Below are 144,179 nucleotides of genomic sequence, written 5' to 3'. Positions count from 1 at the left end.
CCTTGGTGCTTGCCTCCTTTTGTGAACTATCCCTATAGGTAGTGGTAAGATCACTGGCTTAGCCTGGGTGACTGCAGCAGGGACACAAAAGTGTCAAACCTGTCAGGTAGCTCCATTGCTGTGTCATTTCAACAGCAATTGCTACTGCCAGCCTTGTGCCACGTAATCTGGCCCCAGTAAACCACACACACAGCATAGGAGAAAGCTTTGCTAGCAACAGGGTGAGCTGAGGCCATGCCTGGGCCTTGGAGATAAAGAATAGAGATGAAATAGGCTCCACCCCACAAATTCCTCCAGCAGAAGCCAGAAAACAATTACCGCAATTTACAGCTGCCAGCCCTGAACTTAATTAATGTGTAGTTGCAGCCAGAGGACCATCTTAAGGGAGAATATGGTCTGCTTAGCTCACTTACCCATAGTAAAAAAGGACTTTATTTTTAGGGATCACTGCTAATGGCAGACAGTTTCTTGGGGGCCATCAGCAGATGTGGGAGCAGATGGCAGGACAATAATGCTTTTTTGGATGATTGACTAATACCTTTTGCCAAATGCCAGTGGTAATAAAGATATTTTGCCCATCTTAGATCAAGCAACAAGGAATCTACATCCCAAGAGGTGGCAGTCACTGAATTTTACTTTTCTTTGTGTGTTTGTAAGCATCAGGAAGTACCCATGAACTGTACTCAACAATGCTTTTGCCTTCTTTCCCTCCATCTAAGAAATTGTAGTTCTTTCTATATTTTGAAAAGGTAATACAAATATTTAATCAGTTTTGTCATGTCTCGACTCTGTTGAAAGCAGGATGACATATATACCAAAGCAAGGGAGTAAAATCTGTCCGGCAGAAGGGAAAATTTATGGCTGCAATTTTGCAGAGGGGTCCCTATGATGCAGTAAACTGCAAGAATGAACCATGAAGAGTTTATTAAAGCCATAAGAATCCTGAGATGAGATTACAGCCTTTATACTCTGCCATGCTTCAGATTTGATAACACATATCTCCCACCCACCCCTTCCCCCGCCAGCTCTCCTGGAAAGGCAGAGAGAGGAAAAAAATCCACAGTAGATTGATTTTGATTTCACATGTAGCATTCTCATTAATTTTCAAGGCATCAGCTCACGCAGATCAAAGTGGCAGAAGATGCTGACATCAGCTTTCATATCTGAGAGCTTATCACTCCCTGATGATAAAATTGCAGGATTATCAAGGAGTGCATCTGCAAGTCTATAGCTACTGTAAAAAGCATTGTGACATATAAATGCACAATGTGACACCATTACTGTATCATCTTTACTGGAACACTTAGCAAAACATTTTCAGTGTCACCAAATGACAGTCATGCCTTTGATTTTATTTCTCAGTTTTGTAGCCTTGGAAATTATAATTGGGGGGGGGGGGGGGTGGGGGGTGTAGCACTTTTTTTTTTCCTTTGTCCTGGCTGCCCCCAGCTCTGACATGATCATCTGCAACGGAAAACGTGCCATGAAAGATCTGGACCAGCATGGCCAAGAAATCCTTCACCATTTTCAGACCTGGTGATGGAGTGTCATTGTGACAGCAAATGATCCTTTAACACCACCATTAGAAATGCTTATTTTATCATTCCATTTTTTTTCTACACCTGGTTTGCTCCTATGCAGAACCTCAGGAGTAGGAGACATGGTGGTCTGTGGACTTTACACGGGCTATAGCCTCTTGTTTTCTTGTTTTATTAGCAGGGGAGACAAGTCAAGGAAAACACCATGTCTTTCTTTAGTCTTCCTCTCTAATGCAGAGGACTGATACAGTTCTAAGAGCTCTTAGGGCATTAAATAAATGGAAAAACAATTTCCCGAGAACCATGGAGCATAACACCCTTGGTACTTGGTTTCTGACAGCAGAGAGGGGTTGCAAATTCTCTGTTATGTAGGGATAACAGTTGCATTTGCAGGCACTCTTCTTCCTTCTTTTATGTCCTACCATTCAACAACGAAGGCTTAGGGATGAGTTCACAACAGGAATAGGGGGGAAGGGCTATCTAAAGAAACATGGACATTTAGCCAGACATTTCACTAAAAAACTGGTTGGTTGCACTGCTCTGAGCAAGTTTTAGAGAAAACAAACCTGCAAAATTTCTCCCCATTCTGGGAATCATAGAGGAGGGCAAATCTACCCTTTCTTGATAATTGTGGTACTGTCAAAATGTGCCTCACCCAAAGTCAAAATGTGTTTGCAGATTACAAAGATTGCAAAAGTGAGGGTAGAGAGTACACTTGTAGCACACCTCATGTAGGTTTGCTTCTCACCAACCACTGGGGTGGGGAGTGGAAGGGGAAGGCTATGTTCTTGTTTACCACAAACCCAAATCAATCCAGAAATGTTCAGTCAGAAATACCGTGTGAAGACTAAACTTGAAAATGCAATACTAACATCAAGCTGTTCTAAGGCTGTTAATATATAGTCCTCACCCTCAAAAAAGTCATGCATGAGCAGTCCCAGTGAATTGCATTTTTATGGCTCTAGTCTTGGTCATGCCAGTCACAGAATCACAGAATGGTAGGGGTTGGAAGGGACCTCAAAAGACCATCTAGTCCAACCCCCCTGCCAGAGCAGGACCACCTAGAGTGGGTCACACAGGAACGTGTCCAGGCAGGTTTTGAATGTCTCCAGAGAAGGAGACTCCACAACCTCTCTGGGCGGCCTGTTCCGGTGCTCTGCCACCCTCACAGTGAAAAAGTTTTTCCTTATGTCAATGTGGAACCTCCTATGCCCCAGCTTAGGGGGTTGCCCCTTGTCCTGTCATTGGCCATCACTGGGAAGACTCCGGCTCCATCCTCCTGACACTCGTCCTTTACGTATTTATAAACACTGATGAGGTCACCCCTCTGTCTCCTCTTCCCCAAGCTAAAGAGAGCCAGCTCCCACAGCCTTTCATCATAAGGGAGATGTTCCACCCCCATAATCATCTTTGCGGCTCTGCGCTGACTCTTTCAAGGAACTCCCTGTCCTTACAGCCTACCAACTCAGTGTACATCTGCCTACTACAGTTGCTTCTGCACAGCTGCATCATGTAAAGTACTGCATGTCCACCCTGTTTCAGTGTTTTTCTGGTTATCATTGATCTGAGAGAGTGCAAAAGACTTACTAGTGCTGGTCAGGATGTAAATCTGACTCATAGTGAGAAATCAAAGACATTTCATTAGGTTTATCGAAGACAAAAGTGTGATTCACAAAGGCAAAAGGTTTCCAGTAGAAGCTAACTGAAATTAAAAGTCATGTCCTCAGGGACAGTGCAAACATCACCTGCAAATGAAGGCCATATGCCACTCCAAACAATACAGTGTAGGATAAATTACAGACCAGAAACAATAAACTCACAATAACCGTCACAATAGTTCATTCTGACATGAAAATGACCTTTTACTTTGTATCAAGCTCACTGTACAGAAGCTAATTGCGTTGCTGATAGTAGTGTATCTGTGAAGGCTTCGAGGTGACTGTAGGCTGCAGAAGACACTCAAAGAGTGCACATATCCAAAAAGTGACACATCCAGATGCCCTGGATGTTAGCCCAGACTGAACTCCATAGCTCTTCGCTATGCTGCCTAAACTGGATTTGAACTAGCCCATTCACCATATCTACCCCAGGTATCCTACCGAATCATTTAGATGAATGACAAAACCAAGACCTTTCCAAGTAAAGGGACTAACCTTAGCTACAAGAAACAAACACGAAACCCAGCTAGCTGTGTAATGGGAATAGCATTTTGGTTTGTGATTAGAAATAATAACATGCCACAAAAAATAGCCCTAAAACCAACAAACAAACAACAAAAACCAAACAGCAATGAGTGCTATCCTAGGATAATCTGAATAGGAATTGCATAAAATGCCTTTTTGGAAAGTCACTGGCCACTTCCTGTATATATGGTGCAAGGTCAGAATCCCCAAAACACTGAATGATGCATACCTCTTCTCTTTAAATGTAAAGAAAGAGCCTGTGATACAAGACCAACACGATGACTACTTAAACACATTCTAGACAGAACTCAGACTGAAGACATAATGAAGAAATACCACCCAGGAGAAGTAATAATACATCCTGTCAGTACTTGTAACAGTCCAAAAGCAATTTATTGACTAGAGTTACGAAGAAAATAATTGCATTCAGTGGGATCTTCTGACATTTTGAAATGCATTTGTATTGTGCTATTTTACAAGAGTTGAGATTTCTTGTGAAACTTAAAAATTGGGAAACACCAAAAGGCTGTGTTTTGATAACATTGAATCTTTTTGTTTAAAAAGAGAAGACGATGTTTTAAATCAATATTGAAGCAGTATAAAAGAAAATAAAGAGCATTTTAGCATAAAATGAGTGTTATAGTACAAAAGTCTCAATGGAATTAAATGAAATAGCATGAAAATTAAATGTTTTAACTCATTGAGACAAGCAATTCAGCATTACACAAATGATGTGAGCAAGCTATTTGCTTCCACCCATTCCTATTGAAAATGGCATCAAAATGTAAATGTGCCCATGAAATTTCTGCTTCGCTGAAACTGCACTGTTCCAGTAGAAAAATCTCATTTTGCCATATTTTTCCTTGCTCTTATTTATACATATAGAATATGGAGTCTGCTGAAAAAAAAAAAAAAAAGGCTCCACTACTCTGTTCATGGGTAAGCAAACTGGCTGTGATAGTAAGAGCACCCTCTTTTATGACTCCTGTCTGAGCAGTGGAAGCTAGTAGATGGTGAGGTCTTTCAAAAATGGTGTCCCTTTTAGCTCAAAGTATGAAGATTTGCCAAGAAATCTTCAGATCATGCCTGGGAAATTTCTCTGGTTAGTTAAATTTTGAGAGCTATAGCATGTTTGATGAGTCCAGATGCAACTCAGACGTGTTGATGGGGATTTAGTAGCAGCAATCCTAGTAAATATCACTAAAAGTCCATATCAGATTGTGACCTTCCCAAATTCAAAACACAATGTCATTAAGCACAAGACAGCCTACCATAATGCTCTTTTAAAACCTTCTACTTCCTTTTACAACCTGTCAACTCAGGTGAGCCTTTTTACAGCTATCCAGTGGCACTCCGAATTCAAGTATCTTACTGATGTTCTCAGGCTGGTTTTTGCTGCAGAGCTTCTGGCCACTTTGACACGCAAAGTGAGAGCGTCCTCTCATTTAGCGAAAGGATTTCTTTGTCAGCTAGGGCAGGTGAGGATCTGCTAAGCTGAATGAAAAAAAAGCTACCACTGAAGACACCACTTGGAATATTAAAACCCAGATCATACCAAGTCTCTTCTAACCATTAGAAGGTTATTATTTAACCTGCAAAACTGCGTGTGATTAAAAGGTCGAGCTTTAAAAGGAGTGCACATTTTAATGCTATCAGTAGTGAACCTGTTGAGTTAATGCCTATATTAGGTCACCAAGTCAAGTATTTTGGCCTATTAATATTTATAGCCAAGCAACTGAGTTAGGATATTCGGCACCTACACGGTGCACTACTTGAATATATGCCCTACACACAGGAGATGGCATGACTTTCAATTTACAGAAGAAATAAAACAAGACACAAAGGGCACTTGCTGCCACATGCTTGCCCAAGATGACTCTGAATCTCATGATGCTGGGAAGTTGGCTCAGCGATCCTGGCAGCTGCCCCTTCTGAGATGCAAGTTCTTAGCCAACACGCAGCTCTGACCTGAACCGCAGAAAGGAGCTTCCACATCTCCAGGCGTGTTTTGTAGAGAAGAGATAGGAGAGTGGGAATGCTACTGCTTATGGCACTACCATGGACTGACTCCAGGAGAGCAAGGGGTGGTCAAGGCAGCAGACAAACCTGATTACCAATACTGATCACTATTTTCAGAATATTTTTTTTTTTTTACACTGAATTTTCACACAAAAGTGGTGTCTTTAAAAAGACACTAATAATAAAAGAATTTTCATTTCTTGTAAAGAGTTTGCTGCTATGTTAAAAGTAGAAAAGGTTAATTCTGAGAGTCATGAAAGTGACCCCAAATCAAAACCTTCAGCCTCCATGTTGCAACTTTTGTGCCTTATAGGTAACTTATTCTTTCTGTCCTCCTCTCCTGTTTGGTTTATTTTTATAAGACCTTTCAGGTTCAAAATTCGATTAATGACTAAAGAACCTTCCTATTTTTTTACCGTGTGTGAGATATTTTCAATATAAGATGCTTGGTAACCTTAATTACTCTTGACAGGATTTGTTCTACATCTCTCTCGAAGTAATTCTGTTGTGTTGTTTTATGTGCTCTGTCTTAGAACCACTCCTTATAATTACTTCTGAAATCATAAATCTCTTGTAAACCTGACTTTTGTTTTCATTTTGTTGTCTGTTTGAAAGACATTCACACTGAAATGATCTCATCAGCCTTTGTAAATTGTGAAAGAAAACACTATTAAATGTATAGTTCTTCCTCTTCTTGATCAAAACCATGTACATCTAAAAATGCTCCATATTTTTATCTTTTTGTTTTGCAGAAGTGCCTTGTGAGCCTAATGTTTTGGTGCAGCCAATTTATATGGATTTCCAAACCATACTTCTTAAAATATGGCCCTAAACCTCTTTCCTCTGGACCCAGTGCAAATACACTACATCACACTTGACAACTGTGTACAAGATTATATAGTGTCCTCAGTCACACACAAAGAATTACTCAGACCCCTCAAAAACTGTGTGGAGGTGTAACGTAGAGTCACTCTGTTCCAGCTGATCCCACCTCCAGCCCTTCTGAATTCAGCAACACGTGGTTCTACAGCCTTTGCCTGCAGCAGCTCCCTTCTCTCTTTGGGCTGATGCCACAGGATGGGGAAATCAAAATGACAGCTTGATTCCCATCTGCTGCAGAGACACACCTTCCTTCCCAGCAGCCGTCATGTCTTGTGTTGCATCCTGAAATAGTGCTCCATGAAAGACAGTAATGGGTGTAACATTTCTCTGAGCAGCCCACATATAAAATAATAGAAATGATGTCATATATCCACACTCATCAAAAAGTCAGATCAAACTTTAAATTAAAACTGTTCAAGTCCCCCATTTTTCTTGGTCTAGAACTGCACATAAGTCTGTTTTGAAGATTGTTGGAACATGAGTGGGAACCAAACCAAGTCTACCTGAGATGCAGCTGACCTGACTCTTAGGAGGCACATGCACACAGACATGTAAATGAGCCTGCCCATACTACAGACACAAACCTAGCCGGCACAGTTTGTACTGTATTCGCAGTTAAGTGCTACATTATGAAATAAAAATAAAGAAAAAAAGCCATTGGTTGCCTTTGATAATTTGGCCTTTAGTTTTTCTATTTGAATGCATTCCTTCACGGCATCTGACCTCCCCACAGATCTCAGAAGAAAGTGCCAGGAAATGCCGCCTTCGAGTCCGTGTAGTCGGACTGACAACAATGAACTTATTTTCCACAAGAGAAGGGCTATCGTGTGGCCAATGATGTGGACTGCCTTTGGACATACATAGTGGAAAGCAAAAAGGATTACCCTCACACTGACCTAACACCAGCCATTGCAGCGAACAGACCAGCACAGCAGGATAAATCAGTATGTCAAAGATCTTGCAGTGAGTGAGCCAGATCACGGTACACATCCAGAGCCAGCTATCAGTGCACATTAAGAGCTCCCTGTACCAAATCTCAGAAAGTCCTTATCCAGGCAAGTCTGCTGTATATCTTGTACAAACTTACAAGCATATACTTTAGGCCTACAGTGTTTCACACAACAAATGTATATCTGCACTCACTTCAGTCTGATAGTCAGCCCTTGAGCATACTGCCACAATCTTGCTTTTTCCGAGTCTAAGCTATTGCCCCTCCAAGAAGAAGATGTCAACCAGAAATTATTCAACTCTGCAGTAAATTCTGCTTCTTTTACATTGAGGAAAATCCTGAGCAGAAACCGAGCCTAATGAAAACTTCAAATATGATGCAACACAAGCTAGCAAACAAAACACATGCAATAAAGTAGTTAGAGAATTCACATGTGCTTGCAGTCCCTTCTCAGGCAAACTCTCCCCAGGAGTTCTTATGGCATGAATTAGGAATGACCTGATGTGCCAGAGAGCAGCGGGCTTTCTCTGTTGTTCCAAGGAATATTTAATGATGCATTTGAAGTGGAACAGCTGTAATTAGAGGGATGAGGGAAAAAGCAACTGAGTTTAAAAGTTGGCAGGTCAAGTGTTCTGCTGCGGTGCAATGAACACAGACTGACTCACAGCTAGGACATGGATGATGCTTTCCAGATCCCCTGAACACCCGAATTCTGACCACAGAGTGAAGTAGTTCTAAGAGTTAGAGGTCAGTGTACACATGTACACATGCAGACATGCACATATTCACACTCTCTCACTTCTAATTTTTCCTTTTTTATTCCACCATGCAATAAATTCACACTCTTCAACTTGATTTCCTCTCCCCAATAGGATCCTACATCAATGGTGCCATCCTCTCCATTTTGCTATGAGTAACCAGCCATATAACTTCTCTCAGCGATCAGATTTAGGAAAGCACTTGCGTACGTGTGTAAATCTGCTGCCCAAATGTGGCTCAGCTACAGTGTGTTTATCAGTGTCTTCTTCAGGAGATGGTCTTACATATTTTTGCATGGAGTGGACATGTGTGAAGTAGGGGGTTGCTAGCCAAGAAGTCACCTCTGGGGACATAGCAAACTATGCATACTACTTCCCATTAATGAAGTAAATGTCTGAAATGAGTTTATATTGGACTCTTGAGACACTGGATAGGAGAGTTAATTGCATAGGTATCTGCCCTTGTGCCAGTTAAAGAGAGGAATAATAACAGGGCAATGAGCTGGCCAGGCAAGACACGGCAAAGCATGCAACTTGGGTTTTGTTCACTAAGCCAAACAATCATCTGTACTCCAGCTCATATCTACCACATTCCTGCAGCAGCTACTTAGTTAGGTGCAACAGTCCAGACGACCACTGTTCAATAGCATCTCACAGAAATTATAGCTGCTCAAAGAAAATTAATCCAAAAGGGTTTGAAAGAAATGACGCTCAAGTAACTGGAAATACTAACATGGTTTTGTTCCTATTTAAATTAAATATGTTCAAGTTTGCAACGCAAATGCAAAGATTCAAAACTTCCAGATCTGAAAGAGGGTGTATTTGGATTGGATATAAAGATGACATTTTTTATGATGAGGGTGGAGAGACACTGGAACAGGTTGCCCAGAGAAATTGTGGATGCCCCATCACTAGAAGTGTTCAAAGTCAAGTTGGATAGGGCTCTGAGAAACCTGATCTAGTGAAAGATGTCCCTGCCCATGGCAAGGGGGCTGGACATTGAAGGTCACTTCCAACCCAAACCATTTTGTAATTGTATGCTTCCTACCAAAGGCAGGAATACATACACAGAGACAAATACATTTTGGTTGCCAGTTTGCAACTAACAGCTCTGCCTACAGCTAAGGCCCCTCACAACCACCAAACCTTGTTGCAGCTCCTCCTGCTTTTTTTTTTTTTTTGTAAAGTTTTTCACAGAACAATTCTTCACCTAAATGGCTAATCTAGAACCTGCAAAATCCAGTAACACTGATGCCACTAAATGCCTGGAATAAGAAACATCACTCTTCTGGACCAGCCATCTTTTCAACTCTAACTGCATCCACATGACATTTCTCTAGTAAGGACAGATTGAAAAGACTAATTTAAATGCAGACTTATTAAAATGCTTTCTTAGGACATACAATCTAATGTAGCATTACAGGATCTATTTTATCATAGGGTTTAATGCCAATGAACAATTTCCAGCCCACTAGTCATCACTTTTTTAAGCATCTCCCCTTCTCTTCACAAAAGATCACCAATCCTTCAGTCACAGCCCAGGCTTCACAGCACTGAAAGATCCCACCTCTGCCAAGAGCTGATCAAGTTTACTCCTTGAAGCAATATAAATGATGGGGTATGCCCACACAATATACTGTCCCACTGCCCCAGATCCCACATTGCTATACTAAGGTAGACAGCAACTACTACTAAATGATGGGAACAGCAAGATGTATCCTATGCTCAGTGAAACAAGTTACCCTGCTGCCCCTAATTCACACCAATAGAGAAAACAGATGATTGCTGGGGTTTTCTCCATGTAGCCAGCAACACTACAGTGGGATTACTTGACTGAAAGGTAGAGCTGAATGCACACTGGAGAGAACAGCATGCTATTATTTAGCAGAGAATATAATTAACAATCACAACCTAATTAAGGTATGACATGGGATTCTTTGCCATTTGAAGCATTTAAATGAGGATCCAGTGCCTCCTTTCAGGAGAGGCAGCATCTCTGCCAAAACTACAAGCTCCACGCAGGATTTATGAGCGCTGACCTATCAATAACACTGAAGGTCAGAAAAGAACCATCTTATTTCGTTTTGAAATCTTGAACGTAGGAATAAATAATAGGACCACATCATCATACACATTCTCTGTTCACCTCCATTATTTTTGTCATGCATTTTAACCCAGTGACCGTTCCTCCTTCACTGGCACACTGGAATGTTCAGAGAGAAAGGAGAGTCAGCCTTGCTGCTCCTGCAATATAGAGTCAAGCCTATCAACACTTTCTCTGTCCACTGGAAATCACTTGCAAATCTCCAAGAATTAGCTAATATCACATTAAAAGAGGCAGAAAGGCAGACCCAGCTATGTAAGATTTATAGTTCATCAGGAAAAAAGGGTTAAAAGTCTGGAGGAACGGGACCACTTTTACCTAGACACAAGAAGAGGAAAAGACTCCTCCCTACACTTGCACAGGAGACCTTGACAGAGCCAAAATCTGAACTACTGTGGTATATATATAGGATACAGTACTGTGGTACATATATAGGTTACTATATCTGTGTGGTTAACAAACCTGCAGCATTTCCTACCCAGGAGTAAAGAGGCTCCTGTGTAGAGGTATAAGATAAAGGTATGTCTTAGCCACTGATCCCTCTTTCCTTTCAGTTTTCACTGCAAAGGCTGAACAGGATTGAAGAACAACATGCCTTCAAGTGGTCATTGCAAAAGAAAAAAAAATGTTTTGCCTATTAAGTCTCAGCTAAAAGTATTTTTAAAAAAGATTTTACATTGGAACAATAAAAATGAAGAAATTTATAGATAACGATTATGTGTCCTAGGCAGGAAAGGAAAGAAAGCAAAAGGAACAAAAAGACAACGACTTTATTCCTGGAAGTAATGCTGATGCCTGATAAAAGTCAAAAGAAAAGAACTTGACATGTTACTTCAAAGAGCAATTGATGAACAGATTAATCTATTAATTCTATCATGCTGCTTTCTATCTTCCTGCGTTATTTTCTATCTCACTAGCTCACATTTTTCAAAATTATTTTCTATTCAACTGAAGAATTATCTCACTGGTTACTAAGAAACGAGATGCCACATGACAGACAGACCGTAGGACACACTAAAATATTTCTGCAGTCAGTGCATTCTTTGAACAGCCAAAGTCCCCAGGAAGTCAGTATGTGTAAACTCTGCAGAAACCTGACATACATGACTATCAACATGTCGAATTTGCATCAGGATACCTCACTGACAACATACGCAGACTTATTTGCAAAGATGTTTGGGACACATAAGTTGATCTCCATCAGGATTCCTGGAAATTGGAGCTTTTAAAGAGGCCTGTCAGTGGGGAACGGTGCTTGACAGCGCTAATGATCTGTCTTCAGTTACATGGCATGCTTCTCCCATCTCCCTGGCTGCTGCTAGGAGATGAACACATTCAAGAATCATGCCACATTAATCCCCAAAGAGTGAAGTTTTAAAATATTTTGTACACACTAGTTAAGGGTAGAAGCCAGAATATGTTATGTTATTCCAAACCATGGCATTGGTTTGCCATAAACATCACTCAAAGCAATTAGCTCTGTAAGTTCAATTTCCCACTGAATCAAGGACTAGAGTAATTCCTTTCTCTTTGGGCAGTTGCATAACTTTGTAGCTATCAAGAACTGATTTGGGGTACAAAACCAGGATTTAAACAGGCAGCGCATAAGATCTAACCTTCATTAGAGACATCACCGTGGTCACTTCTCTGTCAGTAGCACTGTGGCTACAAATGGAAATCTATACTGTGAATCTCATTAATATCACAGTATTGACCATCTTTCTCTGCCCATAGTAACTCATAGTATCATCTCCCTGTTTTATTACTCTGCAAGTTCAGATGGCATACTGCAAATAGTGACTGCGTATCTGTTTTACAGTTTTTATCACCTAGAATCATTCCCCCCAAAAAAGTTTTCCAATGTGTGATGCTCTTAGCTGGCCATCATGAAATCCACGGATCAGTTACACACTCAGGATTGAAGTTTGTTCCTCATGAACTGGCTGGAAATTTTGCTGCTTTCACTAGAAATTGCAGCTTGTAAAACTGAAGACCACATGGGACTGAAACCCAAGCCTTTACCCAGGCTGTATACAGACATAAAATCACATATGTAACTCAAATCAGTGAAAAAAGCTTTAAAGGACGGTCTTCAGCTTTTGTTAGATGAAAAGTGTTAACAAAAACTGCTGTGGATGAAATGCTTTCACTCAGTAGTGACATACACAAAATCTTATACTGGAATTTGAATATCAAATTATATCAGCCCTCAGCTGCTGGGGATGTGCAGGAGTAAAAACACACATTTCAGAAAGGTGTGTTTTGAGTAGTGGTAGTGGTGTTTGCTTTTTTTTTTAAAAAAAAAAAAAAAAACAAACCCACAAATCAGTATTTCTAGAGTGCATTATTATTTGGACAGACGAACACCTCAAACTAATAAGTAAAAGTGGGTTTAACATAAAGATATTTGACACATTGAGCACGTATGAGTGAGGGCATTACCTTTGGAGTCAATCCAATCTCCAAGGTTTATTACATTTCAAAATAAATCAAGTTTGCTTAATCTGTAGTTAGGATTTGCTCTTCATGCATTTTTATTCCTAAACAAAGAAAAAATGCTGCATACAACAAACTAATGGTTTAGAAATAGCTTTCACATTAATCACTCAAATACCAAATTTGTGCCAATCCATTTATCTCGACTGTGATAATTTCACAAGAAGGATAGATAAGTAAACAGCCACAAAATATGGAGGTGCTTAGCTTGAGTAGAGTAAACTCCAGAAAAAGAAAATATGAAAGAGGCCATTAAGCACATGCTCATACAAATTTATTCACATTTAAAGAACAAGGGCACCATTTGCTGTAACTAAATGTAAGATAATTAAAAATGGGAATTACCGATTAGAATCTATACATTAGTAATAAGTACTCTTAAAAATACTGCAATGCTGAATGTGCCAATACCATCAGTTCATTTTATTTTTCAAGCACTGCCATTTCTAACAGCTCTGCACAGAATTTTTAGTATACAGCATAGTTCACTGATTTCTTATGAGGACAAAGCACACTGAATTTCCCCCTGAATTTCCGCTGTTCAGTAACAGGCAGCACATACTAAGTAGCCTCCCTTTCAAATGCTACTTGCTCTCACTCTGGATTGACCTAAACATGCATGCACGAGTCCAAATTTTATGATTGTTTGCATAGGTTGAGCATAACCTGTATCAGAAACTACAATAATACAGCAATAACCTGTTAAGGAACTACTGTGCACCTGCAGAGGTAGCCAGGCCTGATGGTTGCAGGCTTGTGCCTAAAAATATGGGTTCCCTTTCTTCTGTCCATGTTGTCCAGCAATGCCTAACCCCTCAAGATGGTTACCGTTTTTCCATGGATCTCTTTATAGACAATTTTGGTGTAAAAAAATACATTTGTTCCTTTGAAATCAAGCTACCTGAAGACTCATTCAGTGGTGCTAAGCACCACCTATCTCCTGGCACAGGCAGGGCCAGCTCTAAGTTTTAGGCATTGTCATCAACAGGCTGATGGGGTTATTGGTGCCCCTGTCAAAAAGAAACAGACCTGGGGAGCGTCAGGAGCAGGAGTGAGACTGGATAAATGACACATAGGTACCTTCCCAGTTATGACTGAAATTGTGGGATCTTCAAGCGCTTCTTGAGTAGGGAGGAACCATGGTGGGCTCTGCTCAGATCCTCCTCAGGAATGTCTGGAGAAAATTGCATGCCCTTTACACAGTCCACACCTAACTGCTCTGCTGCAAGCCTGATGCATTGAAAGCTTCCTTCTAAACAATTACTCCGTGTTTTTGCACATCCCCACCCCCCTGAAGTCTAACCAAAATTATGAGCAGTGGAAGGTGCTGCCAAAAGGCACGGCTGTGGTGCCATGCTGCCTATGCAGCTACCCACTGCACTGAGGCTCGTGGGGCTGAGAGGCAGCACAGCGACAGGACAGTGAAAGCACAAGTTATATCCAGAGACCAGCCAAATCTGCAGTCCAGCTCTGGCTTGGGACCACGCTTCCCAAGCCCTGCTCAGCAATAAACTGCAAGACTCCCTCCTCCCAGTTCATGAGCAAATATTCTAAGTGCAGTCACCCTGCTAAATAAGTGGGGTCTCTTTTTCTTGCAGGGAAGAGAGAGACAAAAGAGCATCAGGTGCTGGCTCCTTTTTGCATGAATGCAGCCACGTGTATCTTCCATTAGTGCAAAAGAGCTTTACACACATATACACGCCAAGAAGATGCTCTGTCCCCCTACCTCTATTGAAAGGAGAACAAAAGTACTGAATGAATGGCAACCCTAAATACAGTGGTTAATAGAGTATCACGTATAACTGACAGGCAAGATAATATGCCTGCAGCCAAAGAAATGTTTTTATTATCAGTAGGTAAAAGCAAGTAGATGTAGTGTTTCTTACAAAATCCTATTTACACATTTCATAAAACCTTGATTCCCTGTAGTCCTATCCATGAAAGCAGTTCAAATTAATTTCTGCTAGTAACCCAATTCACTGTTATGACAGCAGGCTTTAGTACCTGCAAAACAACAAGACTAAGACTATTGCAGGGTCTTTCTCCTGCAGACAAAGGAAATCTCATCCATGAAGATCTCCTGGATGACAGTCCCCATGATGACACAGATGCATATGAAGATGATGATGCAGGTCAAGAAGAAACACTGCAGTAAGATTATTAGGAAAAGCAGAAAATGTGTAAACCAGAGACAAGCTGCTTTGCCAAGAAATTACAATTTAGCATCATTCAGAAATATAACGCCAACATAGCAGTGCCTCAAGGCACCAATAGCAGCACCTCAATGACTCTGCAGAGGTATGTGCTGCAGTCTAGGAGGTTCCTTGTAAAAATCTTATAATCTAAAGAGACAAAATTACACAATGCTTTGCAGGGGTTAGATAGGCAAGAGGGGGAAGCCAGGGGCTTACGGATATTTCACATTCAGGCCCAAGCTGCAAGGTGTCTTGAGTGCAGGCTTGAATACCGGCGTTGTCTGCAAAATACTAAATACCTGCTCCTGAATACCCACAGACTTCTTGAGTAGTCCGGCCATGAGCCCCTATGGGAGGCAATTTCATAAAAAATAAGACCAGCTGTATTTATCTAATGTAGCATCATAAATTGCTCTCAAATCAATGGGAATCATTGTTTTAGTTTTAAACGCACCTCTTCTGGTGCCTTTGAACACCTATACACCTTTCAGTATGGGTTAGGGGATCCTACTACTTCCTCTATTGATCACTTTATAAAACTTTGTCCTGTGTGTTTTTGTCAGGATAAAAGCCTTCTCTAAGGGCTTACAAGCACTAAGCTTTCAAATTTCTCCAGGCCCCTTTCTTTGGTCTCATATTTCTTCTCCTTACTTCTGAACACCATTTATTTTCTCGCAAACCAACACATGACAACATTTGTCAATTAATTTAATGCTCTAGTTAGCAAGGAAGAAGCTTGTTAGCTAACAGTTATTATAAATACTATTCAGTCAGCGGGCAATGGACTATACAGACGTTTGACTGAGAGATAAATTGCAGCAAATAATTTTAGGTATTTTTTTATCCACTAGAACTAGTCAATCTGAATTGAATGCAACAGAATGATTTTCATGGTGACAGCTGTAGCAAAAAGGCTCCTATAAAAGATATGTCTGTACATAAAAAATAGTTAACAGAAAGTGCTGCCTGTAGACAGAAGAGAATACACAGTATTCTATAAAGCTCTTGTTATGCCAGGCAAATGGTTTCTGATCAGCAGCTGTATGAATGCAGCCCTAGGACCGTCCAAAACACTTCAAGGAGTGAAGGAAGGAAAACTACGCTAGGCAGCTTATAGGGTTATATAGAGTGTCTATGGAGATTCGGCCTCTAATTCATACTGAAATCAAGATGTTAGGCTACTAAAATACTTTTGAAAAACTTATTAGGTATATATCTGCTTCTCAAGTGACCCATATGGGCTGTGGTGTCTGGCCCTTGTGTAGATCTATAGGGCTCCTAAATCCACTAAGGACTCCTGAACATCTCAGAGTATTTCGAAATTGCCATTTTCATAACATTTCCTAGATGAAGCTCTGAGTCAAAACAACTTTTGCTGGAAGCGCCAAAAGAAAAACATTACTATGATGCATGGAGCATTAGTCGCACTGCAAAAAGAAATAAAATAATGGAATCGTACTGTAATGATTTTCAAAACTATTAACTTTGTTAATGAGTCATTAAAAATTTACTCCCTGCACTGATTCAGTGAGAGAACACAGTCATTCATTAAAATCTCATCCAAAAGGTTTTAATCCAGCTGCCTCTTGAAATGTATGGACAATGCATATGTTTGGTTTTAAATTACAAGAGTGTGGAATGCGGAGAAAAATATTTTTGGAGGGAATAATGTAAAAGTTTCCTCAAAGTATTTACTACAGTTTTATTGCAGATGTGTAACAGCAGTTAAACAACAACAAGAGGTGGACTTAAGTCAATGGGACTATGATATACATGAAATACTCAGCTATTTATCGTTATTAAACACCTCTGCTCTGCTGCTAATCATATATTTAAACGCAAAATAATTAAATATGAGTCCACAGAACAGAAGGAATGTATTAAAGGACAGTAAGATTTAATTTTCCAGTAACACTAGTCCAATTTTAAAGGGTTTGATTTTTAAGGAGTAGGCAAAGGACAGCAAGCTGGCAGTTCTGCCAGCTCCTATGATTTCATTACAAATCCAGTGACATTTCATGCTCAAGTTGTGGCTTCTGAAGCCCTCTAACTTGAAGGAAATTCTCAGCTTTTCTTTTATTCATAAGTGGCCTGCCTTTCAGCTGGCAGACAAAAGCTTGAAAATGTAAACCCTAAAGAAATACCCAAGGGAAACACACACGCACGCATCCTGGAGTCTCAGGATTTTAGAGCAATCTCTTGACTTATGGAATCCTTGCTCACAGTTTCTTTACTTTGGCAAGTAGCGAACTGTTCCAAAGCAATCTATGAATATGAATATGCAATTATAGTATCAGCACCAGGCACTATTGTATTTTAAATTAGAACATTTTCTTTTGAAATGAAGTGAACAAACACACAATGGTACTGTAAGAAAAGTCACTAGGGAATAAAAAGCAGGCACTTCTCAAGAGCACACCAGAGGGAAGGCAGCCAAGCTTCAGGCTTACTGTCCTCCATCATGCTGCCAGTTCTATTTTGCCATGGTTTAGGATTCTAGATCAAAAGTCCTTCCCAAGACGGAAACAGGACCATCTGCTGGAGTTACCTAGTTAGACAAGTTGAAAGAGATAATTTGGAAAGAGAAAGAAACTGGGGGACTTTTCAAGTCAAAGAATGGTAAAGACAAAGAAAATCTGTAAACTCAGACTTAGTTTGTTTTACTGTTTCAGCACAAGCGAAAGGATGACACATAAGACTGCAGGAATGCCCTTTCCAGCATCAGTCTGGACTCGCAGTCACAAAAACCTCAATACCCTCCACCACTCTGGTAAGCTTTTAAACTGGTTCTCTCAGGACCCTCTATAAGCAAAAGTGCAGTTTTCAACGAAACCTCTGGGAGTAGGATTGCAAAAGAAGTATCTTTATCTTTGGTGAGGAGAGAGCACGTGAATTACTAAGAAGCAGGACAGTCTTATATATTAGTTTCAATAAAAGCATTGTAAATCTGTAGAGAAGCTGATAAACCTACAAGAACTGCCCACAATATTCAGTGTGAATTTTCTTGTGGGCCCAAGAAATTCTTCCAGCCCCAACAGGAATGATTTTATTTATTTCCCAGTAAAAAAAAAAAAAAAGCCACTAGAAGTATACAATGTTCAGAAAAATGTAAAAGAAAATATTGTGTGCAAACAGCTGCACAAATTTCATGCAATGGTAGGTAGCATTAAGTGAAAGGAGTACTTTGGCTACCTGAAGGTCAAGCTACACAGCTGAGCTGCTTTAATCATCCTGACAAATGGGTAAACTATAATTAATTACCCTTCTCACCAGGCTCCGGCCATAGATGAAGAAAATAATATACCTTGCTAAAGACCTTCCCAGTCAGATCACCAATAAGGTTGATTAAGAAAGTCCTCCCCTTGGCTGTTACTTACAAGGGCCTAAGAATGTTTACAGCAGGAGGGTAAGGCGTAAGCACTCCTGCTGCCATCATCTTTTTGGACCGAGAAGGGAAAGACTTCAGAATGGTTTGATATGTGTTCATGCCATGGGCCAGAGTATATGACTGCTGTGCCCTTGATCTGCAAAACGCATTCACCTTTGCTAAATAGCAGCAAGACAGAAGAAAAAGAACAGCTTCATGAATTTCACTACATTTGTTTCCTGCCATGAGAAGAGGCAGTTGTACTAGCTGCCTTTCCCAGAACTACTTCTGGCCTCTCCCTTTAATGCTGCAAGAGTTTGTAAACCAAAGGCCACAAAAGAAAATGGCAACCTTTCTAAAGTTGTTGTTAAAATTAAAGTCCAGACCATTAACCGAGTATCCTTGGTGGAAGGCAGTGTGAGACTGCTGGATACTGGGTTGAGATTCTCTAAGGTACACTAACTTCAGTAAGACCCAGATTTCACCTCCAAATATATTGTTGCCTCTGACACCAGGGCTTTGGGCACGTCATTTCACTGCTCAGTTTTCACTTTGCCTGTGCAGCACCAGTGCCTATGCTGATAACTGTGCCAGCATGGGAAGGGACCATCTCTTAACTGTGCTTGTACATCAGCTAGCACAACAAACACCTCATCTCTACTCTCTTCCTACCAGCAGTGACTAAACGTATTCAGCCTTTTTGTAGGGGCCTTTGAAGACAACCACCCCCATAGTCCTGTTTTATTTTCTATGCCTCTTTCTAGGAGTAGCTTACTATGAGCAGGAAGACAAGGTTTCAAACTCTCCACAGTAACCTCCATCCACTCTTCCTCAAAGTCAAGAGGACTTTTGCCCAGGAGATGCACACACTTTCCAGTGTACCAGCAGACTCCTAGCTGCTGAGGTGTTTCGTGGAGATCTCTCATGATAAACAGACACAAATGCGTTAGCACATCCAAGGAGACACTTTTCCAAAACAGCAAACAATAATTGGAAACATGGCAACAACCCTGTTAATAAATCATGATTAAATGCCATCATCTTTAGTTACCACATTTTTCAACACATTTTATTTTCATTTGTTGTGTTTTCAACTCCTCTGTGTTGTCGATCAGCACGAGCTGATCCTGGATGATGCTCAGGGCAGCCACTGAGGTGCTGGATGCCTCTAGTTTCCATTAACATTGCATGGGAACAGAGCAAGCTGAGCTTGATGTAAGATGAGGACCAAAAAACATTTTGAAAATAGATGTTTCTCCTCTGGCATCCAGCAGGGACAACATGCAATAGGCTACCACGCTGATAATTATTTTTCCATTACTCTGAGAGCAGTTTCATCCTTCTTTATTTTCCTCTAATTGCTTTGACAGTATTTTCTAATCTGATCACAGTGGAGCAGATTTTAAAAATATATGTTCTCCCTTGTACACATACTGTTAATTGTTGACAAGCCTTAATCAGTTTTGTTATGCGAAAAAGGCTGCTTGCTCTGGACCATTTCAAAATGTGAGAAACAAAATGTTCCCCAAATGCTGTGTTGTGATTCATGTGCGCGTGAAGGATAATCACAAGATTAAAGTATCCTACTGGAAACCAAGGCACTAGTGTCTGCCTCAAGGCTGTGCTTGCAACTCCATGGGTGATCAGAAAGTATCTCTTAACTTCTCCCCTATCTCCATGGGTTGACCAAGTAAAACTAAAAAAAAAAATGTTGTTTCTCTCAGCATTTTTGTCTTATCTACTTATCTTAGCACATCTTCTGGGATGGGAATGCCTTGCATTATGTGCATAAGCAATACAGCCTCACACAACATACTAGATCCTGGCTTGGCTGGTAGCCTGTAGCTGCTACAGTGGTGTAAAGAGGAAGAATTATTTGCCATATCTAAATGGCATTTGAAAACTGACCCTGCTGTAACTCTGCTGAAAACCCCTACTGCTTCTGCATTAGAATTAGTTAGCTCATCATCAGATATATTACTCTTGAATTTTTCATCCCAATACATTGTGATTTCTTGTTGCTTTCTGCTATGAAGGCTGCTACATTAGCCTCAGCATAAACAGAACAAATGAGCTTCAGTCCATGTCCCAGAAAACATACTCCAGATGGACTCCCGTTTTAAACATGAGAAATGGATGTCCACTGAGGTCAAATAAAATGACAACTACAAAGTCACATGGGAAGCAGAAGCAAAGAGCGGTTACTTTGGTCTGAGCCAAGCAGTGTAATGTTGCCTCTTCATGTTAAAATTCTTCCTTCCCATCCCTGCACACAACATTGCAGCTTCGTTTTAGCATAGCTTTGAACCTCAAGAATGGTACTTTTTCACATTTCCATAAACTTTATCTGAACATAGAATTTCTAAACAATCAAAATATTTTCTCTTAGAAAATGCCACCTTTATTTCAGCATTTTTAAGCAAAAGTAAAAGGACAAAGCAGGAGCAAATTATTTGTAGATTCAAGCTGAATTCAGTAGGTAGTTACAGTTAACAAAAACCAGCATTTTTTCATCAGATAAACTATTCAACCAAAGCACTGTGCACATATCTGCCATGAACACTTTAATTTGCTGCTTCTTTATTGGGTTTTGGAAGGAGTTATCGAGTTTCCTTATTGATTTTTAGTGAGTGAAACAGTAGTTTTCATTGGGATCTTGACTGAGCTAATTGATAAGCTCTTGGTAATAAACAATAGCAGTGGCAAAAAGGTAAATGAAACACAATCAATGCAAATCAGAGCAAAAAACGCCTTCAGAAACTTGCAAAATGGTATCATTATAGCTACAAGACAAGTGTTGCTGCAGAAACACTCGAGAGCTGTTGGAGTAATGAGTGCTACTGGAAGTGTAATGACTACACACTGAGTAATTAACATGTTACATGAATTACTGATACATCTAAGGACATATGTTTAGCTTAGCTTGCTGGGCAAGATTAAGTAAAAGAAAGTATTCTATAATTTACTTGGTGTGTAGTTTTTATTTCCTACAGCTTGGTTATAACTTAAAATTGAAGACACAACTGCAGACATACTTTCTATGTGCACAATTAAATCAGCAGGGTTCAACTTAAAAACCATATAAAAGACCATGGCCTGATCTCTCATTGCAAACTATTAATAACTATTGACCCATTGTTCAAAGAGCTTGTGAATGGCATAATATAGTATAAGTCACTGTATTTCGTTGCTCTAATGCCTTCTAAGTCACCCCTGATGCAATCTCAGTCAATTCACTCAACAAGAAAAAAAAAAAAAAAAAAAAAGATACATGGTTTAATGGGAAAATAGTCACTTTGCCCAGATAATACAGATACAATGCAGCTGTTCAATAAACTAAAAGAGAGTGTTTGCTTCCCTCCCTTCTCAGTACACGTGTACTTTTAGACGTTATTGACAGCCATTGTGAAATCTGGTACAGGTAACACTTCAAAACCTTAATCTGTAAGGTCAAGGAGGAGAGGCTAATGCAGTTAGTGTGGAGCATATTAGGTAGATATAAAGTTCATTCCTTCCACACTGTTGGATAATAAGATTTAATTGTGCAAAAGAGGAAGGGAAAGGCTTGGGGAAAAAAAAAAAAAAAACAAACCCCAGCCTTTAGAAAAGCATTTTTCTCTGTAAATAGTTTCGGTTTTATGGAAAGTTGAACACTGACAATTGTCAAATGCCACAGACACTTAACTAGAAATACCACTGTGGCTCCTCACAGGTATTTCTGGGCCACAACTCCTTTCCCTCCAAGTCAGGGTCTCCTGAGTAGACTACATTGCCCATGAGATGCTGAAAAGTTTACCCTCCCCCAGCTGCTGTGGCCTCTGAGCCCTGCATGGGACATGGCCCAGAGGGGAAGTTCTGCCACCCTCCACAAGAGTTACAGCAAACTGTCAGACAAAAACATGCCCTGCCTCTTATCAAACCTCTGTCCCTTTGCAACAAGGCTTGCCTTGAACCCAAACTGACACTTTTTCCCCTTTTGAGGTTTTCAACGTTGCTGCTGCTTCTGTTTTCCTGAGCTCAATTAAAAGATTCAAATGAATGCTTCTCCTAAAACTTTGAACACATTTCAGACTCACCTTAAATGAGACTGCAAAAAGCAATGGCAGATGAACACGAAGGCAGTGTGCCTAACAGAAAGACCCTTTGCCCATCCCATTAATTGTACTAAGCAAGGCATCAGGAAGCTCCTTGTCTAAAGTCTACTAGCCTACTTGTTTGTATGGAAACCACTCTTAATTTATTGAGTCAGATTACAAAATATGAAGAAAATACATGCAAGAATGCCTGGTAGTCTAGTTCCTGAACACAACACACAATGACATCCTCACCCTTTCCACGGAGAAAGACAGACAGTGGACTACAGACTTTGCTGAAAACACCCAAGCCACCACACAGATCCTTACAGGCCATGAAATTGAAACAAGGTGCTTTGGAAGGGAAAATTCCTCTAAACACCTGTCAGGCGCCTGGCTAGGTGAGGCCCCCATGTCTACTACCCAGGTTGAGACAAAGGAGGCTGGAAATTGAAAAAGTGGGAAAAGAAGCCAGTATTGCTTGCTGATAGGAAGATGTAGAGGAGAAAAAAAAGGATAAAAGTGCTATAGGGGGTTAGCAGCCATATTCCTTTGAGCCTCTTCTCTTTCATTTACAGAACAAGAGTCGAGCCTTTTCAGTCAGGAGTGATAAATGCCCTTGCTCTGGCTTTTACTCACAGCCTGTGCTATTATACACCTGCATGGTTCAGGTAGAGCATAGCTTCGTGACAGGGAATGAAAGATATCTCCATTTGCCCGTATTTCAGAGACAGCTGGAATAACTCCTCTCATCTCATGGAGAGAAGAGGCATTTCAGTCTTGCCAAGACAAGTCAATGGCAACTCATCCTGATCCCAAACAGTTTCTCTGCCCAACCGTACGTACGTAACCCAGGCTCCTGATCTGAACAGGTTCCCAAGCATTATACTTATTCCCCTCCCTAGGAAGGAAGGCACATATGAAACTCCTGCTTTACTCCATAGGCCTCTGTAGGGCTCAGCATGACCCAAGACTCCACAAAGTATTTGCCAAAGGAGTCCCCGGGGTAGCAGTACCTGGGATTAAGAAGTGGGGGTAGATGCTTTGGTTTTACAAACATTGGAGACTTCACCCACAGATGAAGCAGGATTAAGCATGACTATAGGAAGAGCTGGGTTTTAAAGCAGCTGTTCAGCTATTTGTATCCTAGGTGAGACTTTCAGGTTTTTTAAAATATTCTTAGTGCGATTTGTCAACTTGCAGGGAGAAGGAGAATCAGACAACTGTAACTATGGCAATAAGATCATTACTGGTGCGGAAGATCTAGCCTTTCCCAATGCTTCAGCAGCCCTCATGCGTGATGCCAATTAGACAAATTCTTTGTGATTCCTTCAGACTTCTACAGCACCGAATGCAAAGGCTCAGCCTCTAATGAACAAGATTCACTTAAAATTATGTGACATAACCATTGTTGTAAAGTATGTTAAACAAATTTGGCCATTATTTTCCCAAACTGCATATCCTTTTCCATTTCAGCACCATCCTTAAGGACTTGCAGTTAGTTACTGAAGGCTGAGACACATGCCTATGTTGTAGTGGATCAGGTCATGCTCTGCCAGCTCACTCTACATATCTCTTTATGATGCTAGGGGAATAGGTAGTTCCCGAAGAGTGCTGAGCTATTCAGAAATCTGGTCCACCTGAGTGCAGAGCTCTTTAAGCAATCATCCCTGGTGTGGGTGCTATAGACATCTGAATACCAGGCACACAAGGTGATTAACTGGATGGGTATTTGTTAATCCTGTGGTCATAGCTGCTTAATCAATCTTGCAAAGACTGGGCGCTCATTCAATTTTTCTACCATGAATGACTTCAATAATATTCTTTTGATTATTCCTTAGTGTGAAATAAAAAGCATGTGCAAACATCTGAGGGCTTATAGCTAACATTGGCTAGCTATTTTTCAGCAGAACTGTTTCCATTAGAAACAGCTAATGACCAGAATTGAAAGGCTTCATGGACCATGCCCCTCTTGATGAAGGATGATCTCTTGCTCTTTTTCCCTGCCTGGCTGGTTTACCTTATCAGATCCTCAGCAGGCCTCCTGTGAGCTATTGATTTCCCAGTTGTCAGCTACCAGTACATGGAGGACTTTCAAGGACCACAGATCTTAGCTGTGGTGCTGCTCATCCAGTTCATCTGCTGGACATGAGAAAGATAGCATCCCAAGCCCCTTGGTTTCTCATAAACTAGCCATGGCCACAGACCCAACACTGATGTTCTCCAACCACTCCTCCATTTTCTAGCTCAACAAGGTTTTCTGCAATCTCTGCTCAGTGCTCAATTCTTTATTTCCTCCGAAGCTTTACAGATAAAACAAGACAGACGTGAAAGAGAGAGAGAGGTCTCGATTACCTGCGAAGCACTCAACTCTTGCAGTTCTTTTTGCACATCAGCTTCCTCCCACAGTTTTTGCCAACCATCACTCGCTTTTTTAATTCTGGCCCAAGCTGTTGTGTCACCTTGCTCTGTACTTACCTACTAAGGTTTCAACCGTAAGCTACGCAAAACCTTTTTCTCAGAATACCCTGAGACTACCAAGAAAGCCGAATAATTAAGGTTACAAAATGCTTTGATGTTAATCATCAGATAAAAGATGCCTTAGGAACAGAAATATACAATAAATCAGAAGCAACATTTTAAAAATGTTTGTTTGCTTGTATTTAAAGATTTCTCCCGAGTCCCTGCAGACAGAACTTGTGCAAGGGCAAGACAATCTGGATAGGGGAAAGCAATGCACCACTCCACTGAAGAAATGACAGCACTGTAATGGCAGCTTAAAAAATTATGAACAGAAGAGGCAGCAACCCCAAAAGCTGGTATAAGCCAATGTCTTATTTGTAAAGCCACTGCCCCCACTGTTTAACACTTCTGAAAGTTGACAGAACTCAACAGGAAACATTTTCGAGCAAAAGCGGACTAAGAGGATGAAATGGGTAAGACTTACTTACAGAAAGAAATCTAGCTCTCATCAGGCTTGACTATATAACTGTCCCATCTAAGCCAGTAGAATTACTGTGCTCGAGTCAGGAGCGAGAGGAACTTGCAAACATCTTGTTATTAAAACCAACTGTCTTTACTACAAATCTCCTTGAAACATCTTCATTATGTGCCTTGCACTGCCATTTTCAACAGTTGTTCTTATTTACAGGCATCTACATTCCCTTTTTAAATCAGATTATTACTCTTACTGATCATTTCTTCTTATTGTGCAAAAGTTCCCTGATGCAGGCAGACTTACTAGGTGTTTTTTGTGAAGGTTGTCTTCTTGTTACTGTTCAACAAGCAGCTGTTCATAATCCTAAAGCTTAACAATTACATTATTTTTAAAATAAAGGTTGGAGCCATAAATTTTCTCTAGTATTTCCTGCAGCTAAAAAAACCTCAGTAATCAACAAAAAGACAACACTGATGATATTTCATGACTTCTTTATTTTCTTGTCACACATGCTGCAGTAACGTACGAAGATAAACATGTGCCTGCTTTTCGGATTTCATTTTGAACACAGAAATCACTGTAGGGCACACAATAAAACTTGATTTTTGGCTTATGCTCCACAATCAATAGCTAATCCTCAGCTGAACATTTGATACAAAGTGCTCTGCTTAACCTTTTGTCTGCTGTCTCTCTCTTGTTTTTGTGTTCTATTTGATTTCTTTTAAGCTGTGACTGAATGTACCACATCTGGGCAGCATACGTTTCCTTAAATTACGCAGCATTTTGCCAGGGGGTCTTAATCAGGAGCTCCTCAAGGAGTCTTTGTTGTTGCAATGGGGCACCAAGTCCTCCCCTCCCCAGTTCAGTCTTCTCTGGCCAAAGCTTTCTTTAGGGTCATCCAAAATTTTCAGAAGCCAAGGTCAAATCACAAACTTGGTGTCCGATATTTTGATTAAATAAATGCTAAGCAAAGCACCATGATTTTTTCACTATTGTGAAAAATATTTTACCTTCTGCCAGTTCCCAAGTTAGTATTTGTGCGATCCTGAAAAATTACTTTCTTGTGGACTGTGAAGTGCCTGTGTGAAGCTCCCTACAGAGAGATACCGTTGCTGTAACCTGACCACTTATTTTAATCAGATCCTTGGATATTTGCGTCTAATAGGACCAGTTGAAGATGCACAGCTCGGGTGGAAAGGTTAGCCAGTCCTAATGAAAGCTCCCAATATTTTCATTACACCCACTGTCATCCTTGCTCGGATCTGGTGCAGTTCAAGCAGTGAGACAGACATATCCAAACTACCACTACAACTGTTCTCTTCTTCCTCTATAACTATGTAAAACTACAAAATATTTCTTTTAAGGTATTCAGAGGCACTCCCAATCTGAAATACACCGAGCCCACCCTAAAGATTCATCTAAAAATGCCATGATTAAATAAGTACTTGACTTTAAGTAAGCCTTACAAGAGATGACAAGGGGCAGCAAAGGGGTATTCACACAGCCTGCATTAAGCTGTTATCTTCAGACGCTTAAGCCAGGAGCCTGGTCTCTGCAGGCTCCCTTAACATCAAAGGAGAGAAGCTCGGATTGAATGACAGTGCCACAACTGTGGCAAGATTGAACAACACTTCATCTTATGCCTGTAGATTCAAATTCCATAGCAGGTGACTAAGAAAAACAGCAATGGAGCAGAATGACTCTATAATCAATGGTGTCTCACATAGAGTCATTAAAAATCCACAGACAAAATTGCAACATGCCAAAATCACATTAAGCATGTTGAAAGCTGTTACCACAGTAAAAGTTTCCAATTAAGAAAGACACATCGATTTGGGAATATATATTAATTTTTTTGATTGATTTTGCTCTTTTTGGTTAAAATAAGATAAAAAGGTCAGGTTTCTGCTAACTACTACACAAGAAAGTGAATACTTCTGCTGCTGCCACATAAGTCCCACGATCTGTAGTGAATAATGCTCTGTGAGTTGGTGTAAAGGAGTGCTGCAAAATACTGCAATCTCCACAAAAAACTTAGTGAAGCTATGGACATGCAGTGTTGCTATGAACATGCAGTTCTGGCTTTTTATGCCCATTTCTTTGCTTGCACAAGCAAACCAACAACAACAACAAACCGCCCCAAGAATAAAGAGGCTTCCCTAACACTGAAAAGTGTCTGATTAGCTGTGAGAGGTGTATGCTATATGCTTATCTACTGTCACGTCCTCCTCCTTTCCATGCTCCTTACAGATCAGCAGGGCATGACCACTTTCCTTATAAAACAAATATTTTAGATTTGCTATGTCCTTAATGATTTGAAATTTCAAGACCTTTGAAGAGGGGCACGTGATGATGAGCTTGTGAGTCAGTGCCCTTTTTAAGATAGCATGGGATACTCCCCTCAGCAAATCCTGCCTCCATGCATAGAGTGCCAGGCTCCTTAACGGCACATTTATGAGGTGCACACAGGTACATTTAGGGATTGTACCTCTATACAATGAAGCAGAAGTGGGGTTGCCAATTTCAAAAGAGGTGGAGGAGAGCCAGAGGATCCCCAGGGGATGTGAGGCTTCTTTGTGGAGCCTTCCAGCCTTTCCTGAGAACTGTCTGCTCCCCAGATCGATATCTGGCCTTGTTATACCATAATCCCCCAACGCACCTGAATGCGAACACAGACACATGCAAGTATCATTGCTCTCTTGTGTCTTTTCGGTTTTTCTATAAATGCCATAGAAAGTTCACCTGCATTTCATGAGTGGAATAGAAAACACTGAACAGTCCTGCTCCCCAGCAAGATTTTCTTTGTTCTCAGGAAAATATTGTCTTGTAGATACCACCATTTGAACATACATTCAGAATACAATTTAAGGTTGCAAGTGGTAGAAATGGGGGAACAGTTCTGTCACATCGGCTTTGCTTAACCCTTTTGCACATCTCCCTTCTCTGGAGCACACTATTTGCAAATGCCAGGCAAGAGCAAATGCCTTGGAAATTCTTTGGTGCCACTTCCTTCTTTTCCAAAGTAAATTGCTTAGCAGTAGACTACACATTTGTGTGTGAGTGTGGTTTTGGTTTTGGCAGCAGAGATTAAATCTCCCTTCTGACAGAACCTCGGGAATATCTGGTGATTTTTGCACCAGTTCCTGGAGAGAGGGATGGTCATAGAATCACAGAATGGTTTTGGTTGGAAGGGACCTTAAAGATCATCTAGTTCCAACCCCCTGCCATGGGCAGGGACACCTTCCACTAGACCAGGTTGCTCAAAACCCCATCCAGCCTGGCCTTGAACACTGCCAGGGAGGGGGCAGCCACAACTTCTCTGGGCAACCTGTGCCAGTGTTTCACCACCCTCACAGTAAAGAACTTCTTTCTGATATCTAACGTAAATCTCCCCTCTTTCAGTTTGAAACTGTTACCCTTTGTCCTATCACTACACTCTCTGATAAAGAGTCCCTTCCTATCTTCCCTGCAGACCCCCTTTAAGTACTGGAAGGCCACTAGAAGGTCTCCCTGAAGCCTTCTCTTGTCCAGGCTGAACAACCCCAACTCTCTCAGCCTGTCCTCACAGGGGAGGTGCTCCAGTCTCCTGATCATCTTCGTGGCCCTCCTCCGGACCTGCTCAAGCAGCTTCATGTCTTTCCTGTGCCGGGGATCCCAAAGCTGAACATAGTACTCCAGGTGAGGTCTCAGAGAGAGAGAGACCATAGGCGGAGAATCCCCTCCTTTGACCTGCTGGCCATGCTTCTTTTGATGCAGCCCAGCATACGATCAGCTTTCTGGGCTGCGAGTGCACATTTCTGGGTCATATCCAGTTTTTCGCCCACCAGCACCCCCAAGTCCTTCTCCTCAGGGCTACCCTCGATCCACTCACCACCTAGCCTGGATCTGTGCTGGGGATTGCCTTGACCCAGGTGCAGGACCTTGCCCTTGGCCTTGTTGAACTTCATGAGGTTTGCACTGGCCCACCTCTCCAGCCTGTCAAGGTCCCTCTGGATGGCCTCCCTTCCCTCCAGTGTGTCGACCTCACCACACAGCTTGGTGTCATTCGCAAACTTGCTGGGGATGCTCTCAATCTCACTGTCCATGTCGCTTACAAAGATGTTAAATAGCACTGGTCCCAATACCAACTCTTGAGGAATGCCACTCATCATTGGTCTCCACTCAGACATAGAGTCATTTCCTGGTCTCCGTCTATCATGAGTGTACACAGCTTAGGGAGAAAGGCTGTCTTTAATTATTAATAAACTCAGTGCTTCACGCACTGAGAAACTACTCTCATTTGAGATCTTAAGCATTATTATAAACAGTTGAGACATGAAAACACCCTGTGCAAAAAATTGGTTAAAAGTTTCCAAATGCTATGAGTTTTTATATTCTCCTGTATTAAGACTTCTGACAGGAGCAAGATGGTATTTCTGCCTGGAATAGTCTTCTGCCTTGAGTTTGAAGTGACAAAGCATTAATATATGCAAATATGCAGCCTACAGCTTGTTCATTAGGAAACAGAGAAGTAGAGGAGAGTATGTAGGCTAAATGTCACTAAGACATATAAAAGTCTTTTTGGCTATATAAAACTCTTCACCATACTAGAAACAGGAACGTGCAAAGTATAAAAAGGAGAGAAGATGGGTAAGTGCAACATAAGCCAGGAGCACATGGAGACTGTAAACTTCTGTGAAAAGACCTCTATAGCAAACTTAAACATACTAAGAACCAAAGTTGCCTGCAAGATTTCCCTTTTTTGCACGGCCTCTTGACTCAGAAGTTTGTTCTGCCTGGGAGTATTTGCTGCACTTCACAATGCCTTGACCTAGTCTTCTCCACTCTTCCTCTGTATAGGTTCAGGTTTGCTCACTGTTTGTAGCACTAACAGCATTGGGGATGTTACTATAAAGCAGAGATAGCGTGGCCCAAAGGACTAAGAAGGTACAAGGAAGAAGTGAATTCCAGTCTTGGATTACCACCTCCATACACAACTTTGGGCTTTGCTTCTTCTCTCAGCAGGTATCTGCTGAAGAACCTGGATTTGGCTTTCCCATCATCAGACTAGCTCACAGTTTCATATTCAAGATGACCTTATGTGTCGTGGTTTTCCAAGTTCATGGCCACATACAACACACAAAACAAGATCTGCAAGCTGAACAAAGAGCCACCAATTCTTCTAAATGCCAAATGGTGGTGAAGAATTTTATGTCAGTCACATTATTAAAATTCATCAAAAATGTTTTTGAGGCTATCCAAACTGTCATAGAGTTTAAGTCAGGTTCAGAAGGCAGGAGCAGGCAGAGGGAAATAAAGTTGCTTAGTTTTAACAGTTTAAAAAAAAAAAAAAACCAAAGCTTTTTGATTTAGAATGCATTTAAAATATATGAACTAGCTCAAAGTTTCAGTAGCGCTGTTGTATCATTTCACAATGGGAAAACAGCATAGAACCTAATTTTCAGCTGACCTTACATATGGCCATACTAAATCTCACTGCCCTACTTCCAGACCCTTCATGCAAAGACGACAGAGGCAGCACAGTTCACTGCCACAACCCACTGCTGCAAGCTGTTTCATTTTTTCACCAAAAGCTGTTTCATCCATTTGCATCACTTATTTTGCTGAAATGTGAAGCCAGGCCTCCACTGTCTGAACGGTTTCATTTTTTGAGTATTCCCCTTATTTTTTTCATTTTAAAAACATGTGATCAAAATCAAAACAAAAACTCTGCCAGATCTAACAGTAATTTTTGATGAAAAATTCATTTCAGAATTCTTTGTTATCCTGCTTGGAATAAAAATAATTTCTGACTACAAAACAGCTTGCATAACAGAAAATCTGCGCCAAATACCTTCCTAATATAAGCAGAGAAAAAGCAATGAAGCAAGAATATACCTATTCTTAGTACTTGACTTTTAGCAAAATATGTTATTACTGAAGAATTAGCTGTTTGGGACAGTCAATGAGTATTTCTGGGTTTAGACCTGGCTTGAAGCTTTGTTCCAGGGATCACACTTCAAGAGTTATAAATCAGGAAGGTAGTACAACTCAGATACAGTATTTGACCTTCCTCATAAAGCTTTAATACCTGCGCTTAAGAGATAAAGGGGTGAGATGGAGGGAAAATGAATATTTATTTATTTAAATAGTTTTTTTGCTCTCATGATTGAGGAAAAGAACCCCTGATCTCTAAAGGCATGAAGTCCAGAAAATATGAAACCTTAAAAAGCAAGAATCAGAAGATAAGGGTCTTCTCTTACATACATCATGTCTATCTCAAGGGAGCTGACACATGTCTGTATGTCTGGTGCTATACTTTTTTTTTCCACTAGACAAAAAGCAAAAATCACAGTTAAGATGTATTTCAGCAGTTTTGTCTTATTAATCCACAGAGCCACCAGATGGAGCTGAGGTTTTGCTTTTAACAAGGGGGAACACAATTTCTGGAAGGATTTCAGTGAATAATATGCATGTGTATAACAAACAGACAAATGTGCGTAGGCACACTGCACTCTGTATAAATTAGGTATATTTAAGGTTTAAATAAATAATTTGAACAAGCCATAGCAACTAGTAAATCAGGTTCACAAGTCTCTTCTGCATGCTTTCTTAGTGTCTAATAAAGGGTTAGCTTTCCTTGACTGTGGCTCCTCTATGAGCCACTAATACTTAAAAACTTGTAGGAGTGCAGTCCCTTTGACACCTCCGCTTCTCTTCCAAATGTAATTGAAATTGGCCAGCAGCTTCAAAAACTGTTAGACTAAACAGATGAATATACAGGTCCAGACAGCAGAACTATTTAATCCCCACTACTTGCCTTAGCAAACTAGGTGTAAAATACATAAGAAACTCAGGCACTGAAAACTGGGCCTATGCTTCACGATACTTTGCATACAGGAAAACACAAGCTTTGCCCCATATCTACATACACACATATACAGGGAGTAAGTAATGCAAAGATATAGCTAAAGCATCAGTGCAGGTCTGAGAAAACTGTGCCACTTTCTCCTTACAGTCACACAGTGTGCCAGAAGACCCAGACTAAATTACTGAGACAACAGGAAGTGATTCAAGTCAAAAGGTGTATGTATGCCAACTCCATTTAAAATGGTTTGCTAATATTTCCACCCCACAGTTTTAATGAAGTTGGCTTGAATCCCTGGAGTTCAAGGTTGTTAGAACTCAAATGCATCAAATTTACTATATACAGTTGTTATTAATGCCTGCTACAAGATGTATGGCCTGAATTAGTGCTATAGTAGATTTTGGAAAATTTGATGACGATTACTACTCCTTTCTGTTTCACAGTTTGCATAGGAAGAGGCAGTTCTTTTCTGAATGGATTTCACCCCAACCAGGAAAGATTCAGGGTAGCAGGAAGACACTGCAGTCTGTGTTACTGAGTGACTCTACCACAGACAAAAGCAGAGCATCTGAAGAGAACTGTCCAAAAAAATGATGAACATTTGGTTACATCAACAGCTTTGAGATTTCCAATTCTGAATTCATTAAGAAGCAAAATTAAACATGACATTCTCAGAGAAAAAGAATTGCTTTGGACTGCTCTAACATTGGGCTATGAAATAATTTAGATTGCATTTATGCATTGCATTATAACTTATAAGATGATGCTGGGAAAAAAAAAAAAAAAAAAAAAGAGACTTCCCAGAGTCAAAATAGGATGTTTTGACATTGTTCAAGCTTTTCCTCCCCCACTTCTTCAAAAACAGCAGCACAGAAATCAAATCACTTTCAGGAAGTATTCCGATTGTGATGACATTAAAATGACATCAGTTTCACCACGGTTTCTCCATCTCACCTCATCTTATGGTCCAGTTCAGTCCTTGAACCTTCAAAACTCATTTAATGCAATAATAATATGACTGAAAAAATTGCCCATATGTCTGAAGCCTACTTGCATTGCCCCAGATGGCATAAACTCCAGGAGATTTAAAGCCTTCAGCCATGCAGGGTTCACCACCTATGTCCCTCATGTCCCAGCTACCTTAAAGAATTCTCTTTGCTAATCTTCCTTGTCTTCTATGCTTCCTTTGCAGTTACTGATTTTTCTCTTGACCTCTCTGCCTGCAAAATCTTTCCTGATCATACACCCAGACCTCCACATCCAGCCAGACATCCTCCCTCCCACAGTTGGTGCTGGAGTGACAACACAAGTGCTGCTGATTGCAAAGGAGGGCCAGAACAGCAGCCAGTGACTGGAAAAACATAAAACAGCCAGCAGAGAAGAGCATCCCCTGGGAAATCTTTCTTTCATTAGGTGAGAAGGTCATGCCCTTATTAGCCTCCAAAGCTGATGTGCAATTCCCTTTCTGGGCTGGAGGCTCACACCTATGCAGCTGTGGCCTTTTGCTGCACAGCAGAACCTGCTATTGAAGTGAGTTCTTCCTTCGTACTAACGTATTCATGCTCCACATAAAAGTTATATAAGGATGTGACTCCAGGAGAAAATATATTAGTATTTTTAGTTATTTTTTCCATAACCACTGTAGATAAGCTTTGTCTTTTCCTGACTTGGGAGAGAACTGTTGGTGAAGGGTGCTTTTGCAGCTTGTATGATCTGAAGCTGCTTCTGGCTGGCAGATGTCTGAGCTGCTCAGATGGAAGAGTCCTTTCCCCCTACACTATTTCCCCAGCCCAATGCCTTGACTACCACAGAGTGCAAAGTGACTTCCAACACTGTCCCATGCAGTCTGCTAAATACCTCAAAGAGGGCAAGAGCTGTCTACCATGCAACCTTCTGATACTTGTCATGAAAAGGAAATGCCTCCACTACAGAACTGGGTTTAATTGTGCCCTCATGCCCCAGCAGTTACATCACAGCATCTATTTGCTCTGCAGTTCTGACAGCTTGTGAGACAAGAGGCCTTGCTGCCAGTGGAGTTTGGTCGAATCAGGTGGCTATTCTCTCCCAGCCTCAGGAGCCACAAGATTTGCAGCCAAGACAGAGGCTGCATTCCCAGACGTCCCACGACTTGCCTGTGAAATACCAGAATCAACCTAATATTTCTAAAGGGTTCAGCAAATCCACACTCTACACTCTCATGGCTCAGCTCTAAATTAAGGATGGAAGACCCCATGCCCTAATGCCATGGGTCTTTGGGAACAATACAGCTGTTTGAAAGAAGAGTTAAGAGGCATCCTAGTCTCAACATGGGTTTCTAAGAGATCGCTTTGTTCTTTTTCTCAATGGCTTGAGCATGAGATGGATGAGAACTGCAGAGCCATAGACCCATCACTTACTTTGCCTTCTTCATATGAGATTTTACTATTACCTGCACAAAGCAGGCAGAGTTCCCATCTTTATAGCTGCTTTAATACAAAGAGTCTCCAGTATGCCACACCTAACTACCACTCAATAAACCATGACACCACTGGTGCATACTTCACTTGCATGAACAGGCAAAGGAGTAGACAAGAGATTGAGGATAAGAGTCAGGATATAAGGTAACATGTCGCTGCATGTATTCAAAAGTCGTGAGTCAGCAATGTTGGTGTTGGGTCCAGCCCTGGATCCATAAGAAACATAACATTGGGCTAGATGTTTCAGTGATGGATGAACTTTCAAGCCCCATCAGCACTCTTTAGATATGCCAAACCCCAGATAGGACTAAAATGCTTTAAAACAGTTTCCCATTGAAACAGTTCCCATCCTGAAGGATGCACACACAGAACAGGGAGTTTGAGGTCACTGGAATCCAGTTCTAAATTAAAGCAGTTTCCTTGGTAACCAAAAGTAAGTCAAATCAGCCTTCAAACAGTGCAAACACACAAACCTTTCATTCCTTACAACTTTTCAATTAAAGAGGGACAAACGTACATTTAAATTATGAAGTGGTAAAAGCTTTCTAAAGTGCCCAACCCAGAGTAGCAAGCTTTAACTTCAGTGTATCTCACTTGGATAAAAACACTGCCTGAAAACTTTCAAGGACAATCGTAAGACCTAACACAAAAAGAAAAGGAATAATGCAATACACTTTTATGCTGCACACAGTGCCAGCATCACAAGGTCTCTGTTCATGAGTCAATGCCACAAGCACCCATTCTGGACACAGTGCGGAGGATATAAGGCCACTTTGACCTCTGCTGCTGTTCAGAAACAACAGAATGGTGGGGGTCAGAAAGGACCTCTGGAGATCATCTAGTCCAACCCCCCTGCTAAAGCAGGTTCACCTAGAGCAAGTTGCACAGGATCACATCCAGGCAGGTTTTGAATATCTTCAGGGAAGGAGACTCCACAGCCTCCCTGGGCAGCCTGTTCCAGTGCTCTGTCACCCTCAAAGGAAAGAAATTTTTCCTCACGTTCAGGCGGAACTTCCTGTGCTCCAGTTTGTGCCCGATGCCCCTTGTCCTTCGTTGGGCACCGCTGAGAAGAGCCTGGCCCCATCTTCTTGACACACACCCTTTAGATACTTATAAGCATTGATAAGGTCCCCTCTCAGTCTTCTCTTCTCCAGGCTAAACAGATCCAGGTGTCTCAGCCTTTCCTCATAAGAAACATGCTCCAGTTCCCTGATCATCTTAGCAGCTCTCTGCTAGACTCTCTCCAGTAGCTCCTTGTCTCTCTTGAACTGGGGAGCCCAAAACTGGACACAGTACTCCAGATATAGCCTCAGCAGGGCAGAGTAGAGGGGGAGGAGAACCTCCCTTGACCTGCTGGCCACACTCTTCTTAATGCACCCCAGGATGACACTGGCCTTCTTGGCCACAAGGGCACATTGGTGGTTCATGGTAAACTTGCTGTCTACCACAACTCCCAGGTCCCTCTCCTCAGAGCTGCTCTATAGCAGGTCAACACTTAAGTGGTACTGGTGCATGGGATTATTTCTCCCCAGGTGCAGGACCCTACACTTGCCCTTGTTGAACCTCATTACGTTCCTCCCCACCCAGCTCTCCAGCCTGTCCAGGTCTCGCTGAACAGCAGCACAGCCTTCTGGTGTGTCAGCCACTCCTCCCAGCTTTGTGTCATTGGCAAACTTGCTGAGGGTGCACTCTGTCCCTTCATATAGGTTATTGATGAATATGTTGAACAAGACTGGACCCAGTACTGACCCCTGGGGAGCACCACTAGTCACAGGCCTCCAACTAGACTCAGCACCAGTGATCACAACCCTCTGAGTTCTGTCCTTCAGCCAGTTCTCAATCCACCTCACTGTCCACTCGTCTATCCCACACTTCCTAAGCTTGCCTATGAGGATGTCATGGGAGACAGCGTCAAAAGCCTTGCTGAAGACGAGGTAGACAACATTCACTGCTTTCCCCTCATCTACTCAGCTAGTCATGACATCATGGAAGGCTATCAAGATTCCAACCTCCACTGCCATTGGACAGGCACTGGGCATGGTGGTAGCTCTAGAGCATGCTAGTTTCGCAGCCACAGCATTAAGGTCCCCAAAAGGGGGAGTCCATGTGCTAAACTTTGAGGTGAAGCCTGTGCAGCAGCAGCGGTCAAAGCAGAGCTCAGTTCACTCTTTGTAGCAGGATCCAAGCCAGCTGGGTAGTGCTTCAGGCTGGAACCGTAAAGCAGCAGTACCATCTGCTGTCACTGGAGTAAAGGCTCATTCCTCTATTTTGCAACACCTGGGAACTGCAGGTTAGAAAAAAGCACGCTGCTGTTAAAAACCTGCTATGGCAACACAAGAAGTTGTCCTGGATGTAGCATTCGGGCTGGGAAACCTGAGATTCGATGAGCAGAAAAGGCAGAGTTACGGCTGATGACACAGCCTGAAATGATGATAAGTGAACCTCCCTGATTCTAGAAGAGATACAACTTTTTACACCAGGGAGAGGCTGAACAAGTGTCTCATTACTGCGATTACTTTACATTGCCAAAGAGACACTATGAAAATGATTCCTCAGCCTTAAATGACAGTGTGGGGTATACAATTTTGTACATCATGTCCTGTCACTGCAGAATATGGGACCTCGTGCTGCGCAGGTGGGTTTTTTCCAGGTGCGTACTCTTACACACCAAGCTTGGTGAATAAATTGTCTGGAAATGTGGATACCCATCCGCGTAAAAAATACAGATGAATCACTAACAATGGGACTGAAAATATTCAGCTTCAGGCAGAGAACAACATTTCAGCCCAATATTTAAAGTTTATCATTAATAAACTGAGAGGGATTAGTGGATTATAAGGAGTAGTATCAGACATGCTTTAAGAATAAGGCTCACTGCCACGATTGAAAGGCATTTGCCTGATTCTATCAAGACCTGTAGTCTTCTGTGTATATGCATATGCACGTATATTCTCATTTTTAAGGAAGATCACTCATCTTTCTCTTTCTAAGGATTTCATGGCTTTATGTACATTCTTTTTACTTTGAGAATCTGCAATAATGTTACCAATGAAATTGTCATGAATAATACATTATTACATTGCATAAAATAGTCAATGATTTCTTGAGGGATGATGAGAACTACTAGTACTTACTGGGTGTTCAGGCCAGGGAGTGCATTGCTAACTAATTTATTTAAGTCTTTTTTAAATAAAATATACAATTCATTCATCTTTAGCATCATATATCATACAGTGCCAGAGCAAACAGGAAGCTGATCTGAGCACCATGAATGGTATCGATGGCCCACAGCTCAGCTCTGCTGCAGCACAATTACAAGGGGATGCTGAGGACACATTGGTATTCTGCACTGGAAGGCAGGAGCCATCGGTCAGCTTTCAGACTGGTACTCATAAAACCTGAGTTTCTTGAGCAATGCAGAGCTAAAACGACCACCGTCGTACCCGTTAGTCAAAAGAAATAAGGGAACAGGTCTAATGAGCCAGATCTTCACAGGTAGTGGGGGTTACTTCAAATGGCCCGAGATGATTTAGAGGAAAACAGTGGAAGCCAGCTGGTGGATCCCACCTCATGTTTTCTGCCTTTTCTACCTCCGCCACCTGCTAGGACAAGATGTGTCAGAGAATGACTGCATTTGATGCCTCAAATATTTAGATAACTTATTTCAGTCTTTTTATGCTCAAGTACTTAACCCCTTAGTCTCTGCAAAGCCTATCTGGGGAAAAGCCAGACTGGCAAACGGTGAATTATATTTTCAAAATACAATTCTTGTTTTAAGTAGTGATACTGCTAGGTGCATGCAGAATTGCTGAGTAGAAATCAACAAAATAAAAAGTCTAGTTTATAGGGTTTATTTTCTTTCTCAAAAATAGAGACATACAGGAAAACCTATCTTACTAAACAGAGCTGGCTTTCTGAAGTGCCTGCTTCTATTGTTTACTTTGCAAAATACTGCTTTTGAATGCAGCATTTTCATGCACACTTCATGTTCCAAAGTTCATCAAAACTAATTAAGATCTTAGTCTTGACAGTGGATTGTCTCTGTCAGGGCTTAGAGCTGATACTACCTTTCAGGTCCTGAGGCAATGACAGCATGTGTTGCACAGGAGAGCCCAACTAGAACCCCACAATGCAGTTACTGTACAAATACAGAATAAAATCCTTCTCCAGACACTTAGTCCTGACCTGCTGATAGCACACCTACAGAAATATTAAATCCTCAATATTTGACTGCTGGATGTCTGAAAATGCACAGACCTTTCCCCTATAATTCTTGGGGAAAAAAACGCTACCAAACCAAATAATCCCTACTTCTCAGGGGAAAACTGACACACTGATATTACACTCCAATGACTACCAGACTGAAAACTGGCAATAATTATCCATACTCTTCACACACTATTCCATTTGCATACAAAGGATCAGAGTGCTTTTTTATAAGATATATTACAGTGTAAGCAATGTTACCTTATTTCAAACATATCCAGCTGACACACTTCTGCCTTATTCACTTCATCAATAGGTAGAGTTGGCTAAAGTGATTTGCAGGTAAAACATTCTGAGAACCAAAGTAGGTTTTTCAGTAATAATATTTTCATTAAAAAATGTTTTCTTGTGGCTCAGGATTTGTGTAATTTTAGGAAAACGTTTCAAATTAGAAGAAATTCTATGCTGACACAAATCAGAGAGGATAGATTAAGTTTTCAGGTTTTGCATTTTTTTTTCTTTCCTTACTCTCTCCTTTTTATCATTACAAAAGTGGATTAGGATAAAAGATAAAAATTGAACACAAAGAATGACAGTCTCAGGGGAAAAACCAAAAACATTTCAGCCCCCTTCAAAAAGCATCTAAATGATAATGTTGCATTTCTATTTAATTCTAAAACAGTTTTCAATTCATTTCCTCAAAGAAAAAAAGGAAAAAGCATGACAAAATCTGAAACCTTTTTTTCATAGTGCTTATATTTTTTTCCACAACAGCTCAACCCACTTTTTCAGAAGGCCCTATTAAGAAGGCCCTATTTCTCTTTTAGTAACTGAATAAATTAGTGCAGTGGCTAAATGCACTCGCATGTGACTCCCCTACAAAACATGCTTATAGAGGACATAGAGAATCTTTGTAAGAAATGAATGCTTGATGCTGGTCCTGGAGTGACTCTATTTTGGTTCAATACCATCTGACCTTCAGACACACAGTAATTGCTCAGGAGTGAGATCCACCTCAGAGCAGATTACTAGGAAATCCAGTAACTTGAAGATGGATCTGCTCCGAACACGCTAAAGCATTTGCAGAATTGGCTGGGGTTACTGTGGCAGGACAGGAGTGAATGCATGCATCTTGGGTCAGACCACTTCTTACCCTCCTGACTCCTGCCATAGCAGCAGAGTCTATAAAACCCCTGTGAAGCTTTGTGTCATGATTCACATGAGATGTCCATGAGCTGCCACTTTCTGAGAAAAACTAGCCACTGCAGACAACTGGTTGTTGAGCATGGGGGGATCCATCTGAAAGGGTGCAAGCAGCAAGTAACAGCATCCAGGAATTCTGGACTGTTTAGGGTCCCCAAGCCCCAAGGATCTCCAAGCCCAGGCATAAAGAAAACTGCATTCTTTGCATACCTTACACAGATGACCCTTCACAGCCTGCTGCTGTTCCCCACCAGCTAGGCTAAGGGAAGGCTGGCAAGCAAAACACAACTTCCAATACACCAGCCCAGTTCTTGGTTTATACAATAAATGTAGGGGACTTTTATGGGAAAGAGAAAGGGTTCTGATTTGATTAGTGGAACAGCAAAGGATTGTTTCCCTAAGAACAAGAAGGAAGAGAACTATGTATCCAAATGTATGATACATGGGCACCTGAATTGAGCAGTTTATTTTGAAGATACAGGAAATTCTTTCAAGTGTATTTTGCAGTAGTAAAACAAAACAAAACAAAACAAAAAAACCCAAACCACACCATCACACAGACAAAAATATTAAGTTGAATAGAAAATTAATCCCTCAAATGATGAACTCCAAAGCAGCAGTGAACTGATATACAGGCTTTCATCCATATGAAGAATGATTATGATCTTTCTTAAGAAACTGCAAAAGACTTACAACCTCTAAGTTAGCAACTTACTAAACTCTGGCTGCCAGGGAAAATAACAGCAACCGCTTCTAACACTTTCTTCTGTAGACAGACTGTGTTTCAGGGGAGGAAGGGAAGAGCAGCAACCAGAAAAATCTGCTCATCTGCTCTATTTCCATTTTGCATTATTATAACTTCTTTGTATTGCAGTGTGTACACAATCTCATTCCCTGGGAATATGAAAACCTGCAGCCACTATTTCTTAAAAGCCAAGTTTCTAAACAGTCTAATCTCACTGCCCTTTTTTATGGATATAATCTCAATTTCTCTAGGAATTGCCTATCTGCCTGAAACCTCGACTGCACTCTTTAAACCAACAGGCTTTCTGACAAAGTTGTGAGTTTACCAAACCTTTCTGCTTTGTGTAAGAATCTTTCAGATCTCTGGACAGCTGGCCATTGTACAAGTCCAAACCCAGTGATCCCTAATATGTTAAGAGGGACTTCTTGTGGCTGGTGACAATAATGCTGAAAAGTAAATGCTGGTGGTCTGCCTCATAACACAATCCACAAATCCCTCAACTTCCTTCAGAAATTTGGTCCTTCTTGTAAAGCCTGAATCTTGAAATGGCCAGTTATACAGCATAAGAGCAGAAAAGTGTATCTAGTCTATTTGAGTCTTGAATACTGACACCAAATCAGATACGTTTTGAACTCAAGCATAACAATCGTAGCAGCAGCAAACAGCTAGTTCTTTTATCCTTTCTTCCTCAAGGTAATTATTTTTCACACCCCTGAGCAAAAGGATTCAGTTGTCCCTTTCTACAGGTGGAGAAACTGAAGTACATCAAAAAGGATGCATCTTGCCCCTGACCAAGCGACATATCAGGAATTAAGCTGAGATCAGCCCCGGGTGTCCTGGGCTCCAGCCTAATCTGCCATCTCAGACAGACTGCACTAACATACCGGAGCAACGTCAAAGTACTTTTAAGCCAGTAAATCCTTCTGGGGTGATATGGTGTTACTGCACTGGTGGGAGCCCATGGGATGGATCAGCGTTTCCTGGAGGAAGCATTTTTGTCTGATACAGCTCCTCAGGAATATATTTCCATGAGAAATCGATTTGAATGCTTTCCAAGGAAGCGTGACACTGCCTGGCTATACACATTTCATCATGGCCCCTTCACTGTCATCTTTTAAATCAATTTCTTTCACTTGGTGCCAATGCAGCATATTAGTTTTTGAGTTGCCTTCTCGCTGAATAAGATATGGCAAACCTGTGAATTTTATTGGTTATAAGAAAGCTTTGAGAGGGAGAACAGTAGAGAGAAATATCAAAGCTAGACTTCAGACCATATATTGCTTTTTCTTTCAACAGCAGAGGGGAAAAATTTGTTCTTTATCTTGTAATGTGATTCATGGCTCTTTCCATAAGGCATTGATAATGCAATTCATGAATTTGGTATTGGTAGTCTTCACCATTTTCTTTGTATATATTCCACCAGTATGTGCCTGTCCACATGTTAAAAAGTGTCCTGCCTAAAATATGTCAACACAAGAACAAACCTGAAGCAGTTGCATGGGATAGGAGTGTTTCTGTGAAGGGAAGTTATCCAGCTTTAGCAGATACAAAGCTAGCCAGAAACTCAAGGAGATGAGCTCAGAGTTTTGGGGTAGATTTTTAATTCATTGTTTCCTTCTTATGAAAACTCAGCTTTCAAGAGAACAGTGACTACTCCTATAGTTTCTTTTCTAGTCCCAAAAGCACTAACGTTGCAGGACTTTCGTTAAAGAAATTAGATTTTGAGACAACAAGCAAAAATTAAAATGTTAACCAATAGACCACTCCCAAAGCACCTTAAGGAGAAGGCCAAAATGATTGCTCTCTTTTTGAAACACAGCCAGGTACATAAGCCAAAGCACAGCAAAATGAGTCACTCATGACAGTCTAACAGCTAAGGCAGACCTCACATTTCAGTGCTGTGCCCACTAGCCTGAAGTCATATTCTTGGAAGGTCTAAAATTGCCATTAGAAAAAAAAAATTAGCAAGCATCAGATTTGCAGGAAAGGGAAATTAAGATATTATTAACCTACAGAGCACTTGAGTGAAATAGCTTATCACCATAAAGTCAGGTTTCTGTAGAACTGTGTTGGATTGTATCAGCGTATAAAAGTCCTACAGGAAACAGCACATCCAAACTACATATTTCCAACCCTGCAAGTTCAACTGATTATAATTCCTAAACCAAAATATCTAGGTTGGATTTTCAAAGGGCTGAAAACATTCAGGCACAGATTTCCAATCAACTTTCAACGAGAAGAGTTTGACCCATTTCTGCTTTGATTTTACTTTAAATAAAAACTGCATTTCACATTTTGTGTGAACAGGCTTGACTGTTGATACAAAAGTCAGCCTTGTGATATTCCAAGCGCATACGACCCTAGAGACCTATAAACATCATTTGATGATAATTTTACTACTTGTGTGGCAAACAAGAATTTTAACACAAGGAGGGAAATGTTTGTGCTGCGTTGCCTTCATTGCTGACTGGTGACTCATTGCTGATGTGAGGCTGCTATTAGCTGCAGCGGATCATAATCTAAACCTTTATATTTTTAAATGCTCTGAATATGCACAATGGTGTGTAAAAGCCAAATAATGTTGTTTTATTTTAATAGCACTTAGCACTGTCCATGCACAACTGAATCAATCTATAATCGTTTGGACAGAAGTGCACTCAGTACTGTAAGAAACAAAAGGGAGCAGTTAAATATCAGTTTTTGCAATAATTAGTATTACCTAATTTCTAGCTAATTCTAGCAGACTAGCTTGCCTCTCTCATAACGACAATTCACGCCTGAGATAAACAAAATGCTCTCTAGCACAAATGTATTGAGATAATGTACTGTAACAAAAGTACTATAATATGTAATGGCAGGTATTCAAGGCTTACCTTTATTTGCCACTATTATCATGAGCATATATCCACTATCCATACAGTGTTCCTAAGCACTACATTTGCTGTATAGTGTATATTAAACTCCTTTGAGCTGTTCATAATGCATCAACTAAATTTTATAGGACATAAAATAACCAAAGAAAATAGTGTTTCGGGAAAGGTAACTTTCTTGTCTTCTTAAGTAACCTACATTCCCTGCAACAGTGCCCAGAAAGCACTGTCATCAGGTACCAGTTATGGTGTTAACTGATGCGGATTTAACTACTCCGTGTTTGCAACTATCTATGCTATATTACCTGCTGTTCTGCACTTTTCCCCACGTTGCATCACCTGCTTGTTCACCTGCTGTGCACTGCCAGGATCCTAAAGCATGAGCTGTTGGAGGAGGAGAACACTTTTGCCCTGCTTGACTGTACGGCACCAGCTGCTTTGAAACCCCAGTGCCCGCCAGCTCCTTGAGAGGCTGCAGCACCCACAGAGCATAGATAGCAACAGCACTGCCACCTCACATCTCGGTACTGAGAACAGCATGAATCAAATCCATGAAGCACAACAGGGTTGCTCTGTGAACACCGATTAAAACACCTACAGGATCTTTCTTTTGATTTCCCTATGAGGCCTCCAGACTGAGGCAATTAGCAGCAGGTTTTAGTGACTCATGAAGCATCGATGTAAAGCTCTTCTTCAGTCTTGTATTCATGATAAGCAAAGCTACTCTGAATTGTACACATACTACTAACTATACAGAGACTGTAACAGACCAATATGACCAGTTCTTCCACTTCAATATTAGCATTCACTTTTTTCTTTATTAAGCTCACATTTTCTGAGTCTCCTAGAAGACTAAGGCACACAGATTTCTCTCTCTCTATATATATATGTGTATATATATATATTTTTAATACTCTATTTAACTTGCTGCTAAACTGTAACATGCACACAAGATCTGAGCCCTGCAGCCAAGGTACTGGAGGCATCTGGTTTGCAACCAATTCCATACTGTATTTATCTGAGCCACATAGGGTATACACATACTTAAAAGTGAAGAGAAATCAGCTCACAATTTTACATTATTACAGCTCATTCTGTGCCAGCATAGATATCTCTGCTGTACAGCGCTGGGCCATGTAGATGTACCCTAGGGGAGGTTACTTGCTGAGTTAATGCTATACTGATATATGAGAAGGCTTCCTGTTCCTACAGACAGCTTCTGTCAAGAACTCTCCCTGCTGCAAAAGATTCATAATTTAAAGAGAAAAGGCACTGAATAATTTCTGAAGGTGATACTTACGAAGTGAAACCATTTTTTATGGTAGAGCCCCAAACAAAGGATTATCTGTCAATAAATTTATCATGCATGACATCTGTGCTCCCATGGGGTCAACCCCACTGTAAACAAATGAAAGGCTCTTTTAATGATTCACCATTGCCTAGAGGGGAGGAGGAAGAAAGCATTCATTTTTCCTGATACATAGGTTGACATTGATGAGACATTTACATCAAAAGGATATTTTCCTTCTTATGCAGGGACATGGCTTGTTTCTAACATCCTCTTTCTATTAGGGAGTGGTAGGAAATACCCTACCAAAATCAAGTGCTCATATGTTGTGGGGCAAAAAACACTGATTGTCCTTAAATTTGAAGCTAAAGAATAACAATGTACCTCAGTAGTCTGAGAGCCGTTAGTCTGAAACTTTAGAGAGTCATTAAAAACACCAAAAGCAGCAATTTCCCATCTCAACTTTAATGACGAGGAAGACTTGAAACCAGCTTTCCCCTTCCATTACCACTTACTGGTGGACAAAACAACATACATATTGTTTCACAGTCAAAGCAAGAACCTGACAGAGGAGCCCAAAGTTGGTAGAATTAAACTCTTCACTCTTCTAAACAAGTGCCCAATCTATGTGCTGCTTTTACTTGAAGAAAGGCACTTGGGCCTTATTTTTTCCTTGTTTTTCACTTGGCCATCGGACAAGACTTCACTGGTCTCGCTGTAAAGCACATGCCTGTTAGGGGCTTTTCACTGGCTCAGAGCTGTGCCATCATAACTGCCTGTTTGGTCCTGCACACTTGGGGTGAGATGGATGCCGCTAAGAAAGCCATGCTGTGGCCTTATACAGCCCTGAGTCTCCCTGGCACCATGAGAGAGCAGCAGGAAAATGCTGGAGCTGGAAGCCAGGATGCAGCACTGGAGATGAGTCAAAGACAATGAGCCAGCTCAGTCTTCCAGCAAAGAATTTGAGACAGAGTATAAAAAAAGAGACTCACAGGGACTTTGCACCAGCTTAGCTGGAACAATACTAACAGCTTGTGACATGTAGGACTTTGCAACTGAACTCCAAGCTGCTTGCATGAGCAAGTCATGGTAACAATAGTTTTGCAGAAGGTGTGCTACATCCTAAGGGCTCTGCTCAAAAGGGCTGAGGTGGTGAGCCTGCGGTCAGCTTTAATTGAGCAATTCCTTCATGTTGACTTCCTTAACAAGGTCTCCCAAATTTTCTTTCCAAGTTCCTGTGCAACTGAATCACCTGAGCTAGAGCTCACATGCGTCGCTGTCTGCCAGTAATGAGCTTTCACTTATAACAGACTGGAAAGTACCTGGCGATTCAGAACTTGAATTCTATTACACTGCTTCCCCATCGCTCCCACACCAAAGTCATCCATGGTCACACCAGCATAGAAAGGGGACAACACAGTGGAGAATGGGGTCTGTAAAGCACTACAGATGGGATTTCCTGAACTGAACTGGGCTTTGTCATGTGGAAATACACTTGTATCTAAATATACAGTTTTCAACATTTATTACAACTCAAAGAGCATAACACATTACTGCTAAAAAATCATCCATTCTAGTCTAGTAGGTCCCACTGGTGAATAATGCCAGGTACAAGTTGCACTGCTGAAGATAAATGAGCTAGATTACCTAGGTAATATCTCATGCATCTGAGTAAAGGGTGCTAAATGGTGTATGAATATGCGTAAAGCCAAGTGACAGAAGTACATACTCATTTTTGAAAAAGAGTAATAGAATAATGTTATACCCAGGCTCTCTAACACAGCTCAAATTAAGGGTGGAATTTCACTCTATCATTATTTCCATTATACACTTTTATTTGGAAAGGTTAAGAACTCAGCTATTAAAATGTACTCTTGGATGAAATTTCACAGGTAGAGCATTCCAGCATGAAAAATCAGCGTTATATATCAGGAAGAGGAATTGTTTGTAATATTTACATCAGGATTCAGTACAAAACAATTCTCAAACTTTTCTATTTCTTTCAACTAAACCATCAGATGTCTGTGTTGGTAATAAAGCTCTTAATGAATAAACTATCAGCATCTAATGAAGTACACACCAGAGCAAGCATTGCAATTATCACACATGTTAACATAAATTCTCTTTCCTCTACCACATATATTGTTTACATCCAAGTTTCAGGAGACAAGATGAAAAATAAAAAACCCCAGAAGATATGAAGATATACCCTCTGGCCCGAGGATCAAGATTATGGCGTCCGTTGTCTTCTCTCCTGACAGAGCATGGGCACTTGGGAAAGTCTGAAGACAGGGAGAAATTGGAAGAGCACTGTACCTGGTCTATTTAAAGCCAGGTACCATCTCTTACTTATCTCTTAGCACAAGGATTTTGCTACGGCTTCAAACTTTACATAGAATGTATTCAAATCCTAACATCAAGACAGCAACCATGGGACTAAGAGATGCAGGAAACCCCAGTCTGCACAGCACTGGCTGCTCAGCAGAGCTGCAGGGTGCTTGACACCTGCAGAGAAAGCACCCGCCATATGGAGGTGATGTAGTGTGGGGAACTGCCTGGAAAACTTGTTTCCAAATATTGGATCAGCTTTAAAAGATGACCTTTGATCATTTGACCTTGTACACTGTTGCCTTTTTAGTTAAACAGTGAGAAATATTATTAAATACTTCTACTATATCTTAAGATTAAAAAAATTTAATGGTCTGCTTACACTGCTATATTCCAAGCTATTCAAATGAGCAATAAAGACAAATTTCATTTCAGCAGGATCCCTTTAATTAGTCTGCAATGAGCTTTGCCCTGTTTGAGGTTTATAGCAAATTTTGTGGAAAATGCTTTATGCAATTCTATTTAGTCTTACTCTATCCCATACAAATACCCCATAAAATATTTTAAAAGCCTACCATTATAAGAACGTGCCGTTCAACGGGTCACAACACTGAGCTAGCAGTGCTCTCACTTGGGAGAAACACTGCTCAAACCACCACTACTTGTAATTTACAGCGGAAGGAAAAGGCGTCTTTCCAACAACAAGGTGCAATGCGTAACCTAACATGAGCTCGTTCAGCTGAGGCCATTTCACCTGTCCTGCAGGTTGCAAGAGGTCCTGATGCTCAACTTGTTTGTAGAGTGCCCAAAATCCAACTATCACACCAGTAGCCCCTTGTAGGTGGAGGAAACAAAGGCAGGAGAGGTGACATGGTATGACAGAGGTACTCAGCCCATTTTTGTGGTAGAGACTGGAATTGCAAGCCTAAGTGGCCCATTCACCAAGACGAGCTTTCTTTAATAAAAGGCTTCTGTGAGAATGGGAGGAGAAGCAAAACACAGGCTGAGCTCCTAAAAGTCAGGATGCTTCATATTATGGTCATTGATCTGGCTACATGATGGTTTAGCCTCCAGACTAACAACAAGTGGCATGGGATCAGTTATGTTCATTGGTGGCAAGCTAATACCATATGGACACTGAACAACAGCAAAGGCTACAGCAGGAAAGAGAAGAAGCAACATATATTGCAATATATACAAAATTCAGGCCACTTATTTCACAATGTAAATTCAGGTTTTAAAATCTCCCCAACAGGCATCCTCTGCTCCATGAAAAGCAAAGTGACTGTTAAGCCTCACAGCAGTTATTCAATTTTCTCCCACCCTTGTCTTAAATAAAAGCAGTAAGAACAAACTGCCAGTTCATAAAGTCTTAATTCTCAAGCCACAGTGTTATGCCAAAATCTGCTTTGCATTCCCAGGCAGGAAGGCCTCAGACTCCAGTGGGAACAGCATATAAACATCTGAGGACAGAGTCTGGCTCCACAGACACACATTTGCCTCAAAGCAGAAATATTTAGTTCTCAACTTTTATGGTTGTTTGAAGTGGTGTCTCTCTAGCAGTTGAGAGGAACTGGGAGTGACTGTAAGTGTATTTGGATCTAAAAATAAACTCCTTTCTCTATGCATCCTGACACTCAGCACAGAGATAATAATAAGCCATTCTTAGAAACAGCACTGTATGACGAGCTGCACCAAGCGACTTAGCACAGAAGAGTGCCTAAGTATTACAGCCTGGGGTACAGAAGAAAGAAATAGCAACAGGGGAAAAAAGGATGGGAAAGGTGATGCCAAATGCTTTACAAAAGTGGTTTACTCATCCTTACAAGTTGAGATAACCAACTGCTTGACATCCTAATGCTGATGTCCATGAAAATCATAGCAATAAATAAATATCATCAGGCTTTCTGACAGACACCTGAGAATAAATTTGCATAAATTCAAGACACACTTGGAAATCTACTCCATGATGCCAGACTACAAATGCAAATGAAATAGAGATGAATAAATAAACCTGGGTCCAAGAATGAAGCCCTGGAGGACACATGAACTAGTCACTGTAGAAACAGATGTAGAGTAGTGAACTGAACAAACTTGGAGAGAAGTGTCTATCCAGGAGGAAAACCAAAGCAAAGCTGTGCCTGTCATTCCAAGGCAGGAGGAAAAGCGGCAATACTTTGCTTCACTGTCGACACCAAGTGCAGTTGTTTTTCTAAGCACTTGTAGACCAGACTTCCAGCATGAAACTGAGAAGCACGTTCATCAGGTCTTTTTATAATCCTGAAGGCCACTGTTGCTGCACAGACTGAAGGGACAGCAGATGTGTTAAAGTGAGGACAAGAGAAGGTCTGAGGTGCTAGCTGTGTTTGAAGGGAGTACCATGGAGCTTCTCACTCTTTGGAAGTTTAGTTTACAGAGAAGGCAACATCCACACCGTCCTGTCCCATTTCCAAAAATAGCTGTGGAAAATTTTAGATGTAAAAATTATGCTCCTGCTTCTTAATAAAGCACTAATAATTGAAGTAGAAGTACTATTATTTAAATCTCACCACTTGCATTAAGTTTTCTGACAGTCCCATCTATGACTTCTCTATTTAATGCTAAGCTTTCTCATGTATATAGTTCTTGTATTTCAAAATCCTGAGTCACTCCACCTTTCTGACCTAAATGAAGGTCCTGAAAATGACTCCTTAAAGCCTGGGCTAGATGTAGTCCACTCCATCCTAGGGAATGAAGACTTGTCAACATTGAATTTGGGTAGAAAATTGCTTTTTTTTTAAAAAAAAAAAGAGCTCAGTGTACAAAAACTCTTTAAGGCTATCAAAACTGAGGTGAGAACTGAATCTGCTCAACTTCAGCAGAGCTCCTCTTCTAAAGAGCATGAGGACTAGTCACACAGTAAAATTCAAAAGATTCCCACCTGTGATACTCCCTGTCCCAAAGAAACCAGCTCCAGAGCTACATAACAACTCTTACTCCTTCACATGTGCTACAATCCTTATCATACAGAGGCGAAGTGAATTTTTTTCATCATCTGAATATAACACAGTGTTTCCAAAAATGCATACGTAGATGGTACATTCAGTCATCGTCAATAAATGGCATTAAAGAAAATCGTTTGGCAGGAGCTACTGCTTTTAAAGGATAGCTTAGAAATATATTTGTCTGTATCACTGTTCCTCAACAGTCATAAAACAAGCAAAAAGACATAACACAACCAACTATCCAGATTTAAAGGCCTCTCTTTTAAAACATTGCTGTTTTTTAACACTACTATACTATGAAGATTGACAGGGAGATAACAAAACCAGTTGCAGCAAAATCGAATCCTAAAGGTAGCTGATTAAAGACATATATTGTGGGTCACTTGAAGACTGGCAATGACTGGTTTTGACAGGAAAGATCTCAGAGAGAAGTCAAGCTGGCTTATTTAAAGGCGCAGCCACATTGTAAATCACCTCCCTGAAAGTAGTGGCGAGTATTTGGCCTTCAGCCATCACAGGAGAACTACATTACAGCTCTTGCGAAGAGCACAACATTCATTGCAGAACTCCTAACTCTTAAACAAATAGTTTTTAAAGCTGTAGCCCCTTTAAAATTATCTTGTCAATTACTTTGGATTCTCTTCAAAAGAATTTTAGACTTAAACTTTTCATGCCCAACATTTTGAGCAGAATCAAATGGAGCTCTCTGTTCCACCATAAAGCTTCTGGAACGACAGATTTCAAAGGAAAAATTGTGCAGCTTTATTACTAGTCTGTCAGAACCACAGCACCCAGTACAAGTGATTCTCCTGTTTAGAAGAGCTACAGCTTTTTCTCCATCAAAGAAGGAAAATACCATCTTTTATGAGTCTGTTTTCTCTTATGCTATTGATACTACACTGCTAAATCATAATAAATACAAATACCAATGATATTCACAATTTTTTGTAAGTGACAGTTTTTTCAAAGTAGTGCTGAATATTTCTCCATTTTTTTTTAAGTACCTTCCTCCTCCTTCCCTTCCTCTACCTAAAAAAAAAAGAGAATAATCAATACTTAGCAAAATGGAAGAGCAGGGAGATTGTCAAAAACTTAGTGGCATGAACACAATCAGTGCAGTATAACTAAGAAAATCACTGAATGGTTTGGTAGAGCAAAGCTGACGCACAATGATACCTAAAATCAACCTGATATTCAGAAAGACTTTTGCATTCAAATTTTCTATGCCATTTCTGGAAATCTACACTCCTGAAATTAGTAGGAGCTTTCAGGAACTCAGGATTCTTGAAGATCGAGGCAAATCTGTTAGTTGCCTGAAGATTTACTTAGTAATATAACTGTGGACACTCGTCCTGCAAGGCTGATTCAGTGCTGCAAATGTGAATATCTCAAGAATCACCTTACTTAGAGTGACTTAAAAACTCCTCAGTATTTCCCAAGCACACCAAGGTAAGCTGTATGACTGTAAACCATCTGTGTTATCTCAAACAGTATACAGAAGCAGTTGTTTACAAACATTGTCTTTTTAATGGCAACCTCTATAACCAGCATTTAAAATGACTACATACACCAAAAGAATCTAGATAAAACCTTGCAAACACAAAGATGTTAGGTATTTGTCTATAAGATGGTGTATACTACTCTAGCACCAAGCACAGAGCCTTCCACTAAGCTTAGGCAGTCTATGAATGCTTAGTAAGGGACAGTGTCTGTTTGGGCAAAAAGACAAAGTGTGAGGAGAGGAACCATGCCACGCAGGTAATTGGTTTAGGGTTAGACAGCAGAAACTGAGCAGAGAGCTCTGATGATCACGGTAAAGCCACTCCAGTGCTGCTTTTTCAAGGCCCCAGCCTTTCACAGCTGTGATACTGAAGATAGCCTGTCCCAAAGCAAGGACTGCAGGCGTTTTGGATACTTGACAGGTAAGTGCCAAGGATACATGACAGCAAATGGTAGATTTAGGAAGAGAACGTAAGTGACTGGAGTTCCTGCTTAGTGGTTTATCTGTCTCTTAGGCATTTACCACGCATAGATTCACTTTTATTTCACATCAACATTGCACTTCTGCTTGCTTTTTAAGTGGTTTAACCATTTACCTGCTTGCATGACTGAACAGAACCTCACAAACTAATGCCAGAGAGGAAACTCAACTTGAGGTAAAAGAAGAAAAGCACGGCTCCAGAATCACATGTAACAGAAGCAAAATGACTTCCTCAAGATTCTCTACAAGGTCATGTCAGAGCTGGAGTTAAAAATCAGGTCACTTTGGCAGCACTTCGCCCTATGTGCAGTGTTTCTTTACAGGTAACTGCATCCCTGAGTGAGTACAAGGTGGTTTGACAACCGGTGAGCCCAAGCAAACAGTGGGGTTGCAAACTATTGAAAACACTGCTGCAACCCTAAAACAGGTCTCAGGCCTTGGTTCATATCCATCCATATCTTGGAATAATTCACTGGATTTGAAGATCATTCATTGCCATCATCTTCCCAAAGGAAGCCTTCAGTGCAGGTGGAGACCTAGCTGGGAGCTGTCTGGGTGCTCCTGCCCCCACCACATGTTCAGCCTCACAACAGCCACATGCTGTCAGCTTGTCCAGCTGTGGTGTGTGATGACATGCCGGGGTATGTGAGTATAGGCCGAAATCACATACCCAGCTGCAAGGCACACATCCAGCCACAGAATAAGAAATGGGACATTATATGTAGACCATTTATTCTGTTAAGGCAAACCAGCACTGAAGGAATATTGTGCATTGCTGAGCTAAAACAAAGGACAACCCTTCCCTAGGGCTCACTTTCCTGAAATACACACAAGTGAACAAGTTTGTACTGTGTTTTGCAATGCTGTGTCTGGGAAAGGAATGGTTGCTGTGGAAGTGATCAGCAGAGTAAGGGAATACCAGTTCAATAAAACACAAAACCGGAGCTGGACCATGTTACTTTGCAAATGCTGCAGGAAAGGAAGAGCAAAAGGGGAGCTCACAAGGTGTGTTTGCTTCAGTCATGCACGTGAAGTTGTCAGATCTCCTGTTAAATGGCTGTTTAAGGTGGAGGGAGAAGAGCAAAATGAACAGCCTAGTAGTCTAACCACGATGCTCCTGTGACATTTGATGCTGCTCACTCAAAGTGGTGCAATGTCCCAGTAAGTACAATCACCAACTGGACAACCAATTGGAGTGGCCTCAGTGATACCAAAGACATGACTTGGTGTAATAAAAAGCAATGTTTGTAAATTTGTGTGCAACTGCATATGTTCACTGACTTTCTAACGAACTGTTGTCAGAAAGTAGCTCTCATCTTTGTACAAGTTGACATCCAAGTTATCTGTGTCATGATCTTAGCTATATCATTTGTCACATTACTAAAAGATACACAGTAGCAAAAAGAGCAGATGCCTTTGGACAGCTGCAACACCATTAGTGACATAAATTTCTTCTGTGTGCTGCTCTTGCATATTGTTACTACCTCAGACTAACAGAAAAGGAATCTAACACTCATACAGCTGCATTTGGGTAATGACATAAGAGAAGATCTATTTATTTTAGGTAATTACATTTCTTTATGAGCATGTGAAATCAGCAGAAAACCACTATTTGAGAAGGTCATATATCAAGTAACATACAAACCTCCAATTACTTGTAACATACCTATGCCTTAGTACTGTGGAGAGAGAATTTACATATTCATGTTTGAAAATATAAAGTAATTTTTTGTTTGGCTCCTCTAATTTGACTTTTTTACCTCACGTCTGCCAAGGAAAGACAATGCCAATCCCCAGCCCTTGGTGAAAACAGACGAGTGTTGAACTACAGCCAAGAGCTACAGATACCCAGATTTTCTGCTCTTCCCATAATGAGATCTCCACTTCCATGTAAATACCACAAGAATTCTTTATCACTGGATCAAGAAATGCAGCCAGCAGTGGGAGGCTAATGTGTGTGTGGCCTCTGATCACCTACTAGTGACCCAGAACTTGAGAGCCTGCCATGCATGCAGACAACGAAATCAGTTCCCAGACCCTTCAAAGCATGTCTCTGCACCATGAGACATTCAGGGCAGATAGGCTAGAGGCACACAAGTGGTGGTGTTTATCTGTGGGAGCCTTCTCTCTAGGCACAGGATGAAGACAAGCAGTCAAGCATATTCATAGGTAAATATTTATAAGTCAAGACAACAGAGAATATAAAGAAATGAAACACAGTAAAACCAACTCTTCTTCTCCAGGGCTGTCCTGCTTTCCCCCTGTCTCGGAAAGAAACAAGTCTAATCTGAAAAAATTTCAAACTACAAACAGTCCTGAAGTAAAACTTTGCATCAGAACACCATATCTAGACTAAACACTTTATCTCAAAAGCAGTCAGATATTAATCTCTGCATCCAGATCCATATTTCTCTAAAATTCAGATTTGACCTAAAGCAGAGAAAAGTTCAGTGCAGAAGCTTGGATCTAAAACCAGAAATCCATGTAGGGACTTGGTCCTTGTGCTTTTGAAGACTGAGCAAAAGATCTGGGCTGAGTGGTAACAGAGCAATGGGATCCTCTTCCACTGTGTTCTTTTTCTCCATTTCATCTTTCAAACTTTACTTGGTAACTCTTGAATTACACAACAGAGAAGAAAGAAATCCTCCTTCATGTTAACACCTAGTTAAGCACTACTTATTGCAATTGCTTGACAGTAGACCAAAGTATCTATCTTAAAGTCATAATTTATACTAGCACTACTATGCTAGCTATTGTCATTTGATATCCAAACACCGCTTCAGGTGTGTTCCAGTGGCTTACCACAGTCTCAGCAGCCCTGCAGAGACCTTCTCACACATTGCTTTCTCTACGCTGAATAGTCACCAGCTAATATCTAGGGTTGCCAAGCTGAAGGGAACACTTGGCATTACATTTTCAGTGTAAGCACGTGCTCAATAACCCTGGGTTTGGCAGAATCATATTGTATGTATGTGTACTCACACTGTTTGTGCTCAGCCAACATGTGCATGTGGGTGAAGACCTGTGTCTGTCAAGCCTGAGATGATCAGCATTTGAGATGACCAGCGGTCCAGCTCTTTCTCACATCATATCACTATGCAGTGGACGGCTCCACCCAGGGTACAGCAAGTTCTGTTTTCTAGGCTTAACAGAACCCAGGCTTGACCCAAGCTTTTTGTAAAATATGAGAGTTACATTCACGCTAACAATAAAGCTGGACTTCTGTATCTCATCAGACGCTGCATCCAAAATGTTGTGGGTCAGATAATTAAAAGACCAAATGACTGGCCCCTCAAAAACTTAAAGCAGTAGCCAAGTTTTGAAACAGCTGTGCACATCTAGGAACAACAGGAACTGCTTGCTCCCAAGCTTTCCTGGGAATTATGTTCTTAAACACGCTGAGCTTTTCTAAATATTTGTCCTCCAGAGTTTGTGTTCCAAACATAATCCAAAAAACCCAAGCAAACATACTTTAGTAAAAGATGTTTGTGTTTGTATTTAATGATTTAAATGGGCATTATAACCGAATGTAATGGAAATTCCTATTTTTTCTTGCCATAAAGCATTCATCTCAATTCTTCAAGAAGACAGAAAAGCCTAGATAGTAGACAGCCAAAGCAACTGGACTGCAGTGCTTAATTTTTCTTGGAATATACTGAATTCATTAATTAACCATAATGGGTTTCTCACTTCAAATCAACTCCCTGCTCCTGGAATCAGCTGCTTTTTAGTGATTCTGAAGGCCCTCAAAAGTCTGAGAAACATTTTTGTTAGGATCTAAAAGACATAAGAGTGCAAGCTGCCTCAAGCCCAAAGTGTGTTCTCACTTTTATCAGACATTTTGCAAAAATTTCCACTTTCTACTGTGTCATCAAGCAACGATCGTATTTCTTGACTGACAAATAGGTGGTTTTGCCTGTGCAGATACATATTTTTGCAGCTGAAATGAAGATGCAAATGTAGTTGTTAAAAATAGTTCTGTCAAAAATGACTGTGTAACTGTTAATATACATGAGAACAGTCACCAGAAACCTGAGCCAGACACATGCATCAAGGGAAAGCCTCACCGTTTTCTACTGGCTGACTTTCGCAGGCTTTAAATTGGAATAACTTGTTTCTCCATCTGACACAATGGAATCTCTCTATGCAAAGGGCAAAGAGCTGCTCATAGCTGCATTTCTTTCCAAGGCTTGTTGAAGCCTCTTTTTACTAGCCACTGATTCTACAGGGCCAGAATTTTAAGAGAAACACATATTTACTCAACTATAGCACTTGTGCTTTTATGTCTGAGAGTATTTCTCTTTCCTCTTTCTAGTCAATATTTCATTCTAAAATATGCTATTAAGAAGAGCAGAAAATCTAGCAGGCACTCTTTTTTTTTTTTTTTTTTTTTTTTTTTTTTGGTTTAATAATAGATGATGTTATTTCAAAAGATAAAGATATTTCCTTGCTCTGGGATGTGTTCTTTTCTTTCCAGATAAACCACTATTTTGCACATTACGTTTGCTGCCTTCCAGAAACAACAGATAACATTGAAAAGATTTAATTAATATGTACCACAGCATGACCTCAATGGATAGAACATCTACCCTAAAGGAGCAGAGCTGTAGGAGGTAATTAGAGCACACCATGACATTTATTACTAATGCTCTTCCATTGACATTTGCTGTTGACAGGCTGCATATAAAGTTTTCCTCTGTTTGGATTGACTTACAATGATATAGACCTTCCCACATACATAAGTGAGGAATGCTTCTGCTGTTTACAGTAAATTAAACCATAAGAGACACAACAAAATCTTGGCCTTTTTAGAGCAACTAGCTACACTTCCACCGACTTTCTGGAACCAAATTTCTTTTCCACGCAGTGTACTATGAAAGGCTGCTGGTATGAAATTCATCCTTTGAGAAGAAGAGAAATCCTGTGTTCCTGTCCCTATTCTCTTCTGCTATGTGGATTTAAGGAAAAAAAATCTGTTTAATGTAAAATGGATAAACAGAGAGCAAAAGAATCAGGATCAAAGACCCCCCGTCTTCCAACCCATTCCCAGGCTCTGCTATTGAGTTGCATTACAGAGGGGGTGTCTCCATATTTTACTAAAAGGATGCAATTCAGATAATTAAATAATCCTTTCAGGGTTTAAAACGTATCTCAAAATTAGTAACATTTAGCAAAAAAGCACACCATAAGTGGAGGGCAAACTCCGCTGATGTCAGCAGAATTTAGAAACACTATAAGAGCTCTGGTAAAATTTGAAAAATTTTATAACATATGAAACACTCAGTGATAATGTTTCAACTGGGCTGAAGCAGCCTGATTAACTCCACTAATTCAAAAACTTTTTTAAAAAAGTACTCCAGTTCCTCCCCTTTTCTTTCTCTTTTCTCTCTTCCAGCACATTCAGCCTTATAATATAAAAAAGCCTTTTTGTTTTGATGAACATGCTCTGTTTTGGAGTGGCCTGGTCTCATCAGGAGACAGTTATACCTGTAGCTGTTGGAGGACAACTCTGTCACCCAAAGAGAGACTGAAAAATTGCATTTGTTATAGTCAGTTATCAGGAAAGAAAAGTGTGTACTTCTAACACTGGAGACAGAGCAGGTAAGATATGTATTCAGAATATCTCAGAAACTGCAAGAATTAATCACTACTCTGAATAGCATCTTGTGTATACAATGCCAGAGCGTATTCTTGTGAATTCTTCCACAGTTGGTAAGTGGTTTATGCTATTGGCTAATGGAATGTAATGGGAGGTGTTACATCCCCTTCAAATTATGTTCTGTCTCTGAATATAATCTATACACGTTTCCAATTTTGTGGATAAAGATTTAGCCGGCTCATTCCCTCATAATATTTATGTCTATGAGAACATCCTGACTGTTCTGTTCAATGAATTTCCTAGCATCCCACTGATTTCAAAACCACACTAATAGAAAGCAGCAAGGAGAGTACACACAAGTACATTGTAATTAAAGAGTATTCACTAAGAGTGAAAAAACCCAAATGATTTCAGATAAAAATCAAAAGAAAGTCCTGTTTCAGTTTAGGCATTTGCCACAGCTTTTCACATGATAGGAAAAAAAAAGCATTAGACTTCTTGGCATGAAGGAAACAACTGCTATGATTTGGCCAGGGTTTAGTGCGTTAATCACATTGACCTCTTTAGCACCCTGTGCGCTGCTCACTGCCCACGCTGCAGTACTCTCACACTGTTGCTTATCTTACACTGAAGTTACAGGGTTTCGGTTTGGGGTCTTTTTTGCTTGGGCTGGTTACAAAGACTGTACCACCAGAGCAGAGAAACAGTAAGTATAAGTACCAATCAATTAAGATTAATTTTACTTTTGGTTAAAATGAGAGAAAATTAACTACTGTGCCCGTAGTGCTATTTAAGAAGCAATCTCATTTCTTGGTACAGAAAAGAGTTGCCTACAACTTACTGTGCTCTTCCCCATTACCTGAAGTGACTGACTGCTATGAAAGATGTACAATAGACAGAGGGCTGTGAGAGCCAGGAAACCTGGGAAATTCAGGTAATTGAATTAGAGAGGCTGAATGAGGCTTATTAGCTTGGGCACAGCCTTAGTCCAGAACTTGTTTGTCTCCAGCCAGGTCGGGAAAAAAGGCAGAGTGAACTCAATTCTGCCTGCATATGTCCATGTCAATGTGCTTTCCTCACTTCCCCATGAAAGATGGCTGCACACAGAGCTGCTTCTTTCCTGTAGCCAGTCATGACTGATCAAGTTGGCCAGAGACTGTTAAAACAGTGCTTTAACATGGAAAAATGGTATTTTGAGATCTACATTTTTTTCATACGCATTTGCACTGAAATATTTCTAAATTAGGCTCTTTCCAGTCCAATATGGTGCATGAAATATGGGAGGTTTCAAATGAGAAATTGCGCATTACCAAGGGGTTAAATGCTATACATGTGCTAAGTGCATGGTTATGTGGGATGTCTGTTCTTAACTGTAAAACATTAAAGCACTCATTGAAGTCATAATATGAAATACCAAAAATCAAAATGCTGCATTTGGATCGTATACATTTCTTATCCAGTGACACAGCTACAGCAGTCAAAACCCAGCAAAAGCAGAGATTTTCCTAGGTTTTTTAAAACAGTATGTGAAGAATAGACTTATTACCCCTCTCCCCCAACTGACAGTATTTTTGAAGGACTTTGTTTTAACTATACGTGTGTAATCACGGCACATGACATATTCCAACAACCTTAGGACCGTAAATATTGCACTGAAAGGAGAGTGAGGTTTGTAGGGTCTAGCTGTTATAACCAGAAGAATCAGAATAGTTTCCTGATACAAAGTCTTGTCTGGTCTAAAAAAATGGTCACACGTGCACTTCCCAGGAGTTTAACTCTGCTGTAATGGTAATGTATTGCAGTAACACTCCAAGAAAAGAGAAGATTTATTAAATATTGTATTTGAGGAAAACATTATAAGCTCTTATATAAGTCATTGATGGACTATTTTTGCAATTCCTTCATTTACATATGTACATAGAAACCTCTCCTCCACAAATTTTAGCTCTTTTATTTTAGATTATGAATACATTTTATGATTCACATATAAAGCTGCTACTGAAAGTAAATAATTTGCAGAAAGTGGGAAATCCTGAGTATTCCTAAGTTGGTTTCTGTTTATAGTGATGTCCTCCAATTCTGTCAGAAAGATCTACAATGTTAAAAGACTTGCAAAAGCCACACCTCCATGAAAACAGTCAAATCAGATCAGCTGAAACTCCAAAGACAATATATGTAACTTAACAACATGTTAAACCCCAGCAGTTAATATCCTGCTTTCAAAAAAGCAGTAACTCCATGAATATGACACTACTGCAGGGCACTACTAAGGGAGCCTATGTGGAAATGTGGATAAAATGCTGAGCACTCTAGAAAAATTGAAAATCTAGACCTACATCTGCTCAGTGAAAATATTTTGAGATTCTACCTCTATGTTTTTTTTTATATTAGTCTGAAAAAAACCAAAACACAGACACACAAAACACAAAATGTCATTTTATACAGTTTACACAGAGGATCAAGTCATGGATTTCCCTTCTAAATTAAGTAAACACTGTAGAAGCTGAGTGAAAGCACACAAGATATCATCATTTCTTTCTTAACTGACTCTAAATGTTAAAAAGCCCCAACCAAATCACGAAACAGACTCCACATCTCCAGTTTTACACATTCTTTGCCAGCTTTCTCACTGAAGCTCTGCAGGAACCTGGACATGCTCCTCTTGGAAATACAAAGCTAATCCTTATTCTGAAAATTCAGAATCAAGCTGATTATAGGTGGCTTGCCACAGTTTGTCCTTGTATTAGATTTCAACTAAATTCAATTACACAGTGTTCTCCTTGCTGCCATGAGATGAATGGCAGGACGAAGATGAATGAACACAACTGCTGAAACTGATTGATCCCAACATGCAGGCAGGTTGATTAAAGTGTCCAGAAGCAAAATGAGGAATAGTATTCATCTGTAACTACTGGTTGGGTCTTCAATTAAATTCTGTTTCCACCAAATGCCAACAGTCTGATTCCTGTTGATTTTGCAAGAGCATGAGTGCAGCACCTAAACTGAAGCTTGACGAACTGAAATAAAACTTATTTTTACATTAGTCTGTGCATAGCTTTCTTTTCAATGGCCACTCAGCTGCCCCAAACATTTGCTTGGAACAATTAAACAGCCAAAAAGCATGTTAATAAAAGGTAAAGTTAAATTAAACACTTAATGACAGTCATACAAGTCACAGGTTTTTCTGGTGACTGTTCCATCTTTGCACAGCATTGCTCCCTTAACTCCTATGGTAAAATGGGGAAGTATGAAGATACTCAGCTGCACATTCCTGAGTGGCTAGCTGCCTCTGGAAGTGTTTCCTAGTCTGGAAATAGGCTGGTGGTGTGGAGGCAGGCATTGATTAATGGGAAGAAAATCAGCTACCTTCTGCATGTTGAGGCAAGGGATCCCGTAATAACTCTGAGCCAAAGGCTGACAATTCAAATGCGTCTTGATCCCCAGGCAGATATGCTCAGAGTCTGACAGAATGAAGAAATGTTGAGGAAAATTGTCTGAGCCCATCTTTAAAGAGACAGATATGTAAATCTCTACTCTGTCAAAAGCAGCATTTTCATATGTAAGCAAGGACTTGGTGTATTTTTAAGCCAGGGATGAACCATTCCGAGATGCTATTACAAAGTGTTTAAAAGCTGTACTTAGGGACATGGTTTAGTGGTATTGATAGAGCTAGAACAAAGGCTGGACTTGATGATCTTGAAGGTCTCTTCCAATTGAAACTGTTATATGATTCTACTTCACCTTGTTAGTTACACATTTGGTTTATGTGTTTCCAAAGCAGTGGACAGATTCCAGCTGTCAGCCTGGATTTTTAACTAGTTTCTCTCAACCATCTGTGGTTTCTTCTGCAGTGCTGTTTCTGGCACCATGTTGGCATCTGAACCTGTATCCAACTTCAAACTAATAAGTGTCCCTTTACTTTCAGGCTGACAGCTCATTTTTCTTGTCCTGGACCACCATCCTGTTCTCTAAATAACCCTTCAAATATAGTGCTATCTTCTCCCTGTGCGTTGCACTAATGCTTGCAAAGTCACACAGAACAAGGCCACCTGTGCAGGGCCTGAGCCTTCCCAAACCTCTCCAATACTAGATTTTGCTAGGTTTTGTTGACTTGCCAGCATCCACTTTCTGAATTTCCCCTCCCTCCTGAAATCTCTAGCAAAGCCAGTCTTAACTGCTCAGATCTGTGTTGCAGAGACAACCTCTTTGACCAAGCTAACAGAGACCTTTTCAAAACTTCAGAGGCTCCTGGGAGCATTTATAATCAAAAGGTATAGCTCTTTGCAAGACACCTTGTGACACAATCCATAGACTAACTCTGCAAATGCACAGAAGCAGCTACTTACCAACTTCATCGGCTTTGTCCAAAATCTGGATGCTCAAATCCCTTGCCTCCCTGTACCATTCCCCAGCAATTAGCCTTCACAGATCTTTGGTCACCTCATTAGTGCCTCCTAGCTGCCTTACCCTTCATAACTCTGTACAAGGAGACTAGGTTCTCAGCTCAGGCTGAGAGTTTGACATGGTCAGGGGTTGTGATGGCCCTTGGAAAGTGCTTTCAAGTGAAGCACTGACTCAGGACAGGCTTGTGAGGCCAGCATACAATGTGTTCCAGCATCTACTAGCAGGCCAGTGCCTTCCTATAACAGTGGCGGGACCTCTAGGAAGCCAGCGTCATCGATATTCTACCCACCAACCCCAGGTATAGCTCCCTTTCCCAGTGCACACTAGAAATAAACTGAAAGGATCTCGAGCACACCATGATTTTGACGTGTGGCTTGGAAGTTCTGAAAAGCTGATAGTCCCCAGCCTTGCTCATCTCTGAGTCTTTTGGATTCAGCTAGTGGAAACAGAATATTTGATTGGAATAAATTGTACTGAAAACACTTTATATCCAACCTCATTGTGATTTCTGTGTATTGTGTGCACTATTAACATAAGATGCAATAATGTATCATATCCTCAACACTGAAGATACTATACACATAGTAATGATGAAGTAAAACTCTTTGTTACAGTGGACTAAAAAAACTACAAGATAAAAAGAAATTCCAGTTTTGATTAATTTCAAGAAACTGGGTCTGAAACAGAACAGGTGTAGATACAGTCCAATTTCCCACTTTGTGCAGGGCCACCTTCCTCTCCCTCCCATCTCATGCACCTGTAATACAGCGTGCTGTACACTCATTTCCCAAACTCCAACCCCACCTCTGCAAATAAAGAAATCACTCACAGAAGGAAAGAGACAAGTAAGTGCTTATTCATGTGTCACAAGTCCACTGAATTCCCTGCACACACTAATATGCTCTGCCTGATGAAATGAAACACAGCACTAAGGAAAATAATACATAAGTCAAACCACATCATCTATTAAAAGCAACATTGCAGGTGTTTCACCCCAGTTAGGGACTCTCCTGTGTATGGCCAGTGTCAAGAAGGGTATGGTCACAGGACTAAGGGCTGCAAGAAGCACGCTGTAAAAACATTGGGATCAACTCCTGAACCCTCCTTAATCAGTGGCAGTGCTGCCACCAAGGTCAGAGTCAGGCTTGTTAGCCACAGGCCTTGATGAAGCAGAAACTGTTTTCCACATACATTATCTGAGGTCAGAAGCAAGAAGCAAACACCACTGACACAGAAATGGCTCCATACGGTGCTGAAGAAGTACCTAGTGACTGTGCAGTGAACACCCACAGAGCAGATGCAAGATGACGTTGGATGCAGCAGGCATCAGTTAGGTGCAAATGATGACAGCTGGGGACTTTGTGCATGATGAAACAGCAGCGCATGCAGATCTGGCCTCTTGGGGCCAAGACAACAGGGCACATGCAGAGCACTTCCACTATTCACACTAGATGTAAAGTGAGGGTGCGCCTTGTTTTACAGTTGAAAGGATTGGTTTAGGACCAACCATGAAATCTCAGATACACGAAAATCTGACGACCAGTCTTCTGAGAAAGTGCTAATGGTTGCCTGATCCTGTCGTTCTGGGATCAGGAAGGGAAGCCAGGCCTCGCCCTCTCTCATTATGATGGGCACTTGCACTTGAGCCTTCGGCAGAAGCTACCTGAAAAGGTGGTTTGAAATGGCAGTAAAGCTAAACCAGAGGAACTTTAAATAGGCAGGTGATATTTTGCTGGTGCAGGGAAATCCTTCAGTCTCAGTTCACTCCTTTATTGGCCCCTACAGCACAGGCTTGCCAAATCTCTGGCTTTAAGATGAAGTAGAAAGAAAGTTTTAACTGTGTGAATCCTATCCTAGCACACTTTTCAACAAGGATTGAACGTGAGCACATTCTTCACATTTTAGCATTCACATCAACTCCAGGCTAGACAAAGTAATAAATGCATTAAAATAGTTAGGTAGATTTTTTTTTTTTTTTTTTTAAGGATAAATTGAGTCACCAAAACTTTTCATTACAGAGCACATAGGGTTTTGTCCAAATAGTTAGCTGGAGAAATAAATTATGTTCTGTATTCGTTTGCTCTGGAAATACCCAAGATATATCTTCTCAGGTATGATTCAGTTTGTGAAAATGATCCTTTGGGGAAAGAAGAAATTGCAATATCCTTATATATTATGAATTACAAGACTCTCTATAAAAAGGGGGAGTGGCATTCTTTCCAAATCTGTGACTGTATGCAAGAATGAACACAGTCCTGTAGAAAATACATTTTCACAGCCAGTTGTTAGAGCCGCATTTGGGCAGAACCAGACTACTTCTATCTGGGCACATCTGCCCTGTGGCATGGGAGAAGCCTGAGGGCAACAGCAGCTATGAAGACTCTCACAAAACATGAGTAAACAAACACTAAATACAAACCTCCAGTTGAAATTGGTCTGTTCTTTTTCAATGCAGCCCCAAATGAAATACACATAGAGGGAAGTTATAATATTGGGATCAATAAGATGAAAAGATGATGTATGAGAGAGAATTTATATACTTTGAGTCCAAGGAATTGATCGGCTTTCAAGAGCTGGAAAAAATCAGTTAATAAGTTTAACTTGCTGAACAAATACTTCCAGAGAGGCAGATGTAGAAGAAATATCTGAGGATTAGACAGTCTGTCATATCAATAGGTCAAATGCAGCTACACTCAACAGAAAAGTTTCACTTGGTTGAGAGGCTGATTAGAGTTTTCTGACAGCTAGCATATTAACAGAAAAACATGGGGTCAATCTCTCTGAATTTAGGTCAAAAGTTTAGCCCAAGTCAGAAGTTTGTCTCCATATTTTAAAATGGAGCTATTGACTTTGCACTTCAGAATGACATTTTCTATTTTTTGCCCCCCCAATCGGACAGTTAAAATTTCATTCAAAATGAAATAAATTATTTCCCACCTGCTAAGAAAACAAAACATTGAATTGAGGGTGGTGCTAGTTGTTTTGCAAATACTCAATTCTTCCTCCACAAAACCGAAAAGAAAATCTCTTTCATAAAGCTTTTTTTCACAGAAGAACAGTTTCATTTTTATCCAAATATGTCTGTTGGAAAAAATGAAAACATCAAGTCTTTATGGACAACGAAGCTCAAAGTTAAAATAAAAAATTTCACAGTAGTCAGTCCCACTGAATTTTGCAGCCCAACACGAAGTAACCCACATTTATTACAAAGGAGTTGCATACATCCACTACAGCAGTAATCCAGCTAAGTACCCCATTAAATACTGAATCTAATTAACTACAGTCTAGCAAAACGTCAAAGGTGAGCCACAAAATTTCCATATCTATTCAGTTTGACAGAAGAGATAATTTAATAATTTCTAGTTATAACTCAACTATAGGTATGATGTATATGCCCAAAATAATTTTCTGAATGTCACATATATAGCATATTCGCTTTGGTTCTTGTATAATGGCTAACAGCTGCATTTTCACACATTAAATTATTTGTTCTCATGGCGAATAGTACAAAATTTTATTCACCATTCCTCAGCCATTAGGAAACATGAAAAAAAACCCACTCCAAATTATGCAAATGGACATTGCTGATCTTGTAAAATATTGCTGGAGGTTTTTGAAATATATTACTAGGATAACCTCTGTACATCAGAAAACACCGGAGTGCTGGCTATCTCATTTCCATTTTATAGCCTGTGTTACAGACATAGGTACATTACGTTTCAGAAATATATAGCAAGGAGGCTTATAATTTATCCTCATCTGTAGAATGTGAGGTAGGGTGTTAGAGACTCCTGCTTAGGGCTATTCTGCAGTGCAACTTTGATAAAATTGACAACCTATCTTTTCAGTCAAAGATTTATAGGACACATGACTCCTTCCAATTTGCTATTTCAACCAGAAACAGCATTTCATGTAGAAGGCTCCCACAGCAGACTTTGGGTGCAAGCATTTCTGCTGAGAGGGAAGGGAAATGGATTTTTCTGGCGTAGATTGATTCTTATACCTAGGGGAACTTCTCAGTCCCTGGGGCTGGGCAGTGTAGGAGCAGGGTGTCCAGCCCCCCAGCTAAATTGCGGGCAAGGAAGCTCAGGGGAACCAGTGACCCACTACGAGCAAACAAGAGACCTGCAGGGGCGTGATTTCCACTACATTAAGAGTATCTGATACCACAGAAAAGGGTACTGCTACACTACCCAAACCTTAAGGGCTCTAAGACAGATATAACTGCCTCCATCCACTGTCGACAGCGAGCCTGTTCTTCTGGGGCACATCTCCCTAAGGCTACCTCAGCTCTGCAGCCAGAGCCTCTATATTGTCCCAAGCAAAATACTGGAAATTGGAGAATCTGATTGCCTGAAATCCTCTGATATATTCCCAATACAGCACCCATTGGGAGCTAACTGGGCACTTGGGTGCAAGTGCAGAGTCCTGCAATTTATGCCCAATACAACTGTACCTGCTCAACAAGGGTGTTATGATGATTAATTAATTCATCTTTGCAAAGCACTTTGAAAGATTAAGAGCTGAAATTAAAGTGCTTGGCTTGTACAAAGCTGAGACAACAAAATACTTTGGAAGAAAACAATAACTGATAACTTTTAATATTAGTGCTGCCACTTAGAAAGAATGCACAGACAGTAGTAAATTAATGAACTGTTTTTTAATGAATACTATAACCTGAAGGGATGGAAAAAATGCAAAGACGTGCTAAAATATTCTGAATTGCTTAACAACTGTGGCTAGTATCCAGAGAATATACCTGGCTATAAACGAAGGATGAGGTACTTTTTTCATATGCTGCTTACCAAGTCCAGGAAAGTTTCTGGAAAGTCACTTATCTTTCCAGTATCTAATCATCAAAGAAAGTTAAATCATAAAGCAGATTTTACACACTCTGTCATGAAAAAGCTGTAACACAGTGGAAAAAATCTGCCCTGCCTAGGAATTGTGTTGGAACAAGCAATGTAACTTCAGTTTTATGTTCTAAACCCTGATCAGTGCACAGCAAAGAAAAATCCATCTTTTCATCTGCTAACAGTAATGAGACTCCTGTTCTTTAATTTGTACTTGGAAAGAAAACAGTTTTATTCTCTTCAGGAAGGAAAACTCCCTAAAGAGAAAGGGCCCATGAGTAATTTGTTTTGTTACCAATGCTTTTACTTTTGCAGCACAGGTTGGTACTGTGAACCTTGAATTCCATAGTGACTAGAAATGTAAAAGAAAGCAACTGCAAACATACGTGCAAATACACTGACAGTGTTTTACTTCCTTCCTTCCTGCAAAAAAATGCATAAATTGTAGATCTGTAAGATTAATGGAAACTCAGCACTGAAATGAGCAGCATCAACTTTTCTTGCGTCTCTCAATTCTCAGGGTACCCAGTTTCAGCCAGGCTTATGTATGGGTATGACTCAGCATTAGATAGTTTGAAATTCATCCAAGGTAGCTCTGAAGAAACTTGTTATAACTCTCATTATACTGTGGTGTTGCTTACATTTGGGTTGGAACTTTCACTGTTGTCAACTAGACTAATGTTAAGAAAGCAAAAGAAAACTGTGTGCAGCTACGGCAATGAGGAATCCAGGACCAGATAAACAGCAATTCATGGAACAATGCAAGTGGCAGAAGTAGCACTGGTCCTCTCCAAAATGTCCATACCACACTAAAAACATAGTATAATCCCATACACAATGAGAAAAGTAGAGCCTGGAAACATGTGCAGTCACATCTCTACACAGTGAAATGGACCTAAACCAGAGGTAAATAGCACTGTCCAAAGTTATAAATATTATCAAATTATTACACACATATTCCATTACGATAGGTAATATTTTCAAATAGCTGTATATGTGATTATTAGTTGTTTATAATGCACAACTCGTCTATAGGATACAGGATCCAAGCATTGCTCAACACTAGTGCATTCACCCCCTGATTTTATAGACTAAATTTATTGTTCACCATTTGGCTGTCAGATTTATATGGACATGCACTGGACTATAATCATATATCAGCTAGAGCTGAGAAGTCAGTGTTGTTTCTTTTTCTTAATTAATCAAAGATAAAGATTATATTTCTCCAAGGATTGCAGGAACAGCTACCACACACCTCATCAGTGTCTCCAAGTCTTTCCACAGCCTGACCATTCCTGGCAACAGTACAAACATATATGGGCTGCCTATGCCAGCAAGTCCCAGTTTGGCCAAATGACTGCAGCACTGGCTGATCTTACAAAAGAACCTAGACATGGTGCCCACCCCACTCACCGATATCATCATCATCAGAATTTCAGTACCAAGAAGGCACCAAATCATAGAATCATAGAATCATTTGTGTTGGAAAAGACCTTTAAGATCATTAGGTCCAACCATTATCCTAACCCTACCAAGCCCACCACTAAACCTAAGCACCACATCTACACGTCTTCTGAACACCTCCAGGGATGGTGACTCAACCACTTCCCTGGGCAGCCTGTTCCAATGCCTAATCACTCTCCCAGTAAAGAAATTTTTCCTAATATCCAATCTAAATCTCCCCTGGTGCAGCTTGCTTCCATTACCTCTTGTCTTGTCATTACTTTCTTGGGAGAAGAGACCAACACATCCACGGCCTCGACGCGAGCAGTCCTCAGCAAATACCCTCCTAAGACATTTTCCATTTACCTGCCTGTTACCTTCCCCATCATACATTCAGGTAAGCCACAGTCTCACAGCCAATGTTTCTGCTTCTCTTCCAAAATAGCATGCACACTTTCACAGCAAAGCAGCAAATCTTGAGCCAGAGTTCCAACTTCCTGCTCATTTCCTCAAGGCTCTCTTGATTCTACAGGGTATTGTCATGCAGCAAAGATGCCAATGACTCCGTTTGCCACGCACAATTCAGAGCTTATTTCAGAACAGCTGCACATCCTTCATATTTTTATTTACATAGCTATCACAGGCTAGTAAAGTTTCATTAGCTATACTTAAAGACATGATTATCATGTTGTGTGTTTATATTATACAGAAATAAATCTGGAAAGAATCTTGCATTATTTTCATACATAAATACCTAGCCATTTACACATGGGTATGAAAGTATGCAATATATCGTATGAAACACAAACTTTCCTACGCTTTCCTTATGATAAGATCCCATAGGGATCATTCCTACCTTAGGGATAAATTACTTCTCCATTCTTAATCATTCCTTGTCTATGTTTGAAAATATCAAGAAACCATCAGTGATAATGGCTTCTGATCTGGATACCTGAATGCCTAGCAAAAGTCCTCAGACCTGCAGGAATTTGCACTATTACTGTACTTAATTCAGAATTAGAATGAACTGCCAACATTCAAAATATCCCTTAAAGTATACATTTGTGCAAATATTTCATTTCATCAATTAAAACAGAACATTTTTTAAAATATCATATTATAATCTCTCATCTAAATTTCAAAGCAAAATATAAAAAAGATATCTCTTAATGAGGTAAAAACCTACTTCACTTTGATTTCTTTTATAAATGGTGTTTGATTGAAGTCTGTATGTTTCATAGAATGTTTTGATCTTGTTGAATAAGCAGTTTCTCTTCGAAAATTGTATTTTCATCATTTCTGTACAGCTTGGAGAAATTGGTATTGCTCTATTAACTTCAGTGATTTACAGCAAGTGAGGACCTGGCTTGTAACAGTAGCAATCTTTGTCAGTATCTCGCAGACACGTTTAAACAGAAAAGGTATTGCACAATGACAGAGTGTGCGTTTTAGAAAGATTGAGAATGGCGGATGTGCAGTAAATTACTTTATATTAATAAGCTTTGTTTCAGTGTCATTCTTGGCAAGAGCAGAAGATGAGCCTTAGTGAAGAACCATTCCAGTATCTGCCCATGCATAGCTACTGTGCTATTTGCTTTACCAGACAGGATTCAAAATACTGCCTTAAAGCCAGCTAGAGGGATCAAGCAGGGTCACAGCGAGCCAAGCTCCAGCTGCTTGAGAGAAAAAGCTGTATTTCTGTGAGGGCTGACAGTGAGTCTTAACCACTAAACAGTTGGGACAAAAACCTAGAACTTTTGTTCATACCTGTTTTAACGTGCATGTAAGCTGCAGCAAGCATATATATATATCTATATACATTATGTACACATACAAAATTATATGCATGTACCAAAGGCATCTTTAATTAAAAAAACCCAACCGCTGGCTTGCTGATGTCTTCAGATGACTCATTTCACTGCGGCCACCCAGCAGGGATTTACCAAAAGGTCTTGAATAGTGTCCTCTCAGCGTGGCGCATCTTTATGGTACATTATGGGCCTTTGTATTCAGTCACCTGCTTGCATATTTCTTTTGTCTTATTCTTGGATCAAGAGGAACATTTTATTCTTTCTCTATGTCCATGTAGGTACACTAAATGTTCTGTGGCTTCGGTATCATTAGGAACAGCAATAAAGAACAGCTCTGTCAGTTCTATTTAAGAGCTAAGAGCAAGTTTGAGTTGCCTCAGTAGCATTTTTATTTTGATCGGTTGAAAATAAATTGCCTGGCAATTATTAGGAACCATTCCTATAGAAGCATGAGCACTGAGAGGCATAGGAAAAAGGGGAAAATATATTTAAAAAAAATCATAACTGCCACAATTAATTTGTAACCAAGTTGCACAATTTTAAAAAGGCATAACATTCATCTAAACAGAAGTGGGCAACCCCATTCTTAGTCAGATGGTTTTATGCTTATTCACACATATGGTTTGTTCTAGGACAGTAGTGTCATTAAACAACCTGACATATGCAACAATGAGAAAAACTTACATACTGAGCTAGCAGGGACATCATTCACAATGTAAAACAGCATTTGAGTCCAAAATGATTCTGACACATTCTGCATACTAAATGGAAAAAAAAAAAAAAAAAAAAAAGCAGCTAGACAAAATCCAGAAGGGAACAATATGAATAATTAAAGTCTAGAAAACAGCACCTACCAACAAGACAGAATGAGTTTAGGGTATAACCTAAAAGGAAAGACCTTGAGGGGAAGTATAACAGCATTAAATGTAAAACATTCAAATGTGAAACATGCCAAGGGGATAGAAAAATTCATTGTCTGAGTCTTAAGGATGCAGACAAGTCATGGGAGTAAGATGCAGTGACTTAGTTTCAGGATAGATATAGGAAAAAATTTCTACAGGATGCTTTCCAAAAGGCTGCCTGGGAAAGGTGAAAAATCCTCATCACCGGAGGCCCTGAATAGAAGGACAGATAAATATCCTTCATCACAAACAGCAAACAGTTGATCCCAGATCTCTTCAGGGCCAGATGGTGTCTCTGCCCCAAACCTTGCAGCTTTCTGAAGCATAACTGATCTCATTGATCTCACTGCAAGCAGCCTACCAAACCGCGGAAACCTCTCCGACAGCACAGAAAGATCTGACAGCAGTTCCAATAATATTCATGGGCCTATTGGTCACCAAGTGTAAATAAGAGGATCTCTTCTGCAAAGTGTATGAAGAGAGTGAATTCTTAAATGAAAGTGATTTATACAGGACCAGTTCATACACCTTTACTCCAAGAGACAGATTACTTTGTTTGGGGCTGAAATAAAACTTCACAGGAATCAAAAAAGAGCATGATTACAACAACAAGACATCATCTTGTAAAAACCACCACAAATTCAAAGGTTGCATTGCCACTGAAATAATGCAGTAAACAAATTTGATTCAGAGCAGATTCAAAGGTATGTCATTGAAATATCCTGTATTGCCGAGCAGGTATTTGAGCGAAATACCCAGAAGACTACCAGTTTTGCTCCTTTGACTTGAGAAGTTCCCCAGAGTTCTATAAGACTGCTTGTAAGGAAAACAAGCATGATCTTCCTTATGGGAAAAAAAGAAAAGTAAAATTTTTTTTTTTTTTTTTCAGTTACAACCTTCCCTAGGAATTAGTGTGGAGACTGAAGCTTTCACAGCTACTGTCTACCTAAATGTAATTTTTCCTTTTTTTTTTTTTTTTTTTGAACTGGGAGGAAATCTGCTCAGTTTTCACCAAGTTATTAATGAGAAAGAACCCCTGGCTCCCTGCATTAGTTATTTGTGATTTTGAACTCTAACAAAAAAAAAACAAAACCAAAACCAAAAAAACCCCCACAAAAATCCAACCAAGAACCACACTTCTCTTGCTCAGGTTGTTTCAGTGACTGAGAAACTTTAACTGCTGAGAAATCAATGATTTCACTCAGCAGCTAGAAAGCAAAATCTTATCTTGTTGCTACATAGAATTCACTTATTTGAATTACCAGTTTTAAATGGACACAGGTCAAATACACATAAAGCAGAGCACAACATTCCCTCCCAGCTGCAGCACAGAGAAAAGCCTTTCTTTCCTCTCATTTTAATTCTTTACTCCCCACTCCTGCCAGTGCTCATGCCATGAGAAACAGTCTACGTGAAACAAGTCAAGGCCTTAATCTCAAAAACAACAGAAGCAACTTAAACTAATTCAATGTGCCATTAACATTGATTAAATAATTGGCAGGGTAAAAAACTGGCAGCTGCAGTGTAAAGTAGTTGCTTCATAATGGCTAACACATCATAAGCAAGTCTCCTCAGTAGCACTAACAGTGTCTCTGTGAAACACAAACCTCAGTGTGGGAGATGTGCCATGTACAGGTCCTTACCTTCATAACAGAGATTTATCCTAACAGAAGTACACGCAGAAGAAAATAAAACAAAAAAGTGAACAAGTAGGTCTCTAACATGATCATACTAATGGAAAGACAAATGCTGATGAAGATTACACCTTATGGTTCAACAGAAAATGCATTCTCTAGAATATTATATTGTGGAGATTTATTATAGATGAGTAACAGTGATTCATTTCTCTGAAGTAATTAAATTTCTGTTGACACAAAGATCTCACAACTTAAGAGGTTCAGCAATCCCTTGAGTTACTTTCAAGCGAAAATGAAATTAACGTATGTTGGATGTAGACAAACTGAACAAACAAGGCTCATAAAAGTAAGCTAATCGAAAAATTGTGTGGCATAGACACTCACACACTCAACTACTTCTGTGGCCACTTGATTATTCTAATGTCCTTCCTTTTATAGCTTATACCTGCATTAATTTATGGTCCGTTGCACCAAAATGTCAACTGTATCAAATGTAAAATTTTATAGTGGAATGGGAAAGCATGATTGCACTCCACCAATTCAGGCTAAAACAGAGGTGTTATGTCACCTGCTCTCCAAGGTGAAGATCACAAACTGAGAATAAATAAGGATTAGGGGTTTTAAACTAGTTTTACTGTTTCAACCGGTTTTATCTAACATATATATTACAACATGTTCCCTCACAAAACTTAGCCTGTTAAAGTGCAGTTAAGCTTGAGAACGTCTACTAGAGTGTGTGTCTTTTACCTTTCAGGAAATCAAAGTAAATCACTAGGGTTAACATCCAAGAGATACCCTCTTGTGCCCACACTTATAGGAAGAAGGACCTTACTTCACAAGTTGCTCAGCTTCCAATAATAAAGGTCTCCTGTGCAAAAAGGCAGGCACAACACCACTGCCCAGTCCCGAGGGAAGGCAGAGCAACTGCTCCTGTTACTGACAACAACAAGGGTTGTCTCTTATAAGAACTTCCTCACTAAATAGACACAGCTCCTGGGAACTAACAAACCTGCCACCCTCAGCTGACCCTCTTACCACTAACTCCAGGAAGAATAACTTTTCTTTTTCAGCAAGCTTTCCGAATGATCCATGTTTCTTTATGATGTTTGTCTTTGAAAGGACACAGCACAAAGCACTAACTTAGCATTCACAGAACTGCAGATCCAACCTAGGAAACTGTGTGCAACCCACTAATTCAGCTGTGAACAGTTAACACCGAGATCACTGTGTCTGACAATCCTCCTCTTCAACTACTTGATCAAAGTCCACTAACAATGGAAACTTTACTTTTCACTTCAGTGGATCTGCAACCACACTGCAATTATGTTACCTTAACACATCAAACAAAAACTTCCAGATCTGGCTGTCTGCAGCAGCATTTTTAGTTTAAACACTAGAATTTAATAAAACTTTGCCACAAGCCAATACCTTCTCTTTTTATTTGGTTCATCTGGGCACTGTTTTTCCCCTTATACAGGAGGGGGGAAAAAAAAAAAGCAAAATCAGGAGTATACTAAGTAGTTTAAGGAAAATCACTAAAAAAACCACCTCCAAATATTTTGAATTCTGGTCACCACTTCATTGGCAGATTCCTACTGGAATACAAATTGGGATTAAAGTCAGGTCGGGGCTTCTAATTTACACATGTTGAAATTATTGCCAACTGAACTCTAGATTTACCTGATATTACAGAAAATATCCTGAATACTTTAAATATCAAAGAATGACCCCTAAAAAACTCACTGCATTAAACTCATCAGAATGTTAAAGGTAGTTAATTCCCACCATTCCAGCCTCAGAAAATAGGTTCAAAAACATGACAATTCTCTTCCAAGCCATCTCATATGCCTTCACTCCAAAATCAAGGCTGCATGTTTGACTTCCTGCTATGTACACTTTACAGGATCCTCTAAAATATCATGTAAAATTTGAAAAAATCCCAAGGTAATCAGAAAGGAATGATTTTGAATCATGCCACCCAAAATTAAGAGTAGCTAAATCCATAGCTAATATAAATCCATAGTAGCAGGAACAAATCAGATTTACATTAGCTGACTAATAGTTTCATGTGTTTATTTTCCTGATGAAAAAAATTATTACATAGTAGTACTGCATAACTAATAGGATCTTCTAGCTTGATTTGTTCCCTAATTAGTTTTCAAACTTACATAGTTGCTAGTCTTGAATGTCTTTATGTGTCTTCACTCTGCATTCTTAAATTACATTTAAGCTGAAGATGAGCTTTAATGCAAATCCTTCAAGTTGAACACTCCAAGGGAAAAAAAATAATCTGATTCAGCTTTGACTTTTTCAAAAAGCTCCCCCTTTAATATTAAAAAGCTACAATCCTCAAAATGTATTTTTAAAACAAGCTCCTTTTTGAGTTTCAGATTGGAGCACTTTGGATGTTTATAGGCTCAGCTTCCTAAAAGGAGTTTCAAAGACCACTACCAAATTAAAAAATAGGTCCTAAATCTACAGTTTAAAGTGTCTCCCTAAAATTATATGGGCTTGTGATAAATATTGGTACCTAACAATAAGAAGGCAAACAAAATACAGTACCAATCTGGGCAATTAAAATCAACTTTAACACCTACCCAGCATGCAGTGCTTTCTCAGCCCTTACTTCATGACCTGGCATAGCCTATCACCCTCAAATTAAGATACTACTACAGGTAACTACAGAGCAGAGAGACTCCTCTTGGATATTCTCATGAGATCAGACAAGACCATGAGATGCTCAGAGTGTGAGAGAGTGTGTATATCAGATAAGACAGTCTCTGTGAGTCTTCTGAGACCCTAGCAACTGAATATGGGTGATACTCAAGACATACCTCTTGGTACTTGGACATTTCCTATTGTGCCCTGAATGTGTGGCAGGAATCCATGGTCTCAAGAATGAACAGACAGGCATGAGGAAAAGGAAAATTCATCCTATTTGCAATGGGAAGAGAACAAGGGGTAAAGACTGCGTGCAACATTGTTCAAATATCATCAGCATTTGTGTGCAACGAGAAACTAAACCGAAGGAGCTTATCAGATAGGAAATCCATTTTGCCTGGGAGTCTATGGATCTGCCCACTCCCTCTGTGCACTGAAGGGCTTGGGGAGGAACTCAAACAAATATTGTCTCTAATTAGGCAATTTAGAGTCTTAATATAGGGTAATTTAATGAAGGAAACAAGACTAACCCCAAATCCACCAGAAGAAACAGCTTCAAACAAATGACTGATGTACGTTAATGACTGCTTTCTCTTGCTTATGCAAAATATCCACAATGTCCAAGTGAAATGTGAAGAAAACTAAACAGTATGCTTCTCTAACCCTTCAAAAAAAAAAGACACATACACTAAAAGAAAAATCAACATGGTGTTGCACAGTCGATTTGATCACACTCTTCCCCAGTATTTGGCACAGTTTCAAAAGAAGCATTTCCACCAAAGCAGTCAGAGACCACAACTTTTCTCATGCTTGAACATCCCTTTGCTGGTGGGAACCTGAATGCACCACTTATTGACACCTCTGGTAGAAGTCTGTTCTGAGTGTTTTCTGGATCATCTGTTTTCAGAATAGTTCAAGCCCCTTTAACATGTTTTCCCTGAAGCCTTCAAGGAACTTTTGAGTCTTTGACATAGCTCTTTTCATGGAGAAGTGCCAAGAGCTGTCTCAGCTGATGCATTACTCTTACCCTCTTGCTCCTACTAGGCAGAGCTGATTTCTCTCTCTGTGGCATTCCCCACATCCTCCCTATATCTATTTAATATATACATTCACCCCACTGAAGGTCCCAATCCTGTTGTCTGCATCAAATTTAAGAACTGAGTAGTCCCCAAGCAGTAGGCTTGGGCCCTTTTTGTTCCCCCAACTCCAAGTTTCCTTGGCAAATCAAAGGTTTGTATGCAAAGCCTGCTGAATCAAACAGCCGGCAATTCATACCACTCAATTTTCCATGCTGGGTGGAAAAAAGGAAAATCAAAAAACTTACTCTTGCAAGAAAGAGAAATCAAAGGGCAGGAGAAAAACAAAGCAGCTCATCCCAGTCTCAAAAAGCGTTCAGTCTCAAAAGGCACTCAATCCCAGGAAAAGGAAAAAAAAAAAACATCAGTGCTCAGTGTGAGGAAATTCTCCTAAACATGAAGTTCCTTGTGGCTTTGATTCTCCTCTCTCAATGAAGTGTACACAAATTTCTCTCCTAGAGTGCCAGAATCTTTGCACAGAATCCAGGGCAGAAACAGGTGAGTGCTGTTTTCTGAAAGTTATTGAACATTACCACAGCTGACTTCAACAATAATTTCCAAATGAAATGTAGATAAGCCCTCTTAATTCCAATTACCCTTTATTTTAAAGCTTAATTACGGTAGTACAAGACTGTCATGGAATGATAATTACAATTTATTTAAACATCCATAAGCAAACATTAGGTTTTATTTTCCTACTGTGAAATGTATCTAACCTAATGGGCTGATAATTCCATTTAATTGCATGCAAAGAAACTGGGTAATTTCTGTCAGGTATCGTAAAATGGCAATGGCTGCTTTATCACAAGATATTAACATTTTCCAAAAACAACTGTTCTTTTTATGAATCGGCAGTTCTGCTCAGCTTTATTTAGTTCTCAATAAAAGGGTAAAGGAAAAAGTTGCATCCTGTGCAGTCAGAGAACAAGGCCCCCTTCAGGCCTTACCATTACAACGTAAATTAAAATGTGGCAGAACTGATCCTACCTTATTCAGGCTTCAGGAGAAGTGTAGTGACTGCCGCAAGGCTGTGAAAGCCCTGCCTTGACACTTAAGGTATCTACATGGCATTAATCAGCCAAGTTCTTCAAGCTATGTCCATTTACATTAGCTAAAATCTGACCTGCATCTAGTTACGGCCTCAGTCCTGAATCAGGCAGACACACTGAATGTAAAGCAGGAGCCATTCATTAATAAAACTGAAGCTGGGTTTTAAAAACTTTCCCAAGGTGAGAATCTTCCTAAATAGGCCTTGTTTTCCAAACATGCTGATTGTATACCAGCACTACTTCACTGATTACTGAAATAAAATAAAAGAATCAGTAGTAGATTTGCCTGCTTAATACTTGGAACAGGTGCTGAAGACAGTAAGAAGGGCTCAGTTTAAGACTTCAGGACATCATCAAAAGGTAGCAAAACAGATGAATCAAGACCTTGGGCACATTTCATTTTATTTCCACTCCAGAAAAATTAGTAAGACAGGCTTTCTGTGAATCCCATCTACTAGATGGTGGTCCTCCTTTTGCAAACTCTTGGGTCTATTTCAAGATAAGAAATAAAGACTTCTTAATTGTGAAGAGGTGGAGGGTGGAAGACATTATAGCATGGGTATTAAAACTAAGGATTCAAATAAAGAATATGAAAACTTGGTTCTTCATTCAAAACTCTCCCTGCAAATCTCAGAATAATTTTAACAGCTGCAAGTCCACACATCCAGAGCATCTACATTCAAGTTACATGTGGTGCGCCACACCACATCAAATAATCTTTCCCAGTCTTCCCAGAGCTGTGCAGTGTAGAGCCTAACTGCTGGGAGGAGTTTGGCTTCTTTTAATACCAAAGAAACCAGTGTCTATTTGGAAAAGCAACGGTAGTGACCCAGTATAATACCCACTTTGCTCTTCACCACTACTGCCACAGCTCAAATTGAAATCAGCTCAACTTCTTCCTCCCATGTCAGAAGGGAAACAAAGCAAACCAGATGCTGGGAGAAAAAGATTTTGCTTCTTAAGAGGACAGCCTTCCCCCTCTGCCTTCTCTGTGCTCAAACTTCCTCACCCACCTTTCAAACTGCAGCATCAGCAGAAGAACTCAATTCCATTCCTCAGGCCTTCCTAAAAGAAATGCATTTTTTGTAAAGGGATACAGCATTTCTGAAAATTTCCTTTGCAATGTTGACCTGGCCACACTGATTTATGAAGTCTAATATTGGTCAGTAGCCAGCCAGACACCATTACCACAATTTTTGCATTCCCAGAGGACCTTTCTATGATGAGATTGCATCCAGGATTCATCTGTCTGTCAGTCAGAGACCTGGGCAATGCAACAGTATATCTATCTTCTCTCAGTATCACTTGCTACTCCTCAGCCCAGAAGCATGAAGTAGGTGAGAGCCCTTTCCAAGTGCTCTGCTCAGATAAAGAAAAGCAACTCCTTGAGATGTGTGCAAGTAGCTCAGAGCAGCATTTGCATGCTAACTCACATCAGTTCCACTTCACCAGCCTGTGTCATGGTGAGACAGTTGAAGCATCTGAACATTTTACAGACACAAAAACCAATTTGTAATGCTCCCATTACAAGAACATTCATTTCACCGAGACAGAATTTTCCTTGTTTCTGCACTAAATGTTTGCCAATGATTCAAGAAGGTACTATGTCCTGCTGCATCAGTGAATATACTTTTTGACCTAGGATATTAATGGTGGAAGAAGGGAAAAGTTGTGGATGTGAGATTCCTGTCCTTAAAATGTGGAGTAATTTTTATTAATAAACACAAGTCTATGTAGTTTTCACATATGGATTAAGCTGGCAATGGTCTAGCAATATAATTGTCACAGAGTTGTGCTGGTAATTTTCAGATTTGTTCTGCAACAGTAATAATTTTAATTATATTTCTGAAGAGGAGGAAACTTGAGAAGGGGGGAAATATCATACAGAAAACCCCTATAATTTTATTATTGCTGCATCCAAAATCATTAAGTTTAGAGCACTACTGAATACAGAGGCCTCTGCACGCAAATTATCCTGAAACGTAGGTCACAACATGCTTCAACGTGATTTCTAATTAACTAGCACAAATTACCGTTCCAATCAAACATTTCCTAAAATTGGTGATGGTGAACTTAACTAACCTTTACCAATAAGCAATTGCAAAGATGAAATCTGGATATTTATGTTGCTCACAAGCCATGTTAGCAAAATGAGACATTCCTCACATCCACCATGCTCACAGCCTCATTCAGATGCAACCCTTTGGCTCGCAGGTGTAGATCAGGTTCAGGTAAGCAGGCTATTTGGATTAGGTACATTTCTATACTGACCGAGTAACTGCATTGAAACAACTATATTTGTACCAAGCAAGAGCAGACTCTTACTTTTTATTCCTAACATGCTGATATAAGGCAAGAACCGCAAAAAAAAACAATGCTTTTTTTTACTGATGCAGCAGGACAGATCTTTGTGTGGCCTAAATTAGGTCTAGCTACATCAATAATTATTTCAGATTGTTTTTCCTCTATAAAATCAGATGGGTTATTTTGCTCTGTTCTCTTCCAAGCTGGTTATGGATTGTTTGACTGACTCAGACTTTTAGCTATGCCATGGATGTGCTCACGCCCTCTTTCTCCCCCCTGCCACCCCTTTCATTTCTAAAGATGGCCCTACTATGAGACAGATTCCTTTCCCTTTGAGAGCCATAGAGTTTACACCATTGAGTCGAGTCACAGTATGGCTGATTTTACATTATAATCTCCATAAATTAGAGATATTACAATCAAGTACAAAAGTGACATGCATTATTTGGTGTGCATGTGACATTAGCATAAATGAATCATTTAATTTACTTAGCTTCACCATATCTCTGCAAATTAAAAAAAGGCATCAGCTAGCCTTCTCATCTATATCTTGTTTATGATCCTATCTCTGTGGCTTAGTCACTTACAGTCAATGGCGTCATGTACTGTGAACAGTACCAGCTAAGCAAAATGCATCCCCTTCATTAGGATAAGTGATATTCCCAAAGTCGGGAATTAACTCCCGGAACAGTCTAGCTTGGGCCAGGTATACATGCTGCTAAACAAAACTAAGAGCATCAAAATAATAGTCTCCAATACTACAGTCATGAGATTGCTGCCTTGATAGCAAAGTAAAGGGGAGAAGTCCTTTCCCTGTTGAAGGTGACAGAAAATGGGTTTGAACATTTCTCAAAACACTTAATATTAATAAGCACAAGGTAAAGAAACATGCAGACAGAAAAATAGGGAGGTAGAAATAGTCATAGAATAGATGGAGGAAGGCACTGAATAAGTGCATTTTAGCTCATTTTTCCTCACTCAAGGAAGCAGCTTTTCGCAGTACTCCTCTCTCTTTTCGTACACATGTGTGGCAGGGTCTCATTTTATGCAAGGAGGGGGTGAGGGGGCCTCCCTATTTCCCCTGAAATCACTCTAAAATAAATGACACACGAAAGTCAGCCTACTGCTTCTGCAGATTCTGCAAAGCTATCAGTAACTCCAAAAGCAAAAAAATTAATAAATTGGTGGTTAATCCAACCTTTTCCCCATTTTCTTCCCATACATTAAATGCACTCAGTCCTAGCTCAACCCTGAACCAATTAATTGGCATACCACAGCAAGAAACCTTCCTTCATCCCCAACACTTGGACATTTCCATCCCTGCCAGCTAGGAATAACCAAGCTGTCAAACTTCTACAAAGAGACCTCACCCCAGCAACTTGGTACCTTACCTTGTGTTTCATGATACATCTGAAAAGATAAGTGAAGCCTGAAAACTTAATGAGCACCTCACCCTGGTGACTGGACTGGAAGTTGGTGCCTAGTGATTGCCCTGCAGCATACTTAATGTTGCTCTTGTGCCAAGACTGGTACAGAAGTATATGCTCCAAACCAGTGCAATTTAAGCAGACCTTTGCATCCTCCAAGGTCAAATAATTTTCAGTGCTAAACGACATTCAGAAGAGTTCAGGGAGCACAGGATAGTATTGCCTACTTAACATTTTGCCTCCACGTCTTCCAACCACAACTCTCAAAATATCCCTAATTCACTTCAGCGCACATGGGGTTAAGAGGCCCAAGAAGGGTTTAAGACAATTTCCTGGGACAAAGAAATGCTTTATTTATAATATAAATGCCATAGTTAGCATTTTGATGGGCTTAAAGAAACCATGCCCTGAGTAGCTCCAGAAAAGAAAATAATTATGACCAACAAAAGCAAGAACCAGGCAGTACTTCAAGGAGCTAACTGAAGGCATCTACAAGTTTGAGATCCTCAGACAGCTAGCACTCTCCAGAGAGCAGTTCACATCACCCAAGCAAAGTTCTGGGGTACCCCAAATTCCCCTTCAAGCTTCCCTGACAACACAAGGCAGGCTCTGGCACAGAGCTCAGACAGCTTTTACTTCAGGTTCCCAACTTTGACGGTGGAAATACAGATCTCCCTCTCCATCCTTTGCAAAGAAGGTGCTATGCAATACTGAGCTGAGACAAATACACCATCCCTGTGGAGTTTTGCATGTAAAAACTTTCTCTGCAGATATGGCTCCTGGTATCACTCATTAGCACAGGCCAGACACACTTTGAAGGGCTCCAGGATCCATGCCTTCTCTTCTTATCTATCTACTAGGGGCACAACTGATGGTCCAGGCTTTATTTATCTTGCTCAGCACATATAGCATCTCAGATTAGTAGGAGTTGCTGTCTTTGTTCCTTCACTGCATACTATCTCCCCATCACCCACCCAGTGCCATATTAAATTATTCATGAATGAAATAACAGTTTTCAGCATTAATAATTTACTGCTACGCCAAGGGGATGTGTAAGGTAAAATGTAACCGATACGGGAGTCTGAGCTTTGGCAGCTTTTGTAATACTCATTCATCTAGTATTTTCCATCATTAATCCTTGTGCTTTGCTGACTAGAACATTTGCTCAATGACAGGCATATTTCCCCACTGACATGCATCTGGTACATAAGTTCAGTACCTGTGAACAGGAAGTATATTTTGTTTGGGGGACTTAGTTTATTAAAGTGCTGACATCAGATTTTGCAAAATCTTGCTCTCAGGAGGAGTCACACAGACCTAAGTAGGTCTACTAAAAAAGCCTGCTGACATAAGTACAGGCTAAAGAGGATGGGTCCCAGGTATGAATATATTAATAATGTAATTAATAACAATAATTTATTATCCGTCTTCACAGACAGTCCCTCTGCCTTTCTTGTCAGGAAGAAATGATGCAGCCTTTCACTTTGGGGAGACCTGAACTAATTATATTTACTGAGAGCTTCATCAGAAAGCTCTAATTCACTGTGGCAACATGCAGGCACTGGAGTGATGCAGGTGTAGGGAATTTCCCCGGACAGGCACCAGGCACAGTGGTGTTCACTACGCTCCTCCATTAAGGTAACGGTACATTTGGCATTTCCTTGATCTGATCCCTCTAGCCATCTATGATGTGAAAGTAACGAGATCATGAGTGACATACCTCTGAGTAAATTCTTTAAGACCAGGAAATTCAAGTCCTTATTTCAAAATTAAGCCATAAATTTGAAGAAAATTGTTCCATTCCCTGCTGTTTCTTCCTTGCAACAAGGAAAACTTAAAAAATACACCACTAAACTTAAGCTGCTTCTTCACCTAAGCATCAATGCAAGATGGGCTGTGAAACATGCAATTCTCCCTACCTATAACTCATCACCATCGAACAGAATAAAGCTTGAGCTCCGACTGTACTTTCCAACAGTAACTCCCACTGTCCAGACTGAGTTTAGAGAGGTAGAGAACAAAAGACAGAATTCCCAATAACTTTGTGTCATCGCGTCTACCCCTGCAGTTATACATTAGATATTTGATTTGCACATCAACAGAGACATCTGTTCATCTAACAAGCCATTTAATTTAGAGTAAACATCAGATTTGAACTGAACTTCAAGGGAGGTTTCCTATTTTAAGAAGCTTTCACCCATGAGCGACAAAAATTGCTACTTAAAAATCTTTATTTTTTGTCGTGATTTTTAAAGATATAGTTGGCTGAACTCTGAAACTAATAATTGCTTTGCTCAGAGAATATTCATGATGATTTTGAGTTTTTTAGTTGTTAAAAAAAAATAAATAAAATATTATCAACTGGTTTCAGTATGAATTCCCATACAAATAACATTCAAACATCTTGTTGAAAAACACTCAATTGACAGGAAACACAGGAAAAATAGTATTTCCACCTAAATTTAATGACATGGTGATTTATTTATTTAATGAACCAAATGAAGACCTGAATATCAGAATACATTTAAAGACCAGGTTCATAGTCATTGGATCTCTCTGGTAGCAGCCATGTAATAATATGGAAAATGTTAAATAACAAATTGAACGCATGTTTTTTCTATTGAGGTCTGGGCAAAGTTCTAACAAGTTTTATTAACTTGGCATACTGAGTCCTCTCACAGACCTACAACGTACCAGAAAACACGTCATGATTTTCATTCATTTGCTTGCATTTGCAATGATTTGGCTGAGTTTTCCTGCAAAAACAGTTTTCAACCTCCAGTTTGTTCCAAACTCATTCCTGGATGAAAACTCACAAGTTTGCTCATCTCCCTACCCTTGCCTGTTCATTTTACTGGGTTGTCTGCGACAGACCACATTCTTCAAAAGCAGAAGACAGAACGAGAAGCCAGAAACTAATTGCTTTCCAAGACACCTGTACATTAGTGCTGGCTTTGCCAGTTGCCTGTTGTATCGTGTGACCAAGTCACTGCTTCAGTTCCCCCATCCTGGGAGCTTGCTGGCTGAGGACCTGTCCCTTACAACACACTTACACAATCAATAGCATAATAGGGCCTTGATATTGATTGCAGTTGCCAGCTGCTACGCTTAAGTACATCTTAACAGCAATAATCAGAACAAATAAGAAATGCTAAATGAGGTTTCCAGTGCAGGGAAGGCATTCTCTGTACTGCGCAGTATGTCAGCATCAGTGCAGTAACCAACAGTACTTAGAGGCACAGAAAGAACACATTTATTAAGCAGGTCCCACTTGATGCAGTTGCTCTTTTTACTGTAATCACAATCTAATGATATTGAGGCTTTTAGAGCATGTTACTGGGAAGGACAAACAACAAATAACACGACTGCTCTGGCTCTCAGTGGAAAATTGCTGCTGCTTCACAACGAAACCGCGAGCACTAATAACGTGGTTGGCTCAATTGCACTTTCCTTGCTGAACTACTACTGCAGAGTATTCCTCCCCTGGGTGGTGACTGGGTAGTTTCCTGCTGAAGCTAATTTACATCACTCTGCAGGTTTCCCACTGGTGCAGCCAGACACAGACATTTTGCAAATAAACCCCATGTACACCTTGGCTTAAAGATATGTTAAGGAGGCCAGACTTTCAGAGAGCCTGTGATGCATACAGCTTATAACTAAATAACGCATTTTTTTCTGTAAACTGTTTCCCAGGGAGAGAAAGCTGATGTACCTATTGTTTTACATATATAAACAACAAAACAATAACCTACTTGGAGGATCGTGCGCTTAGCTAACTGAGAACTAAGTAATGAAATAGAAACCCAGACCCCAATTCAGCCGTACGCTTAAGCTTGAAAATATCAGCACTTACCAACCACAATTTCCTCTTTGACTGGCATATTAAATCAAGTTGAAAATTGCTTCCTAAATCCAACATGCTGAAATAATTGGACAATCTTAATGTTAGGGACAGTCTATTTCCTTCTGGTTCTAGCTAAACAATTCCCATTTTTCACAGTCAAGTTTTCTCAAGACTTATGACTCAATGCTTTGGTCAATCCATACAGAAGCATGACCAAAGAAAAATATTAATGTATATTTGCACTAAGGCCTTGTTACAATATTCTAGGCCATGATATGCTGCTCCTAGGATGCGTTAGGCACACTGCAGACCCATGTGTCCTTAGGACATGCACTCCAGTCTTTAAACGGCTAGTACAGACACTTGGGACTTGACAACCACACCAGATTTCAGTACTGGCTAGCTACCCAGACATGAGAAACGAGTTTTCCAGAGCAGATTAAATCCTGTTTTGAATAAAGAGGATCAGGAGAAGCTGTGAAGCCAAACAAGCTGTTGTGCAGATGTGGGAACATGCAAACCTCACAATGTGGTATTAATACAGATGTCAGAGTCCCCTTATGCACAGTGTTGGTAAGCCTGGTGTATCCACATTGGAGGACAAGCTGAAATTCCCAAGGTGGTATGCAATTTCTTCCCAAATGATTTAAAACAAATTTGCATGTGTCTACATGAGCTCAAAGATGTCTATACAGAAAACAAGACAGAACTGGAATACTGAGATGCCAAGTAACTTACTAGGGCTATGGCAGACGCTCCAAAAAATACATCAAGTCCCTCAGAACGAAACCATGATTAGTCACGGTGCTTAAGAGATGGTTTCCCAGTATCACTAGCACCAGGCCAATGTGGTGCTGCAGAGGTACGTATCAGCACAAACAATAGAGCTGACAAATGCATTACAAATCTTGAAAGCAAGTGACGAAGAAAGACTTTGTAAAGACTCATCACAGCATTATGGTCATACACCCTTTTCTTTGTTAATGTGGCTGTATCCTTAGGCATGCTTCTTTTTTCTTGCTAGGTGCTCACAGCTTACAAACACCTGACAGCTGTGCCACTGGCCAACCATTACTCAAATTTGTCCTCTTAACCATTGTTTAAGAATACCTTCCTCAAGTTACTTGTTAGGGGCTGTAGATTCTGCATTAACTGGGTGGACCCTTTGAGGCTGTGCAAGACCTCTGCCTCAGAAAGGATCTGACTTATCTCAAGACATGTGCCAGAACTTGATCTAAGCACATTTATCCTTCCTATATCTTTGCACTCCTTCAACTTTAAGTCTTTCTTAACTTAATTCCTTTGGGAAATATTAATTCTCCTGTCTGCTTGTCCCCTCATCAGCCATGAAAGGTGTTATACCTCTCAGCTGACAGTATGTAGAATGAAGGTGTATCCAGCCATGCTATTTGATTCAAAGGAGTCTCTGGGACCTATCTGTCTTTAATACTGCAGAAGAATACTCTCCTCCTAGTGCAAAAAAAAATTCCAAGATACACAGTTTTTAAAAAGTCTTATGATTTAATTCTCTCTGCTTAAAAGAAAAAATAGAAAAGGAGATGATCTTCTAGAATTCACTCCTACATGAATCTAAAGCTCTGGGGTGCTGCCGAGTGCAATATGCACCTACGAGGGATATTTGAAAGATAAGGAAATAAATTCCGCCGTCAGGCAACAGAGATAGACTCCAGGAACCATTAAAGGTTTCGTCAATCCATTCTGCAAATAGACACCCTGTATTGGCAGTTCTCTTCATCAAGCACATTTCAGGAATAATAAACTGGTAAAATACCAGACAGTATGTAAAGTGAATTGATCATGATGTCTGAGTGTCAATATAAGGAAGCAAATAACCTGAAGTAGAAGAGTTTTTTAATCCCTCAGGAAAGTCATAACATCATCCATAACTGGAACTGAAGTGAGAAGAACAGAAAATAAGATAAGGTAAATTTTAGGTTCATATATTTAGCAGAGGTAATTTTAAGTACATATATTTAGCAGATGGGACAATTAATCTTCAGAATCAGCATGGAGAAACAGTCTGGGTGGGGTTGTAGTTTTACACAATCCTAAACGTCGTTGCCCCATGAGCAAGGCAGCAAATGGAAAAGCTTCAGACAGCTACGGTAGGACAATGACTGCTACTCCTTGCTGGATGCTTGTGTGGGAGACTGAGTACGTGACTAACCAGAACAGCCTCTGTGCCTACAAAACAATTTCAGTTTCAGTTTGTGATAACTAGTCTCGGTTGTGGTGAGATTAAGTGCCTCACTAAGTCCTGTATCCCCCAAAACTGTAAGGTGTCCTCGTACAGATGATGGACTATTTACCTTCTGCTTTTCCTAGTTATCCCCCATTCAGCTTCATTCATCTCCCTGGGGAGACAACTACCCACTTCTAGAATTATCATGATCAATCCCAGCCTGAGGGACTGCTGACACTGGATACCTTGCAGTGTGTGATGGAACACCCTACATAATGCACCATAGTCTTTGCCCAGAAGAGTTCTGCCTAATTAGATGAGAGGATTAGTTGCTGGGGGGAAATCCCAGTCAGAGAGAGGTTACTGTAGCCTGCTCAGGCTTACACAACAGAGCAAAACAGAGTAGATTCTGCTCAATTCACTTTTTGCGTCACTCCTCATCTCTTGGATCCCAGAAACATTTCTTGATAAAAGGTTCTTTTAAAATTATTTTGGTATAAATACTAAACTAGGGACAAGAGAAATAGTTGGAGTTCTGACACCTTATCTCAGTTGACAATCTGACCTGTTCATCTCCTGTAGCATAGATAATCAATTTTTCCCACACTAAAATGTGTTGGCAGCTAAGAGCAGCCACAGCTTATTTTTTTTGTTAATTAAGAATGAAGTGTTCCACAGATCATAATTATTTTGGAAAAATGCCTATGATAAATCAGCATGTGAACAGTTGAAACATTTTATCATCCTTTTATGAAAAAATACAGCTAGTGTTCCTGATGAAAACTTTCTATCTTCTAAGATTTTAAAAGCATAAAAAGAGATCAGATTCAACAACTGTATGACATTGTAAGAGAGATGAGTAAAAGGATATTTTTTTTGTTAATTCGTTAAAATCTGGCCTGTGACCCTATCTCAGTACACCAAGGCCTGAAGCGCAGAGGTAGCATAGTAATTGGGATGTGTGTGCAGCATATGCTTTTTAATGAATCTATGGTGCACATATTTCACTGCAGACAGAGCAGGAGTGTGCTACTTCAACACATTTTGCCGTTTTGTTTTTTTTAACATCTTCTAGGTATTTACAAAAATACATAACAAGGTGTTACATTTGCCAAAGGACAAAATAGGTGCAATCTCTCTTATATTTCATGTTTCTGTTAAGGGTTTGATCTTCTAGGAAATCTGACAGTTGCATGAAAATGGCCTCATCCCTCGCAACGCACCTCAGCAGAGATCCATCCTGCTCACCACAGCATTGAACTCCAGCTAGCTGAAATAAATACCTCTTTGTTCATCTGTTTAATCCCCAAAGGGCAGCAGCCAGGTCAAGACAAAACAGGCACTCTCCTCTCCCTACTGCTATTTTTTTTTTATATGACCTTTAAAAGTAAACCAACATGGCACAGTGCACACACAGATCAAAGTCCGGAAAGGCACACACAAGCTGAGCACATGCTGCCCACTTCAAGCCCCAACATACGAGGGCCAGATCCCCCTCTGGAGCTTTGCAGACCACTTGAATAACAGCAAGCCCCTCAGATTACCAGGCAGATGCTCTTGTCTGCTCGAACTCCTCCAGGAAAGGAGGACCACTAAAGTAAGCATCAGATGGCCAAAAAGCCAACCTGAAAAGAGAAGGAAGATCTTCAGTGGAAGGTGCTCACATGTCTAATACTGGTGACAGAACTGTCTGGATATCTCCATTTAGTCTACACTACTAACGACTTCAGCAATATATTTATAGCATTATAATTCAGCTAGCTCCCTTAAACTCTGTGCATTAATTTATAGATTATACAATCCTAGATGTTTGTAATAGTAGATTACCTTTTTATTACCCTAGCTCTAAAGTCTTGAGGTGAAGAGTTGTTACAAAAATCACTTACAAACTAATCCAGGTTCATCAACAACTTGCATTTGCTAATGATGTTTAACAGACCACAGTGATTGCTGTCCAGAATTCTTCTAAGAGGCAAAACAAACATCTAAATTATAACTTTCTAACATCTGCTTCCTCCAGGGAAGGATTTGTATGAGGTTTGACAGATGCAAGAACTCCAAAGAATGGCTGTTACAAATGAGCCAGCTAGCAGAGTCTTGGAAAATGCAGCCAATCTCAGCTTATTGAAATGAGCTCCAACCCGAGGCAGAAATAACACACAGCTGTTCCTTCTGACTGCTGTTCAGGAGAGAGATGGTATCTCGTGATGATATTAATAGTTCTCTTTTACTCTACATACCACCTGGAAAATGAGAGCCCACCATTTCATCTCATTTGATGTTATTTATAGTGTATTAAATAAAAAACCAAGAGACACAGTGCAGCAATGACAGTGCTGAATAAAACTGTCAACAACTAGCAAAGTCTGTACATTAACCTTTTATTCAAAACATGGATTTGAGCACATCACAGCAGGAGATTTTAGGGTCACTCCTCCAGAGAAGTGATCAACAATTCTATGAATAATTCTTACTACAACTTACTGTGCATTTAATTTACTAAGCCCAACACAAAGAAAATTGGATGTAACATACTAGTAATTCCTTTTAACAGAAATTTCAAATCTACCTCTACACCCTGTTCCCAAGACACTCCTCTGACTCAATAAATAGCTCTCTTCTAGAGAGACTAAAGCAAAGAGGAAATTCTATGCTTACAACAAGTCCTGCAAAAAAAAAAAAAAGGAGGAACACCACAAATCATACACCTTTCTCAAATTTGTCGAGGTGGGAATTTCGGGGGTGGGGTGGGGGGGGTGTTTGTTTTAACAGAACTAGTGAGAAAGCGTAACAGGGCTCCTATTGATACATCCTGCCAAACAAATATCATGATCAGAAACAACAGTGCAGTAAGGCTTGCAGCGGTGAAAGAAAGAAAACAGAAAGAGCAGATACCTGTTATGGCCAAAGAAGCCCCATGAAATTAGTGAAAGGCAGCCTGCTGCCATGGACTGGTGTCCTTAATTAACGCTGTGCAGAATTCCCTCTCAAATCTGTGTAGTTTCTTTGCTGTTTTGGACCTGATTCAGTGTCCGTGGGAGGACAAGTAGCTGGGACTTGGGCTGAGCTCTGCAGGAGTACATCTCCAGGCCCAGGTGTTGACTCCTTTCCTGGAAAGGGTGGACAAGGGCTGGGCAGATCCATTCTACCATTTTCCTATCAAAAGACGAGCAGAGTTAACTTTCTTAAGCAGGAGCAGCGAGGGCATATGCTGGCTGTGTGTTGAGCTATACGATTTAACACTGCTGCTGACCAGGGGAATGGATGTTGGACCACATAGCCATTTTTCCCCTGTGTAAGTCTACTCATAACATTGCTTCCATTCAATTTTGGGTTAAGCTGTGCACAGGCTGTCCAAATCACACGTAGGGTATAAATCCACAACCACATCTGTTTCTCATATGGTGACTCCACACAGCTCTGCACCCTTCTGGCCTCATAGTCCATAATCCCTATTAAATACTGTCTGTATCTGACAGCATAAATTCTCATTAGCATCTTGTGCTTTCCGTTCTGAGATCTCATAGGGAATAACACACAGTATTTGCCAAACTAAATGGTACCTTTCCCTCTGCCCAGCCTCTGACACACAGAGAAACAAAGGCCAACTATCCTGCAAAAGGGAGCATCAGCAGAACTTGCAGAATATAATGGCTACAAATGGTGAATAACTTCTATCACTGCCCAAACTGACAGGATGCTTATCGGCTGCCAAACTGAACAAAAGTTTGATGGGCTCACAGCACCAGTGGAGCACACTAGGCAACACTACTGCTGCTGCTGTTCCAGTAAATTGTTGGGAAAAACGTGGTACCCACAGGAATGCATCTGTATTGCCTACCACCTAGCCAGGAGAGGGAATATAATTTGCAGCTATTTGCAATAGCACAGTATCTGTTTGGAATTTCTGGGGTTTGCTCAGTTTCCCTCAAGATACCTTTACCAAAGCAACTCAAAATGAAGGATATATATTTAATCTCCCTGTTTCAGAGATGCATTAATGCAGAAGAACAAAATTTTAATGCAGATAAACATGTTATGTTATAATGCTCACACTGCTATGCAAGAGGCATACAATTGCGTAGGCCAAGAACATACAATTCATACGCCGAGACTGAGATATATTATCACATATCCACAATAAAGTTCCAGGTGATGTGCAGCAACAGACAAGACCAGAATGAATAGTACACATGTTATACAGATGATACGGTACTTCAGGATATATAGGTGAGTTGCCTAAACACTTTATCATTAAGACTCTTTTTCTAGTCACCTACAGTTTACAACCTTGAGCTGTTGAGGCAGAAAACCAACAGCTCACTGTGTGAAACATGTCGAGTTCACACTGCTCACCATAATAATTGAGAACTTTGTCTCAAAGGCTATATGCTACAAGCCGAAGAGGGTCACTGACCTTTACTACTACTGGATAGCAGTCCTCAGATACAGGCAGTCCTCAGATACAGGCAGGCTCTCAAGTCATGGTGCTGTAGAGCCTTCCTAAAGAAGCAGTCATAAGAATGGTCCAAAAAAGTGAAAGTACTTTCCCTTAGAGTATCTTATCCCTCACAAATTATTAAGCATTCCCTGAGAAAATTAAGGGCAGAACATGCTATTTTCCAAAATTCTTGCAGACAGCAGATTGCAAGCAGGTGCAGAGAGCACCTGCATATGATGTTTTATTTTTCCAAGGTACTCTGCAAACTTCCCTTTAACTATATACCATGGTAACCTTTCCTCAAAAGAAAGGCTTTGTACACTTGTTACTGGAACCAAAATCATCCATGACCAAGGCAGCAATTCACAAGTGAAGTCCTTGCTGCAAAAGTGCACTACTCACAAAGGTCAGCATTTTACAGATACTTTAAGCAGTAATGGACTTCTTAGACCCACAATTAAACTCCTAAATTCATACTTGAGCAGTAAAGTTTTCTAGAGGAATGAGCGCAAACGCATGCCTGGGGAAATCATCTCCAAGTAGCAAAGCACAGAAGTACAGATGGAGTAGAGGCAACCCCTCCATTATCTATGTTCTAGCAGAAAGCTGTTGTCCCTTTAATGGACCAGCCAGAGAGAGGCAGAGTCACGTGGAGCTGATTCAGAGTTGGGAACACACGAGTGAGAAGGCTACAAGGACCATATCAATCTCAGGGAAATGTAGACTTCCACAGTTAGCATGGACTGGAATGACAGACAGTTTTCTTGCAGCATGAACATTTCTGAAGTACAGAGCCACTCCTCCTCCTTCTTCTAGTCCACCAAAAAGCAAAATTTTGCTTTGGGAAGCAGAGCTTAATGTCTGAGCAAAAGATACCAGATCTCTCTCTTCCCCCCTCACCCCGAAAGTACAGCAAAATGAAGGAATTAAGAAGATGAGGAACAGCAGCATCCTAGGGTCTGGTTCCTAGTCTTGCAGCTCATTCACAGATGCAGGAAGGAGAAGCCTCCTGTGGAGATATATAAGGAGCTGTATGCTGCCAGCAGCTTTTTATCTTTCAGTGATTCTATAAACAAAAGGAAAACAATAATTTAACAGTAGCTGGAAATGGACTTTTTTTCCTGACCACAGTCACGTAATTTGTAGGATGGACAATTCTTGCTACCTGCATTTAGAGTCAACATCATTTTGTCAAAAAGAGTTTGATAAGAAAGAAAACCTTTCTAGATCAAATTTTTTCCCCATTCAGTTTGATATAAACAGCAACATCAAAATACCCGCTAATGATGTTACCTAGAGACAATGCAGTACACTGAGCTAGGGCTATTTAGTCTTAAGAAAAGGAGGCTGAGGGGAGACCTTGTTGCTCTCTACAACTACCTGAGAGGACATTGTAGAGAGGTGGGTGCTGGTCTCTTCTCACAGGTAATTAACGATAGAACAAGAAGGAACGGACTCAAGCTGTACCAGGGTAGGTTTAGGCGAGACATTAGGAAAAATTATTTTACTGAAAGGGTTGTCAGGCATTGGAATAGGCTGCCCAGGGAGGTGGTTGAGTCACCATCCCTTAAAGTGTTTAAGGTGCTTGGGGATATGGTTTAGGGGTGTCCTTGGTAGAGCAGGGTTAGTGGTTTGACTTGATGATCTCAAAGGTCTTTTCCAACCTGAATGATTGTGTGATACAGCAGCTTCTACTGCATGAACTGGAAAAAGACAAACACTTCAATACAATACAATCAGGAAAGGAATCATTCCAAAACAGCTGTAATAGGACAGAAAAGGGAAAAGCTGCTGAGAGAGATTGATTAATATTAGTAACCTTAATGCTGAGTAACTGGGAACATCTTGAAAACTTTAGGTGAAGCTGTTGAACTATATAACTTCTTAGGTCATGTACAAGGAGAAATGAGTCTAATAATTCAGAATATATGTGCCCCAGGTTGGTGATGGTTTCACATCCAGGATACTAGTCTCAGGGGAATCTGAGAGTTTTGCTCTGTAGTTCTAATCAATGGCTGGGAAACAGCGCTCAGATGTTCTCTGCTCAGCAATTAAAGGATCAGCAGAGCAGGACAGCAGCTTTCAACCTCTAGAAAGTTCTGAATTTGTGTTTGTATATGCTGAAATTTTCGAGCTGTTCAAGCAGGAGATCATTTGAATAGGATTTTCAAAGGCACTCAGAACATACCTAGCCCCTTTCCATATCATAAAGTAAATGAAAACCACACATTTCCTGAAATTAAATCATGATCCTCCAGTAAGCCCAATGAGAGAATAGACCTCTTCACCGATGAGTGGTTCACAGAAGAGCTAGGGCTTAGTGGGTAAAGCCTGAGGCCCAGAGAGTTCTGAGAAATTTTTATCATTATCTGCAGGGCCTAGAGATGAGAAATATGAGTGTCAGAATTTCACCAGCAATCTCTGCTACTAAGTACTACATAAATCAATGTCATGAATGCTCAAAACTTGCAAATAGTCTTAAATTAATGAGTGACTGGATTAGATACTGGATTATCAAATATTTGAAATCCAGTTTTGAAGGAAAGATTTATCCTGTATTTGAAATGCATCTTGAGTCAGTCACCTCTGTTTTGTTGAAACCGTAATAATAATAATGCCCATAATTACTTGACATAGCTTAATTTTCTATATGGCTCGCATGCTCTTCAACACAGGAACTGCCAGAATACATTAAGCCTGTTCTATACTCATCAAGTGTCCTGAACCTGGCCACAGCAGCACAGGTTGTTTCATAGGTAAAGCAGAAAAACAATGTGATTGACAGCATAGCATAATCCATTTAAGGGGGATGCATCTCTGCAGACCTTTCAGCTAGCCTACTTCCTAAAGCTTCTCCTCTCTATCATCACGAACATACAGATAGTCATTTTCACATTATCCATAAAGCTACCTTAGCTTTACTGCTCACACTGCCTAGCACATTAGCAGTCCCCCCTGCAAATGCACATTCCTGGTTTCATTCATACCTGCCCAGTTTCAGATATCTCAATCTTCTGATCCGTTTTCTTCCTAGACAGGTGATTTTTGCCTGACAGGCAGACTCAAATTTTATTTTCTATTTTAGATGTAAAGCTAATTAGGCAGTGACAGCTCAAACAAATTAACTAGCACCTCTTCAGCTAAGTATGTTAACTATGAAGCTCTCCTCCTATTCTTAAGCTCTATCAGCTCTTTACAACATCTTAAGAGCTTATAAATGTACTCATGCTAAATTAAGGTAGAAGGTTTCTACCTGTGCTCTTGAATTTCTTTAATGCTTATTACTTTATATCATCTCTTGCTTCCATCACTGTTATTCAGCCATTTTCTGGAAAAGTGCACTGAATTTTCTTCAGAGACACGATTCCACCAGAGGCAAACACAGCCAAATACCTGGAAGCAGTAAGCTTGCTTCAGTGCTGATAGCCTCCTTGCCAGTTTGGGGCGATATCAGCTAGCAGGCAAAGCAGCTCAGATGCTGGAGGAGAGAACAAGCACAGCCCCACAGCACATGGGACCAGCAGGCACCTCAGGCAGTGCCACCCTCCATCCCCCGGCCTATCAGGCCAGATCTTGTGGCAAGAAGGTTGAATTTACAGGCTTACAAGGCGCGCCGCACACCATGTCTGTTAGTGCCTCTGCTTTCAGAGGAGATAGGGAGATATCACATCACTGCACTGTGCAGAGCAGAGTGGGTTGTCAGCATTACAGCAAATAAAGGCAGTGATGTGGAGCATAAAGAGAAGAAATAAACCCCTTTTACCCTATCTCGTAACTCCGTATGCGGCAGAGTATAAGGATGATGGCTGAAGTTCAACAGTTTAGACTAGGAATACAGTACCACCCAATGGTGTGGGGACGCAGCTATGAGAACAGCTTGCCTAGGTATCTAGTGGGTTCTCTAGCACATTAGCTTCTTCCACAAAATCTTGTCTTCAAGAAAAAAAGAATTAACTTCTGATCAAATGAGAAACAATAGTGAGCTTTTATCATTGTTATTACCGTATTTTATATAATGCTAGAATAACTTGTTTCTCATGATCGAAAAACACATACATCCATGAAACTGGAAGGCTAAAAACTAATGCAAAGCAACACTAAGATGTGCATTATTCCACACTGAGCCTGACTGGCAGTAGTCACCTACTTACTGCACCTCCTGCTTGTGTGAGGACCCTGTGGATCCCAGGCGGCCACTCAGCCAGGCTCCCAGCTTGCCACAGCCCTGGCTCCCTGTCTATCCCCAGTAATGGAAGATCTGCATTTCCAGCTCTGCCAGGCCAGAAGCGTACACATGCATGCACACTTTTCCCTGGGAACAGGAAAGGGAAAGTTTAACCTTCCTAAAAAAAAAAAAACAACAGATAGGGGACATACTTCTGAAGAGACAAAAGCCACAACCAGATACTGTGTGGATACTTCTGCTGAAAATTATTTAAAGACTTAGAGCTGTGGTTCCCAGCTCTACATCATTCCTGCATGATTAAACAAATGCATCATTGAGCTTGTGTGCTATTTGGTTAACACAGGATCAACAGCACAGGAGTTGAAATTAGACTCGTAGCTTCAGGAGAGAAGAAAAATAATTTCGTAGGCTGAAGTTTTGCCAGCCATCCAAAGCTGTTAAGCACTGCAGATCTCCAAAGCAGTGGTTTTGGCACCAATCCAAATAAATGTAGACTGAATAAATACTATATGAAAACAGCATGATGAAATTTAAACACCAATAAATAATGTTTTCGCTCACCAGGAATTTAATTTAGGAGATACTATTTTAAATTACCAACTACTGTAGCATTTGCAACCAGACAAAGAAGATAATTCATGGGCATTTTTCATCACAGGCCAGGATATATTTAAGTATAAATACAAAAATTATTGACATTTTGCTATTACAGAGAACCTGCTATCACCATGTTATTGTCAAAATAATACACAAAGTAGCATATATCAAGTGCATGGTAGTGTGGAGTGCTATCTTTAGCAACGTAGGTTGAGAATGAGCCACAAAACCCAGAAGTTATAGACATAATCTACATGACTGTAATAAACCTTTGCTACTGTACTGCACAGTTGCATATTCTTGATAGACCACTCATTGTGGAAGATGATTTTTTTTTTTTAATTAGACTAAAAGGTTTGGACCTTCCCACCTGCAAAACAGTGCATTCTCATAGCAGCCCTTGGAAGGATGGGCAAGCTTTGGTCTTCTCCCTAGTAACAAGCAATAAAACAAGGGGAAATGGCCCTAAGCTGCACGAGGGGAGGTTCGGGCTGGATATGAGGAATAATTTCTTTACTGAAAGGGTTGTCAGGCATTGGAACAGCCTGCCCAGGGAGGTGGTGGAGTCACCATCCCTGGAGGTGTTTAAGAGACGGGTAGATGTTGTACTTAGGGATATGGTTTAGTGGTGTCGATAAAGCTGGAACAAAGGTTGGACTCGATGGTCTTGAAGGTCTCTTCCAACTGAAACTGTTCCATGATCCTATGGTTCCAAATGAAAACAGTGCTTCTAAGAAGAAAAGAATACAAAAATATTTCTATTCAAGTAGTTCATATGTGGCTGAAAGAATAAAAATACTAGAAAAAAACCCCACTCCAGTACAACAACAGATGAGGCTTGAGACTTTACAGTGCTTGGAACAAGAAAGGTGGTTGGCTGTCATCTACCCCTGACCCCACTGCCCCTCTCCCACTGGACTGGCACTGTGACTTGAAACATGCCTCCAGTGGACTTGAGTCACTGATGACACTTCCTCCATACCCACTCCACAACACTTTGAGTCTTCTCTCTGCCTGTTGAGAGGGGCTTTGCATGCATACAGATGTAACAGGTCAGTTCTCCATCTTATTTCCAAGCCACCACCAGTCACAGGGCTTCTCTAGAGAAGTGAGGGCAGGAAGCCAGGCTATTGTGGTTCCCAAATGCTTGGAGTCCTGGACACAGATGCCTAGAGCTGGAAAGGCTGGGTCAACCCCCTCACAGCACTTACTACCCTTCAGCTCAATTTGCTTCGATTTCAAACCAGACCTGCGCTAGAGAGTTTCCTATTGCTAAAGCAAGTCAGTCCTCCACATCTTTCACCAGCAAAATCTTTGGTCCTTGTGTGGCCAGCTTTTGCTATGAATCCTGTTCCCCATAAAACCAGCACTAACAATACTCTCTGCAATACAGGCAAGAGTGGCTGTCTGGCTATAACTCTTAAGAGAGCTCTGCAGCCTTTTAGAGTTTTGTATATCACAGCTTTCCTTTCCGCCATCACGTTAATAATGCACTCATTGCTGTTCTTTTTCCTTTTTTTATCTGCATATGATAACTTCAGGCTGAAAGCTACTGCTGTAATCACAATGTTTCATCCATGCTCACCCTGTAATGTGTCATTTGCACTGATGTAGAAATGTGGCAACATGTTGCCTAGTGACCAGAAGCATTCCTCTTCACCCTTTTCTCCCACAAGTAAGGCTTTTGCCATAGCAAATAAGTCAGTATTTTAATGTTATGGAATTAAGTTTTATTAGATGTCAGCTTGCTAATAACGTTGGAGAGATCTATAAAATAGAGCTCCACACATCTGCTTGCCAAATGGCTTTCTAAGCCTCCTAATGTTTCCATTTATGCAATACAATCGTATTTTATACGGCATTTTACAGCTCTAGGAAAAACACTTTCCAGCCAAACACATTTTAATACATATATTTGGCTTACACAAATACATACAGGAGACAGTACTGTGTCTATCCAAAGGATTTGCTCTCTGTTCTTACTCTAATCCCAAACAGTCATGGTCTGTATTTCACCTGCATCTTAATTGCCCTTCCATTACATAGTTAATACAAATTGCAGGAATTACTGAGTGAAGTTCTTTCATTTGTGATCTGCAGGTGATGATAAAGGTCTCTCTGGCCTTTAAAAATCTGTGTGCCAGATAAAAACAGAGAGAATGCAGGATGATGCACAGAGCAGGATGTCAGCCACAGTGCTGCCAACATCTAGCTCACAAATCTCATGTCTGATTCCAAGAATACACATGGCAGGCTTAAAAAACATTTTAAATGTAAAAAAGTGATGGGGAGATTGATTTTTTTAGTTGCCTCCTGGTTGTTTTTTTTTTTTTTCATGCTTTACTCGTCACTTATTTCTTCCATCAGTAGACAGGAAGAGGGCAACTGTTAGAAACATGCCATGACATATTTTCAAATGAAAGCTGCCAGTCTCACAAAAAATTCCAGTTTCTGGAGCCTTTGAGAAAATCAAAGTATTTCAAAATTCAGTCAATTCACCTGTGGATGACATGGCAGAAGAATTCCTCTGCCATCCAGGTATAACAACTTTTCTGTGTCACCACATGACACTGCACCATCTCAAACCTTCTCAGAGAGAGATATCATCCTTCAGATGACCATCCACTCTGTCTCCCTTGAAACAATGCATTGACATTTCTGAAGCAATCAACCACCAGCATCCAGAAGTTTCATTTGTAACAAGGACTAGAAAGAGACGTCAAAAACATCCCCCAGCAATGACGACTCAGGTTCGCAAAGTAAATTCTAGCATTTTCCTGTGCTCTGTGGAGCAGATTCAAATATTGATTTAAACACGGCTGGATGAGATATTCTCAGCCAAAATGAGCAGGAGAATAAATGTGCAAAGAATGAAGTAAAAATTCTATAAGAGGACTCAAGAGAAATAACAAGTCCCTTCACATACCATGTTGTCTAATGTTAAGAGCATTAAAATCCTTGAATGTTGCAGTAGACAAACGCTCTCTCTTGTGGAAAAGAAATATCATCTCCTGTAAGGAAGCTAGGGAATAGCCAAAAAAAAAAAGTGGAAAATAACCAACCTTTGGGATTTGGTTATGAAGTCATATTTACTCCAGCCCTTTTTGAACAGGGATTTGGTTTAACATTTTAAAAGGCTCTAATTCCCAGTTTCATAAGGGACTTTTATTTTTTAATATAACTGGCTTCTAATTCAGTTGAGTATATCCGAAAAGTACACAGTCAAGTAGAAACCATATATTGTTCAGCTTCCAGCAAGCCTTGCTGCAGTTGGCAAGGGTAACATCACTGTTCAGCTTTGGAACAGCCAAGAGGAAGGATGTCAAAGGCACAAGTGAATTAAGTGAGAAATTTCAGAGAGAGGGATGGAGGGCTCCACTGGACATTATTAGAGTATGGGCAAAAAGGAAGGACCTTCAGACAGCTTGGAGGACTATGCATAGCCCAAGTACGTAGGAAAAGCCACTGACTGATGTGCCTTAGGCTGTCAGCAAGAAAGCTTTCCTGCTGTTAGATTTCATTCTTGCTAAGGGAATTTGGAATTTGTCCACCCCTTCATAAAAGGGCAAGACTCTCCCAGCTAGAGAGAGGTTCAGGGATGCGATCGTCAAGCTACATTTCTACCTTCTGAGTGATAGCAGTATAGCAGTGATTGCTGGCATAAAATTTAGCTATGGGTTGTACATTATTGTCTCAGATTTTATTAAAAAATATGGAAAATATTCTTTATAAAGCCTTGTTTGTGTTTTATTTATGAATTCCAAGGGGCCAGATTCATAAAGTGAATTAAGGATTATGGTTCTTTTTGGCTGTAATCAAGCCCTTATGGTCACTGAGTATAAGGTGAGAGAGGAGAAGAGATGCTGATGTAACCTATCAAATATGCACCATCAAGTTTTCTTCTTACTTGGAGCCGGCTCCCTCCCTCTCCCCATTTTGCCTTCTGCCCTGTCTAGGATCCTCAGATGGCTGCTTTGAGCAATATGTATGTTTCCTTTAAAGAAAAAGACTGAAATCAGGTCCTGGAGCTCCTATACTGACCAAGGAACATAACTTATCATCCTACTCTGCTGTGCCTGGGAACATTTTGGTAACAGCAGTGGCAATGCACCTGAGCTGGCAGATGGCCAGGGCATCGCTGCTGTTTCTGTGTCTGACAGACTGGAACTCCAGTGGAACTTGAGTTGAAAGGACTGCGACCTGTGGATGAGTCCACGTGGGAGCAGGAAATCCCAAAGCATCTGTGGCTGTGGATAAGCCCTAAGGGAATGATATCTGCATGTTATATCAAAGGATGGGAAGGGGGATGTTGGTTAATGAGGATGTATTGGATATCATGGGATCTGAGCATGATGTAAATGGTATGGAACAGGGGGTAAAGAATGTGCTGGTTTTGGCTAGGATAGAGTTAATTTTCTTCATAGTAGCTAGTATGAGGCTGTGTTTTGGATTCATATTGAAAACAATGTTGATAACACAGGGTTGTTTTCCTTATTGTGAGCAGTGCTTACACAGAGTCAAGGCCTTTTCTGCTTCTCACACCACTCCACCAGTAAGCAGGTTGCAGGCGCACAAAAAGTTGTGAGGGGGACACAGCTGGGACAGCTGACCCCAACTGACCAAAGGGATATTCCATGCCATGTGATGTCATGCTCAGCATATAAAGCTGGGAGAAGAAGGAAGAAAGGAGGGGACATTCAGAGTGATGGCATTTGTCTTCCCAAGTCACTGTTACGTGTGATGGAGCCCTGCTTTCCTGGAGATGGCTGAACACCTGCCTGCTGATGGGAAGTGGTGAAGGAATTCCTTGTTTTGCTTTGCTTGTGTGTGCAGCTTTTGCTTTATGTATTAAACTGTCTTTATCTCAACCCACAAGTTTTCTCACTTCTTCTGATTCTCTCCCCCATCCCACCGGGGCAGAATGAGTGAACGGCTGTGTGGTGCTTAGTTGTCAGCTGGGGTTAAACCACGACAACGTGTCACAATATGACTGCTCAGCTGCATGACAAGCACAGGCAGCACACTTCCCAGACATATTTCTTAACAGAAGGCGGGGGGGACGATGACATCTCCCTGAAGATATTGATCATGAGATAACTATGCTAAAATCCCGCTCATATATATATATATATACACACACACAGAGCTATGCAAAATGCAAGGAACAGCGAACACCACTTTCTTCCATCCCTTCTATTTCTTCTTTCCTCCTTTTTTTATTCCATTTTCAGTGGTAGTCTTGGAAACTCAGACACCAAGCTCATCCATTAAGAGCTAACTAATCAAATAAGAAAACACACACATTAAAAGATGAGAAATAAAATTGATTTTTGTTTTACTGGAAGCCACAATAAAATAACCCAGAACAAACACTGTGCATACTTCAGGTAAACCTTCAGTCATCTTTTGTGTTTAGACAAGTGAAAAGAATTTAAATCAATTGATGTTCTTGTTCCATGTCACTTTTTAGTCTTGTTTTTTTCCAGTGTTAAACACAAGCAAACCACAACACAAGCTGTTTCAGTAGTAAAACTGAAATATTTAATTTCAAAAAAAAAAAAAAATCAACGACAATATATGTTTTTCAGTTTCACTTTTTTACTGGCTGCACAGGCAGTCAATCCCAAAATGTGTCTTTGACAAAGGGACTTTTCACCTGAAAGATACACTTGGCTATAATAACCAGCATGTATACACCAACTTATGCCAAAGCTATAATAAGACTTATTGATGAACTCTAATATTAGTATCCCAAAAATAAGTATTATCTTACAGCAGCATGTCTTCACTACCCACACACGCTCAGAGGAACAAGACTGCTGGGCACGCAGCCATTTATAAAATTGTATTGAAAGAGATGCTTGAAAGAAATCTTGATGCACTACATGTTCGAGGAATTATCCTGCCAAAAGGAAGCGTGTTCAAAGCTCCAGAAGCCGGCAATATAGCTATTCCACCCCATTGCTTTCATCAGGACTATTATATTACTGTATAATCTAGACGAGTCATTGAAAATGGACCACACTGTGCTAAGCAGTAAGCACTCTACATACATACAGAGAACTTAAAAGTCCCTGTAGTGCCATTAGCTAAACTCCTGGCCATAAAAGCCAATCAGTGGCAAAGTTAGGAGCAAAATCCAAACTCATAATTCCCAGCTCTATATTTAATTAAATCTCAGCTACAAAACCTTTCAGTTTGTTTTTACAATCTGACCAGAAACAAGAGCCAAGAACGTAGGTTACATTTGCAGAAGTGACCTGAAACCCCATTGTTCAGCACCCCAAATACACAAGAGTCAGACTAAAATCAAGGCGACTGGGAACCATGACTACTTAAAACGGGATATAGTTGGCATTTGTTTCTAAACAGCAAATGCTTTTCTAGAGCGAACTTCTCATTTAAGCATCCATTTTGTGATTAGGGAGCGCAAATAAAGAAAAAGATCATTCCCAGCGAAACTACTTGTCATTCTAGATTAACCACCAGTGTATCATAACCCAGGAATGAAATGACAGAAAATATTTTAATATTTTAATGTGTACTTCACTTACTTGAAGGCTGCCAAACTTCAGCCAAATTTAACACAGATTTTCCTCTTTAGGAGAAGAGCTTCATTCCTATTAAAAAGAAGCATTTGATTTTTTTTTCTTTTGAAGTTTTTGGGGTTTTTTAATGTATGCCTTTTTTCTTTTTGTAATACAATAGAAATCCTAATCACGAAAATACAATGGCATAGGAATAATTTCATACATTTGTCATTCTGCCAAACTCTCCCACATGGTTTTAAACCAGCTACAGCCAATAAACACACTTCTGCACGCTCTGAAGAAATCACGGATTTAGTTTGTCTTGCACCTTGAAGTGGGGTCAAACATTGGTGGCGGGGGTGGAGAAGAGAGAAGCTGCTAAGCTTCCATTTACCTACCTGAACATAACATTCAAATCTCCTAAACCACTCACCTTCAAAGTAAAGATACGATTCCTTCTGCTAAGCAGCCCAAATACTTGGCGATCCCCTTCTAAACACAGACAGACATGCCACGCAGAGATACTATGAGATCTGACAGCCATGAAAAGGAAGCAGTTGCAGTCATACAGACCATCTCGTGGAGTCAGAAGACTTAACATGACTGCATGTCTCAGAGTGTGCTATTTGCAATGTCCCTCAGTGCTGAGAATATTTGCAATCAGAGAATTAGCTAAGAACTGTATTAATGTAAACGTAAGAAATTCCACAAGGTGGAAAATAAACAAAACTGTTAGAATGTCTGTGGGGAGACCACAATATAGAGGTGAAAAACTTGATGGAAAGAAGTCTGAATTTCAGTGCTGTCTACCAGTTTAAGAAAAAAACCCTCCCTTTAATTATTTAACAGCAAACATTTACTTTGCCCAACAGAAATCAGTGCCTGAAACTCTAAAGAGACAGGGCTTACAAAGGATGGGGCAGTCCAGGGTTGGTTGTTTTTCTTTTTCTTTCTTTTTTTTCCACTGTGAAACTAGATGCCTCAATATCTGCTCAAGGATTTACAAGGAAAGAGTGAAGTATTCTTATATGAAAGTCATGTTGTTATAACGAACCCTAGAAAAAATACTCCGAGCTCATTCAGTACCTTTTAATTGAAGTTTATGGCTGAATTGTCAAAGGTAAACACATAAAAATAAAACCCACCCCATGTTTACAATATACCATAGAAAATTAGTTATTATATTGCAGTATTGTTTCAGACATGTACAGCATAGAATGAAAACTGCAGGGAACTTAATTGCGTCAATATTTACCCCTAAAGCCACTTAGTAAGTTGCCTTTGTTTTGAAGAAAGCAAACAGCTAGTATTTTTGAAACAGTATTCAACATTATCTTCAAGGAGTAGAGAATTGTTTGTTTTGTTTTTTTTTTTCCCCCCTGTAGAAGAGTCATCTGGTCTTGATGAGAAGGTATGACTGCAGTGAGACACAGCCCTCTTGCACAAACCTGTTAGGGAGCAGCATAAGTCCAGACAGGAACGCTGACGCTTTACTGTCCCGCCAAAAAAGTTTCTTTCAAAACTTCTTTCCAAAACAAGGGAATAGCACAGTGACAAAATCATTTTGTTTTGACAAAACATAAGACTGACTTTCATTTGAGAGTCCAAAAATAATCTAGAAATACTCTTTAAGGAGTGAAGGAAAACAATTCTAAAGAGGGGCAGGGGACTTAAAATATTCCAATTGAAATAGTCAGGAAGAGCTCTCTGAACTTTACAAAATATATCCCTTCCCATTTATCTCCAAGAAAATATTTTCTATAAACTGACATCGTCAAAATCTCTTTCATCTAGTGATATTGCTGGCTAGGAAGATACTTTCCCTCCCACACTGAACTTAAACACTGGGGTTGGTAGGGTGTTCACCAATGCAATGACTATAAAATGGAATTGCAAAAGATATGACCCGTTTAAGAGACTAGCCAAGCTGGAAACCAACTCCCTGTTGGCATTGTATGGAGGAAAGAAAAAAAAAAAAAAAAAAAGAATGACCAATGTCTGGGTCTGTCTGGAAGCTGCCAGGCAGAATTTTGCCCTTCCAGTTTACCTAATGGCAAGGCATTAGCTGTATTTCTTCACAGGATCTACACATCTCACACTCCTTTTCTGGAATCTGTCCATGTCTGTAGGTTGACAGAACAGGTTGCCACGCAGGGATTCATTATGTCTTCATTCAGATCAAAGATGTGAAGTTCAGCAACACAATTCAGCCATCAGCCTCTCCTTATTAAAAGCAAAAACTCCGGAAATACAGCACCCAGACCACCGGCTGCCTCCCACCAATGCTTCTCAGTGCCTTACACCGCTGCTGTTTACACAGTTGGTTACTGCTTTTTACTACATACCCCGAGCACACACCCTTGTTCTCCCCTCATTATCAGAAACTGAGGAGAGATTTGCTGCAGTTAAAAGCAATATGGGGAAGACTTCCTTCTTAGATAGTAAGAATCTGATTCTCCTTTGTGACTAGCCACCACAAGAAAGCAGCCTGAAAGATATATGAAACTAAGCAGATCTTACTTTTTTCAAAATAATTATTTTACTCTCAGTTATGTTCCACTCTTTAGACACTCAACAGTACATTGAGAAACAACCGAAAACCAGCTGCTACACCAACTCAAGGAACTGGGGAGATGGTGGAGGACACATCTTTCAAGTACAGTGGTTCTTCCCTTATCTGTTTCCCAAAAGCTGGGAGCTGCTTCCAGGGTCAAGACAAGGAGGATAAGAAGTTCTTTATTACTTGATTTTTCATTTTTTAACTCTGTTTTATTGTAGTGCATTTAGCAGCACAGCTGAAAATGGGGCAGGGTCACTGTTACACAAGATTCTTCGCATAAGGTGTGCTCACAACTGTGGAGCTGCAGTCTCCGGCTCTTCCCCTGTTGGCTCTCCCCACAAGCCATTACCGCTCCCATCAAGTCAGTGTCTCCAAACTTGTGCAGTAACTCACTGACAGCTCATATCCATGCCAGAACTCAGAAAAGTCTATCCCAAGTAAAAGTGCATGTAAAGTCTTTGCTAGGCTACTACATCCTTAAACCCTGCTGTTCCTCTGTCTCTCAAGCCAAGTCCACACAGCTCTAATGTTCTTTGTGCTTACATCATTACACAGATCAACTCATTCCCCTTTACCTTATTTTTAAAAATACTTATTTTTCTTTTTATCTGTGCCTTATCTTCTGTTTTTTTTCATTTTAAAAATACTCCCTTGTCCAGGCTACTCTACTGTGAATTCTTCTGACTCAGATAAAATATTTATGGCTTTAAATATTCTCTGACATTGAGCACCACAGGCCATATCCGTTGCAGCTGACTTTATGCTAGCTAGAATTAGGCTTGTTACAGTAATGCTGCTTAAGTCTCAGATCAGGTATTCCCAGTATCTTCGCAGTCAAAGTTTGCCTGAGATGACCGGAAATTATCTGTGTCCCACTGGGTTAAGCTCTTCCTCCTCTGCTCAAATAGCACAGGGCTGCAGACAGCTCCTAACCTCCCGCTCCCTCCAGAGTAGTTCCTTCTTATCCTTCACAGTTCTGACTTTTTCCAGCATCTACACTGAACCCGTGCTAAGAAATCCAGGTGATATCCAGAGGTAGGCACAGGTTCCGCTCTGCACTCCTCCATCCAAAGGAATGTTTCCCATCTTGGGAGCCATTGATCATTGTGTTTTTTCACATTCTGAATGCAAACTGCGTTTGCCAGCAAACTTTCTGCCACACCAGCATCTCCCTTCTACCACTTCTTTACGTCTCCAGGCATTTCACCTGCCCAATAAATGAAGCGTCACAAGAGCCAACACATAGACACACAGAAGCTGCCGGACACTGAACAGCTGTGTGGGTTTGTAGTGGGCAGGGGTGCAAAGATACCTTCTTTTTGAAAGGCTCTTACCGAAAATCAGGGCCTACCAAAGCTCTGTGCAATATTACACCATTCACAGCAAGTGCTGCTGAATCCTAGGCAGTCCAAATATTCCCATAAGCTTTTCAGCTAGTTTACTGAAAACCAAACCACTGATGAGCCATGACACACATTGACTGGTAAGGATGCAGAGGTGTTTGCTCCAAGCTGGCTTCCCCTGTTTCACCTGCAGGTTTCCTGTTAGCCCCTTACTCCCCATCTTCATTCCTACACTTTGATATTAATTGAATTTTTGTTACTTCAAGTTGATTTCTCTTTTAGAACAACACTTTTTACAGTTGTCACTGCAGGCATATCAAATCACAGTTTTAAAATTCATGTCTCTGATGATCTCAGATTTTGATAGTACTTTACTTGTAACCCTACCTCAAATTTCATATTTTCTGCTATGCACCAGAGACACCTAAAATCTGGCAAGTCTCCCTGAACAGGATTGGCCCCACAACAGGGTAGGCAGGATTTCAATTTCACAGATGTGTCACAGAGCACTCGAAGGGTGGTCTTATGAATTTTAAGGTATTGATCTGTGAGGTGTTTACAAGATGACGTGATGCCCTCCTCAAATGTTAGAAAGTTTAAACAGTTCTTGAATATGAAGACATATCTGTCCTAATAACAGAGTTGCTTATAACGCCTTAGCTAGCGACAGAACCAGTGATCTCATTCATGGGTGCAAATCACCGTTTACACACATTATGTAAATATCTTTTGGAGAAATTTTGGCAGCGATTTTCAAAGGATCCTGCAGGAGTTTTATTGCTCAAACAGCAACACTAACTTTCAACTTCATTACAGCTAGGGTTAGTAGCAAACTAGGCATTACTCCTACTATCAGAGTTTCAACAGGAAAAACACTCTTTTAACTCGTTCCTATAAAGAAACAGTGATTTTTCATGACACAAAAAATTACAAAGCAGGAAAATGCAGAAGAAAGGGAAACGCCACCCATTTGGCATGAACAAGTTGGCAATATTTGCTGTTTGGAGTAAAATCAGTGACTTCAATCCCTCACTTTCTTAGAAATTGCATTTGTCCCTTCTTCTCTTCGAAAGCAGCTGTAAATATTTGCAGATCCTCACTGATAACCTCATTGGAAATCCTCAGCTGAATTCCCCTTGACTAGATAGTAACACAACATCTGAGAATAGGAAGACAGGTAAAGGATGGGCCACTACTTACCATACCATCCAAATCTCTCTCTTGCTTGGACCTATCTGTCCTTCTGCAGCCCAGTCTTGTACTTAGTCTGGACTCTTTGCAACATGGTCAATCCCTTTGCTTTGACCTTCATAGCATGTAGCACACTCCTTTGGACTAAGCCAGCACCTTAGTGCAGCATCGCATGAAATAGACTTTCTGCTAAGAGTCAGCACTTAAGGTTTAAATGTCACTGCCTAATTGTTTACTTGTATTTCACTTTTCTTCTTTTCAGGCTTGTTTTGGGGGAATTCAGGAGCTCTAGATTAAAGGAAGTGGGCAGTACCTTATCATTTCAACACAATTTTTTTTTGTACTGCAGCTCTTTTGTCTGTGCCCTGTGAGGGTACCCTTGTTCCCTCTCATCATCACTTTCTCTAACAGAGAAAAGGGGAGAAAAACTTCAGTGCCTCAGCTTCCCAAAGCTCACTCCTCTAATATAAATTCAGAAGCAGGCTGAACGACACATTGGTGCTAAAGTACTTTGTGTTATATCTACAGTATAGAGTTGGTTGTGATGCCCCCAACCAGATATTGCTATCATATGTCATATTTGCCTCCATACCACCCTAAAATAATCTTTTCTTAGAAGGAATGAGATCTTGTTGGATTTGTAGGGAGAAATCTAGTCTGTCCTTACCTTACAGAAGCATGGCTGTGCATGCAAATTAGTGTTACATGTTGACAGCTTGGCATCTGAAGGGAAAAGTCGTTGCTCAAGCAACTCACATTAAGTCTCCTACTTTGATACTGCTTTACAGGGTCTTCCTTGTTTATTGGATTGCCACCACAAAGTTTATTGCCTAAATCAATTTTTATTAATGTTCAAGGAAACAACACAAAATCAAATAGAAATATCTTGTGAAAAAAGCAAACTACTACTGTGAAAAATAATTTAAAATTAGCTAAATCATCTTAATAGACAAAACCCAAAACTGAATATACATACTTTTGACACAGTTCAGCTATCCACTGATGCAAAGCAAGTTGATTAGTATACAGAAATTTAAAAAAAAAAACAAAAAAAAAACCACAAACAAAATACCCCCCCAAAATCCCACAAAACCCAAAAAATGTTGCTTGTTATGGGGACAAATGTTTACTTTCTTCTAAATGAAAAAGCTAGAACCAAGACCTTGTGCTATACTCAGCATCCAAACATCCACCCCAACCTTTTTAAGAGTTCCATCTGTTTATGAGAGTAGGAAAACAATTATTGTTGCACTGTGGCCTTGCACACTGTAAATTCAGCATATGTAACTGCTGATGGGGTGTGGGGGAGAAAGCAATAGCAGCTTGCTCTTCCAGCCAAAGCATTTTTCTGCTTCAGCTTTTCCTAAACACAATGCTCCTGAGAGGCCACAGAGCTTATGGAAGAATGCCTGGTTCAGGTCAACATATTTTGCCATGCTGACTACGGATGCTGTTCATTCCCAATTCCAAGCCCACCCCCTCCTCAGCGGCTGCTGCACCCCATCAGCAGGACAGGGGGATGCCCCCTTCTTAGCTGCCACAAATCTTGTGCCCTGTTCTTTTCATGTAGCAGCTCTTTACAGTGGACATCTGCATGTCCAAAAGGAGGGAGCTGCTATAAATGTAGTCTATCTCTAGTGAGATTTGGTGGGATTCACAGGCCTGACAAATCTAGTTAGGTTGAAGATTTTCTCCAAACTCCTGTGTATTTAAAAATCCAGTCCCTTTTGAAAGATGGCTGCCAGAGGGTAAAGGCTGTCTGCAGTTTGCATTCTTCAGGCTTTTAATGCACAGTTGCAGATTTTGTTTCTTGAACAGAAAAAAGTAGGCTTGCTTGTTTGTTTGAAGAAAAAGAGCACACAGATTTTTGTAGTTGTACAATCAGGGCATGTGTCAAACATTCACAAAGAGCCGCATATTAAAAAACAGATGCCATGATAAGCTTCCAAACTTACCATACAAGCACCAGCAATGACTTATTTATAACTACAGTTCATCCCACTTCGGTTGTGTTCCTACAAGTTGTTCATCTGTTGGTCTAGCATATGAATTAAATCAAGTACTTGCTCTCCCTGTCATCTCTGTTACAGTGGCTGTTCTCACACTCTGAAGGTCCAATTCTGCATTTGTTCCGGGACAGAGGAGAGACAGAAGTACCACAGACCAAAAGGAGTGCATTGCATGTGATATAGCCAAGATGAGCAGAACATGCTTTGAGAAATGGAGGATAAAGAGGCACAAAATATTCTGGAACTACATCTCCATATGCACCCTGCAGCCCATAAGAGATTAACAAAACCAACAGTACAATTTACGAATGCTGAAATATTCTGTTATCACTACAAAATAATGAAGTAAGAGACCTCTGCTCTGTGAACTTTCTGTTGAAGTATTTCAGCTCTTTCCCTGACTTGAGATCAATGGTGCTAAAACGCTGCAATTTCCTGAGACATCAGATCCAGCTCTTTCTGTCATTGCTTTGTTTCTGCCATTGAGCTGAGATTTCAGGACTGCTGTTTGCAGCCCTGCTAAACACCTTCTAGTTTATGTTGAGAGAAACAAAGGTAAAAAACTGATCTCATTTAAGTGTCTAACCTGAGAGCTGAGTTCTTTGGTCTCCTATGCCTGGCCATAATCCTTTCCGGGATGGTTTAAGAAAAAATGAGTGACATTGTTTTCACCGGAGTTTAAACTTCTGAGCCTGTTACTTCACAACCACTGTAACAGAACCAGACAGATCAGTCTCCAAAGGTGGTTCACTGATTACAAAGAGGGCTTCATTCAGTAGTTTGGATTATTTAGACATCAAAAAGTTAGTGCACAAGGATCCCGTCTCATGCCTTTGGGGTAGATGAGGATTATGGTGCTTGCTCTGACAGCTAAAAATTGAAGCCATGAGTAGAAGACTCACATTTGAAATCAGGAGTTTCCCAGTGCCTGGTTGCAGTAGACTGCAAAAGGCTATTTGGGAAGACAGAGGACAAAGTCCATCCAGAGGACAAGATGGCACCCCCGACAAAAGCACCTATGTGTTGGCCTGTCTAACAAGGAGTGGCAGCATCGTGCTATCAGAGAACTGCTGTCAAAATAATGAGACAAGCAAACAGAGACAGAGGTCTTTTCCAGAAAGTAATCAGTTTTTAAAATAACAGAACACTTTCTACTTCAGTTTATTTCTACATTTACAAGCTGACGAGGCTATAAATTTGAAGAGAAGTGTCTTCCATCCTACTTTGATAAATAGATTGCAGACAGTATGACAGCCTTTTTAAATTAAGGACCTGACTTTCATCAAGAGAGATTTTGCAGAAATATCCCCCTCAGCAAACTTAACCTGAACTTTCCTAATCATAAGTAGAAAACCATTCAGCCAGCCTTCAGGAAATATTTGTTCTGTCCAAAACATTTTTTTTCCTGCAGTAATTCCTAGCATAGATTCATTCCATTGTTAGTGACAATTAAATTTCAGCTATTACTTGTAGGTTTTGGGCCACAGTCATTAGATTGCCCTCCTTAGAGCAGTAGTGTTTGTTGCAGATTCATTAGACAACGAGTCAATACTACTTCCGTCTGCTGAGATATTTCCCTAGATGTACACAGAAAAAAAGCATTATGGAAATACAGTTTATAGGTTTTAACTGGAGATGCTTCATAGCCTTGGAAATAACAACTCTTTTTTGCAGCATGAAAATGAGAAGCAGTACTACACCCCAAGATTTTAAGAGCAAGATAGGTGCATAAATCAATCAAATAGATTAGGTGAATAAGGTGTTAGTAAATGCCACACTACCATTTATCCAGACACCAGGATATTGAACACTTGGGAGCGTAAGATGGCAGACATAGCAGTTCATATGGGACATCTTCCACTTCCGCCCAAAGTGCCCACCCATAATCCAACAACAGAGCAATAGCAAGAGGAGCTGAAGAATGTGACACTTCAGTTGAGAGTGCTAGTTCTCTTTCAGAGCTTGTCCCCACTTTTGGTTTGGATCCCAGACTTCTTTTGGTGAGCATGAAAGATTCCTTTTGGCTGAAACCTCCCCAGAGGCAGTGTAGTGTGCTCAATGCCAACCGGAGATAACAGGCATCCAAACTAGCAAGCAAGCCACATCCTCGCAAAGTCCTTTAGGACATACTGCACATGCATACTTCAGTAAGGCCTGAATCTTCCATTCCCCAGTTCACATCTTGCTATTTCATCTTTCCCCAAGACACCTCTGGCCTCAATATCCTAGTTAAAAACTAAAAGCCCAAAGAAATAAGGGGTTACAAATATCAAGTTAATTACTGGAAAGATAGTTATTTAAGCCTGCAGGGCACTAGCTTGACAGCCAGTTCAACTCCCTGCTCAACCATAAGTTTTCTTGTTTGTGGAGTGGAAGGCAAGTTACTCAGGTGACCTGGGAATTGCTGTGATCAACACAGCAACACTGGAGCTGATAATGCACAAGGAGCAAGGAGAAGAGAAGCCAACATGAGGGGATGGAAGTATGTTCTTGACAGATAGTCCAATAGAGCACATGATGTCTGTGGAGCAGGGACTTGACCTTCCTCTGCCAAGCTGACTTCACCCACTAGCAAGTCCACGCCACTCTGGCCCGGTAACTTTGGCATTATTTTCTGCTCCATTGATTTGTAAGAGAGGACAAGTTACTCCTACCATAAAGTATCTTCTTAGTTGCCAGGCTATTGTTTATTCTGCTGCGAGATATGAAATGCTTAAAGGCTTTGAACCTTTTAAGCAAAGCTGGGCATCAAACCTTTCTCTCCCCACAACCCAAATGCACTGCCTGGGCAGCGAGCCAATGTACTGCTATTCAACAGCTTTTGAACAGAACCTTCTCCACCCGCTTCAATTTCTTCTCAGACCCTCAAAATGCAGGCAGAGAAATGCCTAGGCAGGGCTGTCAAGCTGAAGATGGTTGCTCATTTCATGTGCTCAGGTGGGATGAGGACAATTCTGGGAACACACAGGACTTAAGATGCCTAGGCAGTTTGGGCAGAATTCAGTAGCAGACTTGTGTCCTGCACACTGATTTGGCCACAGAGGGGCACTTAAACAATACTGACTGCTGAAATCCTTGGAGGAATCTCCTCTTAAGCCTCTTCACGCTTCAGTTTGCTAGGTATAATACAGAGAATAGCACTCTCCTGCCTTGCAGTGTTGTTTGCAAGGACAAAGAAACCTATGCAGCTCAATTCTGTATGTTACAGTTCCAAAGATTGATTTGAAGAGTCAATCACTCCAAACCTATTTTTCACCCAAAGCATCCACTTTCAAAAGAAAGAATGAGCTACATACATTTTACATCAGCTTGTGCATGAAGAAAGACAAGCTTAGTGGATGGAGACACTTCACGCTGAAGCGTACAAATTGGCTCACCATGGGAGTGAGGGGGATGAAAATAACTCTCAGAGTTAAGGAATGACCCCTAGGCCAGTCCAGGACAGCGAATGTCATCCAGTCTGCAAAAGTAGCACCTGCATCTTCAAAAAAGTGAAAGAGTCCTTTTACCAGGAGAAGCTAAAAGTGTTTTCCCTGAATAAGTCAAAGGTAAATGCATTTTGGAGGGGAAAATAGAATGATTGAAAAACCCCCTGGAGGGCTACAAGTCATCAGGTGTAAGAGCTAGGATCCTCTTCCAAGAGCTCTCTGCATAAAACAAGTCTGAGATGTAGGGCATGAAGGAGGACACGATCTCTCACGAGGAAAGAGTCTAAAGGAACTCTTCTGAGCACAAAGAGAGATTCTTCAAAGTTCAGTGAATTTATATCAAGTGTGGTTTGCTTTCATTTCTTCACCTACAATTTTTTAGGGGTTCATAATTTGGATCGAGTTTGCAAGCAGGGTTTCATTTGGAATGTTTTATGTTCTTTTATTTCCAATTTCATTTTTGCCTAATCTGAATTGAAGAGAATGTTCTGATAATTGGCTGGCATCAAGACAGGATGTAGAAATCCATAAACCCAAATATTAGTGCAAGAGTTGCATGCCTCTTCTGCACATTGCTGCATGGTATAAAAACAGTAGCTGTCTGTGCCAACCCAGAAGATGTGTAGGCCAATTTGGTAGTGATGGGAGAGGAAAAAGTTCCTGCCAATGGTCAGAGATAGACAGGAGAGCCCTCTGGTATAGGCTAAAACAATCAGAGCATACCTGAGTCCCAGGGAACCATTTGCAACAGCACACAATGTTACTGAAAGATAAAGCCATTGGGCTTGCACAGTTGTGCCTTGGAGAATCAATTTGCAACTTACAAGCCTCAGCTCTGTGGTTTCTGTCCTGCAGTGTAAGAATTTGTTTCTATCAAGTTTGCTACAAATTTTTATCAAGAGTCTTAACTTCTCTCACCATGAGCTCAGACTCACAAACAAGTTACTAGGGAGCAACAAGCTACTGCATGTCAAATAACCAAGTGTATTTAGCCTTCTTCCATCCAGCTGCTTTGAATGCCCCTGAACTTGCTAAGATACATTTGGCCAGTCGTGCCTTAACTTGTTGATACCCTCAACACTTTGTTGTAGCACTTCAGTCCCCAAAAAGCTCATCCAGCTATAATGTCGAGCCTGAACTTAAAGCATTATCCCTGTCCTCTTTCTGCTTACAAATTATAGTTGATGCACAATGTCACGATTTCCAAGCTAAGTTGTTTCTTTTTGGCATTCACAGATAGCCTTAAAGCCTCACAATTATATCTGTCATGGCACGATCACATCCTAACAATATCAAATACAGCTATCAAATACAGCTTACCAGAGGGAAACGAAAAGCAGACTACTGTGGCTTCGCAGTCAAGTGTTTGAAAGAAGAGTGGTGGTATCCTAGTATATGCAAACTGTTTTGTCCTATAGGTTGTTCATGTGTACTCTATTTCATCTTCATATTCTTCTCTACTTATGTTACACAACCAGGCTCTTGAATGAAATGGTATTACGCACCATGATCAGGTAACAGCAACTGTACAGGATGACTAAGAGAAATAATGAGCACACATGCAAGTTAATACATATGAAAATCTTCATGAATTGTAAGTATTGTAGAAGCCCCAGCAGTCATATGCATACACACAAAAAGGGCAGTCCTTCATTCACAGAGGAACTTACATTTCCCCTTTCACTTGGAGGAATTTAGTTTTGTATTAATTGGTGAGCTCTAATCAGTCTCTGCTATATCAGTAACTTACTGCACAAATTTTCTGTCAACACATTAGGATGCTTATTGCATTTGCATGAACATTGTCACAGAGTTTTGATGGTTATAATTGAGACATGTTTTCTCTGATTATATTGTAACAAGATTTATGAATAAATACCACAGCAAGAAGTCTGCAACATCTGGATAAGGCTTGCTCAGAATCATTATGACAGCATTACTTTCTTAGAGTCACTGGAAAATACTTTTATCTCTGGTTACATGACAAGCAGCAAGAATTCAATCTGTGTGTCTGGTGGGTGGGCTGATTGCTATCCCTTTAATAGTCTGCATTGTTAACAGTTATGGAGCTTGAACTGTTTGAAAGTGGTTTTCCTCCACAATGGAACATAAAAGCTTACCACCACCACCACCACCAAAGTTAACCACCTGTTTCCCTTTCAATGAAGATGCATGCTTCTAGGGAAGTTAAACCCTAGCATGCTCTTTCCAAACTGGCTTTTCTGACTGACCTGCATACTGACCAACGGACTGCATGCTGTCAGTCTTAGATCAAGAAACACGTAAATGTAACAGGCAAAGGCATTATTGAAAGTAGTAATTACAGCCAGAGAAATTAAAAATAAAGGGACATTAAGTCAACTACCCAGTCTTCTCTTTCTCTTTAACAACATAAGCCCACAGAGAAAAAAACAAAACAACCCATAAAAACCAAACACACCCCCCCCAAAAAAAAAAAAATAGAAAAAAAGATAAAGACCAACTTATAATTCTCCTTAGTTGCTGACAGAGGAAATACATTCCAACATCATTATATAACATGGATATACTCTTCAATTGTTTACAGAAAACATTCCTACAGCACTGTAAATTCTGTCATCGGGACGTTAACTTGTCCTGTTCAGCTGTTGTGTGAGATGATAAACCTTGCAATGAATGTTTAGGAGCAAAGTTACAGTAGAAATGGTTACCCAACTTAAGAACACCCTACCATTTGATGTCCAACATGAGTGCCATGAAGCTTAATATTTTTAGAATTAAAAAAAAAAGAAATATCAACATTCTCCTCCTGTCATACTTTGAGGAATTCCATTTTTATTTGCAGCTCTCAAAATCCACTCTAAAGAATGAGGAACTGCTTCATGCCGATACATGAAAGGCCAGTTATGTGCTCTCACAACTAGTCAACTCTTCTACGGAGGAAGAACATGAAGAAATCTTCACTAGGACTTTTTTTTTTTGCACACCCAGACTCTGCAGCATCTTAGTATAATGCTTTCAGATTATTAACTCTATATCATCATCCAATCTGAAGAATTAGAAGTCTTTCTACAGTTATCATCAGGGTCACATCAACTCTTCCCAGCAAAATGAACTATCAGTGTTTAAGCATTCAGACCAACAACTCAACTAGCTAGTGAAGTTCTTTGCTACGAGACACATTGAGGGAGGCGAGGGGGGAAGCAGACAAGGGCACTTACCATGTTCTTGTTTCCATCAAAAGTATGGTTTTATATTATTATTATAAACAATAAGCCAGCTGTATTTAGTGGCAATTTTTATTAATTATTGTTCAGGGAGCTCATTTAATTCTGAAAGAACAGATGTTGCTCCGTTAAAGTAAACCACAGCATCTCTTTTGAGGGAATAAATGATGTTTACCTGAGACAGTGGTTTTGTGAAGACATTTATGCCTTTATTACTTTAATGGTACAAAAATAAGCCTTATATCAATGGAATTTAACAAAGAAATATTACAGTACAACAAAAGGTAGAGTTAATTTTCTGTGTATGTTTCTACAGTGAAGCTGAAGATCAAGAACTCCATTATGGAGCTTGTACGACAATAATATGGATTTTTCAGCATTTAATTAGGTACATGTACTCTCATGTACTCTGCTTTTTTTTTTTTTTTTTTTTTGGCCAAGAAAGAGAGCTCTTAATTCAGATGGCTATTGTTTAAATTTCTACTCATATGTACTTATTTTCTATATGTATTCCACTTGTTCCTACAGCTGATCTCAATCGCCTTTTAGGAAAAAGCACAGTGAGAGGAATTTGTGTATAAATCACATATAAAACATGTAAATTCCAAACCAACAGTCAAATGTTCATTGGAAAGGGTTGCAGAACAAAAACACAAACTGAGATTAGAGACATGCATTGGCACAAACTGTTACCACATGCTGTATCTAGGGAGCTGGCCAAAACTGCTGTTAAATCTCCAAATTAAGCCAAAGCTTTCCAAACCTTGAAAGGATCCGCATTATTTCAGCAATGCTCAGCAATTCACACATTTCTCTTTGTGCTATTGTGGGAGCTGAGCGCCCTGCTCAGGTAACCATGCTACCTGTAACCCTGGGGTAACTTCCACAACCACAGCAGGTAGATGGGAATCACCATCCGTTATGAATCCACCTCCGGTCAAAAGGAGCTGCAAGGGCTCGCCATCTCCCAGATCAGACTGTTAACACCCAAGTCTCTGCATGCAGGTCAGCAAAGGACTACAGCCCCAACTTGGCAAAGAGCCATCCCAGCTCATAGCTCTTGGATAAGGGCAGTCCCAGTCACCTATCCTCTCCCAGCACAGGCAGCTTATCAACTCTTTCTTTGAAGTACCAAAGAGAGAACGGGATTCCTCATGACATGACAAAAGCTGATACAAAGGAAGGCCTTCTCATCAGCAGATAGCCAGACCTGCTTGTGTTAACCGCTATCATTGTTCCATTTCTGCAGACAGGAAGAGTGCATCATAAATATGGTACATGCTGATTTTCAGTTTCTTCTAATCACTGTTCTACACACTCAAAGAAACTGACCTTTTGGTCAAGTATCTTTAAACAAAATATGTAAGCATTTGCATATAATAGAAACAAAGTTTAGAAGTGGTGTCAGACAAAAAAATAAAAAGGACTTACCAGAAGCTGACTGAGGCTACATACAAATACCCAGAGGTACAAGAACAAGTCATGAAAGTCTGCAATATCACCATCCACAAATATGTACGAGACTTCCATCCTTTGTTAGTTAGTCATGGGAAAGCCATATAATAAAGATGGATTGCTGCACTACAGTGGCTTTCCGCAGAGTTATGTACAACTGCAAAGAGACAGACAGAAATGACTGGCAGTGAACAATCACTCTAACTGCAACACAAGTAACCTCTGAAACACAGCCATGCACTTTTTTTTTTTCCCAAGCCCATGATTAATTTATTCCACATCCATTTTGGACTGCTATCCAAATTGCCTGCAGCTAAAAAAAACACCCCAGATGTGATTCTTGTTCACATGAGTCAGGACAGTATAAGCTACCAACACTCCCAGTTAAACAGGGATTTGGATTATTGAAGCTTGGCAAAGAACACGCAGAAGGAACAAAGATAGGAACTTCAGCTGCCTGTCCCAGGGCCATGCGCAAGAACAGCTGTTTGTGTGCTGCAGAACCTCTTCAAAGCGCCTACTGTGCACTTGACTGAAGAGGTTTTCAATCCAACCAGTACTTTCCTGTGTGCCTAACAGAACACTTCGATGTGTCATCTCCAGCAGATCATCTCAGCAACAGATTTCTGTTCTTTCCCATACTACTTCTCTCCTCTGTACATGTCATCTCTTCAACCTCTGAGGTCCAAAACTGTATACTTCGGAAAATCATGGTTTCAAGGATGCTTCTTTTTAGACTGTCACATGTAGGTTTAGTCAAACAGCTCACACCTTCAGTTTAGATGTTTTGCCGGGCATACATTCTTTGAGGAAGTAGAAAGCACCAGGAATGCAGCACAGCCTGAGCCATGTGGCGCTGCAGAGGACATGGAGCTCCTTAGGACTCAAGGAGCAGGAGAGAAATCTTTGGGGAGGGTACAAGCATTAAACCAGTCAAAGCCTCTAAAAAGAAATTAAGAAAATTAAGCCTCTGCTTCCAAAGTAGCCTGGGCCAATATAATCACTTGCTGCCACAGTCCCGCTTTTTTTGTCCACCACAGACTGTGGCCCTGCACCCTCTCTGTGCTAACCTTGGCCTTTCTCCAGCCCTGCACCAAGCCATTTCAGCTTGCTAAGCTGCCAGACAGTAAGTCACTGCATCAGCTAGGGAGATGGTATTATTCTCTCAGTCCCATGTAGCTACCCACCAAACAGGCTGCCTTCTGATCAGCACAGGTGGCCTCAGATCCATCCCTCAGACACTGTGAAGGGCTTCCTACGCTAAACTTCCAGGTCTGTTCTGCTAAAATCATTGTCACGTAACAGGAGATAAAAATTGTATTTTCTCCTGATTTCACAGAATAAGAGGATAATAAAAGTCCCTTTTGAAATCTGGTTACTCAGATTTTACACTAGTATCAGAGTATCATGTCTGGATCGCAGGACAAACCACTGTGCTAGAAACCTCTCTCCTTAATCCTCCCTAGAAGCAAGACAGCAGCCTAGGTTTGCTAGATAATTCCATTAAAGTCCATCAGTCCATCACTCAGAGCATCCATAGTCTTCTCTATGCTCCTCAGGACTAAATCCCCTGCTTAAGACTTGAGGGGACCTTCTTCATCTTTTGGCTCCTCTGAAAAATCACAGGCCAGCAGAAAGCAGCTGGGATTTCATATACCACTGACATCTTTTCTGAAGGATATTTCTCTCTCTCCCTTCATACACTGAACCCATCCTTCCCTCTTCCATACAAGCAATTACAGAATCACAGAATGGTAGGAGTTGGAAGGGACCTCTGGGGATCATCTGGTCCAACTCCCCCGCCAAAGCAGGTTAGCCTAGAGAAGGTCACACAGGAATGGGTCTAGACGGGTTTTGAGTATCTCCAGAGAAGGAGACTCCACAACCTCCCTAGGCAGCCTGTTCCAGTGCTCTGCCACCCTCAGAGTAAAAGTGTTCCTCCTCATGTTCAAGTTGAACTTCCTGTGTTCCAGCTTGTGCTCATTGCCCCTTGTCCTGTCACTGGGCACCATTGAGAAGAGCCTGGCCCCATCCTCTTGACACCCACCCTTTAGATATTTAGAAGTGTTGATAAGGTCCACTCTCAGTCTTTTCTCCAGGCTAAACAGCCCAAGGTCTCTCAGCCCTTCCTCATAGGAGAGATGCTCCAGCCCTCTAATCATCTTTGTAGTCCTCCACTGGACTGTTTCCAGTATCTCCTTGTCGTTCTTGAACTAAGTGGCCCAGAACAGGACACGATACTCCAGATGTGGTCTTACCAGGGCAGAGTAGAGGGGGAGGAGAACCTCCCTCGCCCTGCTGGCCATACTCTTCTTAATGCAACCCAGGATGCCGTTGGCCTTCTTGGCCACAAGGGCACAATGCTGGCTCACGGTCATCCAGTTATCCACCAAAACTCCCAGGTCTCTCTCTGCAGAGCTGCTCTCCAGCAGGTCAATCCCCAACCCGCACTCATGCATGGAATTATTCCTCCCCGGGTGCAATACCCTACACTCGCCCCTGTTAAACTTCATTTGGTTCCAATTATTTCACATATGCAGAGGAATTCACCCAGCTATTATCTCTTCTTGTCAACTCTTGCTTAAAAGAGGAGGGATCAGCATGCCAAAGCAACAACAGTTATGCTTATGGGTAGAGACTTCAGCTGCTGCTCAGATAAGAGATGCATTAGGAGCTCTCAAGAGGCTTCCTAACCAAGACTTCCCTTGAGATAGGCTGTATCTCTCCCTGACATACGTTTATGGAGCAGAGAGGAATGTTTCTAAATGGGAGTCTAACCAGACATATATGAGCCTGAAAGCACAAATTTAAGTTATTGTCCTGGGACCATCTGGGCAAAAAGGAAGTATCCTAGTCCCTCCTCCCTTAGCACACTGGTAGTAAGAAACAAAATGATGACAGAAAGCTGCACAAGCCACCTGCATTGCAACGTAAGTATGTTTGACAGTAAAACAAATGCATCAATTACAATGTTTGTGCTGATGGCTGCCTTTTACTGCTTTTTGTTCTTTATAATACAGTTTGGATGCCTCAGGCCTAAGCTGCAGATGGGCAGTCTGCTGTGAAGTTGGTTCTACCAGCCTTGACCCAGCTTTCTCTAATTTATCTTGATCTGTGTTCAGGCCTCTGCTGAGCACACAAGCAAAGCTTGGTCATTCTCACATTAATTAACACCTGCAACATTTGACTGAAAAATAGCTTTAGACATGCCTAACACCTAATCCCATAGAAATGCAGGGAGCTGTTAAAGCATGTATTGCTCCAATAGTTTAAAATCATTGTGCAAAGTAATTAAAAACATCATTGTGCTTCCAATTGTTAAGACATCTCATTAATTCCTCAATACTCCATGTCACTTTCTTGGTATCAAGTACCAGATGAATTAAGCTGCTGATACTTCCTAAAGCCCACAGAGCAAATTCAGTTTCAAACCAGAATAAATATTCTAGGTTTATTTCTCATATTGACTGGAAATACTTAATTGCAGAGTACCGGTACTTCCCTCCACCCACCTTATCAAATGGATTAATTCCTATTTCTCTTCTCTCCTGAAGATCTTCTGCAGTGTTTTCCTCTTAGAAGCAGACATCTGGTATGGAACAAAGGGAATTGCTGCAGCCAGATACATTATGGCTGTCAAAGTAATTTGTATAATTGTGACTATTATTTTGAAAGCTAGATATCAACATGGATTGAATTTTATGGTTGATTTTCTAGTTCTAGATATCTGGCCATGTACAAGTACCAGTGCATCTACAGAAAACAGTATTAGACTGAAAATAATTCAGGATAGAACTAAGTTTTTTGAGGCCCTTGGCTATGAATATTAATACCATGAACAGACTTCTTCACAGATAAGTGGACATTTTGAAGTACTAAAATACAGCATTAAGAGCCTATCAGTGTCACACACATACTAAACCCATTTAGCCTGCTACTTTAACTGTACTTTTAAAAGCCACACTACAGGTAAATTCACTACTGCACAGAATTTCAACTTTAAATTTTACAAGGGATTTTACAGTTGATGGAAAATTTGTTGCATCCCATGTGTTTATAATGAAGCTTTCAATTTCTAATTGAAAGCAAGGGTAAAGGAAAAACCAAGCCAGTATGTATTTCAGAGATTCCATTCCCATGAAATCCCCACATGCAAACATATCTCACCAGACTCCAATGAATAACATTGCATTTACTCCACCACCTAGCACCAGCTGGATCTGTTCTGAGCCAAGGCAAAAAAGAAGTAATGTTCTGTAAGTAAGCTTTTCCATGTAATAGTAATTTCTCTGATTAAAGGCAGTGTTATGTTGAGAACCATGTAATAGTCTTATTGTGACCCTGGGTAATAGCTCTGAAAAGGCTGCATCAAAAGTTTACAGTTGTTGGGGATATGCTTGGTTGCACGGTTTTTGGTTTTGTTTGGTTGTTGTTTTTAAACACATAACCCCCAGGGTAAGCGCTGTATGTGTTTTGGATCAGATCTCTTCTTGAAATCCACTGTGCTATAGAAACAAAGTTTTTCCTCTACAGCTATCACTGACATAATTCATCAAAACCTAGAAACTGTCAGAATGCGTAGAAGAAGCTCTTATAGCAAAATAAGTTTAGAAGTCTTGTTTGAGTGTGTTTCACTATTAATCCAGACAGGCAATCATTAAAACCACAAGGTTAACCAATGCAGGTTCTATTGTGGGTGAATTAAAGTACATATTGTAAACAAAAAGGTGTATTTCAAAGAAATGGAATATGCCATGTAAGTAGCCTTGAAGTAACTTGGGAAGAGTGCAGATGTGGAAGTACCTACCTTGCAGACAGATCACCACTTTCAGTTACATAGTGCACTCTGTGATATTCCCAGCTTTATCCACAGGAGCCTGCAGAAGTCGTATCCCCACAGCTTCATCATAAACACATGGGATGCAATGTGTATTAAACTAATATTTCTCCTGGCTTTTGCTTTGTTGGTTCACAGCCAACATAGACTGTACACACTAAAAAAAAACGTATAGCATGCATCTTGCTGGGAACAATTCATTACGTGCAGTGTTTTGAGGAATACCCTTAGCAGAGGGATGAATGCCACACTAGATAGGGGAAACAGCTTCAAGGACACAAGACACAGTTCATCTCATGGGAATGCTTTGCTTGCAAGAAAGGTGACACAAGGACAACTTAAAGACTGGTTATAACTGTTCTAGAACAAGCCACAAACACTTCAGATAATCAAGCTGGCATGCTTCTTCAGGAAGAGGTCACCATGGAGATATAGGTCTTCATACATCAAAGTTATTATTTTGCAGTATGTAGTACTTACCAACATCAGCCAACTAACTCCTTTCAAAAGGAGATGAGAAGACAGACAAGTAGGACTAGAGGAAACAGACACAAGGCAGGCTGGGGGAGACAGGACAGTTTTCATCCCACATATTCACTTGGTTGTTTTTCCCACATGTTCACTTACCAAATTCAGCTGGAAGTAAAAAGTGACAATATGAGATATGCAAAAAACCTCAAAACTCAAATGTCTAAAGCCTTCTAGATTTATTTCCCAACAGAGTGAAAACGTGCTCAGGGGAATTAGGCTGAAGTCCTACAAAAGTGTGAGAAAGCTACAGGCAGAGCTTTCACTGGCAATATCAGATAACCAATGAATATTGCATAACAATCCAGGAAAGTCTTGGGTCCTTACTAAGTCTTCAGGAGTTAAGACCTCTGAAAAAATTCTGTATATGCAAGTTCAGTCAACTGTGACATTAAATCAAAAAGCGCAACACAGTTTAGTGAGAACCTATTAATAAGCCTTAACGTAATGCAAAAACAATTCCCTACCAATGAAAAAAGTTTTGACAGTAAATCATTTCTCTGCCTCAAAGTATTGTATGACTGGGAGTCCTGGTGGACAACAGGTCACCCATGAACCAGCAATGTGCCCTTGTGGCCAAGAAGGCCAGTAGCATCCCGGGGTGTATTAAGAAGAGTGCGGCCAGCAGGCTGAGGGAGGTTTTCCTCCCCCTCTACTCTGCCTTGGTGAGGCCTCACCTGGAGTATCATGTCCAGTTCTGGGCTCCCCAGTTCAAGAAGGACAGGGAGGTACTGGAGAGGGTACAGCAAAGGGCTGCAAAGATGATTAGGGGGCTAGAACATCTCTCTTATGAAGAGGGACTTGGGGCTTCTTAGGCTAGAGAAGAGAAGACTGAGGGGGAATCTTATCAATGCTTATAAATAAAGGATGGGTGTCAGGAGGATGGGGACAGGCTTTTTTTCAATGGTGCCCAGTGACAGGACAAGAGGCAAGGGGAACAAACTTTAACACAGGAGGTTCCATCTGAACATGAGGAGGAACTTCTTTACCCTGAGGGTGACAGAGCACTGGAACAGGCTGTCCAGGGAGGTTGTGGAGTTTCCTTCCCTGGAGATATTCAAAACCCACCTGGACACAGTCCTGTGTGACCTGCTCTAGCTGAACCTGCTTTTGCAGGAGGGTTGGACTAGACGATCTCCAGAGGTCCCTTCCAACTCCTACCATTCTATGATTCTGTGACTATGGATAACCATATCTGTTTTCACAAGAAACTATAATCCAATATTCCACTTGGCGATCCTGACTAACAGTAACACCTCCCCCTAACCAGATAGGTGGGGCAGAGATTTACTGAACATTTTCCTATCCAGAGCTCTTTGCAGAGAAGGAAGGTGCTGCCCTCTCAGCAATTATCAGCTGCTCTATTTTTCACCTTTTCTCCCCCTTCCTGAGACCCACAACAGCTTTATTTCATTATACAAATGAACAATTATAGATCACTAGATTTCCTGAACTAGAATAGCCAGTTTTAGAAAATCCAGTCATTTTAAAAGACACGAATGTTAGAAAGGTTACTTTCTCAAAGTGTTAAAAACAAAGGGTAAGGACCATGGCTAAGCTTGCAAGATGAAAGAGGCGCAAGAGTAAAAAAATTAATAAAAAAAAAGATGGTAGCATCTTTGGAACAGTGTATACCAGACCTCTTTACCTACAGTCAAGTTTTTCAGTCAGCTACGCTCCCAGAAAAATGTAGTGTCTTTCCTTAGACATTAAGTTACAAACAACAAATGCAGGCATAAATTCATATATACTTCCAGCAAGCACCTTCCGTACCACACTCCTATCTCAACTGCTGCTTGGTTTCTCAGTGCTGCAGGACAAGTGGGAAAGAATAAAGCATAAAGACTTGCTTTTACATTTTGATTTTCACTCTTCTTTGGGGACATGGAAATAAGCAGACAATTTTTGGTTCCATCTTTTTAGAACACTGCTGCAGGAGAAAAGACCTGGAAGTCCATAGAAAATGGAGAATATTTAAGGCAAACAAAGAACTCAGTCCATGAAATAGGAAAAAAGGATCTAAAGTTTCTCTGCCAGAAGGACAAAGGGGGAAGACATTTCAAGGAGTAATAGCACCCTCATTGATAAAAGCTGCTGAGCAAGAGGCAGCAGGGACATCTGACAGCTTCTTCCAGGGAAATGCTCACACCAGCCAAATTGGGCTGATCACCTCAGTGGACAAAAAGCCTGTTGGCTCATCCTCTAGTGTTTTTCTGGAAGCTTAGGGGTAGAGGCTCCTTCAGAGCCCACTTCAAAGCAGAAGGAGCCTGGGCATATTTCAGAACTCCATGGAGGATCAACACCCTACATTAGGCAAAAGACCATAGGCAGTGCAGTCAACTAACCAAACTGAGTGACTAAAATTAGAGATGTAGTCAGATCCTTCATTGAAATTTCACAGGGTAATAGTTATCCAAACTCAGGGAAAAAAGGATGAAAAACCATCCCAACAAATTACTTCCCTTTATTGCATTTACCTCTGCTAACAGAATTTAGAAGGGCTAAGTATGATTTATGAGCAAACAGGGGGTAGGGTATGAAGTGTTTCCTTGTGGCAGTTCCAGTCCATTTTAAATTAGAAAGCTTTTTCCTTATACTGACATGAACTAAGAAGCACTGGGAAGCCCAGTCTCTCTCTCACAGAGTATCTATAACAGGTTAGACATGCTTGCTGGGAAAAAGGAATAGTTCATCCTGCCTTAGAAAGAAGGCTGATCTAGGTGACATTTGATAATGCTTTCCAAAAACCTCCTTTCTGCAAGACCTAAGCTTGTAGATCTTCTAAGTTTTCAAGCTACAAATTCAGAACACGAGAGATGATTCAGAAGAAGAAATCAGATCTCTTGCACAGCATTTGCCTTCATTAGATCTCAAGGTGCCTTACACAAGGCTGACATGACTATCTCCATTCTGCAAATTGGATAATGTGATTTGCGCAACTTCACACAAACTGAAGCATGAGAAGAGGCCCAAGTGCTAGGTAGCGAGCTACCTCTCAAACCAAGATCAACCTGTCATTCCAAAAATGTTTTGGGTTAGAAATCATGTCAACTCTGGACCAAGGACATGTTGCCACACTTCTTCAGGTTGAAAGAAAAATTCTGCCTCTGATGTCAATCAGCACTGGAGTCAAGACCCATAAAAAGCAGGCATTTTATGACGTAGACATCCCTGCAGTAGAAAAAAGTGCATTGAAGCCTTGCCAGCTGACTTATCACATGGACATGGGCTTGCTGTTCATCAGGCCTGGATTACAAACAAGGACTCTGGTTAAAAGCTAAACTACTTCCTAATCTAGTCAAGCACTCTGCTCCTCCCTGTAACAGTATTGATTACGATGGTTTCTTATAGTAGGTTTCCCTATCCCTCATTAAAATAGGATTCTTTTCTAAAAGCTCCTCCCTTTGTGTCTTGTTTGTAAATTCACTGATGCTGATTTATTTCCTTCTAAGGATCTCATGAATAAAATATGAAGATTATACATTTAGGAGTCTTTGATGTGTTTTCAAGCATTAGGAACTCAATCAGTTCTGTGCAGTTTTCCCTTTGAAGTTTCAACTGGACATTTTCTTCCTCAAAAAAAGAAAAGCTCCTGTCCTTCTGAAGGATGACTTTCTTTTAAGATATACTATTTATTTTGGCTTTATTCGTGATAATCGTTTAAAGTCAGAGGACAGCACAAGGATCAGGAAAGAAAACAGTAACCATTAAGAAGGGCTACCTTTGGGGTAAACATGGATTTACGATCCTACAAGGACCTTTTGACTTATTCCATTCCCATAAGTATTGGCATCAATGCAATTATTTCAACATCAACCTAGAACAATGCAAGGCAGACCTCACCCTTGATTATTCACAGCAATGCATAGCAACAGTCATTCCAAGGAAGGGCTCTAGCTCTGAATTTATGAGCAAGTTAATAGACAGAGGAGCAGCGAACAATCTCAGAAAGGCACAGAAAAGGAAAAAAGACTAAATTTTGCCCTGACCCTGCATATGTAGAAATATTGCCCTTCATGTTCACTTCACGCTCATAATGTATTATGCTGCATCTAAGTTTTGTCAGATTTCAGGAATCAGATGTGATTGTTCAGAGCCTGAGCTGCTCCCACAGCTTAAACACCAACCTCCTTGAAGAAATGCATTAATGCCTTGCAGTGACATACATCACAAGGTACTATGGAGCTCAGAGAATACTTTACCTAAAGGGGTCCCATGCAGTCATCCTAAGAAGAGAAATAAAGCAAATTTGCTTTAATCCCCTTTCTACAGACATTCTTGTCTGCCAGGTTTTCTTAAGAAATACTTCTATTAGAAGATAAAGTTTCCTCGCAAGGGAACGTGGTCTTTTATTCCCCACACTAATGCTTTTTTCAAGCCATTCCCTAAAGAAGTGACTCGTGCAACTTCTATAGTTGTGGTCTTCTGCTCAATGATGTGACTCCAGTAGGCTCAGTCTAGTGTTAAAATAGCCTGTGGTGAGGTCTAGTTTACTTTCAGCTCAACACAGCTGCAAAATTAGTCAAATAACAAGACTTTAGTCTGTGTTGGAATCTGTGAGGTACCTCGTGCCTGCAATATCTGAATACTAGTTGCTTTGCCCACAGGTGGTTTCATGGAAGCAGCGAGAGAAAAAGTCAAACTTGAGCACCCACATACGTGTAGAATGCCATAACTTTCCAAGTTAAAATGGCCAGATACTCATATAGAAATGTCTACCCTAATTGCAGAACATAGGTCTGCTTTCAGCCACCCACGTGCAGGAATTTGGGGTCTTACTTTCTAATAACCTGCTCAATAAAGATGGGTTTGCAAAGCTGCTGTGAAGGCAGATGCTGGAGTCTCCTAACCACATACAAATATCAACCATGATCAGTGCATCTCATGGAAGGTCAGCCTCTCTCTGCCCCCAACCCACTTTGACAGTAGCTGAAATAGTTCAGAAAATGACCCCAACAATACTCTCCAGACCCAGCAGGTTCTGGTCAGTTTAAGGTTTGCCAAGGAAAGTGATCTCGCACCATCACCTTTTTTGGGTATCTGCACCTGCATCTTCTGTTTCAGGGACTTGGAGGTCCTCAGACCTTAAGCTAACACTACATTATTGAACTTCACTCCTTGCTCAGTCAAATGGAAATGCAAAATAAAGCAAGCCTTTGAGTACACTGAAGAAACCCAAGTTTATTTCATATTAGAATATTAAAAATTGGGCTTTTTACCCTCTCTGGCAAGAGACAATGTTATTGCAGCTTAAAAGGCATTCACATCATTTGTAACAGGCTGTAGTTGTGAAATCCACAATAGAGATCATCAGCTCTGCAGTAAACTAGTACATTCAAATATATAGTTCGATTGAAAATGAGGATGTTCTATTCTTGACCTAGTTTTGCTTCCACAGTGGATATGGGTGCCAAATTGCACTGTGCAAATGGCACACAATTTATTGTCTTACATGTGACGGAAGTGAGGTTTAGAAAGTACTTTTCATGGAAGATGTTTAACAGTTCTCATTTTTTGTACTTTTTATCAGTAGTTAAAAATGAATGAAGATTACTTTAAGTACATGATATCAGGCAAAGAATAAATAAAACTGAAGACTGCCAAAAGATTAGTTTGACACATTTTAACCACTGAAATAGTTTAGATATGTTGGTAATGAGCATTTCAAAACAATTTCCTTAACTCCTTGTATCAGTTTAAAGGAATACATATGTATAAAAAATCCTCTTCAGGCATAAACGCATTTAAAGTAGTTATTACAGCTTTTACAAATTGCAGTTATTTTACAAGCACTTAGCCGAAAATAGTATTCAAAACATTGTCAGCTGAATCCCAAAAAGCATCAGACTCCTGTTGCTGTGGCAACACATTGTCCATGGTTTGCCTGTCTGAGGCAACAAAGTCTAAAAAGTTGAATGTTTTAAATATATTTAAGTCCAGCACTTAGATTGTGCCACCACATCCCCAGTCAAAAGCTAGATTATTCCATTTCCACCTAAAGGCATTGTCTCATTGGGAGCAAAACTATTACTTAACACACCCCACTGGCACAAAAAGGCTTTCCAGATGCTGAGAAAAAGGATTATTTAACACTATGTGGAGCAGCACTACTAACAACAACAAAGAAGGGGGTTTTGTCTTCTCCACAGGATGGGGTAGAAGTCAGAAAGAGGTGTTGCTCTCTGGAGCTGGAGACATTCTGCTTATGGAAGATAAATTAGGAACTTCATTCCCCTTTCATCTGTACTGAACGTTCAGTCATTCAGTCAACACTGACCTCTGCTTCCAAGCAAGCAAGATTTGGATACCTCTGCTTTGCAACAAGAACACCCTGGTGTCAGCTGTGCTGCTCCAGGGGATGCTTTCCTTTCTCCCAAGGCAGAACTTCTGGGTGAGAGGGTGCAAAAGCACCAAAAGATGTCTCTTCTAAAGCAGTGCAACTTGATCTGTGTCTAGCACCAGCACTGCATAAACAACGTCAGAGATGAGGAATAAGCAGACCACTGCTCAAAGTTCCACCATGTGTCATATTAAAATCAACCCCAAGACACAACATTAAGCACAGAATATACACACAGTTCCTGAGCAGTAAATGAATATGACCCGATCATCACCGCTGCCCTCACCTGCCTTAGCAAGCTTTAGTATTTGACTTTTCGAAATCCCTCTGCAAACAATTTCACATGAGGAAAACAACAGGTAAATTTGCAATGAAGTAATTCTCACATTTTCAGGAAATTCTGCACAGTCCTGTGGAGCACACACTTTTCATATCTACATTCTTCTGCAGAATTTTTGGGTAGCTGAATAACAAAATTGTATCCAATAAATGTTACTCGCATCCAAAAGACACTTTAGAAAGAGCTGTGTTTTGTTAAGCCCTGACTCTCTCACTTAACATAAGCACTTTTATGACCTCAGATTACAGTGTCCTGTGCTCCCAGTGAGTGGGAACATTAAATTTAATGCATGTTTGCATTTTAATCCCAACTGTAACAATAAGTAGCTGCCCTATTTTGTACATGAGCAATATCTTCCTAAAATACAAAAATAAAGACCTGCCAGCTAATCAGAAGTCATCTTCCTGTATCTAAGCAGAAGGGAAATAGTCCCTCTAAAAAACACCCACAGTGACTTTCACAGCTTTCATATAGCTGCAAAATGACTACCTAATACCTGTCTACCAGCATAGATGGCAAGTGAGTATCCCAGGAAATAAGTTACTTGGTATATACACACAACTTCACAAGGCAGAAAGTTACTTAGTTTGGAAGAATGTCAAAGAAACACCATTAAAGCCAACTCTCCAGTGTGATTAGTTCACCAAAGGGAAGTGAAAACATACCTCTCAATTTCACATCCTCTTATTCCTTCAAAACCATATGCATATGACAACAATAGGAGGTAAAACAAAAGGTCCACTGAGAATAGCAAGGTGACAATCTTCATGCAGGACATGTAGGTACATTTAACAATTGCAACAAAACAAGTTATGATGATAATAACCTGTTTCCAAGCCACCCAAGGTAACCCATTGCAATCAGTGGGCCTGGCCTGAGATCCTGTTAGCTGCCTCCCCAACTGGCTGGCAGTCCTTTAATTGCACATTGCCGTCTTTGGCTAATTCATGCAGTAGAACACAGAGAAATTTCATTGTCAAAAAAAACAAGGAATGACCAACGTACCATAAAACCTTGCTCAAAGAAAACTTTCCTGAAACATGTAAAAGCCACTTCATTAAAGAAGGTGACAAGAATTCATAGGGGGGAAAAAAAAAAAATGGATTGCAATACATGTTGAGGTGGGTTGACCCCGGCCAGATGCCAGGTGCCCACCAAAGCCACTCTATCACTCTCCCTCCTCAAGTGGACAGGAGAAAGGAAAGAAAAATAAAACAAAACACCACAACAGGCTTGTGGTGTTCAGATAAGGACAGGGAGATCACTCAACATTTACCATCACAGGCAAAACAGACTCAACTTCAGAAAAATGTAATTTGTTACCAATTAACTGAGAGAGGAGTAATGAGAATTAAAACCAAATCTTAAAACACCTTCCCCCCACCCCTCCTTTCCTAGGCTTAATTTTGTTCCCAATTTCTCTCCCTCCTCCCCCGCAAGCAGTGCAGGGGGGGAACAGGGAATGGGGGTTGGGGTCAGTTCATCACTCTGTTGTTCCTGTCTCTCCTTCCTCCTCAGGGGAAGGACTCCTCACACACTTCCCCTGCTCCAATGTGGGATCCCTCTCATGGGAGAAAGTCCTCCATGACTTCTCCAGCATGAGTCCTCCCATGGGCTGCAGTTCTTCATGAACTGCTCCAACGTGGGTCTCCTTCACGGAGCGCAGTCCTTCAGGAGCTGATTGTTCCAGCGTCGGTCCCCCCCCATGGGGTCATCAGCAGCAAACATGCTCCAGCGTGGGCTTCTCTCTCTCCACGGGCCACAGGTCCTGCCAGGAGCCTGCTCCGGTGCAGGCTTCCCACAGGGTCACAGCTTCCTTCAGATATCCATCCACCCCAGTGTGGAGCCCTCCACGGGGTGTAGGCAGTCATCTGCTCCACTGCCCACGGGCTGCAGAGGGTCAGCCTGCTTCACCATGGTCTTCACCACAGGCCGCAGGGGAATCTCTGCTCCAGGGCCTGGAGCATCTCCTCCCCCTCCTTCTTCACTGACCTTGGTGTCTGCAGAACGTTTCTCTCACATATTCTCACTCCTCTCACTCACTGCAATTACTGCTGTGCAACAACTTTTTCACTCTCTTAAATACGTTATCACAGAGGTGAAAAACGCTGTCGCTGATGGGTTCGGCCTTGGGCAGCAACGGGTCCGTCTTAAAGCCGGCTGGCATTGGCTATATCTGATGTAGGGGAAACTTCTAGCAGCTTCGTACAGAAGCCACCCCTGTAACCCCCCCGCTACCAAAACTTTGCCATGCACATGCAAACCACATCCATGTCCAAAATGTTTTAAATATTTTGTATGCTACTTAATTTCCTGTACCACGTTGATAGTGAAAATAGTTTCCTATGACTGGCTAAAAATGAAGAACATTAAGCTTTTCTTGAGTGTGACATTACTACTAAACCTCTATGTTACAGAAAGCCCAAAACTTTGAGGGGAAATGCTCTTACACACTGGACTAAAATCTTCCAGAAACAGATCAATTTAAGCTGATATGCCTGTGCGGTAGAGGGAATGAGCAGGAACAGATCCCGAGAAGCACAGAAACACTCCGAAAACAAACAAACAAAAATGCCTCAAGGAAATCCTAGTGTGAATTTTTTTAGGTTGAGTGCTGTGTGTGGGGAAGAAAAATGAAGTCTTGGACCTCTGACACTCCCACCATTTGATTCTTCCTCTACTAAGGCACAGTGCTTTTCACTTTCTGGAAAGAAACAAGACTGAGTCACATAAGTAACTGCTTTCACCCTTAGTTCTTTGCTCTTCTTCCTATAACAGCCTGCCAGCCGCTGAAGTGTGCTCAAGAAACATAAGCACCTGCAACTTCTGTAAAAGGGGGGATTTACCTCAAAAATTGAGAGCACCAGCCTGGCAGTGTTTTGTTTTTTTTTTTGTTAAGCAATAGATTAGAGCCAAAGACCTATTGTATCAGTCTAAACTAATCCCATGCCCACCCATGAACATCAGCACTTTTCCTCAGGTCTAGCAACCTTCTCTTTATGCTGCCTTCAAGCTGCCTGCAAACATTACAGCAGAGCCTGCTCCTCCTGGACTTCATCTGGCTCCTCTCCAGCTAACCAGCACAACACAAGTTACACTTCCCCCACCTATTTCTTCCCCCTCAAATAATTTTCTGGATACACTTTTGAGGGTGGGAGGAAGTGCCCACACACTGTCTCAGTTCACTTGGTGGATCAGAGGTTTGAACAACTGACTGTATTATGTGGGCAGATGTATAAAGGAAAAAAAAAGATTCAAACCACAAAACCTTTTGAGAATTGAAGGGGAGTTACCTTGTGAAAGATGGAGCTTTTTTGGGGAACCTGACACCACATCTGGAGCACATTTTTTAAAAGGATTTTCAAGACAGTCTGAGTTCATGGAAATTGGGGTACTTTGAGGGCAAAAAAATCTCAACATGCTGTTAAGGTGGCAGTATCTCAGCATCAATGATAACAGTAGTCCTACCCTGAGCTATAGCACAGGAATTTCTCCAACCCTAGGAACTGTAACTATTTTTGTAGTTTGGAAATGTGCAAATAATCTTTCATAGCACACACTGCAAGGATAAGGTTCCCTCAGGCCATAAATAGCAACTTCATCTCTTTTACTCACTTTGCCTCTAAGCAAGCCTATGAAAATCCCACATGCCACGTTACTCTTTTCAGGCCAGGACCAATGGTATTCTCCATTTAGCTGCAGTTCCACTCTGCCTTCCTGACGGAGAGCTAGACTTGCCACTGACATGTTTGCTGACATCTATTTACTCTCATATTCTAACAGTACTTCCCAACTTCCTTTCAGCTCTTGAAGAAATTCAAAGAAATTTTGTTCAAATGCCATCCAAATATTTATATATTCCTTATATTGTTTAGTTAATGTGAAATCACTACCAGCATTTTTTTCTTTTCAAATAATGATGTCATCCTGCATTTTCTATAAACCTTAGCTCTTATTTCTGTGCCTCCAAAAAGCTGCCTTTTCTTAAATGGCGTTGCTTACAGCAGTCATTAGCAGCTGCACTCTTTGCAGAATCCAATCTTCAGTTACGCTCTTTCAATGTTCCTCAAGTGAACATATTATCAGGTCTTTAGCTTTAGCAGTATCCCCATCAGTTCAACTTTTAAGATTCTGAAAATATCAAAGCAAGGATTCTATACTACTCCTTTAGTACTGCAATAACTGATAATTAAGGTAATACATTCATAAAAATATATTTTGGGAACAGGTTTGGGGTTTTGTTTTGTTTTTTTACTCTTTTTACATCCCTTCTCCCTCCCTTGAGAAGTTTATCATCAGGTATCACAGTAGAAGCAATATTACAGAAAAGCATAACAAATTTCCATCTGTGCAGTGGGATTCAGAGAAGTCTGTGATTTACTGATTTATAATGATTTACTGATATATTCCCTCAAATTCCACTTTTGACATGTGAGTGTCTGACAACCCTGGGTTTAGTACCTACAAAGACTACGTCTAGAAGTCTCCATTTTGTCATTCTTTTCTAAGCTGTCTTTCAAGACAGATCTAGACATACTGCAGCATGTCCAGCAAAGAGCCACAGAGATGATTAAGGGATTGGAGGACCTGAAATATGCTGAGAGTCAGGACTGCTAAGCATGGATAAGAGAGATTTTTAGGGGAGGCATTATGTGTGTGTGTACCTAACTGAAGCAGGGTGGAGGCTGCTAAATAAGACAGAGCCAGACTCCTCTCAGTTGCACCCAGTGACCATACAAGATGCAACAGACACAAACTGGAATACAAGAAATAGCATTTAAAAATAAGAAAATTGTTTGTTTGGTTTGGTTGTTATTATCAGGGTGATCAAGCACTGGAACAGGCTGCCCAGAGAGGTTGTGCAGTCTCCATTTCAGGAGACATCCAAAACCCAACTGGGCAAACCCCAAAAGTCCTTCCTGACCTTGGATGTTCTGCAGTTGTGGCTCACTAGCAGTCATGAACTACCTACTTCAACATTTTTTCTATTTTTTTTTCATAAGAAATTAATCAACAACAGGATAAAAATAAATCACTGTTCTTTATAAAATCAAAGACACGCTCACAGGAAAAGAGCAACATTTTATCCACAGAAAGTATCAAAAACTAATTTCTCAAAGCCAAAACCTGAAATGTTTCTATTCTCAGAATACACAGAGAGAAAAGTGAGACTATTCCATAAAAAGCAGCAAAAGAAGAGAGAAAACAATGCAACTGTTTATACCATCCCTGGTACCAAAACCCACTTTCCAGTCTATTAGCATCTTTGCACATCCATAGCTATTTGCCATTCAACTCATTCTAACCTGCCATTTCCCCAACTTCCATTTTACATTTTTCTTCCAGTTTCAAATGCAAGAATCCCTTCAGAAAACCCTCTCTACAGAAACCCACAGCACTCAAACCCAAGGGACTCTGTTGCCTATCGAGTACTGAATGCTGGCAGGTTGTCAGACTCACAACTTTCTTATTCTCCACGATACCTTCAGAGTGTTTTGCTTTGCAGTGAGAGGTAAGACAGTATAAGCCTCAATAACAACAGCTTTTCCCATTTCTGCCTATCTGGCTGCTGAGAGATTCGAAATACATGTTTGGAAAAGTAATATGCTCATGTTTGGGAAAATAAAGTATGAGACTATGTCACAATGTAAATTAGAAATTGCTTGAAATACCATATTTCTTGTTCCAAGCTTTGGAATAGTAACCGCAGAAAATACAGATATTTCAGACATTTCAGTCATCTTCCCTGCTAATCTGCACCTCCCTCAACTCTCACTGCAATTTCAGTTCATGTTTTGAAGATGCCCAGTGATTTTTATTATCCTAAAAAGGACACAATCCCACCAAGAACCATTTTTTCCCTAGCAATTTCTCTCATTTAGCACTTGCACTGGGTCAGTATTTGGACCACTTCAGTTTTAGTGCATGTAATGCAAAACTGCTGAGAAGTTTGATGGCCCTCCAGGTTCTATTATTTTCATATCCCACCATTTTTACTTTATGCTTCTGAGATTTTTATATTCCTAGACTGCACTGTCACAGAAATACTGATTTCTAAGTAGATGAGGATCAGATTCTTCGCTCTCCATGCACATCTAATAGCTCTGTTGCTTCAGCATTTGTGATCCTTCTGGGATCAGATTCATAAAACCAGCGGCTGTTAATTGCTTGATTCCTAGAAAACTGGAAATACTCATAATGGCATCATCTCTTCTGTAAAGCTTATGACAATAATTCCTGTGTTAGTTGGTAGAAAACTAGTAGGTCTTTATGAAAGGACTTCCATTTATCTTTAGATTCACATTGGAATTCGGTGATAAAGGCTTCTATCTGCAATCTAAATCTTGTTCTCTCTTGCAAACACCAGACCACGTATCTTGTCAGTTCACAGATTGAATAACATAATGTCACACTGGCAGGTCTCCCAGACAGCACTGTAAGAAAATGTCAGCTGGTCCACTGTATTTCTGCAGAGTTAATCACCAGTTCAAAATGTCACCATCCTATTTCCTTCTTTCTTCACTCACTTGATTTCCTTCTCATAAACTTTTGAATTAACTTTAAAAACTAAAAGACTGACCCTCCATTGCAGCAGAGCATAAGAAATAGTTTGGAAATGAGTGATCCACAGCTGGAGTGAGGTGCATTGAAGACTGATGCCAATATAAAGTAACCAGCAAAAGCCTTCAATGAAGTTTTGATTCTTATCCCATCCCCATCGCTACAGTACACAAGGGCAATAGATTGAATCTTGTGGTGCCAAGGAAGACACTGAATAACAAATGCTGCCACATCTCCAAAACTCTAGGCAGAAATCTGTGATTGCTTGCACACACAGGCCTTCTGATCACAGGACCTGGCTACGCAGTTGTTGAGGAATAGGCATGTTTCACGTAAGTAATCCTTACGACTATAGATGGCCTCCTTCAGCAAGTACTGCTCAAGGGCAGCAAGGAGTGAAGCTGCAGGCTCAGATAAGAGAAGGACGAGTTTTCCCAGATACGCTGTAGGGATTTTTTCCACATACAATATTTATTGTCACGTATCGGATGAGATTCCATTACAAACCTGGGGAGCACTGGGCATGGCCTTTGATGCCAAAGAGCTTAGAGATGCCTCATTAAGACTGTTCCCTCTGACCTCCGAACAATCTCGACCCTGAAAACAGGCTACCCACATAGGCAAGGAACTCTGCATAAACTAAGTAGCACTACTGAGAGCAGCAGAGTAGCACTTCACCTGGTGCATGGTTTCATTTAGGTCAGGCAATGCTATGCTTTACCCCACCTGTGACATCAGTATGCTGTGTGTTATTATGTGTGTTCTGGTACAACACCTCCCTCATTCCTTCCAGCAGCTGGAACAGGTCAAGGCTTACGTCGCAGGATCCAGCTCTACAGGGACCTGCACATACACTTGTAAAGAACTAAGTCTGAGCCCTGGGATTAAGCATGGCAGTTTCTTCTATCCATTAACTTTCCCTGCATTAAGCCCATCCAGATAGTAGGTGATATTCTAATTCTATTCTTTCTTTCCCTTTTACATCACTCCAACAATTTTACAGTGAATCTTCTTAATGGCTTTCTAGAGTGGAAAACATTAAATATAGACGTGCATATGCAAAACATTTTAAAACAAGAAACTCTCAGGAAAAAAAAAAAAAAAAAAGACAGACTGCACCCTCACAGCAGGTCACTTGCTTTGGTGTGTGGAATTGTGCTGTTTTTTAAAGAGCATGTTTGCTATTTTCAGATCTACAGACGTTGAGTGGTATTTGTTAACACTTAAACTCAATCCTTAAAAAAAAAAGTGACAAGAGTACAAAATCTAGCTTTCAGATGAATGACATATTACCAGGACAGCTTTCTGCTCAGTGCTCAAGTCCTTCTTGCTTCTCACACTCAAGGAAATGGTAAACATACTGCTCATCTTTTAGCCCATCTATGCTTGGTCTTCACACATCAATGCATACAAGTGTAAGGCACTTGCTAGAGCATGCTTATAAGTTAGGACACCCATATAGGCATAGATTTGACAGCACTGTGAGGTTTCCCATTTGTTTTGGTAAGAAGGGCTACATCAGATCAAGTGAAAGATCCACCTGTCTCTGAAACAGGCAAAACCCAACAGTTATGGAAAAGTCTAAAGCAAGGGCATACTATGTCCCAGAAGGAGTTTTGCAGCAACCAACAAGTTGCTGTTCAGATACTCCCAATTCAGATATGGTGCTGTTTGGAATACATGCGATCTTTTATTGTCTGCAAAAATGTGAAAAGCTGCCATCCTGTTCTAAACCCAACACTTGCTAGCTTTGCTGGTTTCTTCCAAGCTGTACTTTCTCTTCCAACACAGAAATGGACAAATGATTCTTATTGACCCCCTCTATCCCATTCAAGATTTCACAGACCCCTGTGCACCCCTATTATTGCCCACTGTCCTGGCTGATGAGCAGCAGCATGGAAGCCTGCCCATACTTTCTATATCCCTCTTGGGATGCGGGGACCAGAGTGCACGGTCAAAATGTAATGGCACTATGAATTTAAACATTACATTGTAACACCTAGTTCATTCTCCATTCTTATCAATCACTAACAGTTGATGTCCTTTTTTGGTACTATTATAAATTAATATCACAATCCCAAAAACACCTCCTGGGTAGTAGCAATCAGTCCAGAATCTATCATTATATATGCAAAATTTGAATTTTTGCCCTCTCCCAACACCCAAATACTTCTCTGTATTGTGCTGGTAACACTTTGCAGTAATTCACAACAACTAAATATGAATACAGCCATTTTAAAAATGACTCAGTGGGTTTAAAAATAAATAAATAAGTGTTGCTTGTTTTCAAAGACTAATCCTGCTTCTAAAGGTACAGCCACTTTCACTTCTCTAGTCCCCTAAGTGTTAAAATTGCCTATATCCTCAAGATACACATCCCCAGAGAAACAGAACTAATACAAATTTCACCAACAAATTTTTTGTGTTATTTACAGTAAAACTGGTTGAAAACCTGGGTGGAGAGAGCATGTGTGGAAAAAAAGAATCTGTCAAATCATTTTTGTTTTACATTTGCAAACTGGAATTAAAAGAAAATTTCATTGCATTTTAATAAAACACCTGCTTTCAGGATTTTCCACACCCTGCCCCATTTCCTGCCCTCCCTCCCTTAATTCAGGGGCTTCCATGGTGCAGGAGTGGAAGGAACAGCACAACTCCTCCTAGTCAATGAACTCTGCTACAAAGCTCTTCCCCCACAGAAAGGCTGGCTGATGCTTTGCAGTCAGGCTTACAGCTCTGTGGTTGGGGTTGGCATCTGGTAGACATGTGTCTGAAGATCTGGAAAAATCAGCCCCTAGTAGGGAAGTTTCAGGCAAGGTTAAGGAGTTGTAGTCTGAATGTCAGCTCATTCTTGATGCTGGAGAGTCAGAGTTCCTGCATCTCTGATCACTGTGTAGGGCACAGGTCATTTGCTCCTAAACTCCCAAACAGATGGACACTAACTTCATTCCAATGGTAGAAAAATTACTTGATCATGACCAAAAGCCTGAGCAAGCAGCTCCTTTTGGGACCATAATTAAAGTATGTTCTTAACATAACTGTTTTCCTAATTCAACCTTCTTGCGTCTCTTCGCATCTATAGGATGAAGCCTGAAGTAAAAGGATAACTGTCTAAAAATGCTTGTTGAAAGAGGTGGACAGTGGAAAACATGATTCTAGATATTCAAACAGGTACTTTTGGGTTAATCCAGAGAATGAAAAGCCAGCACCCCTGCTGTCCAAACTGGATCAGATGAGTGAAGTATAATGAGGACAAAATAGACATATAGCTAAGTACATTTAGGCAGACCTTATATGGCTTTTGCAAGTGAAAAAATCGTATCTCACATGTCCACTAGTGGGTTTTTTTGGTTGTCATTTTTTAAACAGCTGCTTAACACATGAAAATCTAGCTGATACAAATATCTGGCCGAGGAAGCAATCCTGATGCATTCAGTGGAGCACAGCAAAGCAGAAGCAAACAACCCACATCCATTCTCAGAGGGAAATGTTAGTATCCCCAATTATGCCCTGAAGAAATTCCCCATCTCGATGCCTATTCCATAAGCCTTTGAGCCTTTGTGCCTTTCCAACTCCCCCCACTGCCCCACAATCTAGACTATACTTAGACATTATACTGACCACAACAACAAATTCCCAGAAAGGTGAACTCTATGCACAGGCAATTTCTAGGTAGCACTCCTTTAACCAAGAGGTGGGAGAGCCTGTAAGGATGGGCTGTAACCATTTTCTTCCCAGCTAAGAGCTGGAGTCGAGGCAGAAGAGACCCCAAGATGGAGCTAGAGCTCCTCCCCTGCCCCTGGCAGCTGAGGAGACCACACACAATTACAGATTTCACCAAAGGCTTCCAGATAGATATCTGGAAAAATTCTCAGGTGTACAGCCCGGTATGACAACCCACTCCAGAACATTTGCTGACGTGCTTAGACCACTAGTAATCCATCTCCACTTTCCTGACCATCCCAGCTGTGAGGCATGGAGCCGTTTAGTCATACTTTCACAAAGGCTAACTAGCTGTGATCCACAGCAGAACCAACATAGGTACCAAGCAGCATCCCTCTTGCCTTGTAATATGGCTTCAGAGTCTGGCCATACAGTAAAATAAGTGTTATTTCACGTCAGTGAGCGCTGTTTTGTCCTAGTGCAGGAGGTAAGGGGTAGCACGTGGCAACAGGCTGTTGCACATTTTCTAAACTGTCTGAGAAATAGATGTAAACACAAAGGTGAAAGGCGTCTGAGCTGTTCAAGATAAAAAAAAAAAAAGCCAAAAAGCTAACTGCAGAGAGTTGCAGAAAGATTTCCTGATATTGGGCAATAAAAATGGCAGATGAAATTAAGGTTGAAAAAATGTAAAGTGATGCACAAAAAGCAACCTTAACTTTGATTTGCAACAATAGGGTCTGAACAAACTATTACCCCTCAGGAAAATGATTTTAGAATTAGAAGAGAGAGTTTATTAAAACACTCAATCAGTAATCAGTGGCAGTCAGAGGAGACAAAATGCTAGAAATTACTAGGTGAGAAGAGGCAGAGAACAAAAGAGAAAATGCCTGTACAAATCCAAAATGACCTGACTTTTGAATGCTGCTTGAAGATTTGGCGTCTCCCCAGATCTCCAAAGATACAACGTAGAATTAGAAAGGAGAAGGGTAACCAGAGGTATTGTATGCCTTCAATACAAGGAACAGACGGATCGCCTACAGCTTTTCAGTCTAGAATACAACCAAGTGAGAGCAACGATATAATATAGGTTTAAAATAAAAAAATACATTAAAAATGAATTTGAAATAAATATTGACTTTTTTTTATTATAAGAGAAGGCCTAAAAAAGCATCAAGCCACACTGTAAGGTAGTAGGTTCAAAACAAAGAAAAAGTGACAATTTCCCATGTAACATACAGTCCAAACGTAAAGGCCATTATTACAGGATTATATGAATACCAAAATTTTACACAGGTTCAAAGAGCACTTCAAAATTTTTATAGAAGGCCAATGCATCAAAAATCATTAGATGAAAATTTCACCTTGGCTTCAAGCAGTCTCTTAGTTTCAGGCTGCTAGAAACCACATCCCAGGGAATTACCACCACTCCCCCTCCACTTACAGCTCCCCCAGGCACACATCACTGCCAGACCTCTTGTTTAATTTGGTTAGGTCATTTTGACACTCTCAGGAAAAAATGAAGCCAGCAAAATCCTGCAGTTTGCATTAACAAAACACACAGAGTGCATATGGACCTTACTCAAGAAGCCTCAGCTATAAGTCCCACTGAAGCCAACGAAATTAAAAGCAGCTTGTTGTTCAGATCTTTCTGCACTGGTCACAAAGATGTTCTTTTACAAACTCATATTTCAACTCCAGTTATAAATAATTTATATTAGATAGCAACTAGTTAATTGAAAATTCATTAATATTAATCAGCTAATAAACACTGCTACTGAGTTCAGTTGATGAGTTATTTCTACCCACTTCCTTCAATAGTCTTCTAGAGTTCCATGGTTACCAATAACTTGGCCCTAATTATAACAATTATTATTTGTCATGAACTGGCAAACACTTTACAAATCAGATACTAAAGCAGCTGTAAAATAACTTCTGCTTATTTTGTTACGCAATTTAAGATACCAACCCATGGCATTCTCTGCCTTTCCAAATGCCATCTGGAAAAGCAAGTAAAGTCTCACTGCATCTGATCAGAAATTTTATCCATTTTTCCAACCTTTTACTTTTAACTATCTGCAGCAAAGCAAAACATTTTATTATCTCATCACAGACTGCAACGTGGATAAGGGGTTTGAACTGGGAATTTTAAATGCTGTACATAAGTGCACATAAGAGCCATTACTGTAAGGTTGCCTGAAGCAAACCAAGTACGTCAAGCATTCACTGCTGGTGAGCTTTGTCTGATTTGATGTGTCCACACAGAGCAATGGGAACAATCCTAGAGAACTCAGCTACTGTCTCATCCACTTCAGTTCACGCCAGAGCTGGGTATTTGACTGCCACTGCCAGTTCATCCTCTCTTTTTTTCCCTGTTGTCAAGAGGCTTGGAGTACATGAGAATAAAAGGCAAGGCTCATCTATTCCAACTCTCTCCTGATCTGTCTTTCAGTATTGAAAGAGAACACAACAACTCAACAGCAGATAAAAGGGAACTAAATGACACACATCAGCTGGCTGTGTCTATGTGCAGGGCACATGTGGCCCAGGGGTTACCTTGTCTTCAGGGCATACCTTTAGTCTAAGCACCCCATCTCCCTGCATGCCTTGGCTTCTTTCAGAAAGAAAACCCTTACAGATCCATGGGGATGAGGGAATCATAAATTGCTTTGTTAAGTCCCCAATGCAGAGAGCTGGTGAAGTGAAACCACCTTGGGGCAAAACACATGTCTTATGGTGCAGGTACAGCCAGGCACCCTCCAGATGGGCCCGTGACCAATAAGACGCTGCAGAAATCGCATTGTGTATTCCTGGCACTTTCTAGAATGGGACTGCAAGGTAAGTGTGCCCCATTCCACAGTTTTTAGATTGTTTTATACAAATGCTGCACACCTGTAGCAGCACTGTTCAGTTTCCTTTAGCATCTGCATGTTTATGTCTGTGCATATAAAATAACTATTGCAAGTAGTAACACCTATATTTAAAAAGTTGCCTACACCTTTCTGTTTTATACTGTTATTTATGAGAACAAAACTCTTGTTTGCCTTTCTTCAAGCATGGATATCTAAAGCAAGAAGTGCATGTGTGGGTTGTTCATCTGGGGCTTTTTTTAGGAAGAGTTCTTTCACTCTTCATCTTTCTTTTCAGAATATCAGCTGAAATTTGTTTAGGCTTAGTCAAAGGATGCACTGGGAAAGCTGACAATTATTGCACCTGCAGCCAATGCCCCTGAGACAAATCCACTTCACCCACAGTTCAGAGCCAGTTGGGTATGAGCAGACCATAACTAACAGCATGTTGCTGCTCATACATTCTCAAAAGCCAAGTGCTATATAGGCTTCCAC

The sequence above is a fragment of the Leptosomus discolor genome, chromosome 4 (assembly GCF_034619465.1).
Source record: "Leptosomus discolor isolate bLepDis1 chromosome 4, bLepDis1.hap2, whole genome shotgun sequence".
NCBI lineage: Eukaryota > Metazoa > Chordata > Aves > Leptosomiformes > Leptosomidae > Leptosomus > Leptosomus discolor.
The sequence above is the reverse complement of the archived record's forward strand: the minus strand, read 5'-3'. Positions refer to the sequence as shown.